A 144,179-nucleotide genomic window follows, 5' to 3' on the forward strand; every position below is an offset into this window, starting at 1 on the left:
TGCTCCTGCTGCTAATAATTCGACGATCATTTCGTCAAATTCGACGAAATGTTTTGCTAATGGTGAGTCCCCTTTGTGTTTGAAACTTAATAGTTTCTTTTCAACTGCCAGTTGAGTGGCCAAGCTTTTTCTTTCATAAATCTCGTCCAATTTTTTGAAAATCTGACGAGCGGTGTCATTTTCTGTAGCAAAGCCAATCATTGAATCGCTGAGGTGTTGGATAATCGAACCTTTTGCGATACGCTCTCGTTTTTGCCATTCTTCTGAAATTTCCTTAGGTTTTTCTTCGTCGAGGACTTGTAATGCATCCTCTTCGGCTATTAATGCGCGCACACGGAATTTCCATATACTATATTTTTCCCCGTCGAATTGTTTGATATTTCGTTTCGTTTTTATCGTTTCCGCACTCATTGTATTTTGTGTAACTTTACACTAGAATGCACTAACACGATAATTGTCACTAAAAACTAAAATTGTCACTTTAAACACTAAAATACCCAAAGGCACTTATTGTCAATTATTATGTGCCTGGGCCCATAACCTATTGGAATTTAATTTAAAAGGAAGCAATTAAGGTTAAATAATAACGAAATTATTGTTCAATGGAAAGTCAAAATGTATATTTAGAATGGGTCTTTACAAGACAAGAGCAGGCAAGGGACTAACGCATTTGTCATCCCATGGGCGACTCCTTGAGTCGGTCCTTATCGCTTTCTTATAAACAAACTCAAAATATGCACGTGGCACATATACATATATATGATTGACTATATATGAACATACAAAGGAATAAAAATTATTTTGCCTATTTCAATACTATCTAAATAAATCTATAAGAAAAAAACAGGTACCGAAAAACTCATAAAATAGGACCTCTTGCATCGAGAAACCCTTGACTGGTCATCCTAATGCAAACCAGATGTATCAAACCTTTAAAAACGAAAAAATACTCTAATCTCTGCTTTAGAGTAAAAATATTTTGCAGTATTAATAAAAAATCTTTCTTCTTGTTATAAGTTATGTTTAGTAGTTCTTACTCAAAATATAATACTAAAATTTAAATAAAATACTGTAAATCTCAGTTTATTATGTATTATTTTATTTATTTACTTCTGCCATCTATGTGTTGTATCACCAATTAAGTATCAAAAAATTCAGAGACTGCAGTATTCATTTTATTTACTCCGGAAGATGTTCATACTTTTAAGAGACTTCTGAAGACCTTCGAGATTGCTCTGAATACTTTGGTATAGTACTTGGGAAACTAAGATGATCCATTTGAAGATTCAGCTTAGTTTACTCAGTGTACTGTCATATGCGTTTCGAATATTACGGAAGACGTTCAGGTATACATTGGAGATTATGTATACAAGTTAGAATATTATTTGGTATACTCTATATACTTTCAATACCATTTGGAATACTATTTCGAATATTCCGATTACTGCGTATACTTATTCGAATACTATATTCATTTTATCCCGGGAACATTTCGTTGGTCATACTTCATCGAAATCTAGTGAATGTTTAATAACTTTCTAGTAATTTTCCAAAAATTTCGGTTGTAACTAGAAAGTTACTAAACATTCACTAGATTTTGTTAAAGTGTGACCGGCCAAATGTTTCTGCATGCATGAGATATAGTGTGATCGTACCCTTTTGGTACACTTTTTGACCTCCCTGAAGTTAGCGTCGAAAATATTATTTTTCATGGGACCAAATATATCAAATCAGTTTTAAAAACGTTTTGGATCCACATAATACCTTAAAAAGTATTTCTCAAGATACTATTTGGACTGAAAATATAAAAAAAAAAATTGACATTTTTAGTCCTATAAAAACAATTTTCAGCGTCGAGCGTCGACGCCAACTTCATAGAGGTACTTTTTGCGTCATAATATAAATACATCAATTTTTATAATTTTGATATTCCTGAATTTTAATTACCTACAAATATCAGAAATTGAAAACTTATTTTAAATAAAAATTTTATTTTAATGAAAATATATTCGTCTTTTTTTGTAAAAAAAAAAAAAATAAATAAAAAGATTATCATATGAATATGAAGAGAACGATTTTTGCGAGGATTTGAAATATATAATCGAGGTAGAATAAATTGAATAGTGAATGAGAGTCGGTAGCGGCGGCATGAAATTAGCGACTTTTCAGAAAGTGTGAAACAGCCGATATATATACGCGTATAATTAGCGATGCAATGCGTGCGCACGATGTGTGCACGTATTCAATGGAAGGTTCATCGGCGTAATGTTATTATAATAGCGGCACGTTTTGCATATGCGACTTAGTTCGAGGTTTACTACATGCCACGTATTTACATCGTAATGATATGCATTGAGAGAGGGAGAGAGTATGCGAGTGTGTTATTCAGAAAAGTGACAGAGGCAACACTAAAAAGAGAGAGAGAGAGAGAGAGAGGGACACGATCATGTGTTACTACACACCCCATTTTGAATAACGTGGTTCGCTAAATGCATTAGTTATCGCCGCTAATTCAGCGTCGAACTTCTCTCTCTCTCTTTCTCATCGTTATACACGCCCTGTTCAGTTATTAATTTATTCGTTTATTTGTACGTTCATCTTTTTATCCTTTTGTTTTATATGTATATACACGTCATTTGCATATATGCATGCACAAATATTGACATGAATTGAAAAAGAGAGATTATAAATTTTCATAATAATAATAATAATAATATTAATAATATTAATAAATATATAAATAGAAATAATTATATTAAACGCAAATTAAACTCGACGAAAAATCATTAATCAATTTTGTTATAAATAATATATACACTCACATATATATATATAAAATATGATGAATAATTTATTATAATATCACTTTCATGACGAATATAATTTAATTTATTGCATCAGTTTATGTGTGTGTTTGTATATATGTACAAAATCAATATAAACTTTGAAAAATATTAATTTTCATATACCTTAAATTTAAATTTCAACTTTATTGACACATTACATAAATAAATGTTTTATCAACCTAAATACAAAGTGAAACTTTTTTTAACTGTGACATATTTGAATAAAATATGTATATGATTATGCGCGAGACAAATGTGTCATATATTATTGTGTATATATAATGAAATTTCTTTATATTAGAAACTTATAATGTATAGTTAACCGGACCTCATTTTCATTAAATATTAAAAAAAAATTTTAAATAAGATTTTCTTGAATTAACTACTGTAAAATAATGAAATAATTATATATTTTTTTTGTAACTATAAACTATATATAGTTTATATATAAAATTTATTATAAAAGACGATGTTGAAATTTACATCGTTTATGATTAACAATTTTAAAAGAAATATTATTTTGAATGAACATAATCTCAAAAACCTGTCAAAATTAAAAAATTGTTTTTGACGCAAACAAAAATATAATAAATATTAATTTCAAACAATTTTTGAAGATCTAGATTTACTCCTTTCGAAAAAAATTATTTTTTTTCAAAATATTTTCTTAATAATTATTTTTTTAACATTTATTTTTTTTTTCTTTTAAATCAGACAAAAATTGCAATTTTTAAACAATTTTTATAAACAATAGCTCATACCTTTTTTATATTATAATAAGTATGTTCTTAACAAGTTATAAACAATTAAAATTTTATTTATTAAATAACTTTTTAAGAACATACTTATTACAATATAAAAAAGGTAACAATTGTAGAGAATGTTTCACTTAGTAAAATGAGCTTTTGTTTATAAAAATTGGTTAAAAATTGCAATTTTAGTCTGATTTAAAAGAAAAAAAAAACTAAATGTTAAAAAAATAATTATTGACAAAATATTTTGGAAAAAAATAATTTTTTTCGAAAGGAGTAAATCTAGATCTTCTAAATATGTTTGAAATTAATATTTATTATATTTTTGTTTGCGTTAAAAACAATTTTTTAGTTTTGACAGGTTTTTGAGGTTATGTTGACCAGCCACCCTCCATAAACGAAGAAAGAAAGAAGTGGATTTTAACTGCAAAAAGAAGTATCTTATTTTAAGATGTTTTGGTAGCGTTTTTAGGATAAGATACTTCTTTTTGCAGTGTTATGATAAATTTAATACCGTATAATATCATGGTATTAATTTTAAAGATTAGATTAATTTTAACTTCAAAAATTTTAAAGTTTTTCAATTTTTAAAGTTATAATTAATCTAATCTTCATAAATTAATACCATGATGTTAAACGACATTTTTACTACAAAACTCACACCTATTTTTCTTTGTTTAATGGATTTTTAATAAAATTGCAATATTTAAAAATAATATTGAAAAATAAATTAAAATCCGAGTTATCCGTTTCACGTAGAATGCCCCACATATTTTGTGTAATATTGATAAAAAAAGTATATAAAAATTTTCTATTTTAAAAAATAATTTACATCTTCAACTTATCGTTATAAAGGACGAATATTTTAATTTAAGAAAAAATTACATATTCTTAAATATTGGTAGTGGAAATAATTTTATAAAATTTTTATTCAAAAATTCTTTTTATAATTATAATATTTAAAAATAAAAAAAAATGTGAAACTGGTTTTTAAGAGAGGAAACGAAAAAAAAAATAGTGTCACATTTCTATCGTCGCAATTCCAAGGGAGCGTGACATGAAATTCATGAAAAGTGAAGATTTTTTTTTTCTTCTTTTTTTTTTTTTTTTTTGAAGAGCTATTATACGAGACACTGCACGCAGAAGCGCGCTGAAACAATTTTACATTATCCCAACGAGTTTATTTGCGTACCCGCTAACTGAGTCGTATCAATCAAGTGAAAATTTCCAAGTTTTTATGAGAGGAAGATCGCTCTCTCGCCTCGAGGGATTATAGATTACTTTATCGATTGAATTAATGAAGGGAATTTTAATTAACGGCGAGTTAACAGGTAGAAGCCGTGACGATCTGACGCTTGGTTATCATTTTCTCATCTTTCTCTCTCTCTCTCTCTCTCTCTCTCTCTCTCTCTCGCTCACTTGCTCTCTCTAGAGGAGAAACACAGGCTCGTTCAATTTTCTCACGTCGTTTTTTTAAAGCTTAATAATATTCTACCTCTTGAAATTCTAGATGAAATTCATTATGAAACATTTTTTTTTACTCTTGGTTTTTAGTATGCGTAATAGATTTTTATTAAGTTTAATTAATAGAAAAATATTTGGAATCTAAATATCATATTTTCATTTTATTCACTATAGGGATATACATAGAAACATTTGAACCAAACAACAACTGCAAAGAAATACACCATAGTACTCTCTAAATCTGAATTAGTAGTTTTCTACTAAGGAAAGAGTGCGTATTCGTTTACCAATTGAATTAGTAACAATTTGGACTAATTTTTAGTAAAAGCACTACTAATTGCTAGAAGAAAACTATACTCATTCATAGAGTAAATCGGCTTACTAAAAAATATATATAGTAATAAATAGTAAAATAGTTCATCACCTTTAATCTTCACTTTAAATAACGAAAATGATTTGTTAATATAAGATATGAAGTATAATGATGTCAAATAATAATCGAAAGAGTTAAAAGTTTTTGTTTTTTTTACATCAAATATATATTTGGGTTAATACCGTATAATAATATTTAAATTTAAAAAAAATCCTTATAAAAAATCACTATCATTTTTCTTGTAATTTATTCGTAATAAATAACAATAAATTTTTGATACAAATTTTCTACAAAAAGCAATTTCGAGCATGCTCGTCTTTTTTTCTCATAATCTATATATACTTGCGAAAATACATATTGTGTACCAAATTTCAGCCATCTAGGTCGAAATGGTTGAACATTGAGTATAGAGATTTTATCCTCAAAAAGTGTGAGTCCCTGATCCCACTTGGAAAGTTTCCCCAGAAAGTGCCCCCTGGAGGTTCTATCAGAATTCCGCCAGAACTTCGAACGTAATTCCGTCGGAATTCCATCGGAGTTCCAAAGAATTTCCGATGGAATTCCGACGGAATTCCGACGAAATTAGGATTCTAAAATTTTTGAAAAAATTAATCGGAACTCCGTCGGAATCCCATCGGAAATTCTTTGGAACTCCGACGGAATTCCGTTGGAAGTTCCGGCGGAATTCTGATAGAACCTCCAGGGGGCACTTTCCGGGGAATCTTTTCAAGTGGGATCAAAAACCAATTTTAAGATTCCTAAAAAATTGATTTTTAGGGGTCAGAGATTAAAAATGACGGATTTTTGTGGTCGCTTTTTATGAATCTAACATTATATTTTCAAAATTTAAAATGGCGAATCCAATATGGAGAACTTTTTTATAAGTTCATCGGATTTACTTGAAACTTGTTACTTGGGGGATTTTCTGTATCGCTGATTGAATCTAACATCAGATTCTCAAAATTCAAAATGGCGGATTCAAAATGGCGGAATTTTTTTATAAGTTCATCAGATTTACTTGAAACTTGTTATTCGAGGATTTTTGGGATCGCTGATTACAAATATGACATCAGATTGTCAAAATTCAAAATGGCGGATGCAATATAGCAGAATTTTTAAAAATTGATTCAATTCGCCTCGAACTGCTTAGAATTTTTTGGTATTGAATTACAAATATGCAATTTTCGGTGATTTTTAAAAAAAAATTCGTAAAACACAATTTTTTCCTACTTGGTCACATTATATTACACCACTTTTACTCTTTTTCATATATATATAATAGATTGTGATGATTATTAATACAGCTTTGGGTTTTTTTTTCCACCCTGAAGAAGGTTTCATATACGTGAATAGATTTGGATAATACTATTATAAATATACACACACACACACACACACCCACATATACAAAGGGAAAGTTAGGGGAGAGAAGCGCTAATTTTCCCTCGTCCTTTTGTGGCTTCAGGAACGAGGCTACACAAACGCACCAAATTAACAGGCGCGCAAATGAGCGAGTTCACGCGCGCCTTCATGTTTCCCCGACTCTTCACAATTGAACACTAATAAACGCGTGCGCTCGTACTACTGTCTGCAAACACAGAACGATTGTTAAACGAATATACCCATCACCCTTCTTTACCCCATCATCCAAATATATATATGTATGTACATATCGTAACTTTCATTCCCCAGAATTTCTAGTTTAAATCGGTTTACTTGTGTATATGTGATGAATGTATATATATATCCAAACAAAAAAAAAGGGAAAAAATTTTTTTTTGCCAACAATGTGTACATTCCCTGATTGGTATTAACTTTTATGGAGATGATATTCAATTCTCATTCCATTAATTTAAATATTAAAACGGTGTGCAATAAATTTCTTTAAATATAATATATGGGGTAAAAGGGACACGCCATACTATATTGTGGCGGCATCGTTCGTCCAATACTCTCAACATTTGAATTACAATGGATCCCAAACTAATTGATGGCTGTATTTGACTAATTTGGATAGAGTGGACTCGTTTATATATATATATATATTCCAAGGGTTACAAATTCAATCAATGGAAAACATTTTAATGAAAAATTTCAAAAAAAATTTTTCTTTTTCTTTTCGAGAATATATAAGCTGTAAACCTTATTTTATTGTATACATTATCTGCTTCTATTTATTGGTTTATTATTTATTAGGTTTTACAACTCTTCCTCTCAATATTCTTTCAGTTGTAATAAAAAAATTTTTAGATTCTTTTTTAAAAATATTCAGGGGTTCGAGAGGTTTAGAATTTGGCAAAAAAAAAAAATTTTTAATTGTTGCATTTTTATGATAGTTGGCATTTATATGCTTTTGGAATCGTTGAACATGATTTTGAAGTCAGAATTATAAAATTCAAAATGGCGATTTCAATTTAGAGGACAAATTTAAACCTTTTAAGTCTAAACTTCCATTGATTCAATTTTCACCATACTTGATATATATTTTCAAATTTTTGTGTCGCTGATTCCAAATTTTATGTTAAATTTAAAAAATCCAAAATGGCGGATCCAATATGGCGACCAAAAATGTTAAAAATTGACCAGATTCGCAACGTTTTTATAAATGAAAACAATAAAATAATGAGACGATACATAGAAAAAACCTAATCTCAAATTGAGTACAAAATTTATACTCAATTTGATACGCATCAAAAATGACACAGGCAGATGGAGCCACGTTCTATGTCATTTAACATGAATTCATTTTGAGATACAACAAATATGAGTCCAACTTTTTTCTTTGTATATGTATATTATTTTGGTTTAAAATTAAAGTTATTCGGTGTTAACTAATTTCTATAAAAGTTATAGTTTCTTGAAAGTTTATGCAAATCAAAATTAGAGATAAATTGACTTGAAAAAATAATTCTATTTTAATTTTTTGATTTTGTAATGTTGAGGAATTCAGCCTCACAGATTAGCTTGAAACTCGTTACTTGGAAGTTATTATGGGTTCGCTGATGGCGAATTTGATGACAGATGAAAAAAATTCAAAATAGCGGATTTAAGGTTCCGAATTCTGATTTTAATGTTTAAATCAAATTTGTAATTGCAGCGACCTTAAAAAACCTTCGATTAACAAATTTTTAATCAATTTTAATACATATTTTTGTCATATTTTGAAAAGTAATCCGCCATATTGGTTCTGGCATTTTGAATTTTTAAAATCTGACTTTATATTCGAACACTGCAAAAAGAAGTATCTTATTTTAAGATGTTTTCCCACTTGGAAGAAGATTTCCCGGAAACTGCCCTCTGGAGGTTCTATCAGACTTCCGCCGGAACTTCCAACGTAATTCCGTCTGAATTCCATCGGAGTTCCAAAGAATTTCCGATGTGATTCCGACGGAATTAGGACTCTAAAAATTTTGAAAAAATTAATCGGAATTCCGTCGGAATCACATTGGAAATTCTTTGGAATTCCGACACGGAATTACGTTGGAAGTTCCGGCGGAATTCTGATAGAACTTCCAAGGGGCACTTTCCGGGGAATCTTTCCAAGTGGGTTGGTAGCGTTTTTAAGACATTAAGACATTTTAAACATCTAAATGCTACCAAAACATCTTAAAATAAGATACTTCGTTTTGCTGATTAATTAGCGACATTAAATGCAATGCATAAATTTTGTGTCTTTCGGATACTTATTGACATTTTGGGCTCACTTATGAGATTTTTTCCTTGACTGTCAAAGGGGTTAAAAAATTAAAAATTTCCCTATTATATATTCCATTTTATTTTCATACCATTGTCTCTCGAATTGAACAAAAAGTAAAATAGATAAATTTTTGTAAATTTAGGATAATGTTTAAAAAAACATCAGTTTTATTTAATAACATACGCAGCTGTGTCATCAACAACATGTTAGAAACAATACAGTTACAGATTACGAGAGTCATATATATATATATAAATATGAGATTGTTATATACAATTCAAAAGTATTTTAATGTTAAAAGTACACGATATGTTTTTACTGAAACATGTTGGTGTAGTAAAATCCACCCATATATACCGGATAAACTGATCGACTTTTGTTTATTAAATAACAAAAACGAAATCCAGCATTTCGTGAGCAAATATCGAAATATCGGTGTACTGGCGTGCATATCAAACAACCAACATTGACGTTCAATCAATGTTCACGGGTCTCCCTCTCTCTCTCGTTTTCATTCAAACTCATCCTCCTCGAATCGTTGCCAATGTTCCGCTATGCAACACAGATAGTGTAATTTTCGTTGTTGCGTTAATCGCGCGCGAAACAACGACAGCCACCAGTGTTTCCGATGCCAACGAGCGAGCATGTTCCCCAATGGCAATATATATATATTTATAAAATCATTTCATCAATATTCACACATTTTTTTTTAAATCACCCAATTTTTTTTTAAAATAGAAGATGTGGAAAATTTACATATTTGATTTGTAATATTTTTTTTGGGTAAAAAAAGAAATTACCTGAGCAGATGCTTTTTTTTTATCAAAAACGTAAATTTTAATAAATATAAAATATATTTTGTTTCAAATTAATTTTACTCTGGCTATTAAATATCAAGTTTCATATAAAAATCAGAATTTTTTTTTTTATATTCGTTCGGGATTTTGAGATATACTAAAAAGTGTCGAATTCGTATAATCAGCACGTAGCTTCAATAAATATATATCTCAAAATACCGAATTTTATATACCCTCATTTTTTAACCTTTTAACACACGCGTTGTTTCGTAAATTATTTGAAATTATTATATAGGAGAGTGTATATATGTTATGAATGGATTACGTTTTGTTTTTCGTGTATAACTTTTTTTGAGGTTAACAATTAGTATACATTTTGATACACTTCTGGATAGGTAATAATAATAACACCGTCCGATAAAATTCAACTTTTTTTTTGACCCACAAAAAAATCCAACATTTTTGGAAACTAGGACCCAAAAAAAAATACCCGTGTCTGACCGTTTTACTAGATCAAGTCATTTGTGGTTTTTAGGGGTGAAAACAGCCCCTAAATAAAAAGTGACAAGATATCTTTTAAAAATTATTAATATTTTCTAAAACTTGGTATCTGGGGGTTTTTGGAGTCGCTGATTATTAATCTGATGTCAGATTTTCAAAATTCAAAATGTCGGATTCAATATGGCGGTCAAAATTTTGAAAAGTTATTAAATTTTTTTTAAACCTTGATATCTAGGGGTTTTTTGGGCCGCTGATGACGAATCTGATGTTAAATTGTCAAAATTCAAAATGGCGGATATAAAATAATAAATTAATAACTTTTTAAAAATTTGATCGCCACATTGGATCCGCCATTTTGAATTTTGAAAATCTGACATCAGATTAATAATCAGTGACCCAGAAAACCCCCAGATACCAAGTATCCTATTAAAATTCCAGATTTTAATAAAAATCTCTCTAAAATTTTTAATTCTGAAATTTTTTGTCCACTTTTGAACGATATTGTATAGGTCTTAACATTTTTTGTCTATAACTCTCTCACACTAAAGAAAAGAAAGTAGAATTTTTACTCCAAAATTTTACTCCACCATCTATGTGAATTTTAGCATTGGTTAAAATTACCCGCAACAAAATTTATCCAGCGTTTTTACTGTGACTCAGACCAATTTTGGAAAATATTTAATTTTTTCATGTTCCTTCATGTTAGTGCATTGGATCGTAATAAAGGTTAGTTTTTCTTATAAATAAAAATTGAAAAAATCGAACAACTATAGGTACTGAATTTTTTTTTCTAACATGATCTATTTTTGAAAAATTGCATATATATATTCTTGACGTTTTCGAGAGCTGTATATATATATATATATATATAAATTGCATCAAAAATCGTGTATATATATATATATGAAGTTTACTCGCAATCAGTTTCATTTTGTTATTTGTATGAGTTAACAACAAATTTCGTTTCATCCCTTGCTGAACATTGGCACCGTTTTCAAAAGTTGATTTTTACCTTTGTGAGTTTTTAACAATCAATGTTAAAATCTCTAGAAGAGGAAAAAAAAGGGGATGTGTTCGAAGTGAACAGAAACAGAGTGAACACAACATAGTTTTTTTTTTTTTTTTCATTTTATTTGCTACAGCTGCAGCCAATCGACTTGTGGAACACTGATGTATGGCAGCACGTAAACGCGAGTATTCGACGACAGCTGTGGAAGTAAAACAGTCGTATGTATTCATTTAAGGGTGGCTTCGATTTCCGCATTGCTGCAGGTGCTTCCTACTTCAAAAAGCAATTCTCTTCGATCCATTTTTACTTTACTATACTCTACTTTTTTTTTTTTTTTTATTTTCTAGCTTCACATAAAGTTACATTTGGATACTATACACAAATTTATAAAAAAAAATTTTTCATTTTACCGTTGCTCAAAAAATTCCGATTTAGTATATATATAATAACAAATCCTTGTTTTTATTTTTTGAAATATTTATTATTTGGAAAGAAAAGACAAACGAAGGAGGTTCGTTTGCTGATGAAAAAAGTGCTGAAAGGTGTATTTTTTAGTTGGGAGGTGAATAGCTCGGGGCAAAAGTGCTTGGCTGCGATAAAAACGGCAAGGGTTCAATTCTTGTCGGAGTTTAATGTTTTTTTTTTTAGTAATATTTTTATTATTTTTTTAGCATTTTTATTATAAATTAATTTACATTTAAAAAAAGATATAATATTACGAACTGTATGAAATATTTTTGCAATATATTTCGAAATTTACACAGCAGTATATTAAAAAAATATATATATTATGCTGTTTATGTTTAGAAAAAATAAACTCACAATTATTTAGGAGTTCGATAAAGTCCACCAGTGTAAAAGGCAATTAAGTATATATATATATATATATATATATATATATATATATTTTATATTTATTAGTATATATGCACACACAGCTATCTAGAATGATACTTTTTATCGTTGAAATAAAATGTGCTCTAAAAATGTTTTACGTGTAATATGTTAACGTAATTTGCAGTGCGATCGAGCGATAACCTAAGCTTCGTCCCATTTGCCACGTACCTGCTTATTATTATTTTTTTTTTCTTTACACACACGCACATCATTACGTACCTATCCGAGTGCACAAACTACATACTGCAATTTTCTATATCGCAAAGTGACATCTTTTGTACCCTGCCTATAAATGCGTGCTGATTACTTCGTTCCTGCGCGCTTATTATATTTACTTCTAGGTCATTGACTAGTATCACTTGGAAATCCATTTTCAGTTTACTATTCCATGCATTTATTTTTTTTTTCTCTTTTTTTCTCATTTTTTTTTTTTAAAGCTATATAAAACATTTATATTGTTATATCGAATTTTATATTTGTTGCATCAATTTGTTCTCGCGCAATTAACTATAGTAATTTTTTTTATCATTATCAGTGGAATTTTTTATGCATAGAATCAATATTTTTAATTTGAAATGAAAAAAAGTTTTATTTTTACGAAACAAGAGAGGAATGTAAAAATATATGTATTTAAATTTTATATTTAAAATTTAAATATAAAAATACGGTCTTGATTTTGAATTTTAAAAAGTTTTTTAATTGATTAAAAATAGAAGCTGAGAAAAAATCAGTTGGACTATTTTTTGTTGTGTATTATTGTTATGAGTCTAGTATCAAATTAAGATAATAGAAAATGTTTTATATTTTTCAAAATGATTCCAATGTGTTCCATGTCATGTTTTTAAAATTCAAAATGGCGGATCCAATATGGTGGATAGAAAAATTTCTTAAATTATTTAATTTCAATAACAATTGTTACCTAAGTTGCAAAAGACAAAAATTAAAATGAAAATCAATAAATAAAAATAAAATTGAAACTCCTCCTTCTTACAGAAAGCAAGAGATTTTTCATAAAGCTTTGAAATAGAAGATGAAGAGTAGATTCAAAAAATGAAATTAAAAAATGATTAGTTTAAGCCCCTAAATATGAAATGAACCCTTAAAGAAAAAAGGAAGATGAGATTAGGCCAATGAAAATAAGATTCAAACTCCACCTTTTCACAGAAATCATAATTTTCATTTATAGTCCTCAAAGACAAAATGGAAAGTAGATTTAAAAAGTGAAAACCAAAATGCCTAGACCATGCCCTTACAGATAATACAGAGGTTAAATTAGAAAAATAAAAACAATATTTAAACTTCTCCTTCTCACAGAAAACAAGATTTTAATTCTCAGTCTTCAAATACAAAAAAGATTTAAGTATTCAAAAAAAAATATTGAGCAGTTCCGTCCTTGAAACACAATAGAATTTAGAATAATATATATATCAATAAAAACAAGATTCAAACTTCACCTTTTCACATAAATCATAATTTTCATTTGTAGACCTTAAAAAAAACATAAAAAGTAGAAAATAAAGAAAAACTATAATGTCTTATTGTTACAACCTATGACAAGATAAAAATTCAATTCGAAAAATGAAAGCAATTTTTAAACTGTTCCTTCTCACAGGAAACAAGATTTTAATTCTTGAGTCTTCAAATGCAAAATGAAGAGTATACTTAAACACTCAAAAAATAGTGAGAAGTCCAAACCTTTCAATTAAATACATAATAGAAATTAAAATAAAAAAATGGAAGCAATATTCAAACTCCACCTTCTCACAGAAAGGAAGGTTTTCATTTTTGACCCTAAAATACAAGATAGAGAGTTGGTTGAAATAAATAAAAGCTATAATAACTTGTTCAAAAGACTACGAAGACAAGATATAGATTGGATTCGATAAATTAAATCAATATTTAAATTACACCTTTTCACAGAAATCAAGGTTTTTATTCGTTGCTGTCAAAGACAAAATGATGAATTAATTTAGCCCATATTTATGGACAGTAAGAATAAGTATCCTTGCCTTTAGTAAGTATAGAATAAAGAGAATGGAAATTTTGATTTTTGTGAGAAGGAGGAGTTTAAATTTTGATTTCATTGATTTAATCTGCTTTTCATTTTGTCTTTCAGGATTTCAAATGAAAATTTTGGTTTCTATGAAAAAGTGGACTTTAAATTTTGTTTACATTGGCCTACTCTGTTTTTCACTTTATCCAGGAACACTTTCTTTCTGCAAGTAGCTGGAGTTTGCATCTTGTTTTCAATGAGTGAATATTATCTTTTTTTATTGACTAGCTCCAATCATTTTTGCTTTCAGTTTTTGAATCTCCTACCCTCTACAATATCTCTGAGGGTCTATAAATGAAAATTTAGGTTTCTGTGAGAAGGTTGCGTTTGCAAATTGCTTTAATTTACCGAATTTAATCTATATTTCGTCTTAGGGGCATGGTCTTTATATTTCTCCATTATTTGAATTTACTATCCACTGTCTGTGAGGGCTACAAAAAAAATTTTGTTTTCTGTGAGAAGGTAGAGTTTAAACTTTGTTTTCATTAGCCTAATCGGCTATAATAATTGAAACTGTTGCTCTTCTGTTGCATTTTTTCTCATTGAGCATATCTAATATCTTTTTTATCATTAGGGGCTAGAATTAGTTATTATTGCTTTAATTTTTTTAAAATTATTACTACCCATTTCCTTGTCTTTAAGGGCTAAAAATAAAATTTTGATTTCTGTGTGTAGAAGGAGTTTAAATTTTGTTATTAATTAATCTTGTCCTAATTTACTCTTCATGTTGTTCTGAGGGCTAAAAATCAAAATTTTGCTTTCTGTAAGTAGGATGACTTTAATGTTTTTATTGGCCTAATCTGCTTCCGTACATTATCCATGCGAGTTAAATATAATAATTTTGGTTTCTGTGAATAGGAGAAATTTCAATCTTGTTACTAATTAATCTTGTTGTTGTTCTAATATTTGCTCTCCATATTGTCCTGAGGGCTAAAAATAAAATTTTAATTTCTGTGTGTAGAAGGAGTTTAAATCTTGTTATTAATTAATCTTGTTGTCCTAATTTTCTCTCTATGTTGTCCTGAAGGCTAAAAATAGAAATTTTGCTTTTTGTGAATAGGAGGATTTTAATGTTTTCATTGGCATAATCTTCTTTAGAATTATCCATGCAAGCTAAATATAATAATTTTGGTTTCTGTGAGTAGGAGGAGTTTAAATCTTGTTATTAATTAATCTTGTTGTCCTAATTTTCTCTCTATGTTGTCCTGAAGGCTAAAAATAGAAATTTTGCTTTTTGTGAATAGGAGGATTTTAATGTTTTCATTGGCCTAATCTGCTTCAGTATTATCCATGAGAGCTAAATATAATAATTTTGGTTTCTGTGAGTAGGAGGAGTTTAAATCTTGTTATTAATTAATCTTGTTGTCCCAATTTGCTTTCCATATTGTCCTAAGCGCTAAAAATAAAATTTTTGCTTTCTGTGAGTAGGAGGACTTTAAATTTTGTTTTCATTGGCCTAATCTGCTTCCGTATTATCCTTGCGAGCTAAATATAATAATTTTGGTTTCTGTAAATAAGGAGGGGGGGTTTAAATCTTATTTTTATTTGCCTAATCTTTGCTTTCCGTTAGAAGGTAGAGTTTGTATTTTGTTTTTACTATAATGACGTTTTTTTTAGCCAAATTTCTTCTTCATTTCCTTCTTACCATATAAGGTCCCTTTTCTCATGGAGGTTTACGACTAATTTTTAATCTTTTTATTAGGAATACAGAAAACGAAGTAACACTCTCATTTACATATATGTAGGAGAGTGTTGTTCCTGATTGGCAAATAGTTGTACACAGATAAGTGGTTAGATTTGTCAGAGAGATGTCAAATGGAAATCCGGTAGGTTGCGTTGGGGTCCTCTCTCTATATTGCGCATATAAAGACGAGCAATCTACAAGCATGCATGTATAGGCTGTTTGAATGCCGTACGGTCTGTTCACCTTATCAATTAGCTCGAAATTAGCGTGATAAGCGTATAACATTGGCTATCGCGCGTTTCACAGGGCCATGTCTATATATATAGGTCTATATATAGGTCCATATATATATATATATATATATATATAGAGAGAGAGAGAGAGAGAGGAAGCGAAGGGCGAGAGTAGGAGCGGCGTCGGCGGCAGTGGTGGTTATATCCAGATAGCAGATAGCCAGGACGGCGGTCTCGTTTGTGGTTTGACCACCCTTGTGGTACTCTGCCCTAACCACCCCTAACCACTGCACCGCACCATCCGCAGTCGCACCGTGTACAGAGAGCGATAATGTCGCCCTTGTTGCGGCCACCTCGTGTTGGTACCGCGCATTTAAAGCGTGACGTCGATCCTCAAATTAACGACTCTCCTCCGTATATATATACACTTACATATCTGTAAATATTGTTTCACTTTACAATAGAATACATATACACTTACACTGGAACGTTTAAAAAAAAAAATTTATTTTTACTAAATTTTTTATCTATTAATTTTAATACAAAGCAGGGAACAAAATTTACTTGATTAGAGAATTAACTATATATAAAATTTCTGCGCTAAAAACTAAAATAGTACAGGAAAAAAATTTTTTTATCTAGATCAGCGATATGTTTCACTAAAACAGGAAATGTTTTCGCTATTCTAGAGAAATATATATCACTGTTCCAGAGAAATTTATCACTGTTACAGGTGAAATTCTTTTTGCGTGTAGTTTCTATATATAAATAGATCAATTTATAGAATCAATGCTAGAAATAGAACGTAGTGCCACCTACTTGACATATTTTTATTACACTTCAAATTAAATCAGAATTCAACTCATCGTTTTTTTGTGGCAAGAGAAAAATTTTTTGCAATTAAATAAAAAATAGGGGGAAAGAATTTAAGAGAAATTTCTCTGCACAAAAGGACGTTGTATATATATATTTTTTTGAAATAAACAAACTACATATATACATTTGAAGTAAAATATATGCAAACAGTTTGTTTTTTCAATAAATACACACGAATATAGTCGGCAAATTTTCACCAACTGCGTTTAATAGGATATACAAAAATTGACTTTTGTTCGGCTAATGCACGTAAAAGAAAATAAATAACGTGTATGCGTATGTCCAAAGTTTATTTTTCCACTAATATATATATATATATACGCACATGTTATATGCTTCGAGATTCTAACACTTTATAACTTTCAAGAATCTGGCATATTGGTTATGACTATTTTTACTTCAATTTCCCGGAATATAACATTTTTTCATTCCCCATCAGTTATATATATGTTATCTCTGGCAAAAAATTGAAAGCCCACACGATAATAAAATTGGCTGTTGAATGAAAAAATAATTTTAAAAAAATATGTAATTATTTTTTCTAAATTTTCCATAATAAAATGTTATTATTTTTATATGAATAAAGAGAGATATTTTTCATTTCTAAGGAAAATAAAATTTAAATTAAAAAAAAAAAATAGAGATTTGTGTATAGGAAAAAGAATTTTCTAGCAAAAAAGAATTTTCTTTTTTTATGTTAAATTTTTTTTTTTTGGTTAAGTGTATAGAAAAGAAAGTCGTATAGTGAAGAAAGAATTTTACGATGTAGCAAGTGGAATCAGTCAGTACAATGTTCATCGTCCATATAAGAAATCGCTTTTGGACTGAGAGCCGATATAAATCTCGTCGAGTGGAAAAAGAGATGAGAGTGTGAAAAAGGTTCAAGAGAGGATCATTGCAAAATTCTTGTCTGTTGAGATATCTTTCATATATACCAAGAGCAAATCATCTGGATTCTCACATATATATATATATAGAATATATCGAATATTGTCCTCTTTTCTCACTCACACACATGAATTTTACACAAATTTTTAAAAATTGAAATCTGCAAACAAAAAAAGGGTTGATACGCTTTCTGGAAACCTGGAAAAGTCAGGGAATTTTATTTGGTATGGAAAAGTCATGGAAGAAGTATATAAAACACCTGGAAAAAAACATTGAATCATAAAATTAATCAGTCAAATCTGCATCATCATTAATCGGTAAAACAGATTTGATTGATTCAATCAGTAAAGAATTTTACTAATTTGGAAATGTTACTAAAGTGATTCAGTTAATAAATTCAAAAGTTATTTTATCAGTGAAATCTCACTGACTCTTTAAATTCTTACTGATTGAAACAGTCAAATCTGTTTTACCAATTAATGATAATGTAAATTTACCGTTTAAATCAGTAGCCAATTAGCGCACATAAGCTTGAAAAAACTTTAAATGATGCGCAGTGAAATTCTATGATACCTATACGCAGTTGCGCTTTAAATCTGACTTAAGAGGGGGATCCTATACTTAAGAAGGCCTAAAAATAGGGTTTTTTAAAGAATTTTTTTAAAAGAGAAAAAAAAATTTAGACCACTGGGCTTTTTGGGATGTTTTTGTATATATTTGAAGTATTTGTAAAAAAAAATTGGACAAAAAATATTAAAAAATAGACAATTTAAAAGTTTCGAACAGAATAGTTTCGAACAGTAGACCTTCCATTGGACAGAACAGGAATCTCACCTGGCAGAATTCTCATTTGACAGAATGTGAATGTAGCAGAATTTTCATTGAATAGAACAAAGACATTGTTAAAAAGCATATTTATATATTCAATAATGAATTTTTGGTATTCTGTAAAATGAAAATTCTGTCTGATATCAGATTTGTGTTAAATGCTATTTCTGTTAGATTAAAATTCTGTCCTAATAAAGTTCTGTCCAAGAGAAAAGTCTGATATTTGAAACTTCTGCCAGACTACACTGAAAAAAAAATTCTGGTTAGGCAATATTTAACATTACTTTCTAGTTATGTTAACCAGAATTCTAGTTGAATTGACTAGAATTCTCGTTAAAATAACCAGAATTCTGGTTAACCTAACCAGAATCAAAATGTTAAATATACCCTAACCAGAATTTTGGTTATTCTAACTAGAATTCTGGTTATTCTAACTAGAATTTTTTTTCAGTGTAGGGATTTTCTGTCCAATGAAATTTCTGATATACTTATATATTCTGTTAAATTAAAATTCTGTCAGGTGAGAATTTTGTTAAGAGGCATTTCTGTTGGATGAAAATTTTGATTTTATCCAATCAAAAGTTTTGTCCAACGGAAAGTATATGGGTATTTCTGTTCAACAGAAATTTTCTTAATTTTACGGTTTTCAGAGTTGAGCCCTTTTCGAAATTCACGATTCAATTTCTGTGATACGAATTTTCGGGGATTTTACTACATCTCCGAGAACTGTCAATATCTGTTGAAATTCGAGGTTTTATCGTATCGTCGTAAACATATGGAGAAAAATGAAATTTGAAAATTACCAATTCAGTCTTAGTAATTGAGGAATGCGAATCCACAATGAATTTTAAGAGAAGAGTCCTAAAGTTTTGTGTTTTAGAAATTAGGAACGTAAACCAGAAGCGTTAGATTTAGTAACAAAAAATTATGAACGTAAACAAGTGGCGATTATAATATATACTACTGTTTCGAAAACTTTTGGACTGAATCCCAAACAGTTTTAGAATACTTGAACAAATTTTATTCTAGATTCGCATTGTTAGACTTTTAGGACTCGATACAAAATCCTAGTACTCCATATTTAAATTTTAATATATGAGGCATTTCATATGAGAATACGGGGTCATGTCTCAGATTTTTCTCAAAATTCGGTAAATTGTAGTGATAGTGGTGCTAAATAAGAGTACAAATTTTGAATTTGAAATTTTTAATATTTTTCGAGATATTTACAATACCAAAGTTGAGCAATATTTTTTTAATTTACTTATAACTTTTTTCCTACTAAAAATAGAGAAAAATGTTGTAAATGTTTTTTATGCGGAAGATCTTAAAATTTTAGAAAAAAATTATTTAAAAAGAAAAATATTAATTTTTAAACAATTTGTTTAAAAAATAAAATTTGTTTATAACTTTTAAACATGTTTTCCCTCATTTAGAAACGCGAAAAAAATCATGAATATTGTTTAAGTCAAAATAAATTGATGGTTAAATTTTTGAGATGGCATTATTTTTTTTCGAGATATTAATTAAGTAACTAACAAAAGTTAATAAAAAATGAAATATTTTACGAACAAATAAAATTAGAGTAATTTTAAAAACACCATTAGAATGCTTATCAAAATCCGCATCCAACGAGCCCTATATGAACTATTTTGGATAAACGGGTGTTAAATAAATTAATAATAAAATTTATTTAAATAATTAATAACATTTGAAGAAATGAAGATAAATCGTCAATTCTTTTTTTATTTGAAAGGTCATCTAATTAAAATAAAACCAGTATAAATAACATTTTTAACAAATCTAAATTATTAACAGATGATTATTGAAAATTGTTTCAGCACCCTACGACACAAGTTGGAGGGGGCTGCCTACCTACTCGGCATGGTATTTTTCAGTCTTTTTCTAAATAACATTTTATAATTAATTTTTGATTCTTGGTAATACTTAAGGTATCACATCGGTAAAACCGTTTTCTATAGATTTTCTTGAAAATTTTACCATATGTTCTTATTATCATTCTTGACAAATTTGCAAAATATGAAGAATTTTCGCCGTACGAAACCAGAGATATTAGCAATCAAAGTTGCTTATTTTGCGTGGGAGACGGGACTAATGTATGGGGGAGAAGTACATTTTCATAAATATCATCAGAAGTTTTCTATAAATTTTTTTCAAAAACTAATGTTTAATTCAGGAATAAATTTGGAACTAAAATATACAAAGAAATTTGTAATTATAAATTAAAAATTCTATTTCATGACGTCATTTGCAATATATAGCACACCCGCCACTTTGATGTGGCAACATCGCAGGATGGTAACATTAGTTAGAGAGAGACAGTAGTCCACAGTAGTCAAAGCGAGACTTATAGCGACGTTGTCAAACCTCCTACTCCTTCCAATCGCTGCTAGTGTGGGGTATACGTGTACGAGTGTATTTGTAGAAGTAGGTACAGTATGGGCTGAGAGTATAGGGAGTTGAGGGCGAAAGTATAGTGCGGGAAGTAGTAATGCGAGCTACAAACTTTTGACTCCGATTAGTGCCGATGTGATACCTTAATATTCTTTTTTTGACACAAAATTAGATGGTCTTCCAAATAAAAAATGAATTGACGATTTATCTTCATTTCTTCAAATGTTATTAATTATTTAAATAAATTTTATTATTAATTTATTTAACACCCGTTTATCCAAAATAGTTCATATAGGGCTCGTTGGATGCGGATTTTGATAAGCATTCTAATGGTGTTTTTAAAATTACTCTAATTTTATTTGTTCGTAAAATATTTCATTTTTTATTAACTTTTGTTAGTTACTTAATTAATATCTCGAAAAAAAATAATGCCATCTCAAAAATTTAACCATCAATTTATTATGACTTAAACAATATTCATGATTTTTTTCGCGTTTCTAAATGAGGGAAAACATGTTTAAAAGTTATAAACAAATTTTATTTTTTAAACAAATTGTTTAAAAATTAATATTTTTCTTTTTAAATAATTTTTTTCTAAAATTTTAAGATCTTCCGCATAAAAAACATTTACAACATTTTTCTCTATTTTTAGTAGGAAAAAAGTTATAAGTATATTAAAAAAATATTGCTCAAATTTGTTATTGTAAATATCTCGAAAAATATTAAAAATTTCAAATTCAAAATTTGTACACTTATTTAGCACCACTATCACTACAATTTACCGAATTTTGAGAAAAATCCGAGACATGACCCCGTATTCTCATATGAAATGCCTCCTATAAATTTCTAAAAATTAATTATTAGCCTTAAAATATCTAGTGTTCAGTACTATTTTTGAAAATTCGTTTTTTCTTCGTGAAATGATAAACTTGTGTACTGGATCGGTAAATCGTCTGATTTTCAGTGTAATATGTGTTTGAAGTTCGTTGGAAATTTTACTGAAACTAAGAAGTTTCTTACTGAAGAGATTTAGCTCCTAATTTCCAACTATTTTCATCAGTAAAAGCTGACTGATTCAAAGGGAATATACTTTTAAAATGTACGCAGCTCTTATAGAACTTCTTCTTGAGCTGTGATTCAGCCTTGATTTTTTGAACGATCTTTTGAGTCTTAATCGAGACCTAAAAGGAGCTTTGAATCGCATAAATATAGTATAGGCATAGTTGGATCAACATTTATCTATAGTAGGTATTTAGGTTCTATACAAGTTTTCGATCCTTTATAAATAGAAAAGCGTGCATCATCCTCATTGAAAACTCATCATCTAAAGTTCTTATATACACATATCGTCCTTTACCTGTGCCACTTTGAACGGGTTTCTTTTCTGGACACTATATGTACATACACCTATCGTCTCGTCCTTTTTTTTTCTTTTATCTTTATTGTGTCTCCCTTTACTCTTGACCGCGTGTTGTGTGTAGCGGCTGACCACACGTTTCGTGCATCGTTGTATGCGGCACTTCTGACAATACATAAGAAGAGACAGAGAGAGACAGAGAGAGAGAGAGAGAAGATACATGAAATACACTGACACGAAATGCTGCTCAAAGGGTTACGACGATGACGACGACACCCAAGACGAAACAACAAGACCGTGAGGCGAGGCTCCAAGGGGAAATAAAATGAGAGAGGGTGCGATAGAGTAATATGCTACAATAAGAGAGGCAGTAAGAGTCAAAGAAGCTCTCTACATGTATGTGAATGAAAGAGAGGGACGACACATACGGTAGTCGGAGATCGGCGAGGCAGACAAGGGCTCAAGCAAGCAAAATGGAGGGCAGGCAAGCGTGGAATATAAAAGGAATGAGAGAATTCGTATATATCGTACGAGGGATCTCTTGCTGCTGAGAGACTATGTTTTCAAGAGGGAGAAAATCGTCAAGAGAAACAAGGAGATTGCTCACATTGATCGAGAAAAAGATCTCTCTCTCTCTCTCTCTCTCTCTCTCTCTCTGTAGAGATGGAGCGAGACACGATGACTGACTGATTATACAGTCACGAGGATCAATCCACAGCGAGTCGATCATGTTTTGGCGCAACACTTTAGATATAAAACACATTTTTTCCGCTTGACGAGAAACACGATTATAACGAGTCACTTAAAATGCCTTTAATATGGTAAAAGGAGAGTGAAAAAATAAATGCCGTTTCAAAAAACAAAAATCTAAAGTACTTAGGTATCTGAAATGTTTAATTAAATGAAGTCCATATTCGAAATGTGTTAATATTTGTTCTATAAGAGACAGAGAGAGAGAGAGAGAAAACCTTGTGGCTATCGATTCCAGAAATTCAAGATCTCTGAAGGACTTCCGTGGAGAGAAGAACATTTTCGACTGAGCTCCCAAGTGCTTTGGCGGGTAACCTTATCGTCTCGATAAATACCGTGGTCACTGAATTGCATAAAAATCACAAACTCTCTGTCTCTCTCTCTCTTGCCGAAATACGTTCGTTCGATTCAACATCGAATCGATCCAGACGAGAAACGCGCGGCCATGAAGAAAACCGGCGGTAGGTCGGTGACAGAATGGCAGACACATATATACATACATACATACATACAAAGAGAATGGACTATATGGAGTGTTTGCTGTTGTTGGAGTGAAATGGTGTTATTTGAGTCGCGCCTGGAGCAAAGAAGAAAATGCGCTAGTCCACGTGGAGTAAGAATGAGGGAACCAATGAAATTGTGAGTTGAACCAATGGGATGCTTGTGTCTGAGAAATGCTTTGCCTGCGCCTTCCTTCCACTTCCATTCTCGCTTTGGCCAGAGTCTGCCATAGAGATCTGTTCTGAACCACCCAAGGAGCGGGCTCTTTTGTTTCGAAAAGCCCTATACGCACAATGGACAACGAATGCATAGGTTGCTTGGTTGGTAGGTAGGTTAGGTAGTTAGGTAGGTATAGTATGTGTGTGTGCCTTGGCAGGTGAAAGCCAAAAGAGAGGCGAGGAAAGCTCAAGCTTCCACGTGTAAGTACATAAGTATGTCTTCGTCCTTCGCTGGAGACATGTTGAGGAATATTGTTTCATCGTGAAATACACACGCCTATATCTGAAAATAGAAGCATAGAAGCAGCTTGTTGTTGCATTGAAGAAGTAAAATGCCAATGGAATATAAATGCTTGGTAGATACCTATTTCAAAGCGTTGTGCGAGTTCAATCAGATAATTACCAAGAAAATCGATTTTTAGAAACTAGAAAGAAACAGCAGGTGCTTATTTTCTTGCAAGGGGAGTGTGAGAGAGGGTTTATTCAATATACCAGAACACATTAAACTAAAAGTGCTTTTAGTTTACAATGCTGATACTCTAATTTGAATTAGTGGGAAGATTAATTAAATCCATATGGTTTAAGTTATTCTTTGATGATTACTGTAATCAAAACATTTAGTCAATTTTCCGAAATTGACGAAATTATGAAACTAAAGAATTCACCTTAGTTCCCAATTATGCCATAATGGCGACACTTGAAGTTAGCTGCTTTGTCGAACACATAGCCTCGAACTCAATGGCACGGTATTATTTTGGCACAAAATTTTTCGTAACAATTGTTAATATTCTACAACCAGTGATTTATGAATTAGTCATTTTTGACTAAAAATTAGATTAACTAATAAATTAGTCATTTTGATGATTCAAAGCGCCATTTTGAAAAAATTATCTCTCACCTGAGTTGCAACACTTTTACCGCAAGAGTCGCTGGTGTCGTTAAGTAGATGCACAGCCATATATAAATATATTCTGCGAGATTTGTTTATTTAACAGAAAAAAAATCAATTTTTTAACCCCCATCATAATGTATCTAAACTAATTTACTTTTTTTGTTTTATATTTATCAAGTGAGTTAGGTTGGATTGCTTCTGTAAGTGGCTATACCTGTCTGGGTATCTGTTACAAGTATATGAGACACATAAGTGATGCTAATTATGAAAGCTATTTCAGTAGTCGCTCCCACAATGTAAAAAATAAACACTTCACATTTTTTTCTTTTTTTTTATTTACATTTTTACTTTACGTCTTTTCTGTTCGCAGTTTCAATATATTCTCTACTGTTGATTGAAGAAAAAGTCACGTCAAGGATGTGACGCAAAGTACATTATAATGTTTAACAATCTAATTCACAATTTTAGTTTCATTTTTCCTCTGTATAATATATTATCATTTTCATATATATATATATCTATATAAGAAGAATCTACATTTAGATTTATAAATTAAATCCTATTAATAATATATATGAAAGATGAGATAACAGATTATAAATATTATATAGAAACAGGAAAATATAGAAATTGAGAATTAATAAATCTTATATTTAAAATTTATTATTTGTTATTGCTTTAGTTTAAAAAAAAAAAAAATTCAAAAGTAGAATTTTATCTCTGACACTTTTACATGCGCGTGAGAAATATATAGTTTTAGAACTTGGAAGAGTTAAATTGTTTTAGCACTTCAACGTGCTTAAAATTAAGTGCCCAACTATATTTTCACAATTGAAGAAGTAGGTTAAAAGGAAGCAGTAAATCATTTCTAAATAAAGAAAATATCTTCGACAGTGCGAGAAGGCATAAAACAGTGTACATGTAATTCAAAACGGAATAAAATTTGCAGTGTGTTTCCCCTTGAAATCAGCTCGTAACTGTCACTCGAAAAGTGATACCGTGAGTAATACCGTTTACGAGCAAACATTTCTTTTTTTTTGGGAGCAATGAAGTCATGCGATAATATCTATACCAATCTCAGCGCATAGTAGTGCAAGTAATTATTTGTCTGATCTGAGTTTATACCTCTATTGTGTGAGGGAGATTTATGCTAATATACAATCATTAAGTACACTATATGCCTAATTGTGCTTAATTTTCACTGAAAAATTTTAATCTGCCCTAAAATAACAATTACAGTATACATTGAAAAAATAATTTTTTTTCAAAAATTAATTTTCGATTTTAGATATACCGAAGATTGTCTATATATATGTAATCCTAAAAAAGGTTATAGTCATTAACATAAGAAAAATATTGCTACAGCTGTTAAATAAATAGATAGTAAGAAAAAAAATTTTTTCTATTTCTCTCTTTGAAATTCTATTCTTAAAGAAAAATCAATATTTATTTTTTGCTAATTTTTTTTTTTTTTTTGAAATTTTTAATAAATCTTGTTTATTTCAGTTGACGATAAAAATTCAATGTTAAATAAAAATTAAGAGTTTTAGAATTTTTAATTTGTGAGTCAATATATTTTAAGAAATTTTTGAAGTTTTGACAATATTTGCGTTTTTTTGCGGCTATGATTAAATATATTGCTGGGAAAATATTCTAAAGCTCCCCATAGAAGCAAAAAATAAATTAACTCAAAATCGGACAATTTTGAATAATATATATGTTTTCTTTCAAAGTATTTTTTAATGATTAGTAGCAAATAGTTTAAAAATAGGCTTTAACCTTTTTTTTAAATCGTTTGAAATTTTCGTTAGAATTTAAAGAAAACGTTCTTCAAAATGTTTAATTTTCAAAAAGTCAAAATTTTTTCATTGTTATAGATCGGTATATAGGTTTAGAAATATATAGGTCAAGTGATGAGTTTTTAAGCATCTACAAACTTGTTCCAATGTTTTTGGACTTAAATAAGAATTTAAAACTAAAATACTAAAAAAAAGGTGAGATCTTTATAATTTAAAATTTTTTTAAAATCAATATTTTTTTTTTTACTGTTTATTAAGTATTTATAGTGTCATGAATAGGTTAATCAAAGTACCTGTAAAGTATTTACAAACTGGCTTCTATGAGTTTTTACTTACATAAAAATTTAAAAGGAAATTACTTAAAAAAACTCATGTCTTTCAAAATTTATATAATTTTTTAAAATTCAAAAGTACCTCTGGTATTAAATCTCATAAAAGGTTTGCAAGTAGGTCAGTCGATGTGTTTTTAAAGCGCATCGCTGCTTAGTTGGAGGAATACATATATATATTATATAGAACTTAAATAAAAATTTAAAAAGCAAAATTCTTAAAAAACTTATGTTTTCAAAAATTTTGAATTCTTTATACAAAGACTATAAAATATATATATATGCTTTAAAAATATTAACCGATGTATTTTTAATGTTCCACAATACATAAAAACATGAAAATAAAAAAATTAATACTATGGAAATTTATAATCGAAAATGCTCAAAAAAGTCATATATTTTTAAAAATATTGATTTTTAAAAATGTTAATAACTCTAGATAGAATAATAATAGAATATTAGGTATAATATAGTTTTCTAGTCACTTTTTACAAAAATTATATAAAATAAAAATAAAAAATTTTAGTTGCATAGAAAATTCTGCCATTCAAAACTGAAATACTGATGTAACTTGTTTTTTTACTTATAGGTTATGTTGCCCATTATTTTTTATTTTAAAAAAATATAGAAATTAAAATTATAGAAAATTTGATGGAAATAATTATTTCTACCTTCCATGGATCAAATTTTCCTTATTTAATTTTAATTTCTCCTTTTTTTAAAAAGAATAAACACAATAGGCAACATAACCTAAATAAAAAAACAAGTTACGGTATTTCAGTTTTGCACGACAGAATATTGTGAGGTATTTAAATAAAATATTCAACGCTCTTATTTTAATACAATTTTAGCTTAATATTTAATCAAATTTGGCATTAAATCAATAGTTTTGCATCTTATTTTTAAAAAATAAATAGAAATATATATTTCAAAGAATAACAATTTTTTTTAAATTAAAATGAGAAAGGCGATAGTAGAAATAAAAGTGATTTGTTCAAATTACTTTAGTGTATAACTTGTCTCAAGATATCTAAAAATTGATAAAAAAAAAAAAATATTTCTCTCTAGCTTTTACATTTACGGAAATATATTTTGAAAAAAATCTAATTTTGGCACAAACACATACACACACTTTTTAAAAGAGTTGACCCATTTTTGAAAGAAATTGCAAAATTGACTGCAAAAATATTCAACAAATTAAGATATACACAATGCATTATGTAAGAAATAAAAAAGAAAAACGAAATTATATACAAGAGATAATATATAAGAAATTGAAAAGGGAGATGAAATTAGAAAGGATTGAAGGGTGCGCGAGAGGAAAAATGAAGGAGCAACGACGAAGAGACAACCGCGCGTCTCAACTAATTATTATTAATCTCGAAGTCTTGACCTCTTTTTGCCTCTTAATCCGAGCAAAGAGAGAGAGAGAGAGAGAGGGATATCGTGCTAAGGGAATGAAAAGAGGTTTTGTATAAAGAGATTCAGTGAGCGAGAGAGAGAGATTCTCTTCTTCTCGCGCGCTATATTCAACCCCTTATTTTAGCTGTGCTTAAACTTTTAAAGTGTCGCAAAGATCGTGCCTTTATTCACAAGAGTTACTAGCGTCCTACATAATCGCACCAATGGATCCTAAGAACTTGCTGGTACAAGTTGTGCGCGACTGAATCTCACCGGTCTTTTTTATTTTCTTCTTTTTTTATTTTTTTTTTTTTCTTTTTTTTGAAGGTTCTCCTTGAAGGGAAAAGGATGCGATTACAGACTCTACTCCAAATGTGGTAATTAGACTTTGCTCTAATGAGAAATCTAATCGTCTTGAGTGGTTTCTCGATCTTTTACTTCGAGAAAAGATATACAATTAGTCGCTTTTTACACAATCACTTAAGTTGCATTGGTCTTTAAAGACTCGTTATTTCTTTTTTTTTTTTTTTTTTTCATTTAACATTTTACAAGACATTGCAGTTATCGTCTGTTTTCAAGGAAAGGTGTATATATACGGTAAACACAAGTTTTGCTGAAACTTTTAAAAAATTCTGTTTTTATTTATAGTTATAGAGATGCTGATATTCAAAGTGTAATTATTATTATATATGAAAAATTACAATACTTTCGAAAAAGGTGCTTTTTTTGAATAAAATGGGCTGATTACGAATGTGGTGTCAGTTTTTCAAAATTCAAAATGGCGAACGAATTTTTTGAAATTCAACCAATTCACTTGAAACTTGTTACTCGGTGTTTTTTTGGGGGTCGCTTACACCAAATTAATAATCAGCGGTCTCAAAAAAAAAAAAAACCCAAGGAACGAATTAGAAGTGAATTTCTTGAATTTTTAAAAATTCGTCCACCATATTAGTTCCGCAATTTTGAATTTTGAAAAACTAACACCGGATTCGTAATCAACGACCCTGAAACTACCAGAGGAATGAATTTCAAGTGAATTCCTTGATTTTTTAAAAATTTGTCCACCATATTGGGTCCGCCATTTTGAATTTTGAGAAACTGATATCAGATTCGTAATCAGCGACCCTGAAACCTTGCGGGGAACGAATTTGAAGTGAATTTCTTGAATTTTTAAAAATTTGTCCACCATATTGGTTCCGACATTTTGAATTTTGAAAAACTGACACCGGGTTTGTAATCAGCGACCTCAAAAATCCCCGACTAACGAGTTTCAAGTGTATCTTGTACTTTTTGATAAGGAAAATTTTGTATTCTAAAAATAGACTAAAAAACAAATGCAAATATCAAATATTTTAAAAATTTGACCCTATTTTGAAAAACGGTTAAGGACATTGAATTCAGTGTACCCAAATTACGTTTGTTTGTTGTCATTAGTTGCCCTAATTTTTTACAGTGTAAACTTGATTTTTTAGTTCTTAAAAAACATTTCTAAGTATAAGAACCATTTATAGATTTTGCAGTTCAAAATACTTAGAGAAATTAATTTATTACAAATTTAATTTTGAATTTCTTTTTTTTTTAGTATACAGATTTTGCCAATTTTTAGTTTTTAAAAGTTTGTTTTCTTTATAGATAAAGAAGTAACCAAGAATTCTCAAATAAACATCTAACAAAATAATTCTGCAGTTAAGAAAAATATTTATGATTCCGTCTCCTAATGTCATTTTGTAGTTCACAAAAGACATTTATAAGAATATATTGATAGATTTTGTCATTTGGAGAAAAAAATATTAGCTCGTATGCTTCTATAAAAGATTTTCCAGTTCAGAAAAAGATTTATGGATGTTTATACATTATCCGCATAAATCTTTGCATTTATTAAGATTTATCATAAAATATTTCCTTTACGATGTTTTTTTTTTTTTGACTATATATATATAAGTAAAAAGTGAATACTAATAATTTTTCTTATCCAAATGAATGAGAATTTGTAAAAAATAATAATTCTATACTTGCACTTTGATACTATCATCATATAGTGAGAATTCAAAGTCAATTGAGGGGGTGATTTAACATCTGTCAAAATATTATATTTTAGAGTGCGGACGCCAATGTGTGTATATGTGAAGTCGATGCACATGCCAGAGAATATTAATTTGAACGAGCCCCTTAGCTTGAAAATGACCGTGAAGTATGAGGGCCCTCGTAAATTACGAGCGTGGGCCAGTCGACTAAACTTGACCTCAGGCCCTCTACTCTGCATCGTCTCAAATTCTACTCTCCTTCGTGAAATATTTCGGTCGATTCTAAATCATTGGCATCCCAAGAGAGCGAGAGGGAGCGAGAGAGAGAGAGAAAGAGCCGTGAAGGTAAAGCTGCAATACAGAGGTAATCTTTGGACCTTGGAGAAATTAGTCGCCTGCTAAATCCCCTGTTGCTTTTCCTTTATAGATGATGTTTTGAAAAGACTATATATATATATATATATATATATATATGCTCCGCTACAAATGAGTTGGTCTTTTTAAAAGTAAGAATTGTATTTCCTTGCACATTTCATCAGAGCCTTTAATCACCATTTAGTTTATCTTTTCGTGTTTAGCTCTAAAAATTCTCCTCTTTAAAATCCATAGTGTCTAGACACCAGATTGCTTTAGACGCATGGTGTGTTCGTTAGTTTTAAGGATTCGTCAAAGTATGTTTAGAGACTGGCTCTACAATGATGAGAATAACAGCTTGCAGACGAGTTTTGAGTTCCCCAAATCTTGATTTGGAAATACACAAAACTTTTTTCTAATTTTTGTTATCGTAATTCTGCCTCGAGCAGGTACAAAAAAAAATGGTACAAAAAGCGAAATATCATTTTACCACCGCATATATCTGATTTCATCTTCTTGCGTGCAGGAAATTAGTGTAATATAAAAGTATTAACGATCATTTTATAGAAGAGAAAAAAAAGCCAAGACTGAAAATCATTATTCTTTTCTTTTTTTTAATCTTAAAATTTCTTATATGGGATATTGTAAAATGCAAATTCCAAACTAAGGAATAATGTGATTATTAAAGTGATTTATTCGTGTTTGGTATAATTGGTTAATTATGACAAGATTCCTGTTAGCTATAGAATGTGTTGGATACGTTCCTGGTTGTGGCTTAGGTTCAGAGGTAGTTACATCCACGAAGCTGGCGTTTATTAGCGACGACTGGCAAAGTTGTCTGACCGTACGTTCCCAGTGGCTACGAGCTTATATTGCTCGACATACTATAGAGAGAGATAGGTATATATATATATCGAGCAAAGCTCTATACAAGCATTCGAATGGTAACATCAACAGCCAACCACTAAACTCGAAATGACCAACTCACCCCAATCCAGTGGCGACATTCGATTCGAATCCCACACTCCATGACACGACTGATCACTGCACTGATCTCATATCCGCAGCATCCACTTATTCTCAGTAAACACGCGTTTGCGAGGATCGACCAATGAAAGCCAGTCAAATTAGGGTTAAGTCAGCGTTAAGTATACAAGTCTCGTCGAGATTATATAAATAGATGTTTCTCAAAAAATACTCGTTCTCAAAATTTTATAAATATAATCATTTATGAAAATACCCATATAAGCCGTAATTCTTATAATTTTTTCTAAACATTGTGCAAGAAACAGTTTTATCCATGAACACACTAATTTTAAAAGTATCAAATTGATCAAAATTTTATACACTGTAAAAAGAAATTACTAAAACAGTACCGATATCAAAATAGAACCAAATGACAATTTCGTACCTGAAGTCGGTATTAAATTAATACCTTTCTTTTTACAGTGATATCAATTTTATATTTTTGTTATCCATTTGATACTTTTAAATTAGTGTGTGTTTAATGTGCTTCTTTTGTTTTAAATTCTATATAGCATTTATGCTTTTGAATCAATAATTTTTATGCCTTTGTTGGAAATTCTTTGGGAAAAAATTTTAGAACTAGCAACCAGAGTTGGAAGTGGGATTTGTAGAATTAAAAATCAATTACAAAAGTGAGTTAATCATTATAGATTAACTCTCTTTGGTTCAACTTCAAAAGAATAAGGGATTTTTATGTGAATTCAGTTGGGAGTTAAAATCTAACTCCCTTTTTTACAGTGTAGGTTTCCTGATCTGCAAACAATTTTTATACGTACGCCAAAATTCATTTAGGATCTTTTATACTCTCAAAAATGTCTCTCAAAAATTGTCTTAAATTTCTCTGTCCTCTATTTCTTTGCTGAATTGTAAAATCTGTAGAGGTGTGCTTCGAAAGATATGCGTCTTTTGAGAACTAAAAGATCAAGTTTGGTTTCTTTATACTATGACCATGTTTTTTTTTGTGCTGAATTGTAAAAGACATCAAGATTTTTACACTTAAAAATGTTTTTCTGTAAAATGTAGAAATTATCGAGATTTTTATCGCATCTATTATTTTATTCTAAAACGCAAAATTTGTTCAAATTTCTGTACCGATTGAAACCAGCCTGTAAAAAGAAAGTACTAAAATAGTACTGATTTTAGGTATCAAAATAGAACCAAATAGAACCAAAATTTAGTATCTAAAGTAGGTATTAAATTAAAACCTTTGGTTTTACAGTGTAGAAATCTAACTTTTTTAACCCATTGACAGTCGATGGCCCATATATGTAAAAAAAAAATCGTGCCACCTTTATGATTTTGGACGTCAGCATGTAAAGGGACCACTTTGTCGATTACAATAAGGATTATTTTTGCGTGAACATTAATGCAAATATTGCCCTTATGAAAGAAACTAAAGTGGTCCCTTTTCATGCGGACGTATACACATATGTCCACATTAGAAAAAAAATACTAAACATAATTCGATTTGAGTGTCAATGGATATACTAAAGTTGTTGAAATCGCTAAATTCAAATTTTAGGTCAGATTTAAAAAACTATGGCGGAAAAATTTAAAATTGATTCGATTCGTTCAAAATTTGGTTTTCGGGGGTTTTTGGGGTCGCTGAATCCAAATTTGACCTCAGAACCCCGAAGTACCGAATTTTGAACGAATTGAATCAATTTTAAATGTTTCCGTCATATTGGGTCCGCTATTTTTAATTTTTTATATCTGACATCAAAATTTGGATTTAGCGGTCCCAAAAACCCGCCTGAGTACAAAATTTTGAACGAATCGAATCAACTTTAAATCTTTCCGCCATATTGGGTCCGCCATTTTGAATTTTTAAAATTTGCCCCTAAATTTGAATTGAGCGACTATAAGAGTAAGATTTTAGCTATTAGAAAAAAATTTTTAGTTATCTTAACAAACATTTCACTTGCTGTAGTAAATTTTTGACAGCAATTTTAACAGTTATCAACTGGTAGCTAATTTTTCTCTCTCTCTTGTATTTACAATTTGACGTTTCGCGACGACGTTTATAATAAATTTTCCTAATTAAATTCAACCAAGGCACACAAATCACCCCCTATACCTCTCGTCGTCGCTACAAATAAAATCGTTTCTTAAAAGTTACTTTTCCATCATGTCCTTCTTTTAAAGTCCATTCAAGCTGTGCCCGTCCCTCCTTGAGCATTAGCTATTTGTCACCCTCAGTTAGCAACTATTCCCTCCTTGAATCTGCTCGAAAAAAGAAACCTTTTTGCGTTCATATAAGATTCGACGAGGGGGAATTGTCAAGCGAAACTTTTTCATCGAGGGTAAGAGAGAAAAAGAGAGAGAGAGAGAGAGAAAGAGAAAGATGATATCAACATGTTAGAAAGATGATTGAGCAAAAGCGAAACTTTTTCATGAAGGGATAGAGTGAGAGAGAGAGATAGAGAGAGGGATGGGATATAGAAACATGTTAGAAAGATGATTGGAGCTAGGGACAGAGAGAACATTGCGGCCCTGATATAAGCCATTATCGTGAGGCAGACTCTTGCACGTCTGGCAGGGTGGCAGATAACATTGCTGCACGACACCACCGCTCTTGGTGGAACTACTCGAGTACTCGAGCACCGAGGAGTAGAGTACCTATATAGTACACATAGTACCTCTACCAACACAACGATATGGCTCAGCTTCATTCCCTCTCATTTCTCTCTTCATCACCTTCTCTCGCTCTCTCTCTCTCTTCCTCTTTCCCTCTTACTGCTCGACGAGGTGCAACAACGAACGTCCATAACTGTAGAATTGCAGCGCGTTGGTGCCGGTGCTGCAGTGCATTAGACTGGGTTACGACAGTAAATTTTCACTACCGTGCAGAGTTCTAATAGCCGGGAATGCAGCTGGTTTCAGTGGCCTCGAACTGCTCTTTCTCTCTCGCTTCTCTTTCTCTGCTTCTACTTTTCTCTCTCCCTTTTGTGTTCGCATCTCTCACTCTCGTTGTCTACTCTCGTTGCACCAACCAAGCCGAGAAAGGAGTAAGTTGTTCGCGGTTCCGCGGTGGAGATCCCTTTAATATCGTCGAAGCACCTCACGACGTGTGTACCAACTCGACACACACACACATGCTAACTTTACGTATATATTTAATTTGTGCAGGAACTGTATATACAATACGTGAATGTGTTGGTTAGCTTTGTTTGCACGTACAGTACACGAAACCGTGTTTCACGATCGCCTAAAATCGAATTCCAGGAATAAAAAAAAAAGCCTTACAATATATACTTGTTCCCTTCGCTCTTGTTTTTTTTTTTTTTTAGGATTAGGAATGACATTTAGAAAAAAGAGAACTTGAATGACAGGGTTTCTTATTTGCAAATAAAAGCAGAAAACTGTCCTTTCTTTTGCTTGATGAAAGGGAATAAAAAATAAATGTCCCTTTTTGTTTTTTTTTGATGCTCCGAAAGGTTTATATGAAAAATAGACGCATTTCTAAATGGATAAAACATGGAAATGAAGTTATGTCAAAAAAAAATTTAGGTTATGTTTGTGATTTTTGAAGTGAAAATACACACAGAGTGACACCTATGTCCTTGAATTTTGAGGTTATGTTTGAACTAAGGCTTTGAATCCACTGGATATCTATGTCCTAGAATTTTGAGGTTATGTTTTATCTCTGACCTTGAATCCTGGAACCCTATGACCTTGAATTTTAAGGTTATGTTTGATCAATGACCTTGAATCCTGCAGATCTATAGGAACTTGAATTTTGAGGTTATGTTCGTTTTAACCTTTTGCGGCACACATTTTTCATTCCATTCAAAAATACAGATGATCACACCTATAAGGGTTTTTTGGGTCGCTGTTTACGAATCTAAAGTCAGTTTTTAGAAATTCAAAACGGCGGATCCAATATGGCGGACGACTTTTTGAAAATCTAATGCAATTCGCTTGAAACTTGTTACTCGGGGGTTTTTGGGGTCGCTGATTACGAATCTGAAGTTAGTTTTTAAAAATTCAAAATAGCGAATCCAATGTGGCGGACGCCTTTCTGAAAATTAGAGTGGAACATTGCAAGTTTTATAATTCTAGGACGTTCGCTTTTGGTCAGTTTTTGTACTACAATGAGCACATATTGGATCCATATTTTGAATTTTGAAAAACTAACATTGGATTCGTAATCAGCGACTCGAAAACCCCCAAGTAACAAGTTTTAAGCAAATTTCGTGGATTTTTAAAATTTTTGGTCGCCATATTGGATCCTTCATTTTGAATTTTCAAAAACTGACTACAGATTCGTAATCAAAGACCCCAAAAACCCCCGAGTAACAAGTTTCAAACGAATCGCATTAGATTTTCAAAAAGTCGTCCGCCATTTTGGATCCGCCATTTTGAATTTTTAAAAACTGATTTCAGATTTGTAATCAGCGACCCCAAAAACCCCCGAGTAACAATTTTCAAGCGAATTGCATTAAGTTTTGAAAAAGTCGGCACCCATATTGGATCCGCCATTTTGAATTTTTAAAAACTGACTTCAGAATCGTAATCAGCGACACCAAAAACCCCCGAGTAACGAGTATCAAGCGAATCTAAGCAAGTTTTAAAAAATTGTCCGCCATATTGGATCCGCCATTTTGAATTTTTAAAAATAGACTTCAGATTCGTAATCAGCGACCCCAAAAACCTCCGAGTACAAAATAACGGTTCCCTTTTTACCTAAATTTTCGGTAATGAATTTTTTTTCCAAAATAATGAGTTTTTTGACAATTATTTATTTATAATTGTTTATAATTTTGCGTAAATATTGTTACTTTTATTTTCGTTTCATTCAATAATATGTTCTCATTCACTTTACAAAAAATTAATGAATATTGCTTAAAAATCTTAAAATACAGTAAGAAAAGTTGTAAATAAAATAGTTAAAATCAGAACCTAACCTAACCTTCTCAAAAACATGGGTTGGGTACACTTGACATGGAATGACCCATAATGGAGACAGCGGCGAAATCTTTTTATAATATAGATAGATATAATTACTACTAACATAAAATTTTCTTTGCAAATGGCTACCGTAATCAGCTGAAAACTAGCAGACGAAATTTTTAAGTTACCAACTTTACCACTATATAGATGCGACACTTCCGATATAATTTAATGAGAAATGGTAAAATCGAGTTCATCTTTTCCGGACAGTGGGACCTTCTTAGTAAAATTATCACTAAACATAACCTAAAATTTTTTTTGCCGTAAGGTCCCTTCTCTCGTGGAGCGTCATATATTTATATAATAACTTTTAGAAATATAATATATTTTAAATAAATAAGATAACAGTGAAATTATTTTCTACATACATATAATTAATTATATATATATGTATGTATGTACTTTTATTTGTATCCCAATAGAGATAAAGTTAATAAAGACTCTTTTGTGTGGTAAATTTAATTCAAAAGATATATGAAAATATTTTGCCCTAAATAAATACGAAGAATAATTCAATTTATTTTTTTTTAGATATATATTTCATTAACTATTGAAAATAATGTAGATATTGTAACCATAATTATTATATGATATAAAGAATCTGTTTTGTCTGGACGTCATATAAATTTTAAATATCAAAGCATTATAAAATAATTAGTCGTCCTATATATATATATATATATCTTTTTATCGATAGCGCAAAAAAAGAAAGCATGAAAAAGATTCTAAACCCATAGTAGAATTAAATTTCAGACAAATGCAACGTTTTTTAAATTTTTCGTCAGCCATATTGAATCCTCCATTTTGAATTTTTTTTAAACTATTCAAATTCATAATCAGTGATTTTATCCTCCCCCAGTAACAAAATTTATAGACAAAATCAATCCTTAAAGTACTTTAAATATATATATTTAAAGTATTTTAATTTCTAAAGAACAACTGTCGTTTTTAGTTTTCGTTAAAAAAATGTTTCCAGTTTTCTAATATTTTATTACAGCTATAAATATCTGCGTACAACTATTTTTAAATATTAAAAAATAGTTATGATTTGTAAAGCTATATTTTTTATCCTTTTTGAACCTAGTTTCGAGAGTTTGAATATTTTAAAAACCATATTTTTATTTTCAAATTTAAAAGTTATATATAAAAAAAATATAAATATAAAGTTCAGAATGTACAAAATTTTATAAATCGTTTTTATTTTTTTACAGGAAGGAAGGATAAAGGCGTTGACAACTTCTAAGGTTTGGAATATATTTATATTAATTTACACATTAAAATATCAATATCTCATGTGTTTATTTTAATTTTACGAATTTTTCCGGTTATTAATTTTTAACACTAATATAAACTTTCATATTGAATAAATCTTTAATAGATTATATGGTTTATAAAACTATTAGTTTGCAGTGTTAAAAAATTCATTAAAATAATCAAAAATGTTGAGAATACAAAAAGTTTTAAATCATTTCAAACTAATTTAAAAGTATATATCAAAATTGATCCAAATTTCCATATATCAATTTAATATTTTTAAATTAGTGTGATTTTGAAAATCTAAATATATAACAAATATTATTATTGTATAGGATGTGAAAATTCAGTTTTTTTTGGGGGAAGAAAAAAAAATTATTTTTGAGAACAATAAACTTTATTGACATAATATAAATATCCGAGTCTAAAAAGGAGGGTTATTTTGAAAAAGATGTCACTATAAAATTAGAGATCCTGATTATCGGCATTTGTTAGCAATGGGTATAGACACTTAATTAAAAATACCTGAGCGCGAAAATGTACAGGGTAATTAAATAACTCGATTAACATCTTTCTCCTTATCGAGGATGTTTTAGTCACGCCTGCCAGTCTAAAGTCAAGACTAAATATATATATATACATATATGTATATAGCATATATATGTATATACTTGCTTGTTTCCTCTTTGACTCTTGAGTCTTTAATTGTACACAAAACTACATTATTCAACATCAGAGACGAAAAGTAACGACTGCCGACCCTTTTAGAGATAATTAAATATTTAAAAGACTATTTACTGTGCAAGACATTTTTGTCCGTTAATCTGTATGGAGCGAAACTCCTTTTAAAAAAATAATAACACCCATTTCTAGCTTTTTTTTTTCTTTCTATCTCTTTGCTATTTAGCCAATTTCGTATTTTGACATTTTTGCAATGCTCTCATTTTTAAGATATTTTAAAAACTTTTAATTAAATATTAAAATGTATTGATTTCAAATTATTTTATATAAAAAAAAAATCAAGATGGTATACAGAAATATCTTTATTATTTTAGAGGTATATATACTATATATATGACATATGCATATGTATGAAAATTGAATAAAAGAGAAAAAGATAACTGCATGATATGTATAGGATAATTGGTGGGTACAGTGTGTTTTATTTTCATTAATTTACTGGCTCATTGCAAATTGCAATTTATAATGTTTCGCTATCGAAAGTTAATTAACGTAATTTTAATTATGCAATCATTTGCAAGTTAATGAAATAAATGATGAAACGAGGATTATTTTGAGAGTAAAAATTAAAAAAGAAAAAAAAAGTAGGACAGTCAATAGTGAATTCTTTTTATATACAATTATTATTATTGCTGTTAACGAGACAAAAGTGTTTTGTATACATTTAGAATATATATATCTTCAAAAAAATATTATTCTTTTGACTAAAAAATTGTTTTAGATTTCTTTAATCGTAAATAATTTTTCCAAAATTGAAAAATTTTATCGCTTTTGCGTATTACACTGAAAAAACAATTTATTTGATTCAAATACTCGATTACTTGACTATTATCAAATAAATATTTATTTGTATCAAATAATTATTATTTAAGTCAATTAAATGGTATTTGTTTCAAATACAAAAATTATTGGTTCAAATACAATTTATTTAATTCAATTAAAAATTATTTGGTTCAAGTAAATATTTATTTGATAATATTCAAGTAATCGAGTATTTGAATCAAATAAATTTTTTTTCAGTGTATATACTCGTAAAAATGAACTATAAAATTATATTAATTTTTTTATATACACATGTTTTTAATGATTTACAAAGTTTAATGTTTTTATTTTATAAATGACTTTTAGAAACTAGAATAATAAAGTTAGGTTATAATTTATATTTTGACTATTAATATAGTTTAATCGCGTAAATGTATTTTCAAAATTAAAAATTTACATTAAATTTTACCCGCAGTAATGTAATTTATTCTTAAAATCCAAAATGTTGTTTCGTACAACAGAAATTAATATTTAAGAACCCTAAAAACACAAAAACGTCACAATCAAGTAAATTAAAATTCAAAATGTTGATTTGTTCAAATGAAAATAACAAGTTTATTTAATTTTAAAATATGAGCCAAAAGTTTTGAACATTCAAATGAACGAAATTTTTTTTACAACTCCTTTAAGTACGAATTTTATTACAAAATATTATTTTAAATATCTAAAAAGAAGTTATAAATTTAATTTACATTGACATTATAATTTTTAATAATTTATAGATTGAAAAAAATATTTCGTTTATAACTTTATAACTTTAGTCTCATTTTAAAATTAACAATATAGTAGTACAAAATAAAATTTGGATTTTAATAATTGTAGAAACTAATATTTATCACCGGTTATACAATATATAACAATTGTTACGAAAAATTTTATGTCAAAATAATACCAATTTAAGGGATCTGTATCATTTTGACACAAATTTTTTTTATGAAAATTGTTACTTTGTACAACCAATGAATAATATTAGTTTGTACAATTATTAAAATCCAAAATGATACTTTGTACTATGTATTGTTATATTTTTAATTTTTAGGAATAAATTAACTTTTAATTTTCAGTTGTACAAAACATTTTTCGTTTTATCAGTTTTTTACAAAACAACATAATCTCCATTTGTACAATTTTTATAAAAAAAATTTGTGTCAAAATGATACCAACCCAATTTGGAATATTTTATTTTAACCCAATTATTAGAATCGATTTTGACTTATTTCCATTCAAAAATATTTGTTTCCTTTTACCATTGAGATTTGTAGTAGCTGCAAATGTCTTTTCTGAACTGTAGAACAATTTTTTTTTTTATCGTAGATATTACAACTAAAAATGTTTACACTTTTTCGTTCTCTAAATCCATAACTTACATTTATCAAAATCAATATCCTTTATTTAAAATATATTTGTTAATATTTTTACTTATTAAAAAAAAAACAGGGACTAAAAGTCGACTAAAGTATGAGAGCAATATTATGAGAGGTTATAACGCAAAGTTGGGTAAACGACTCGTCAAATGTTTCTGATTGGCTCGTAATGTTTCCGGAAATATTACAAGCCAATCAGAAACATTCAACGCGTCATTACCCAACCGTGCTTTATCTCTCTTACAAACATTATCCTCCGGATGTCCGGATAATTTTTAATTTCAACAACCAATCTCTCTGTGATTTAAGATCATAACCTAAATTATTGCACACGAAAAAAAAGTAGAATTTTTACACCAAAATCGGTGGGTCAATCCATTATATTTCGAATGAAATCGTCGCTGACTAATTTTTAAAAATTATAATACTTTGCAGAAATGATTTTGAAGTTATCAAGATCACGAAATGAAAAGAATTTTATTAAAATTTTAATTATTTATTGCAAAATATGAATTTAAAGTTTATGAGGTGCTGAAAACTGTCAATTTTTTAGCCATTAGAAAATATGCAAAAATACGTAGAATTTACCATAAAAATAAAATTTTTTTTTTGTAATTTACTAAGAATGAATAAATTTATCATTATCAATTGATGTAATTATTTAAATATGTGAAATAATATATAAAATATGATTTTCAAGTTCGCCTGTCAAATAACCTAAATTTGCAAATTTCATCTATTAAATGTGAGAAAGAGAAGTCATTAAATTGAAAAAAACCTTACCAAATATAAAGTACCTGTGACTAACTTTTAGTTTTTCTTAGCACTTTTTTCCTTTTTTCTTCATAAATGTGAAATAAAAAGCAATAAAAATTGGCACTTTGCTTATTTTCACTATTTTCAAATGTAAATAACTTTCTTGGAGAAAACTGAAAAATTACAAAACTTGGGCAATATCTAATTGATCACTAAATACACACACTGGAAAAAAATTCGCTTTGGTCCCGAAGATACTTTTTGAGATAATTATGTTTAAATTTTTCACAATTTTTATCAGGTTAATGCATGTGATTTTTATAAAATTGAAGTTAGTTCAAAATGTTTAACCAATAAAACCTAACTTCGTCCTTAAAAAACTACATGTATTAACCTGATAAAAATTGTAAAAAATTTAAACATAATTATCTCAAAAAGTATCTTCGGGACCAAAGCGAATTTTTTTCCAGTGTGTGTATTTAGTGATCAATTAGATATTGCCCAAGTTTTGTAATTTTTCAGTTTTCTCCAAGAAAGTTATTTACATTTGAAAATAGTGAAAATAAGCAAAGTGCCAATTTTTATTGCTTTTTATTTCACATTTATGAAGAAAAAAGGAAAAAAGTGCTAAGAAAAACTAAAAGTTAGTCACAGGTACTTTATATTTGGTAAGGTTTTTTTCAATTTAATGACTTCTCTTTCTCACATTTAATAGATGAAATTTGCAAATTTAGGTTATTTGACAGGCGAACTTGAAAATCATATTTTATATATTATTTCACATATTTAAATAATTACATCAATTGATAATGATAAATTTATTCATTCCACAGGCACACAAAAAATAAAAAGTTGTTTGGCCGAGACACTACACTAGTCTATTTTCATGTATTTTTTCACGCTGAATCCGAATCCGAAGTCAGAATTATCAAATTGGCTCTTATTTTTGAGACAAACTCAAAAAACTGCTCAGAAAGAAAAATAAAATCAAAAAGTTAAAAAATTTTTGAATGTCACTGCGATAGTGTAATTCCATGTATTTTTTGTCGCTGAATCCGAATCCAAAGTCAGAATTGTTAGATTCGCTCAAATTTTTGAGATAATTGCAAAAAAACACAAGTAACAAAAAACTCAAAATACTCAAAATCAGTTTTTTGGAATTATCTTCAAAATTTGAGCCAATCTGTCAATTCTGACTTCGAATTCGGATTCAGCGTAAAAAAATACATGAAAATGCACTATCGTAATGTTTCGGCAAAAAAAAATTTCTTTGAGCTAAAATCGCCAAAAACTGATAAAAATTCTGAATTAGGGGCACAGATAATTTTTTTGCCGAAACACTACGATAGTGCATTTTCATGTATTTTTTCACGCTGAATCCGAATTCGAAGTCAGAATTGACAGATTGGCTCAAATTTTGAAGATAATTCCAAAAAACTGATTTTGAGTATTTTGAGTTTTTTGTTACTTGTGTTTTTTTGCAATTATCTCAAAAATTTGAGCGAATCTAACAATTCTGACTTTGGATTCGGATTCAGCGACAAAAAATACATGGAATTACACTATCGCAGTGACATTCAAAAATTTTTTAAATTTTTGATTTTTTTTTTCTTTCTGAGCAGTTTTTTGAGTTTATCTCAAAAATAAAAGCCAATCTGATAATTCTGACTTCGGATTCGGATTCAGCGTGAAAAAATACATAAAAATAGACTAGTGTAGTGTTTCGGCCAAACAACTTTTTATTTTTTGTGTGCCTGTGTTCTTAGTAAATTACAAAAAAAAATTTTTATTTTTATGGTAAATTCTACGTATTTTTGCATATTTTCTAATGGCTAAAAAATTGACAGTTTTCAGCACCTCATATACTTTAAATTCATATTTTGCAATAAATAATTAAAATTTTAATAAAATTCTTTTCATTTCGTGATCTTGATAACTTCAAAATCATTTCTGCAAAGTATTATAATTTTTAAAAATTAGTCAGCGACGACTTCATTCGAAATATAATGGATTGACCCCGGTATAAAAATTAACTGCAACAAATTTTATCCTAGTTGAAGGCGCCACCGTCTATATGTGAATTAGCATTGGTTAAAATTACCCGCAACAAAATTTACCCAGCGTTTTTTTTCTCTGATGATTTGCATTCAAAAAAAAAATTAAAAAATTCAATCAAGGAAAAAAACACGATTATCACGTTCTTTATTGTGAATCTTGGGAGATTATGTTTTTCCCTTGAAAATGCGCAACATATATAGAATTCGAGGTAAACTAAGATAGGCCGCGTCTCGTAAAGGACAAAAGCGGGAGAGGAGGGGGTGGGGGGGGGGTAGAATGAAGAGGGCAGCACGAGAAATGGAGCACACAGAAGAGAGATCCGATGAGTACTTTGGGCCCTTGGTTTCTTTTCTCCAGAGGGCTTGTTTTTCTATCCCAGAGTCTACTTTCGCGTGGGTGGTCAATAGATTCGCCATGAACTGCAACGAAACAGTTCCTTCCCTAGATTTGGCTCAACTCAAAATTCACACACACTCCACGTGGACTGAACTGATCCCAAGTGTATAACGTTCTCTCTCTATATAGTTGGTAAGCGTTACGCTATTGGTTGGCGAATGCTTTCAATTGGTTGACATTAAAAGCGGCGTACACTGACGTTGAAAGTGGGCGTTAACATTTTGTAGAGGAATGACATTTTATTGGACAAGTTCTGAAATGGTGGCACATGATTCGTTGTTTAATCCACGTGGAGTGATGGTATGTTAAAAGGAAACCTATATTTGTTGAAAGTTAACGTTGTCGGGGTGGAAAACGCTCAAATGGGGTGGTTTAACGCGAACCTTGGTGCCAGAAAGACCCACTAGATATCTAGTAGTCGACGGGGTGTCCCCAGTGGGTGAGGCCGGGTAGGGAGGGGGGTAGCCTCCCGCTGAGTGAAGAGTTATCAGTTGGGGGTAAGAACTCATCGTATAACTGTGTAACGATTAGAGATTCGGCCTCGTAATAATGTGAGTATGAATAAGGGTAGTTCGATAGTACCATTTTTTCTAGAGTAGTAGTTTATATTTTTTTTCTATCCAGTATTTTTTTCTTTTTTTATTAATATTTTCGGCTTTGATTTTGTATATAAATACTGATGCGAATTATTTTCTTATATGGATTCTCGTACATTGTTTAATTATACATTTCCGGTATAAAATTCCATTTCCGATAGATATGAAAAAAATTTAATTTATCGCTTATTCTTTAGTATATTTAAATAAATTCTTATATAATGGAAATATGGTTTGTAGTTTTAAGATATGTCGCTGTATTTGTTGAATTTTTTTTTTTAGAATTATTCTCCCTATGTAAATAACTACTTTTATTGTTAACAACGAGTTTAGAAGTCGCTTTTTAAGAATATTTAGGTGAAAAAAAACTGGAATATTGTTTACATGAAAATTGTATACTATATTTTTGTATATATATGAAAAGGCAATCCTTTGTTTGAGGACGTAATTTAATAAATATTTGATATATAAACGTTTTGACATGAATTTTCGATATATTAATGGTTCTTGAATACAATATATCCTAAAATATGTACATATATGTATATATATATATATATATAGAAACATGTTTTTCTGAATTTCTGACACATATCCTTTTTCAACTATATGCTAATATATTTGATTGAAGAATCGAAAAAAAATTTTATGCGAATAAATATCGTATTTTTTTTATTAGATTTTCTATATATAAAAACCAAAAAACATATACGTCAGTCTGCATACAAAACTACATTATGTAACATCTGTTGACTCGGTGACTTATGCAGTTTACATTTTGTTTAAATATTCTATTTGCTCGTTTAACTCGGCAAGAATTAGCGACAAGTTAACGTTAATATTAAGATGAACGAATATTTAGTTAGTAGAAATTTCCAGTGGCAGAGATATATATTATATGTGGAAAAAGAATGTTATATATATACACAGAAAATTAAAAGGCATTAAAATAAGCTGCAACGCTTATTATTTTAATCCAATTTTGCTTATTTTAATCCATTTTGGTATTAAAATAAGGAAAAATTGGATAAAAATAATAAGCGTTGCAGCTTATTTTAATGCCTTTTAATTTTCTGTGTATATATAAAATATCAGTCGAGAATTAAGTTATACATTAGTGACACGAATGAAAATTAAATGATTAATTATTAGAGAAAAGAGGGATTTTTATTTTAGTTTCCCTTTTTCTGACGAATAAGGTCTGTAACGAATGCATGTGGAGATATTGGCAGATCTACCTTTGCAAGAGACCGTGTCCAAAACTTTTTCTCCCTCGGTTGTTTTTCTCTCTCTCTCTCTTTCTATGAGTATATATATATATATATATATATATATATATATGTTTGTCCTCTCTCTCGCTCTTGGAGCCTCGCATCCTCCATAGCGCATTTCACTCTCTTTTGCTCTCTCTCTCTCTCGTCGAAGCCTCCGAAAAAAGTTTATCGCAAAATGGCTGCCCGTATTTACGCTTTTCAGGGGCGGAGGCTTTTTCCAGCCCCGTCTCTTCCAACCCCCGGGGGGTTGGGGTGCGAGCAACGTGACGCTGCCGATGCAACGGCGTAGAGCCAGTGCCGCGAATGCTTTTGCATAATAAAACAGCCTTTTTCCCCTTCCGCCGCCATCGTCTCTTCTTTCCCCCATTCACAACTACCCCCAGGGCTTCCAATCCTCTTTTTTCAACCCGCTCACTCCCCAACGCTACATATACATGTATATATTTGTATATATATATATACCTATCCGCGCAATCGTGGATTCAACAGAAAAAGTATTGATACGGCCACTGGTACTCTATTCAAAACTTACACACAAATGAGGGGACCTATATGTATAGAGAGAGAGAGAGAGAGAGAACACGAGTGTAGTGAGTCAGATTTATGACTTAATCCTGTCAAATTTCAGGAAGGCAAGTGAATTGATAAAACGCTTTCATATTTAAATTAGATTAAGGTCATATATAATATCGCGGGGGTGGTTAAAAAATTTCGATAAAATTAGGGTTAGGCGATTATAAATATATATATTACATATGTACTATTATATATAACTATATAGATACTCATTTATCTACTATTTCAAACTTTCACTAAACCTGTTAATAATCATTTAATAAAACTTATTCTACTTTGTTCTTTTATATATATATAACTTATTCCAAACATTGTTTGAAACTTATTCAAAAACTTATCCGCAATTCAAAACATGTCTCAAACCGATTCAGAACTAGTTTTAAAAATGTTTTCACGAACTTGTCCGAAATGTTTGCATTTTTTTAAATTCTGCGATTTTGTTAGAAACTTATATATATATATACTCATAACATATGTTCGAAACCGTTTCGGAATACTTTGTGTGAAATCCGTTTAAAACTATTTTTAAAATTCATACTGAACATGTGCGGAACTTATTTAGATAACGCATATATATGTATCTGTAAACCATTCTGTACTTGTTTCGAACATATTCGAAACTTAAAATGTGTATCTGTTTCAGAACTTTAAAATGGTTTGAAGCCCATATTCGAACCTTTTTCGAAACTTTTCTAAATTCTATTTAGAATCTGTTCACATGGTAGTTAAGAACTTGTTCGGCACTTGTTCATAACTTATTCGAAATATTTTCAAAATATATTCAAAACTAGTTCTGTATTCGTTTGAACCCTATTCAGAACTTATTTTACCTGTATGATATATACATATTCGAAACCTATTTATAAACTGTCTAAAACTATTTTGTATACTTGTTTGATGTTTATTCAACAACTTGTCCATAACTAATTCAGAACGTGTTTGACACCATTCTGTACTTGTTTGAAATCTATTCGAAACTTGTTTAATATATCTATTCAAAACCTTTCCAAAACTATAATAGTTCTAGTTTGTTCGATGCTTGTTCATAACTTATTGAAAATGTTTTCAGAATATTTCCAAAACCAGTTCTGTACTTGTTTGGAAACTATTTAATACTAGTTTTGTACCATATTCAAAACATTTTAAAAAATAATTTCGAATTTGTTTGATGCTTATTTAAAACTTGTCCGAAACCTTTTCAAAACATATCCAAACAAGTTCTGTACTTGTTCAAAACTTATTTGGAACCTGTTGAAAACTAATATTGTACCAGTTCGATACAGATTCAAAATCTTTTTAAAATATATCTAAAACCATTTTTTTTACTTGTTCTGTTCTTATTCAACAACTTGTTACAAACTTTTTCAAAACATGTCCAAAACCAATACTATAAAACTTGTTCGAAACTTATTCAGAACACATTCGTATTACTTTCTGTATATTCTTCACTTGTTTAAAACCTATTCACAGCCGTTTCATGACCATTTCAAAGCCTATTTTGTAGTTCGAAACTTGTTTAGAATATAGTCGGTCGTAACTCTCGTGAGAAGTTACTACACTTTTTTTTATGTTTAGGCTTCGCAATCAGAAGAAAGTTATTGTCTATCAGAAGAGGAATTTTTTGTTTATGAAATTTTTTCCTAGGCATGAAATGAAGGTTAACTATATATATACACTGTTATATAATTTTAAGTATTATATTAAATTTTTTTTTGTCTAATCCGTTTGAGATATCTTTTTTTTTTTATTTTGAATAGAGTTTATTTTATTTGGAGATTTATCTAATAGGATATATAGAATAGGATAAACACTTGTGAATAGTGTGTTTATAGTCTCGTGGATTTCAATGCTAATAATGCTCTTTGGGTGTTCGTGTACGACAGCTAACCGCACCAATCGATCGATTCAACACTTAACGATATACTTAATGACCAAACGGAAAATGCTTTTAACACATATACTTTATGTTAGAAATAAATATTTTACTGTTATTTTAATATCAAGGACAATTGTCTATTTTTATATATAAATCTTGAATTTTGTAAATTTTATTTTACTATATATATTATATTTTACTATTATCATTGAACACTTTTTATAAAACACATAATTCACGCACACTATTTGACGTATATATATGTGAGTTTGCCGCACACATGCAAAAAAAGAATTTTAACTATCCTCCTTTCATAAAATGAGCAAGTCACTTTATTATTAATCTCACAAAAGACATGTATTACTATAAATTTTAAAAATTTGCTTCCCTCTCTGTATATATATTTATGAAAAGCAAAGGTTAAAACTATAATGTAATCTCATCGCGCACATATAAAAAAAAGAAGTATTGATGCATATATATATTTCTCTGTAATTTATATATTTTATCAAAACTTAAATTTCAAATATCTATATAATAATTTATTAACAAGACTCCCATATTGCAAATTATAAATATTTTCTTTTTTCACATACGTAATTACATTTTTTTTTTTTGTAAATGATAACGATATATACAGTTAGATTATATTTTTTTTCTGCCATATGCAAAAAAAAAAGTATAAAATTTCTTCCGCTCTTTGCATTGCATCGCAAAATAAGAAGAAAATAATTCTTGAGAACATCAAACTCATCAAAAATGTTATATTCATTAATCATATATAATATATATATATACTAATAAGTATATATAAGGCCAAAGTCAATGTTTTTCTTATCTTCGTTTTTATCAAATTAAGAGAAAATAAAAAATTTTTTTTTTTCGAAATTATGTATGACTACACTGAAAAAAATTCTAGTTACAATAACCAGAATTCTAGTTAGGGTATATTTAACATTTTGATTCTGGTAAGGTTAACCAGAATTCTGGTTATTTTAACGAGAATTCTAGTTAATTCAACTAGAACTCTGGTTAACATAACTAGAAAGTAATGTTAAATATAGCCTAACCAGAATTTTTTTTCAGTGTATATGAATTTCCTCCACGGAATTTTTATTAATAAGGTCGTTATTATATTCGATAAATTAGAGATGAAATTCCATTTTCACCGATCGTTCATTGTACTTACAGAAAAGCTTCATTGTTGATTCAAGAGGACATGTCTGTCTGTCTCTCTCTCTCTGAATAGTAGTCAGCATTAATTATGTTGCACGAACGTTTCATTGCGTGACACTTAATTATTTATTGCTCATACCGTTGGGACGATGTATCGCGGTAGCGAGCACCGCTAATTACCGCGAATGGCATATAGATTACAGTCCATTGCAGAGGACTTGTGAGACCAATAACATTGTTGTTGTTCTACCATGCATCTATTAGTACATCGCTTTTCATAAATGTTCATCTCCCTCTCTCTCTCTCCCTCTCTCTAGCAAGAAACAAGAAAATACCGATTCAAATCATTAACTGCCAATTATTTATTTGCGTTATAATTAACTGGTACTCTGTAATGCATTTAGTAGCCACTTATAGATATATATATATATATATATATATATATATATTGTTTAAATATATTCCAGTCCTATATTGTATTTATTTCATTAAACTAATTTTTATATTTTTCTCTTTTAAGGCAAACGTCCGTTTCAGAATGCGAAAAATAGGCACATCTTTAGTATTTTTTTCCCCACTTATTTCACCGTCCGACACAATTTTTGACGCACAAAAAAAAATCCAACATATTCGGAAACTAGGACCCAAAAAAAAATACCCGTGTCTGGCCGTTTTGCTAGATCAAGTCGTTTGTGGTTTTTAGGGGTGAAAACAACCCCTAAATAAAAAAGAGACAAGATATCTTTTAAAAATTATTAATATTTTATAAAACTTGGTATCTGAGGGTTTTCGGGGTCACTGATTATTAATCTGATGTCCGATTTTCAAAATTCAAAATGGCGGATCTAATATGGCGATCACATTTTTAAAAAGTTATTAATTTTTTATTTTATATCCGCCATTTTGAATTTTGAAAATTTAACATCAGATTCGTCATCAGCGTTCCAAAAAACCCCTAGATACCAAGGTTTAAAAAAAATTTAATAACTTTTTAAAATTTTGACCGCCATTTTGAATTTTAAAAATCTGACATCATATTAATAATTAGCGACCCCGAAAACCCCCAGATACCAAGTTTTATAAAATATTAATAATTTTTATAAGATACCTTGTCACTTTTTATTTAGGGGCTGTTTTCATCCCTAAAAACCACAAACGACTTGATCTAGCAAAACGGCCAGACACGGGTATTTTTTTTGGGTCCTAGTTTCCAAAAATGTTGGATTTTTTTGTGGCTCAAAAAAAAAGTTGAATTTTGTCGGACGGTGTTTTTATTCTAAAATAAATAAAAAAATTTACACTTTAAAATATAGTATTTTAACTAAAAGGGACAATTTTCGTTTTTAAATTATTATTTATTGTTTCTAGAGAGTGTCAAAGTCAAAATGTAAAAATTAGTAATTTTTTTGAGGTGCCCCCGATAGAGACGTTCCTGACAATCTGAAATCATATTAATAGCAGATAAAAGATTTGTTTGATTTAAAGAAACCAATTTCTTTGACTTGTTTTCTTTCATTCAAAATAAAATTTTCTTTGTAACAAAAAAAACTTCTTATAGTTTCAAAGAAAATTTCTTTGATTCAAAGATATATAGGATCAAAGAAACATTTATTTGAATTAAATAAAAAATTTCTTTGAAACGAACACGGAGAAAAATGGAAAAACGAATGAAGTAACTTTTATTAATTTAAAATTAAAATCGAAACTGTTCAAAGTTTCTGCGTATTTCTGGCATAATTTGTACTCCGCAGAAATAGTAAAATTTACTATTTCCTAAATAATTTTTACTATTTCAGAAGTAAATTTTACTATTTTTGAAGTAAATTTACTCCTGAAATAGTAAAAATTATTCAGGAAATAGTAAATTTTACTATTTCTGAAGTAAAAATTATCAAAAATGCGCAGAAACTTCGAACAGTTCCAGTTTTACTTTTAAAATAGTAAAAGTTATACTTTATTTGTTTTTCTATTTTTCTCCGTAAAGATAATTTTTTTTTAAATCAAAGATAATTTGTTTGAAACAAATAATAATTTTCTTTGTATCAAAGAAAAATTTGTCAAAGAAATCTTTTTTCTGGATGCAAAAGTGCAATTATTATATAAAATATACATGAATACCTAGTGGATGTATGGTGTACAATTTTTAAAAAAGTAAAAAAAAGAAAATGGCTTCCTTTTACAGCAAAAGCTTAAAAAATGAAGTGTTTTTTTACGGTTTTGTTTTTAAAAAATGGTAAACAATTAAATTTTTAATATTTTAATAATCGGTCAACTAGAGAACATATTTTTCAATAACATGCAAAAAAAAACCCGAAATGAAAATTTCGACTAGAATATTTACAATCGGGAGCACTGGAAAAAATGACAAATAACTTTGGCTCCCTCTGGAAATAATAAATAATAATTTAAAAACAAAAATTATTACTTTTAGTTAAAATATTATATTTTTAAATGTAAATTTTTTTTTAACCCTTTCGTGCCCCCGGGCAACCTAGCTTATAGATTTTGTTGAAACTCGTCACTCGGGGGTTTTTGGGGTCGCTGATTACGAATCTGAAGTCAGATTTTCAAAATTCAAAATGGCGGATCCAATATGGCGGACTAATTTTCAAAATTTTATCTGTTCCCCTTAAAACTCATCACTCGGGGGTTTTTGGGGTCGCTGATTACGAATCTGAAGTCAGATTTTCAAAATTCAAAATGGCGGATCCAATATGGCGGACTAATTTTCAAAATTTTATCTGTTCCCCTTAAAACTCATCACTCGGGGGTTTTTGGGGTCGCTGATTACGAATCTGCAGTCAGATTTTCAAAATGACGGATCGAGTTTGTTCAAAAAATTTTTAGAAATTCTTAAATTTTTCTCACTTTCAAATCAATTGTTTGCAGCGGTGACGGTCTTCCACACCACCTAAGAGGTTCCGAATAAAGCGCGTTAGGTTTTTTTTACAGTGAACCTTCGCCAAGAACCCTATTTTAACAAGGTGGATGAATTTCATTATCATGTGAGTCGCGCGAATTTTCAAAATCGATGTAAGCTTTACATATAACAAAATACAAAAATTTGTAATATGAAAGAAATTAATTAAATATAATTTTAAGATGGTGATTAAAATAAAATTAATAATTTCAATATAATTAGTTTAATAAAATAATAATTTTAATAACCCCCGAGTGATGAGTTTTAAGGGAAATCGGTGAAATTTTGAAATTTATTCCTCCATATTGGATCCGCCATTTTGAATTTTGAAAATCTGACTTCAGATTCGTAATCAGCGACCCCAAAAACCCCCGAGTGACGAATTTGAAGAGAACAGATAAAATTTTGGATATTCGACCGCCATATTGGATCCGCCATTTTGCATTTTGAAAATCTGACTCCAGTTTCGTAATCAGCGACCTCGAAAATATTAAAAGTCAATGTGTTGTTAAAAACGGATGAAGCCTAAATGAATGACTTAACATTATTGATATATAACTTTTGTTAATTTTTTATCAATGTTGTACCTATTGTTTAAAATAATTATAACTGTATAATACTGTTTTCTATTTTTTAACATATAGTAATAACGATTGTCAATAAAACTATCCATTGGAATTACTGATTGGGTTAAATTTGTAAGAGTTACATCAAATTTTGTAAGTGGTACATATATGTACCGGAGGCACGAAAGGGTTAATTTAGAAGAAAAATTAGTGAGAAAAAAAATAATTGTGTTTATTTTTCGCGTTCTGAAACGAACGTCTGCCTTAAAATTAAAAATTATTTCGAATCAAACTTTTGAGGTTATGGCTCGTTGGTTTTTTACCTTAAAATTTGATTTTCAGGTTATTTTCTTCTTTTGATCTTTAATTCTAAAGTCTAAACTTTGAGGTTATGTTTATTTCTTGTTTCTGTTCGAAGTCGTGCTTTGTTGGCGATACTAGCGCTCTTGCGGGGAGACTGTTGCAACTCAGGTGAGAAATAAATTATTACAAATGGCGGACATGTAAATTTAATAAATTCAAAAATGACTATAGGACTAACTAATTCACTATAATTACAATGAAAATTTTTACCAATTCAAATTTAGAGAGTTTATAAAATTAAATTTGAAAATAAATTATGAAATATACACGGAAAAAAATATTTATTTGGAACAGTGAAAAATGTTTCTCTAGAATAGCAAAAACTTTACCTGTTTTAGTGAAATGTTCCAGTGAAACTTATCGCTGTTCCAGGTGAATATTTTTTTCCCTAACCTAATAAAAAGAAAATTAATTATTATTGTTGGAATTACAACGATAATATAGAGTTTTTCAGATATAGTAAATATTTTAAAGTAAAATCTAAGGGAAAGGGAAAAGCCAGGTACTTGAAGTACCAAAACACATTTTTGAGTTAGTCGTACGAAAAGGGTCTTGCGGTGTGCACTAAAGTGTCGTACGGTTCACCTCAAGCCCAACTCAGGTCAAAAACTATAGATACAAGTCTAAATCTTATTGTACATTATCAATTTGCATAATTCAACTGTCAAATAAAGTATTATTTTCACTAAACATTATTTCCCCTCTTTTCTATCTTTTACGTGGTATATTCCTTAAATCTATAAAGTCCAACAGGTTATGGGCCCAGAATAGATAGACAAAAGAGATAAAGTTTGAAATAAAATTAAATTCAAGTGAACAGTTGAAATAAAGTGACATTTGTAAAATTTAAGTGACAATTAAGACATTAAAGAACAATTAATAAAGTGAATAGAGAAAAGTTTTAAGAAAATAAAGGACAAGTAATACAGTTTGAACAGTTTATAAATACAGTGTAAAGACAGTGATATTCAGAAAATTTGATTAAAGTGCAGTGATTGATAAAGTGATTTGTTTCTAAAAATGGCTCAAGGTTATCGTGCTAACTTTCAAATTGAAAAGTTAAATAACAACAATTATCCGGTATGGAAATTCAGAGTAAAACAAATGCTCATCAATCTAGAAATTTGGTCTGTGGTAAGTGAGGAAATTCCAGCTGAACCAGATATAGCATGGAAAAAGATGAATGACCATGCATCTTCGACGATATCACTACTCGTTGATGATAACCAATTAACTCACATTATCAACGCCAAAAGTGCAAAGGAAGTATGGAAATCTCTGGAGGACTACCATCAAAAATCTTCGGAAGCGAGTATTGTGCACCTTTACAGAACGTTGTGCAGAATGCGTTTGAGTGAAGATGGTAATATGGAGGATCATGTGAATAAAGTTCAAGACACTGTCAATAGATTAAATGCTCTCGGTGAAGAGATTCGGGACAAGTTCGCGGCAGCAATGCTATTAGAGTCACTACCGGAATCGTATGATACGTTAGTGACAATGTTAGAAGGAAGACAAGAAGGTCTTTCATTGTCACTGACTAAAAGCAAGCTAATAGATGAATACAAAAGGCGGAAAAATAAATTGTCTTTAAATGAAGATAATTACAGCAGGGAATCAGCGATGAAGGCTCAAACTACATCGGAAAGAGAATGTTACTTTTGTAAGAGAAAGGGACACTTTAAGAAAGAGTGCGAAAAGTACATCACGTGGAAGCAAAAACAGGATAAAGCAAATAAAGTTACATACGTGGATGAACAATATCATCTTGCTTTTACATCGAAAGATAAAGTATGGTCAAAAGTGTACAGTGTAAGTGAAAGTGAAAAGGACAATCACTGGATTATAGACTCGGGAGCTACAAGTCACATGTGCAACGACAAAGTGTTTTTTGAAAATTTCAATTGTGACAAAAAGGGAAAAGTGCAGTTCGCGGATAAAGATGAGTTTGCGGATGTCGAAGGGATCGGTTCAGGGACACTCAAGCTCATAAACAACGGTCAAGAAATCACAATAAAGGTAACAGATGTTTTGTACGTGCCGAAACTTAGCTCGAATTTACTATCGGTAACAAAATTGTTAGAAAAAGGTCTAAACGTACAATTCAAGGATTCAATTTGTAGTATCGTAGACCCTACAGATGGAAAAGTGAAAGCAACAGCAGTATTGACAAAAAATAAACTCTTCGAGTTGCAAACTAAAGACTCGAGTGCACAAAGGGCAATAATGTTTAAAGAAGATACCCAGGGTAAAAGAGGAGGGCAATTAAAGAGTGGAAAAACAGCAAATACTAGACGCGCCAATCCAGGTATAAAGGTCCCAGCGAAGACGGAAGTGAATGGCGCACCAAAATCTGGAAATATGGTCAACATTGAGTGGTTCCAGGCAAACAAAAACAGCAAGTACGAGGTTTTGCAGAACAATGCAGTCAACCCAGATGGAGACGTGGAACAACAGGAGAATTCAATTTCAGGGAGAGATACTTTTTCGGAAAGTATTTCAGAAACCAGCAATTCCCCAGAATCATACGAATCATTTAATGATGATGAAAGTTATGATGACGGTGAAACAGTAATAAAACGGTCGACAAGGGAAAACAAAGGTGTACCCCCTGATAGGTACACTGATGTATCGAAACTGTTAAAGTGATAACTGTCGATTAGTAAAAAAAAAAATAAATAAAGTGCAAATTAATGAACTAAAGACAATTTTAAAGGACAATAAGTTTTTCTAAAATATTATAATTCAATTCATTAATATACAGTGTAAGGTACATTATCAAGTAAAAATAATTAAGGTATTTAGATTTAAATTTCATTTCTCAATATATTCAGTTTAATTTAAAATTATCGTTGAGGGAGAGTGTTGGAATTACAACGATAATATAGAGTTTTTCAGATATAGTAAATATTTTAAAGTAAAATCTAAGGGAAAGGGAAAAGCCAGGTACTTGAAGTACCAAAACACATTTTTGAGTTAGTCGTACGAAAAGGGTCTTGCGGTGTGCACTAAAGTGTCGTACGGTTCACCTCAAGCCCAACTCAGGTCAAAAACTATAGATACAAGTCTAAATCTTATTGTACATTATCAATTTGCATAATTCAACTGTCAAATAAAGTATTATTTTCACTAAACATTATTTCCCCTCTTTTCTATCTTTTACGTGGTATATTCCTTAAATCTATAAAGTCCAACAATTATAATATTAAGAAAATCAAAGAATGATAAAACATATCTATAAATTACTAATTTCAATTTCTTTTCTTATTAAATTATTTTAATTTAAAATATAAAATATTTCTTAAAATAAACGATACATTTGTAATTGAATTTTAAATATTAAATACTTAATTAACATTCTACTTAAACTGCATATATATATATATATATATATATATATATAGTTTGAGTAATGTAATATATTTGACCAATTTAAGCGAAATGAATTAGGGCAAAGCAGGATGAAGGAACATGAATCTAGGGCAAAATGGAAACGAGGGTTAAACGATGGAAATCAAGTTGAAAGGGAGTATCATTATGAAACAAGTTACTAATAGGGGAGTGGAAAGTTCGATTGATTTCATCATAACTAAGGGAAGAGGGATTGAGGTCAAAATATAGAATGATGATATAATAATAAATTATAATTTCTCTTATTAGTTTTTCAAATTAATCATTTTTTATTTAAACTCCAATCAATCAAAAAGCAGCTTCAATAATGTAAAAAAAAAATTTATTAATATAATTTCATTAGAAAAATTGATTATAATTTATTAATTTCGAGTATATATATATATATATCTTTTCCAAAGTGCATTGAACCCGATTCGATAAAATATGTACATTTTTCTTGCCGTTTTCGATATCGCGTGTATATATATAGAGAGAGAGAGAGAGAAAGCGGCGAGCAATCCAAGAAAAACAAACTTTATGAAATACGGACTACTTTACCCGAAACACACTATACTATGGTACCGGGGTATAGGTTCTTATCTAAAGCCGGTTCTGCACACCAGGACATGTTTCGACCTCTCTGCCAAATGCACAATAAAAGATATTTTATGTCGCAGCCAATTTTCGCCGGGCTACATTTCGCCTGGTTAATCTCGCGATATACTTTTCCACTCGGTTGTAAGTTTGCAGTGAGAGAGAAAAAAAAGTATATACACATATATATATATATATATACAGTCAGTAGTCGAGACAGTGCGGGTATATATCGTGCGCACACACTACACACTGCAAAGCGAACTTTGCCGAGAGAGAAAATTTATTTGAAGCCGATACAGCAGAATATGTGTCTCGGTACATGCGACTACGTTATCCAGCTTCCATCGGGTGAGCTCTGATCGCAAACAGGTTATGGTGAGGAAGGGAGACGGAACGAGAGCAAAAGCAAAACACCCTTCCTTCTATATATATATATATATATATTTACACACCCTTCTTCTCCCTTTATATATATATATATATATATATATATATATATATATATATATAGAATCACCTATATACATTTCTTCATTGTACTCTGTCAATGTATGTTTGTGCGTGTATGCATGTATATATCTACCAGTAAAGCGCAACGCTAACTCATCGTTATCACGAAACGGTTGGGGCCATTATTTTCCCCAATGATGCCGACCCACCGCTCGTAATATCTGTGAAACCTATGAAACGTATGGGTATACACAATCAAAACCAGAAATGTCGATTGCTTTAGAAAAATAAAAAAAAAAAAAAAAAGAAAAAAAAACAGAATTGTTATACACAAAAAAAGCTTATTTTGTATATATATATATATATGTAAAAAAAAGTCCATTAAAAATATATCGATTTTGTATATAATATCACATACACTATGGCTATGTGCAATTGAAAAATGTTTAAACTAAAAATAGTACATTGCGAAAAAGAATAGCAAAATAATTCTGATTTTTTATTTTTGCGTAGATTGACAAAAAATTATGACATGGAGTATGGTTTTCTTTTTGTCAAGTAATATATATTTTACTAAGATAATTTATTATTCTAGAAACTGACCTCAGATTCGTAATCAGCAACTCAATTAAACCCCCAAGAAATAGATTTAAAGAAAATCCGACCGATTTTTAAATTTTGTACTTTCATATTGGAGCCGCCATTTTGAATTTTGATAAAGTGATATCGGATTCGTAGTTAGCGACACCGAAAACCCCCGAGTAATAAGTTTCAAGCGAATTGCATTAGATTTTCAAAAAGTCGTCTGCCATATTGGATCCTCCATTTTGAATTTTTAAAAACTGACCTTAGATTCGTAAATAGCAACTTGGAAACTACCCGAGGAAACCAGTTTCAAGCAAATTTAAACAATTTTTAAATTTTTACACCGCCATATTGGATCCTCCATTTTGAATTTTTAAAAACTGACCTCAGATTCGTAAATAGCAACTTGGAAACCGCCCGAGAAACCAGTTTCAAATAAATGTAAACAATTTTTTAATTTTGCACCTTCATATTTGATCTGCCATTTTTAACTTTGAGAAACTAACCTCGAATTCGTAATCAGCAACTTAATAAATCCCTAAGAAACAGGTTTACAGAAAATCCAACCGATTTTTAAATTTTCACATTTCAATATTGGATCCGCTATTTTGAATTTTGAAAAAGTGATATCGGATTCGTAATCGCAGCGACCCCAAAAAACCCCCGAGTAACAAGTTTCAAACGAATTGCACCCTGTTATATATGTTTCGCGTTCTGCCTTAAAAATAATAAAATAAAAATTATTTCAAACCAAACATTTGAGGTTATGTTTTCGTCTGCTTTAAAAATAATACAATAAAAATTATTTCAAATCAAACTTTCGAGGTTATGTTCTCTTGCTTTTTAGCTTCCTATACTTTAGCATTTAATTTTGAGATTACATTTGTTCCTTGTTTCTATTCGAAGTCGTTCTTATAGTTAGCGATACTAGCGCTCTTGCGGAGAAACAGTTGCAACTCAGGTGAGAGATAAATTATTACAAATGGCCGACAGTGTCAAAAATGACACCGTAGATCTGCGCATGCGTTTAGCAGACGAAAAATTTGAAAATTCTTGAGTTAAGTATTATAAGTATAATGACGTCGAGTAGAAAATAATACGGTTCAAAAATAAACAAAATAAGAATCCTTTGGATTGTTAGATATAGGTTAAAGTTAGGTTAAATTATCTCCAAAAAGTTTAGGTTACCAATATTATCTCTAATAATACCAGCGTTACTTTTTCATAACGAAAATATCGTTACCATTTTTTTTTCATATAACGATCTCGAAATCCTCGATATATAAGCGCGCTAAACAGTAATTTTTTTTTTCATATTTTCAAACTGACAATTGAATTACCTTCCGCATGTCAATATGCAGTTGAAGAGAAATATAAAAAACAAAAAAAGAAAACAAAAAAAAAATTACCATTTGTGAGAGAAAAAAATTGTAATTTGTACGTTGGATGCTAATTAGGCAGGAGCTGACTCCTATGTGTGCTGTGTCAGCAACGCGTATATATATATATATATATGTATGTGTGCAAAAGGGAATTCATACGCAATAAACACACACCTCCAATGTCTGTACACACATTGGACATCGTTTCACTGGTACGTGCATGTACCTCGGTGGTTAATTTCCAGTCAAATTTCATTACTTGACTGCGGCGTGGGTAGATGGTTCATCCCTCCCTCACCCCCTTGCTGCCTTCCATCCCTTATAGTCTCCGCACCGAGCTTCAAATCCCTGTCCAAGCTCGGCTTCAACGAACACACATAGTAATGGTACTCCGCGTATATAGCAACGAAGCATCTACCCAGAACATTATTGTTACACAGTTGACCATTGTCAGGGCATAAAATCGAGTTGCATAACATCAGGATATTATTAATGATAATTCTACGATTTTCAAATGACGATACGCACCATATATAATCTCAAAATCACACACACACACACACATGCATAGGGAAAAATTATATCAAGAACTAAATAAATGTTTTATTATTAATACATTTAGAAACAAGATGCTTACAAACAAAAATCAATAACCGCACTTTTATTCATAACATTATAATGTCTTTTTTAAATTCAAATTCAGAGACCCGGGATGAAAAATGTAGGTATTCCAAAAGTAAACTTGAGTCACATAGTATTCGAATAAGTATTCTTCCGTGCCAAAAGGTAGACTGTGGAATACTTTGAGAAAAGTTACTAAAGTAAACTGATGGTATACTACGATCTACCATACATAGAGAGGAGAGTATACCGTTCGTATACATTGGGATATTATATGAATTTTTCCAAATTATCTTGTAATGAACTTCAACTATAGAGTTCTAATGGTGTCTAATAGATTGTGCATTGTCATATAGACAAAAATTCTTCTTAATAATAAATGTGAATAAAAATAAATAATATTAAATGATAATTAATTTTTTCTTATACAATTGTTTTTGTTTTTATTTTCGTTTTGTTCAATTGATAATTTATTGTAAAGAGTCGATAGTGTTTGGAGATCAGTTTTAAAGTTGACGTTGGGAACAGAACACATAATATTTTATTTTATTTATTTCTTTTTATATTGTTTATTTATAGATTGTGTGATTTATTTATTTATCATATGTTTTATTTATAATGTGTCTGTTCAGTTATTACTTGTTTTTAAAAAATGGATTGATTGGTATGTAATCTATTTGTATTTTAATTTTCGAATTTTAAATTATTAATTTATTCTTTATATAATTTTTAATTTATAGTGAATTTGATTCATTCAATTTTAGATTTGAACTCCAAACTCTATGTTTTTCTCCAACGTTAGGGTGGTTTTGTTTTTATTAATTTGACACCGCAATTGACCATTATTTCTATGACTTGACATATGTTTCTTATTTGGTAAGATTATTTTAAATTGATTGTATTTAATTTATTGCTTATTATTGTTATTTTATTTATTTTTTACTATCTATTGTGTTTATTCTTATTTTTATTGTATTTGTTTTTATTTCTATTTTCATTATTATTATTGTATTTAATTTATCATTGACTGTATTTATTTTTGATGTTTCACTGTATTTATTTTAATTATTTTTTTAATTATTTTTTTGTATTTATTTATTTGACAATTTATTGTAATTTTGATAGACTCCCTGAAGAGGAAATCATTTAGATTTCGAAACGTTGGAGTAAACCTTTATTAAAACAACAATGGTCCGAATGTTATCGTTTTATTCATACGAAACCTTGTAATTGATAATTAATTTATTCTCTCTAAATCTGAATTAGTAAAAATGTTTACTAATTTAAATTAGTGACTCACTTTTTGCTTTAGAATTAGTTAAATTTTACTAATTTTTAGCAAAAGTTACTAATAATTTGTAAAATTTTACTAATTCAGAAGCAAAAAGTGCGTCACTAATTCAAATTAGTAAACATTTTTACTAATTTAGATTTAGAGAGTTCATTGAATACTTTTTGATACATATAAACACCAAATATACACAAAAATTTTTTCTTAAATAACATAATTATACATAATATGTAATACTTAATTAATTAATATACAAGTTAAATAAATAAATAAATAAACATAAAGAAAAATAACTATCTGAATTAAATATTTGAAGCGATAAGTATATAGTACGTATGGTATATCCTTTATAAAACTCATAATTCCGTACCTGAAAAAAATGTCAACTTTAAGTTGCATTCTAATCAATGATATATTTAAATATTTTAATGTTATTAAATTAATTTATTATAAAAAATTTTTTTGTTATAATATTTTATACAATAATTTATTAAATAAAATATTACAATTGGCAGTGAATACAAGGTTAACATTTATAATATAATTATTATATTATGGTATTTAATAAAATATAAATTTCTGGTTAAGTAAATAAAAAATATATGAAAATGTTACTTGATTTTCTTATAATTTTTTCAGCATATTATTTCGTACTATTCGATGGGTATAATTTGTCATTAAAGTATTGTGTCACTTAGTGCAGGATTTTTTTTAGATAAAGAATTATCTTACACTTCAAATTATTTCGTTTAATAAAAAACTTTAAATCTTACATTAAAATAATAATTAATAAATAAATTCTCAATAAATTCTTCACTTTAACTCACTAACTACCGACTGTACCTTCGTTTCTGACAAATGCTAGAAAGCAACTGAAAACTTGAAAGTCTGCCTTAGGAAAATTTTTGGAAAAATACTAAACATTTAAAAACATTTCCTTCCTCTCTTTGCATCTTCAAAATTCACAGTTATTTAGAAATGATGTTCACAGAAAAAACTTGGATTCATTTTTGTTGCAACTCATTTTCTTTTGGGTATCGAAATGAGTGTGGGACAAACTTCATGTTATTCAAAATGATATTGGCTGGAATTTCAGATTTCTAAGTTGGCATCATAAGCAGAGTAATTTTGTATTTCAATTATTGTTTCTAATATTTCAACAACACCAGAAAGATTATTTTGACCAGTACGAATATTTAGAAGTTTTTAAATAAAAATTATTTATTATTATTTACGTAGATAATAATTAATTTCATAAGTTTTTAAATTTACCGCTATTATTTAAGTTGGCAGTACCGTTCCTGTTGTCAAAACACATGTTTTCATTTTTCTAACCTAAAAACATATTTCCTTTATTATTTTATTACGCGATTACAAGCAATTTTTAATCAAATATATTAAGTCTAGCGTGTTATTTACTTCTTTGTAATTATTATATTTCATGTTTTTGTGCAAAATTATTCGTTATTTCACAATATTTTTCCATTTTTCTTTTTCTCAAAATGAAACTTGCCTGTTTCATTTTGATACTTTTACCTTAGAACTCGAAATGAAACAACCAGTTTCATTTTTGTTGCGAATCAAATTGAGTATAGAATCTATACTCAATTTGAATTCAGGTTTTTTCTGTGTTTTTACGAAAACGTAGTAATTAATTTATTTACTATTGTTATTTTCTTATTTATTAAATTAGTAGAATTAAATAAAAAAAAATCATAAACAACATTTTCTGGATAATTTCTGATTTGTTAATTTTAAAATTCGCGCCCAAAAGTTTCTACACAGAAAAAACCTGGTCTCAAAATGAGCCAGGTTGGTGGCGCCACTGTCTATGTCGTTTAGCATTGGCGCATTTTGATTTGCAACAAAAATGAGACTAGGCTTTTTCTGTGTAACGGAAATTAATTCGGCCAAAAGAAAATTCTAAAAAATAAAAATTCTAACAAATTAATGTTAGGCATTATTCATATGCGTCTCTGTAAATTGCAAATGATTATATTGTAAAATTTACCACTCATTGTAAATGTAAAATCACCATAGATGCAAATAATGATGCAACATCAGTTTGTAAAATAGATATAGGTATATGATATGAATTCCATGGCATATTTTGTTGAATAAATAATTTTCATATTTTTAATGTAAATGTTGATTCAATAGGATATATTTTTTTATGATAAGGTGCCTTTGCTTCTTATCTAGTTTATAATGTTTGCATTGGATTTAAATTTAAAAAAAAAAAAAAAATGTTTCAACACACAATTTACACAAGGAAAGAAAAATATTTTTATCTTCAACTATAGCTTAAACATATATATGTTGTTTATCTGTAGACTATATTTAAAAGAATGACATTCATCAGACGCACTATTCTAATGTATATGATACATTTTATAATACGGGTTAACAATATATTTATACCCTAGTATATAACGGATATAGGACCATATATGTCGAATTTAAAATACCGCAAGTATTTCGTTTTAAATTCGATGTCCATCACATTCAATTCTACACTGAGAAAAATATGCTATTGAATCAAAAGTATTTCTGCCAAAGGCATAACAATTATAGATTTAAAAATGCTATAAAAGTAAAATATTTTATAGATTCTATAGCATACTTTTGAATCAATAATTTTTATACCTTTGGCAGAAATGCTATTGATTCAATAGCATATATTTTTCTCAGTTTATATTTTAATATAGATAATATAATAATAAAGTAAATTTAAATATAGATTAAAAAGTATATAGGAATTAAAATTTAGACAATATATTAAAATAAAATGATAATTGAATGAAATGAAAGCGTTATTGTATATATATGTATAGGTGTGTAATAGAATCTTAAAATGTATTTTCCCCAAAAATAACTTGCAATTATAATGGATCCATGCTTTTAGCAGTGGAAGCAGATAGTTTGCGCCGCGAGGTTAACGAGATATTTTCCACTTAGGAGAGAATCAACCGGTAAATCAACGCGAAAGCTGGTAATTATATTTCTAGGACTGCGGTGAACACTTCAGTTGCTCGATAATAAATTAAGTCGAGAAGTGGATTTAGACTGAGTTAACGTATGGTTTCGTCGAGAGGTATACATTCATTTGCGAGTTGGTAAATTTATCTGCGTTTCCGCAAAATCGTCCAGGTATTCAGATCTAGATTCAAGACCAAACCACTCTCCTCTAATCCAACTAGAGTACTACCATTTATATACATGTATATATATAATACATATACATATAAATATATATATTTCTGGCAAGCTACCGCATCCAACTAATTGTTCTCAAAAGCTTGTAATCTCGACACCAACAAAATTGTTACGAAATGAATCGATATTTCTATTATTCGTAATTGAATATAGATATTAATAGGGCGCAATGATTATTTTATAAAAAACAATAATTAGGATTTAATTTTAAAGAATTTTATTAGAAATAATTTTTTAGACGAATTTTTATTTTTCGAATTTTTAATTACCAACAAAATTTTTAGCTATTGAATTTTTATTTTGCACAAATTCCGTATAGAGAACTTTAAAAATTTTTTTGTTCGGGTGCCAAACACCCATAGTGCCATTTGAGTGTTAAAAATATTTTCTACTTGCAAATGAAACGGAAATTCATTTTTTCAATTTACTAATTGCTTTATACACTTAAATGACTGTTTTCTTAATGATATCAAATTGCTAGCGAATTAGATTAAATTAATATATCAATATTTGGATCAAATCATATGTTTCGATTCAAATATTTGGTATCAAAATTCGTTGCCATTTGATTTAGTAAATGTTAAAAATTTAATCTTATTTAGAGAGTTAATTTAATTCTGTAAAAATCTGCATCAAAAAGTAGCACTGACTTTTTTTTGAGTATAATACGATTAAGAACATATTAGCATAAGGTCTCTTTTGCTATAAGGTCAATGTGAAAATATCTGCAAACTTATAATATTCGATCATAGAATATATCTGAGACTGTCCACAGAGAGAAAGAGAGTTAAGATAGGGAACTACACTCTCTGGCCCCATAATAGAATCAAGATAGATGGTAATTGATTTGAGAGAATCGACTATATAGGCAAGGCGCGGCGTGCGCGGCAGCAATCGGAGCGCCCTTTCATAATCCGAACGGCAAAATGGAAGAATTGCAAGTAGATAAATCATTTCCGGGATCGACAAGAGTAATTGGGGCGTGCAACGATATAATGGAATTTGAAAAGAATTCATTGGTGGAATATATAGGATATAGCAAAAGGGATGGGGAAAAGGATCGCAACAGAGTGAGGATGTGTCTCGGTTGCTCTCCCTCTATATATATATAGCTATCTGCTCTCGCCGCTCATCTTCGTTTAGCAATTCGATTTTTCCCCCAGGCAGTTTGAGAGGGGGGAAGGCCGCGAAAAATATACAGCACGAACCGAAATTAAAAGTATAATTTCGAACCGGTACAGTCGACTTGGCAGGCATCGAGCTGTGTCAGAGATTTTAAAGTTTTCAAGCCCTTCGCGTTTCTCTTTCATTGTTCGTTTCTCTATATCTAGTATCTATATACTCATTTTACTTCTCTCTCTCTCTCACTTTTTCCTCTTTTTTTTATTCTCTTTCTTTTTTTTTCTCGCTTTCACATTCGCACTTTTATACTTTTCTTTATGAAACTGAACGAGCTCCTCCAGCGATCGTTACGAGAGTTCGACGAGCGAGCTTGGGGAGAGAGAAAGAAAAGAGAGAGAAAATGGGCGAAAAAACAATCCTCTTCTTGTTTCCGATCGACTTTACCACCTCGTTCACTCCCCTAATACTTTTTTTTTTCTCTCCTTTCTTTTCTCATAACGTTTCAGGATTATTTTCACTGACATCGCACTGTTGAAAAACGCCAAGCTTTTCCACTATCTTTCATTCTTTCAAATAGGATTCTTGAAATCTGTCAGTTTTTCAAGACTAAAAGAAGTTTCAAGAACTAAATTACTGTTAGGTGTGTATATATATATATATAGATGTACTTTGAAATCATTTTCTATATATAAAGCAAAAGTGAGCTTTTTCATTTAATGCATGAAATCTTTTTCATTTTCAATTCACATGGAAATTGAAAAGAATTAAGAAACATTTGAAACAGAATTCTGTTCTTTTATTATAATTATCAAACAGATAATGAAAAAAAGTATAAATTGTTCATTTTTTTTTAGCAAATCCAATTGTATTTGTTTAATTTTTTTTTCAAACGCAATCGTGTTGGGTGACAGCGGTGGGATTTTTAAACCAACAACTCAGTAATAAGAAACTCGTGATTATGTTTAACAAAGAAATCCAATAAAAGCAATATTATATGAAATTTTGCCTCTTTCTGTGTATTTTTATATTTTCTTTCCTACAAATATATAGAACTTATAAGACGAAAAAGAAATATCTATATATACATATAAGAAAATTCAAAAACAAGAAAACTCAGCTTAAATTGAGAAAACAGGAAAATTTTCCTTTGATTTGACTCTCAGCTTTGATCTCAACAGACTTAGCTTCTCCGTACATATCAAACTCTATGTATACATATACCATATAGCAAACATCTCGGCGCAAACTGTTTACCAACGTTCCCAACACAGTCGCACAGTATATATATATATATATAGTGTGCCGATGGCTAAAAGCCAAGATTTGACGCCAAAGACTTCTCCAGAAACAAACCCAAGCATTTGTAAAACCACATTATATACCAACTATCTTGTACTCTCCCTGTTTGTAATATTCGCCTCTTCTTAATGAGTTTCAATTCTTTTTTTTTCTTTATTCAAATTTACGAGATTACTTTTTTTTTCCTTCCTAATAAAAACCCATCATCATGTAAATTCAACGAAGAAATATATATCAGAATAAATAAACATGTAAAAATAAATATATATATATATCCTCTCAAAATGATGAAAGCAAAATGAAAAAATAAATAACAGCAAAACGGAAAAGTAGGTGAAGGAAAAGAAACCTAAAACATTTGAGAAACAAGGTAAAGGGAATATTTAAGTAAAAATATTTATCCCAGACTTTAGCGCAGGTCTATATAATTATGTGTTTCTCTTTGGAAAAAATGTAAAAAAAAAAATTGGACTTCTGTAAAAGAGAAAAATAAATAAATTATAATAAACGAACGCCAGGAGATAGGAAGACCCATTACGCATTTTCAAAAGAAGAAACAGAGAGAGAGAGAGAGAGAGAGAGAGAGAGACAGAGATAGCTTAAAAACTCTTAAAAGCAAATTCGCGTGTTCAGCCTCGCGTGTCGAAGAGAGCTCGTGCGTGCGAAACAATCTTGCGGGCGGTTGCTCGGACACCCTCAGGAAGATATAGATACTAGTTATGCAAAAGACCCTATGTCATGAATTATGTAAGGGGTTGTGCTTCGAATCGCGAATCTCTAATTAATTCTCGCCTGAAGTTCGCCAAATGGAATGGGTGTCAGGAGAGAGAAGCAAGAGGGAAACCACAAGCCGTTAGCGATTTGCTCCAAGTGCTGTGAGTGCTTGGATCTCTCTCTCGACTCAGTGCCAAATGAGAACATATATATATATATATATATATATATAGGTATATGCAAATATATAAATGCACATACAGAAAAGTGTATATACGTGAAATAAAAGAAAACAAGACTGAGAAAATTATTGTCTAAAAAAGAATTCAACATTGCAAAATCAAAAAAAAGGATACAAGTAACCGTGGTAAAAATTTCGGACTGTTTCCTGACTAATCTGGAATTAGTCCGAAACAGTTCGGTTTATTGTCAGGTTTTTCTCATACAGAATTATTCCAGCTAAATCCGAGATTTGCCCGATTTGTGTAACTAGTGAATCTGGAATTAATCAGGACTAATCCGAAATCAGTTCAATCAAACGTAACTAGTGAATGCAGATTCTAGATTTACTGATTAGACAGGCCGGATTAATTTCGGATTCAATAGAATAGCAATTCTGCATTTATTAGTTGTGTATGATCCGATTAATTTTGGACTAGATCTGATTTACTAGTTACACAAATAGTATACTAATTTTATGGACCCAATCGAACTAATTCCGTTTAATAGAAACCCAACTCTAAAGCGAACTGTTTTGGGTTAATTCCACATTTCGAAATATTAACCAAAGTAGTGACTATTGGTGAGAAAAGGCAACATGTCTTTTACGCCGACAGTGAACAGTTGTTATAGAACTTGAGACTCATCTCAACTGTGAGAGTAATTCACCTGACGGCATGAGTAGAAACCTGTAATAAAAGTAGCAAAATCTAACCAAATCCAGATCGTTGAGGGATAATTGCGGATTTAATACATATACAGAATGTCGAATTATACGAAAATAGTTCAAAAATGATATGAAATACCTGACTAAATCCGGATTCTTTACATACAAATTGATGACTAATTCTGACTCCTTTCTGATTAAGATTTTTCTTCGGACTGCGACTGCTGATACAGTATATATATATTAATTCCGAACTTTTCTAGACTTAGTTCGAATTAGAATTTTTACTAGATTAAATCTGGATTATTGTAGATTAATACCGTTGATGGAAGAAGCGGCCAGGTTCGAGGCTTAGCTAGAATCCTCAAACTGGTACTCGTACCTGAGTCTAATGATACCACGGGGATCAGGTGCCCCGGGAAGCTTTCCTAGATTGAGCGAGAAAAGAGTCCTGCCTGCGGTTATTTGGTGTTGGACTCGTGGGGGCAGTGGTTAAAAGCTCACATCGCTTAGAGCAAGACAATGTAGAAGAAACTCATCCAAAAGTGATCAGATTTCTTTGAAACTGTCGACGTATGAGTTGCGGTATAACAATTCGGGCAAGAACCTGCATAGTTTCCAGGGACTGGAAAAATCCCGGCCTAAGTCGAGGATCCGTAGTGTTCTATATCTAAACCCACAGAAAACGATCGCTTTAAATTAAAGTGAGTCAGTAGTACGATGACTGTTGAACGAATGTTTGAACGACGATATACAGTGAAAGTCACGAATCAGTTTGCGAATTACTGAAAAAGAGATAAGTTGTCCGAGGACTATAGTTCATAGGAGTCATACCGTTGGTAATCCGATAGGTCATAGGTACAATGGACCACATCTAACTTCTTTTTATAAGATATTTCAAATCGATTAGCAATTCCCGCTGAGGACTAATACCGGATTTTCCAAAAAGATTTTAGATTATTACAGTCTCATGGATTCAGTTTTTTGATAGTACTTAATCCGGATTGTTGCCGTACTGTTTGCGGATAGTTTACATACAAATTCTGGACTCATTTTGGTTTGTTTTTTGATCTAACTGAAATCAAATTGTTGCGGGCAAATTGCGGATTTATTTCATGTCATTTTCAGACTATTCCGGACTGATCTCCGATTTACCTTTTCATCTGGACTGATTGCTGACTAATACGGATCATTTTCGTACAATTTATGTACTAATCGGGACTAATCTGTCTGTATTTAATCTGAAATCTGTCTGAAATTTTAACCAGGGAAAATAAAAGCAGTGTTTTTGAAACTAATGTTGCTATAGAATTGATATATGTATCTTATCAGTATTAAGGTTCAGAATTTGTACTACAACACTGTAAACCAAATTATAGTATTTATAGCTATTTGTTAGATTCTAGAATTAATTTAGAACAGATGTTCTAGAATATCTGTTACATGTTTGTTATAGATCAGATACAGAACATATGATACAGAATAAAAGAGATTTTTAGCAGTGTTTTGATGTAACAATACTGCAAAATTGTAGAATTTATTTATAGAACAGATTTTCTAGAATATCTGTTAAATGTTTGTTGTCAATAAGAAAAATATTACATGAGAAATCTGAAACCGTAATAGAACGCAGTTATATTATAATTGCGAAAATGTTACTGCATAACACTAGAACTAATTTAGAACTGATGTTCTAACAACAAACAAAATTTGAACACTGGTTTTAGAACACTGTTCTCATCGGAATTTAAAACAGTTTCAGCACTAGGACACACTGGTATTTTTGTTCAGCATTAGCTCATTTTGAACTGCATCAAAAAGGAGACATTTCACACGAAAAAAGTAGAATTTTTACCCCAAAATCGGTATAAAAATTACCTGCAACAAATTTTATCCTAGTTGAGGACGTCACCGTCTATGTGAATTAGCATTGGTGAAAATTACCCGCAACAAAATTTACCCAGCGTTTTTTCTGTGTTTTCCTGTGCAGGAGTTTAAATTTAGAGGGACAAAATTGTTGAATTTCTTGTAGAATGAATGATATTTTGTATGGTTTAGGTATGTAGCATGGTTAGTAGCATAACTAACTATAAAGATGCATAGGGTAAAAAGAGTATTGCCAAAATAACTTCAAGTCAAAATTGTCTGTAATTGTAAATAGGTAGTACATTTATACCGATTACGGTAGGGGTCCTTTACCGACCATAATGAGTTAGTATTCCGCTAACCAGCTTTGAGATAACTGCATTTCTCAAAATATTGTTATAACTTTTACTGTTTTAATATAAATAAAAATCGATTATTACAAAGTTCACCTGCTAATTTATTTATCGAATAGATAATTTCAACAAAAATAAAGTTTTTCAACTCTACCATTACGACAATTTAATAGATCTTCTAAAATTATAAAACCAATCTAACCTAACTACTCGAAGAAAATAATTTTAATATAGTAGTCATTCTATGCAAGATTTATGTGAAGGGCGAAAGTTATAAATATTTTGAAAGAATTGTCACTAATAATTACTAATCGAACGAGGATAATTACATTTGCGAAAAAAAATTGACTGCACCAAAAGTTCAACTATATTAAAATCCACATTTATGAACTAAATCTAAATGTGGATTTTGATATAAATATTTTCATCACAGGAGTATATCTAAGTTTGGCAGAAATTCATGATCCCCGCATATATAGTATGAATCTCTTCTTAGAGTTAGTAGATTAAATATATCCTAATGAATTTGACAGGATTTTAATTAAGCTAGGAGACGATTATAAAGTTAGCAAGTTGCCTTATATATATACACGAGAAATGCCACCTGGGTGTTGGTAAAAGTTTCGAATGTATAATATGTGAATTAAGAGAAGAACGGAGGAGATAAAGGCAAGTGGCGTATATTGTCACCCTTGAAGCCGAGATAATCGATGAATGATTATCCAATCGCGGCTAATGCGGAAACTATCCGTTTAATTACGTTTAGTGCCTCTAACCTCGTCGAAACCCGGTGGCTTCGAAATACACGTTCGTGAGAACGTGGTATGGAGCATGCTATTGGCTTTATATGCTCTATACACTTGCATATATATATACATACATACATATATATAGATGCAGTTGCACTTGCTTCTATGTATATAGTTTAGAGTGTGGGTTTCGGCTAAACTCAACATCGAATTGAGCCGCGACCAGCTAACTGACATAATCAGGTGTTCAACAGTGACGCTCAATCGTGATACCTCGCATCAATCGCACCTGTCAAATAATTGATATCACAGTGCATAATTTTGACCAAAACCATAAACCTTCTATTTCATAATGTTTCCAGATAATACGTTGCCATAAATTTTCACAGTTAAAATATAATCTCTAACAGCGGTAGATTATATTCAATACATATATATACCATATTTTCAGTATAGATTAGGAATTTACTGATTCGTGAAATATGAATAATTTTGCATATATAAAAATATATCTGAACTATACTTTATTTCGGTTAATATATTTAATTATCAATAACAAATTACATCTAAATTTTCCATAAAGTTGGTCATATTGTACAAAATTCTATTTCGTTTTAGTTTGTTGTGCATATAAAGTAAGGCTATACAGTAATTAGATGATACATATTGCACAATGAATATGTAAAATGAGGGTATATGTATAGTATATAAATGTAAAGGCGATTAGTTGTTGGAAGTCGACCAACTCAGAGATCGAGCAGTCGACACGAGAGTGAACATGTTACACGGCATTAAGGCTCGTTCAATGAGCCGCGGACACATCGATATGCATGTATATACATAAGAACAACACGCATACCTGACAATGAACTTCATGCGTTAAAGGCAATGGCACACACACACACACATACATCCGCCTCACGTGGCGAACCAGTCCCTGTCTGTATAAACGCACGTGTCCCTCAGCACGTTGTTGGCAACGTACTTGTAAACCCCAGTTAATGTCGGCCCAACGAAACAATTAAGCTTAATTAATAACCACTAATCCGCACGCGTAACGGGTGCTTCGGTCTCTTTGGCTCATGTCTGTTATATGGATGGTATACATATATATAGGTATAAACATATATCCGAGGTGAAACCGCGAGCGTGGGTGTAGACATAATACTAAAGTTCGCCTTGCTAGCTCGTTAATTAACCAGTGATTCACTAAGGTGACTTTCCTGCCGGAACACCCGGAGGGACCGCATCACGTCCCACTGGCAACTTTGCTATTGAGAATCATTCGCTCTCGTTATATATATATATATATGTATATATACTGTCGTCTGCTACTCCAATGTCCTCCAGGTGAGCCACTTTGCCGGTTCTTACTCCACTAACGAGCTCCTTTTGTCGTGTCGTCTCCTTTCCGGTTCCAGTTCCAGCTTCAATTTCCTTCTATGGCTCTCTGCGCTTATTTACAGGAGTTTAGCTATTTGCTATTTACTTGAGAGAAGTCTGTGCGCGCAGATTTCCAGCTCAACAACTTTCACAAAAGAAGAGAAGCTGGAGATAGACGTCAATGACACTGATGTCATCGATGAAAATATATATATTGACTGTGTTTAGACTTTTATATATATATATTGTAACGCAGATTTTGGGTATATTTTATTTTTATATTTCCATTCAAAATTCGTTATTTAGTTATTGAATTTTAATATTGACAGTCGACAAGTTATTTTATGGAAAATAATTAAACCAGCTTAGGAACTATCTTACAACAATTGACCGCGGAGAGGGAGGATAAGGATAAACACCATTAATTATATACATGCGATAATTACACTATTTATTAATATTCACTTCAAAATTTAGAAAAAGTCAAAAAATTGACAGAAGGACGAAAGACAAGATTCATATTTAATGTTATCAATTATAATATTTTTCATAACTAATCAGATCGATTCGGAAGGAAACAACCCTAAAATTAAATAATTAGGATTCACCGTCCGAATTTAAATTGACGACGATCATCGCCTAGTCCCACAATTATTAATTTTACATTTTAATTCTTTTACAAAAAGAAAAAAAGAACTACTTGACTCTACGAACACCATGATGAGAATGAGAGGAAAATGGCCGACGAGTCAAACTCGAAAGCGTCGCTAAACATCGGTGTCATTTAGATTAATTAATATTCAATATCCGCAATCGATAATATCGATGCGTGGCCGTCGGTAACGCAGATTCCTGAACTATCCAATGTTGAATTGATTGATGTGAGAAGTCTATAGAAAACTGGCTGCCAGTAGTATTTTTAAAGATCGTCAACAAAACAGCATTTTCGTTTTTCTAGTGTTCTTGAATATTAGAGACTCACATCCGAATATGTACACCAGGAAGCTCTTCCCTTGATGACTTCCAATCTCAAATGATCGATAATGATGTCCTTAACGTCTCTTTGTAATCCCACGAGAATCGTCAATGCCTCGCAAGAGTTTTTCATAACAAAATAAAAGGACAGAACCGATATTTATTTTACTCTAGATTGACTATTAATCTGACTGACTCTGGCCTAACTGTTGGGACGGACAATTTAGTACAGTATATATCCACAAACAGCGCAGATGCGATACAATTTAGAAGCGAAGTTGTGCTTAAGGTTAGGTGCACCATATGAACGTGTGTTTAGTATAGGATCTGTGCGAAACTTTACTCAATGTACCCTTTTAGCAAAAATTGTCAACCGAACCAAATCACAAAATACTCGAAAACGTAATTAAGACCGACTAAACAAATATACATTAACAAGATTTTGTTTACCAGTTATGCAAGTTGTAGAGGGATATGAAATTTTTTTTACGAAATATACGTGTTTTTTATGATGCTGTGTTTGATTTTAAAGACTTTAGGCCTCTAGCAATAACAGTTTTTTGTATTCAAATTATAACGGTATATACTTTTACTTAAAAGCATGAAGCGTTTTTTTTCCTCTTAAATATTTAATCAAGAGATATGTATGCAATGGAAATTACTATGTAATAATGTAGTTGCGAAAATTCAAAGAAGATAATGTATATGCACATCGATGCTACTATGGTCGTTAAGAGATAAACGCCCTTACACCTACATGGGGTATTATATGATAATGAGAGAAAGAGAAAAAAAATCAATGTAAAATTATGAAACACCCACACGTTGAAACATATTTGTCAAATGAAACGCTGTTTATCCATAGTTTATTAATAAAAAAAATGAGCGTACTTTCATCTTTAATAAAAATCTGCACTCATTTTTGTTGCAGTTCAAAATGAGCCAACGATATGGTTTTTAACTATTAATTATATTTGTTAATAAACTGGACCAAAGATTACAAAAAAACTCAACATACTTTATATTAAATCAAAATAAATATCAAGAAACAATTTTAATTATTGGAGTGATTTTGACAAAGTTAGGGATATAAGTACAAGTGTTGACACACAAAGTGTTTCTTTATAGTTACATGACGCTCAATGTAGATGGCAGCACTTGTAAATTCCATCCCTCGTTCCTGAAATTTACAGTCAAATCATCAGTGCGTATGAAAATTTAAGTGCGATTAGGACTTACAATTTAAGAATGAATTCTTAGTTTGTATTAATTTTGCAGTATCATCCAATTTAATATATAATTAGCATATCCAATAAAACTTGTTTGACAAATTTTTTTAATTTCATTTCTTATTTTGTGCAGACAGTAATAGTTTATGTGCAAAAGGAAAAAAAACACAAATATGCACACATACATGCATGAATACAGATGCAAACTGATAATTTCAACTAAACAAAAACAAATATTTACGCGTTTGCAACTAATTATTGTTGTTGAAAATTTGTAATCTCTCTGTCTCTCACAAAGTATATACAATTGAAACGAATAATTAAAAAAATTGTTTTTTTTTCCTATTTGTTTTTTAATTTAAAACATTTGCTATATTTAATCATCAGATGAACATGAACGCTATAGGCTATACCAAGTGTCCAATGTCCACTTTGACAATATGAAATTTTTTCACTCACCACTGTTATATGTATATATATATATATATATATATATATGTACATGAGAGTTTAATTAAATGCTGTTTACTACGCTGAGAAAATATTATCGCACTCGTAAACGGGTTATTACCGTTTATGGCCAAGTGCAACGTGAAAGCCACTCTTGCAATAACCCATAATTGAATAATAATGATAGTACTATTTCATATGATATATAGTACAAAACTATGAGGGAAAGTTATCTCAAAAAAAAAAAAAAAATGTTAAAAAAGAATGAAAAAGAAAGATATTGTGTTTTCGTCACCCCTCTAACCAATAAAGTCAAGAATTGCTCTTGCATTCATTTATCGATAAAATTAAGGGTATATATTTTCTGAAAAAGAGAAATCGCAGGGAGATAATTCTCTAGAGACCACAAATATATATGTAATAATCTGCTTTGACCATGTGAAGATGAGAGGGTACTAAAAGCAAAAAAAAAAAAAAAAAATTCCCGAGAGATATATATTGTATTTGGATATGTATAGAGGAAGAAATATAAAAATCTGGTGAATTTGATACTCAACGAGATTATCGATTTATTTCCATTTTTGGTCAATTTATTTCTGACATATATCTTACATTTATATGACTGAATATAAAATTGGAAGCATTTTTTTTTATTGATTATTTCTATATTTAGAAGTATAGAGATATATATACATGAAGGTATCATATATGAGAACTTATTCGATTTCAATTATCCCTATTATTTATTCCATTTCAAGAATCGACTTGTAGTTTATGACTTATTTATGATAAGTTTTCTATTTTTCCATTAGATAATGGAAAGTATCGCTAACTTTAGTTGTACTTTTAATATAATACACTGTAATAGTTGATAATTTTTTTTACAAAAAGATATCGCCGCTGCCGCACTGTTTCAAGACTCTGAATATAGCCGCAAGTCCCTCCCTCCCCTTCCTCTACCCCCGTTGAGTGGGTGGATTTTCCGCCAAAAATGACCTAAATTTTGAGGTTATGTTCGTTTCAAGACTGAATATAGTCGCAAGCCCTCCCCCCTCCCTTACGTTGAGAGGGAGGTAGATTTTGCGTCAAAAATAACCTAAATTTTAAGGTTATATTATTTTGGCGGGAAACGACCAAGAAACAAACATAACATCAAAATTTAGGTCAAAATTTGTCGGAAAACGACAAAGAAACAAACTTAACCTGAAAATTAAGGTCAAACTTTGGAGGAAAATGACCAAAAAAAATTAACATAACCTCAAATGTAGGTCAAATTTTGGCAGGAAAATTTAAAAAATTAGATAATTTTTGTTTTAAAAATTAAAAATAATAAAAATTATTATTAATAAAAATCATAAATAACATTTTAAAAAATAAATAATAAAATATTAATAATAGTTTTTAATTTCAGAAATTAGCCAAACGTAAACTCAAAATAGGTCACAAGGCCATCTACAAAAACAATAAAAAACGAGGGGGGCGAGGTCCCCCTAGTATTAATTATATATGTAAATTGTGGAGTATAATTTTAACACTAAAATGAATTAAACAAAGATACAACGCTTTTACATCCATTAAAGATTAAAATAATTCATTGAAAATTGCAAACTCAATAATAATAATAATAATAATAATAATAATAATTGGATTTATAAACGTTTATTTTTAACAAATTCATGAATTAATTTAATCCCTGAAAATTAATTATTAATTTTTTATGTCATAAATTTAATCTGCAACGCTTTTCGATATACTTATTTAGAGGCCGTTTTCACCGTGTGGATAAATTTAATCCTCCAAGAGGTTAAAGGCAGTAGATGTATTCTAAGTCTGCGCAGAATGTTTACTTCTGCGCAGACGCAGAATATAGTTATCTTCTAGGAAGATTAAATTTATTCACACGGTGAAATCGGCCTTATAGTTTAGCAAGCTTTGTCAGTTCTTAGATAAATTAACCTATTTTGTGATATATTATTTTTAATAAATAACAGTTTTTATAATTTTTTATTTCTAATTTATATTCAATTTGAGATTATTACATATACAGTATATATAAAACACTCGAGAATAATTTTGAAAAATTTCGCTGGTATTAGGGATCGAACCCAGGACCCTTGAGACGCGAACTCTGTACTCTGATCGCACAGCCAAGTTGACTTTTACCTAAAACTTCTTCTTGAATGTTAAAATTCTACTAAATTCTGTTTGTGATCACAATATAAATATAAAATAAGAATTTTTACATCTAATGAAAACTCTTTTTGGTGGTTCTGGTCAAATCCCTAAAATAAATAAATTATTAAAAGATATTTTAGGTTATTTTCAAGTAAAACCAACATTTATTTATAAAGAATTCATACAATGACGTATATATATATGTATATAGATTATTAATTTTACACTACTATTTATCTTCTATTGTAGATACATCATTTACATTACAATATGACGTGTGATTGCACGGTTACATGAGTATGCACATATTATATTGTAAATAGTGAATATTTTCATACGTGTTTTGGAAAAAGAATATGATGTGTGTGTATGTATACGTATATATATATAGAAATGTAGATCTTCCTTTGCCTCTCTGTCGAGCCCATCGGTCACGGGGTATTGATATACACAAACAAACATTGGGAGCAATATCCCGCTCGGTCAATATTTGTTCGACGGTTAGTCGATTCGACTTCCCTCCCCGTACCTCACTTCTTCATCTGGGCGAAAGGCCCAACGAGAGTGAGTGAGATAGGAACAAAAGTAAACGGCAATATAAACGCCGCGTTTACATTTACGTGTTTGCCGAGCAACTCAAATATTTCGTGTTTCCTGAGCTTACATTCGCGAGGTGCGTGTCTACGTCTGCGAGCTTTAAACGTATATCTATATATACAGTTGCACAACAAACTCAAAATGTTTCGATGGTTCTACTACACGCAATGTTTGTCGAGGCAAGCCCTTTCCTCTCTCTCACTCTCTCTCTCTCTCTGCTTGCTTTCTAACCTTCCTTCAATTTTCCTTTGTCACTTCAAAAAGTAAAATCCGTATATTATGCAAAATTATAATACACTAAAAAAAAGTATTCTGAAATTAAGAATAAAATATTATATTATAAAATTACCGAAATAGAAATCTACATTATCGACTGATGGTAAAAACAAACAATAAATATATAAAAATTACCGGCACAGAAATCTATATTATTGACTGATGGTAAAAGCAAGAAAATAGTGATATAAAAATTACCGACATAGAAATGTACATTACCGACTGATGATAAAACAGGAAAAATGAAAAATATACAAAATAACCGACATAGAAATCTACATTATCGACTGATGGTAAAAACAAAAATAACGATATAAAAAATTATCTGCACAGAAATCTATATTATTGACTGATGGTAAAAGCAATAAAATAGTAATATAAAAATTACCGACATAGAAATCTACATTACCGACTGATGATAAAAAAGGAAAATGAAAAGTATACATAATTACCGACATAAAAATCTACATTACCGGCTGATGGTAATGTAGATTTCTGTTGTTAATTTTTGACAAAGAATGCCCCTTATACACTTTAAAACGAGTGGTATTAATGTAATACCAACTTCAGATGCTACATTGTCATTTTGGTTTTATTTTAATACCTAAAATCGGTACTATTTTAGTATCTTCTTTTTACAGTGATACCTCCAATTTTGGTGGTGTAATTTTTTTTTCAACATTTTTGAAATGTCTAATTCACATGACTTTTTGAGGTACGGATTTTAGTCAAAAAAAAAAAATAATACCTAGAAAGTTTTCTTTTCTCCGGCGCAAATGTGTGTGAGGCAAGTTTGTTCATTTTTAAGCTGAGCTTTTTCACCCCTTTTTTTTTGTTGTTGTTGTTGTTGCTGCTGTTGTAGAGACCGTCGACCGGTGGGAATAATGCGATAGAGAGTTCGCGACATGGTATAGAAGAAAGGAAGCAAAGTACGTTGAGAAGTGTATATACTGAGTAAAGCTGAGGGGTGGAGTTGGCGAGTATATCTAGGTATAGGTATACGTGTACGAGTAGCTGGGATGTAATTCCTTCATGGAAAATTCAAGGTTTTTCATTAGCGCCGACGTTCATACTGGGGGCGCTCTCGTTTTGCAAAGAGAGAGAGAGAGAGAAAGAGAGAAGAATATAAGAGGAAGGGAAAACTTTTATAGGAGAAAATTCTGTGGAACAACCGCGGTGCATATTTCATATATTATTTTGCTCGGCAGGTTGTTTGCCCACTCCCTCACCCTTTTAGAGCCCTTTCTAGCGGCAAAGCAAACCCCTCTCTCTTTCTCTCTCTCTTGCTCTCTCTAGTACCGTGGAACAAAGAACCCTCCTTGCTAGCGCCTCTGGCTTTAATATTTTAAGCACACTTTTCTTCTCTCGCCACCATTCCCACCACTGCCACCTCACCTTACCTCACTTCACTCCCAGTCAACCCCCTTTTCTTTTTTTTTTCTCTCTACACTTCTCTCCTATCTCATCCCAACCTCTTTCGAGTTTTCTCTCTTACTCGCACCCACCCTCTTGATTCACAAACTCTCTCATCGCGACACAGCCGTCCCTGTGAAAAAGGGGTTGGTCTCCACTCTTCTGTATATACAGTACAACCTGCGTCCCTTGAGAGGAGAAAGAGGTTGAATTTTGCAAGGCAAATTAAGTGTGCGGTTTTACGACAGTGGCTTTCACACCAAGACGACGACGACGATGCCAGACGCAAGGGGGCTTTTTTCAAAATGGGCGACGGACTGTTTAAAGAGAACAAGCCCTATGTGTGTATATTTATATATATATATAAACCTATACCATCGCCCCTTTTGCCCATTACTACCCGCAAAACATAATATGCAAGGTCGCTTATTTATTTCCTTATTTACTCGCGCACACCTTTGCCTCTTTTTTAACTTTCGCAAACCCCCTTCTTCTTCTTCTTCTGCCTCCAGCTTGATAATCACCTTCCTCGTTTTCTCCTTTTGTATCGGAAAAAAGAGAGCGAGTAGCGAAGCTATAGTGTTCTTGAGAAAAAAAAAAAGTTTTTATCGCTATTATAATTTTACCATCAAAGCGGCGCACACTGCCGGAAATTAAATGATTGCCAAATGGCTTTGAAATTTCTTTATTCAATTCCTTTTCTTTTCTTTTTTTTTTGTACATTTCTCTTGAAACTTGAGACAATGAAGATGATATTATAGTTTAATTTAAGGGGACGTTTATGTAAATTAAGTGATGTTTTTTCTTTTGGTTTGAAATAGGATTTTATATTAGAATATATTGACTGTTCAAAAGCCTCTGCATTTTTAGGGGAAGAAATCATCCCTTAGAAACTTTTTTTCAGAGGGGAAGTTTGGTAATTTTAGAAAAGTTTTTGTAGAATTCGCTAAGAAAAGAAAAAAAGATATTTGGGTGTTTTTAGGGTCGTTGATGAATTATTGCTTTTTGAAAAAAAAGAAAACTGGCTTTAATTAAAAAATTATATTTTCGAGAAATTAATTGTGAAACGTTCTTTTAGCCGAATTTTTATTTGTTCGAATTTTGACAGATTTTCCACTAAACCGATTTTTTAACAGAATTTTCTATAACGGAAAATTTACTTTACAGAATGAGGCCGCGTTTTCACCATGTGGATAAATTTAATTTTCCGAAAGGTTAACTATATAATATATTTAGCGTTTTCACAGAAACCAAATATTCTGCACAGACGCAGAACTGCCTTTAACATCGCGGAAGATTATAAATTTATCCAAACAGTGAAAACGGTCTCTATAATGATTCTTCTTGTAAAATAAAATTTCTTTTGACGATACTATATTCTGTGTAATGAAAATTTGAGTAAATAATCAAATCAAGTGAAAATTTTAAAGAAATAAAAAGTATGTAAAACGGAAATTTGTTTATGTAGGGGAATAGTGTCAGGGTTGGACACTTGGCTTTTTTTAAATAAGAACACTAGCGCCACCTGTGTGCGTACGTGACGAATCTTCTAGTAGTGTAACCTAACTTTTTGTGGCATTACATTTTTGGAGAATCAAAAGTAGCGTCTGCTGTGACGTCGGTGCATTTGTAGAAACAAAAAAAGTTTTGTGAATAAACCTAAAAAATGTGTAAAAAAAGCAAGAATTCGGCAAGGTAAGCTTATTGAATGTATTGTGGGGTACATAATTTAAAAAGAAAAAAACTGAAAAATCGAATCGCGACACATGTCTGGTTATGGTTAGCACAATTCGAAAATGATGCTTCTAGTTAGGGTTGGACACTTTATACAGTTAGGGTTGGACACCCATATTAGTTATGAATTTGACACAATTTATAAATAAATATACAAATAAATTTTATTTTATTGATATTTCAGTACAAAATTGTGCCAAAGATATTAGAAAAATAATACTTAAATTGTATAAATTTTGTTCATCATTTCATTGAGTTATTTGGAACAATAAAGCGTTATTTTTTGTAATTTGAGTTGATTCCTTTTTTAAACCCATGAAGCTTTACAATTTGTAAACAATAAGTAAAGATAAACATGAAAAAATAAGAATAAAAAACATTACAAATGTTATTTTACGTTTTTACTAATAATGCGTTTCGATTTTCAAAAAGTGTCCAACCCTCACTGAAAAGTCCAGCCCTGATTAGATTTTTTTTTTAAAATGTTTATAACTTTTTTAATTTTGGACCAATCAATTTACGGTCCACAGCAAAAGTGTTCCTCTTTTGTAGATCTTTCCACCCATATACCACAATTGACTGAATTTATCTAAACAAAATATTTATAAACAAAAAACAAAAACTGTGTCCAACCCTGACACTATTCCCCTAACAATTGTGTAATAAAAATTTGAATGGAATTTCGAATAACGAAGAAATATAAATTCGAAAAAGGAAATTCTAGGTAATAAAATTCTAGTAAAAATTCTAACAAATAAATTTTAGAGCATATTTGTGCGCTCCTTATCGGTTTAACATTATGCGCACTCTCATTCAAACCCCACAAAAGTACATCAATATCAAACACAAATCGATTTTTTAAATTTAAAAACCATTATGAAGTTCTCATATATTCTTCGAAGTCATATATATATATCCAATGTCGAGTAGTTTACAAGAAAATGAATCATTAAATTTTCTTTCTAGAAGAAGCAGATAATGACTTTTGACTCAATGATGAGAGTATATACCATATATATATATATATATGGTCAAATCTATTCTAGGATGTATTCAAGAGCATATGGCCTTTGTTGGCAGACGATTATAATCGACCAGCTGGGGGAAACGATAGCGTTGTCTTTATGCGTAAATTATACCAGCATTAAAGTCTTGTACTGTGGGGGATATATACCGTCAGGGCATTTCCCTGCGGGTGAACCCTACTACCCTGGTGCAGGTCATGGGTTGAATGGCCGTGAAACGTTACATGTAAAGTATAGTGAGTATATAGAGACAACGTCGTGAATCTAATTGTATTACGGATGCGAGAATAGTTGATAGTTGAGCAAGCTGTGGGGTTCGCATATATACACCAACACAAAGTGAAGAGGATCATGAAATACATTTTATATTCTATATAACTCTAGGACTGTATATATATATATTGATTTCACTTAATTGCTAAGATTCTTTCAATTTTTATATAATACCCTTTTCTATATACCTATCTTGCGTGACACTAGGGACAATTTTTTCAATTTTTTCTTTTATTTAATATTTAATCTTTTAGTACAATAATTTTAATACTTTTTTACAAATATTATATATATACTTTCTAAGTTTTTACATACTTTTATTTTTTATCATTTGTGAAGGCGAATTATTAAAATCATTAGTTTTAAATGAATTTTTATTGTACAGAATTCTTAAAACGACGAATTTTTATTTGTCCGAAATTGTAAATGGCCGAACAAACAATATCAGCAGAAAGATTTCGGTGCAATGTTTAAATTTGACCGCAATCACGATTTTCTTGATAATTTCTAATTGGTCAAATTTAAATATTGCGCCGAAATCTTTTTGTTGATTGTTTGTTCCTACACAGAAAAAACCTGAATTCAAATTGAGTATAGATTCTATACTCAATTTGATTCGCAACAAAAATGAAACTGGTTGTCTCATTTCGAGTTCTAAGGTAAAAGTATCAAAATGAAACAGGCAAGTTTCATTTTGAGAAAAAGAAAAATGGAAAAATATTGTGAAATAACGAATAATTTTGCACAAAAACATGAAATATAATAATTACAAAGAAGTAAATAACACGCTAGACTTAATATATTTGATTAAAAATTGCTTGTAATCGCGTAATAAAATAATAAAGGAAATATGTTTTTAGGTTAGAAAAATGAAAACATGTGTTTTGACAACAGGAACGGTACTGCCAACTTAAAAAATAGCGGAAAATTTAAAAACTTATGAAATTAATTATTATCTACGTAAATAATAATGAATAATTTTTATTTAAAAACTTCTAAATATTCGTACTGGTCAAAATAATCTTTCTGGTGTTGTTGAAATATTAGAAACAATAATTGAAATACAAAATTACTCTGCTTATGATGCCAACTTAGAAATCTGAAATTCCAGCCAATATCATTTTGAATAACATGAAGTTTGTCCCATACTCATTTCGATACCCAAAAGAAAATGAGTTGCAACAAAAATGAGTCCAAGTTTTTTCTGTGTACTTGGAAAGATTCCCCGGAAAGTGCCCCCTGGAGGTTCTATCAGAATTCCGCCGGAACTTCCAACGTAATTCCGTCGGAATTCCATCGGAGTTCTAAAGAATTTCTGACGGAGTTCCGACGGACTTAGGACTTAGAATTCCGCCAGAATCCCATAGGAAATTATTTGGAACTCCGATGGAATTCCGACGGAATTACGTTGGAAGTTTCGGCGGAATTCTGATAGAACCTCCAGGGGGCACTTTCCGGGGAATCTTTCCAAGTGGGTTGTTGGGCCATTTGTATTTTCGTAAAAATGAAAATTCGGCGTCATAAAAATTCATGGAAATGAAAATTCGGACAAATTAAAATTCAGTGAATTGGAATTTCTGTCATTTAAAATTTCGAATCACATAAAAATTTGATTGAATGAGAATTCTGTTAAATTAAAATTCGCTGAAATTTAAATTTTTTTATAGTTTGAGGTTATGTGACGGTCACCAGTATCCTTAAGCTTAAACATTAAATCTAAAATGTTATCAAAGTTAAAATTTGATATTTAATTTTATATATATATACATATATATATATATATATATATATATATATATATATATATAAATGGAAATACACAATATGGAAATTGTTGAATCACAATTGTAAAACAAATAATATTAATTGATTTGATAATAAAAGCAAACATTGAAAATCACTAAGATCCTATAACGAAAACGCGCGTGGGTGGCAATGCGTGTGTAATTGTTGCGTGCTTTATTGAGCGGTTTAACGCGCGCGAACATTAAACTGACGAAATAGGGTTGTTCGCCAGTTTCATGGTTTCCTCTATATATGTATATATATGTATATATACACGCACGTATTGTTAACCACTCAGTTTACACGCGCAACATTCGACCACATAAAAAATTCAACATAACGATCAAAGGTCAACGATCCTGAAGTTACTAAATATATATATGTATATATTTTTTCTCCAATATATATATATATATATATATATGTGTGTGGGGCAAAATATCTGAAGTGATTCAATAGCAAAAATATGAACATTGAATTTTTTCAAAAATCATAACTATCATAACTAGTGGGAAAAAAATTGTCCTATATTTGTTTTCGAAAGGTTTTTTTCAGCTATTTTGAATAATGCAAACACTTTTTTTAAAATATTCAAAAATTACCATTCAAAAACATATAAATCAAAAATTTTTTTCATACAATAGTTAATATTTTTCAAAAACTCCAATGTTCGAATTTGAACAAAATTTTAATTCTTTCCCCCCTATACAGTTTTTGATAAAAATTAGTAATAATTAATGGGTTAAGTATTTACCCATAGTACTAAATTTTTTGCAAATTGCAACTTGATCTAAGAAAATTTTTGTTTAAAATTAAACAACTTGAGAAATTTTGCCTCATATACCTTTCTTTTCAAAAATTTGAATTTTAAGCGTTTTTGAGAAATGTATAATATTGAAAATTTAGTGATACAAAAGTATATAAATATACTCACAATTCAATGAATTGCATTTCACTGAATTTCCCCACAGCGTTTATAAATACTGAAATTGAATTTCTCTGTCATATGCCGATCAAGTAAATAAAAATCATCATATACAGAATCTAAAACTGTATCTCTGTTAATTTTAACGATTATCGTTTATTCATTCAACTGTCGTAAGTTGCGAGCTTCTGTTTCAAAAATATTCATATATTCCACTTCAAACACATATACACACACATACTCTTCTTATACCGATGGTAAATTAAATTCATATTTATATATCAATGGATATGATGTCTGAATATTGCAAAAACAATTTTCAATTAACCGATTTTGGTTTATTTTTAAAAATTTTCAATTTGTAACAAATAATATTGCAAAAATTTGTTACGCAATTTATTTATTTGTATAATTTCCCTGCGGTTTATAATAATAATATCTATCTGTTAAATCGAGTTTCATTTTTCCAATTAGCATTTGATAACATTTCTTTTTAAACAAATTACCGGAAAAAATTTTCACTCACAGTTATTTTCTGAGGATCTCAAATTGAGACCATAAAGTGTATCAAATTGTTATGATAATGCAACGTTTTGATGCTGTTTATGGTCTCAATTTGAGAGCCTCAGAAAACTGTGACTTGAAACAGCGAGAAGTTTTACTGGACCATTGATATGTTTCACTAAAACAACGAAGGTTTTCGCTATTCTAGAGAAACATATCGCTGTTCGGCAAAAAAAGATTTTTTCCATGATTCCGTCTGAATTTTTATTTGCACGAATTGTTATTTGATAAAATTCTTAAAACCCCAAATTTCCATTTGTCCTAAATTGCAAATGACCGAAAAATAAACGACAGAAAGATTTTGGCGCGATTTTTAAAATTGTCGGTTATAACAAAAAAATTGTAATTGATTAATTTTCAAATTTGTGCAGAAAACTTTCTGTTAATTGTTTTTCGGTCATTTTCAATTTTGGACAAATAGAAATTCGGCGTTTTGAGAATTCTACTCTCTAAATCTGAATAAGTGAAATTTCACTTAAAATGTGTCAAAAGTCTTCCACGTAGAAAAATAAGTGTATATGCACTTTTAAATAAGTGGTTTTCACTCAAAAATAAGTGAAGTTTCACTTATTTTTAAGTGCATATACACTTATTTTTCTACGTGGAAGACTTTTGACACATTTTAAGTGAAATTTCACTTATTCAGATTTAGAGAGTATTAAATAAAAATTGATGCAAATAAAAATTTGGACAAAATAAAAATTCGAGTAACTTATAATTTTGTTTAGTGAAAATTCTGTTGAATTAATATTGGGTTACATTAAATTTTTTTTTTAAAAGTTAAATAAAGTGAAATTCTTTAAAGTGTATAATCTGTTTAAAAAAAATTCGCTAAATAAATAACCTCCATGAAGTGAGCGTCGAAAATTATATTTCACGGATTCAAAAATTTCAAATCATTTTTAAAAAGGTTTTGGGACGCAAATATTTTTTAAGGCATTATTTTGACCGAAATTCTTAAAAAAAAGAATAATTCGACACTTTTGGTCCTGTGAAAAACAATTTTCGGTGCTGAGCATCAATGCCAACTTCATGAAGGTTAAAGGAAAAGTTCGTTAAAAAGAAATTCTGTTAAAAACTATTTTTGAATTTAAAAATTTTGTGTTAAAAAAAATTGAATTAATATAAATGAAGAATAGTATAACACCAAAAGAGGGAATCTTTTCTTTTTTCAATTTCTCTAAGTGCACAAAAAACAATAGAAACTATTTGTATATTCTTTTTTATTTTCCACTCATTTACTTTCATTATAAAATAATTGCACTCCAATTATATACGTTAATTCTCGCGTCTCCATTAGAGAACGAAAAAAGAGCATTTCAAAATATATATATATTATATCAGTGTATATGTATACATATACACACAGCATAATCCACAATTTTAACGTCTGTGGAGAAATCGTTGATAATATATGTATCCTTTTCTGCGAGAGAGTATATATATATATATGAAAACAGAAAAAAGACGAGAAATATGACATAAAGAGAGCCAGAAGCTGCAAAGAAGGAAGTGCATATATATAGTGCAAAAGCCGCGTTCGTTAGCTTTTGATCATTTCACGAGGCGCAGTCTGAGCGTGGCAAGATCTTTGTGTCGCTTGCATGACCTTTCCCTCCGCAACCTGTTTCTCGCGTTTACTCTTTTTTTTTCTTCCCCTTTTTATCCACTCTCTCTATCTCTCTCTCTCTCTGTCTCACTCGTTTCTCTTCAACGCGCTTTTACACGGGGCTTTCGAGAGCCCCCGGGGATATTTAAAAGAGCGCCCGTAATATTTCAGATGCATATTTTTTTCACAAGGTGTATATATATAGAGTGAGGGAAGAGAAAAAAAGAGGGCAAGAAAGAGGAGAATCAGTGTGTAAATTCATCCAACCTACTCTTATTCTCTCTCTTTATTTTTTTTTTTACAAAGTTTCACTTACCTCTCTCTTTATTTTTTTATTCTTTTCTTTTTTAACAATAGTATATAGTAAATAAAAAAAAGAAATAACCTTTTTTTCTTATTCATGTTTACACATATTTTTCTTCTTTTGAAAATCTTTTGCCGTCTCATTTTTATCAACTCTTGTTCATTCCAGAACGCTACATTTCACCCTTATCCACCCTTACGTACATATATATATATATATATATATGTCTATAAAGTTTCACGAAATCTAATCATCTCCCACGTTCACAATAAAAATATATATAAGATACGATATATATATAAGGGTCGTTGAGTTCTGGGATATTGCCTTATTGCCTATCCTTAAAAAAAAGGAAGGGAAGTTTTCCCGTCAAGCTTTTTTCCCCATGTATATATAATATACCCTGGTTATAGAAAGTGTTCTTAAATTTAATATAAATTTGTATGATGTCATTTCCACAATCCCTAGATGATATATATATATATATATATATATTTGAGATATGCAATATGTTTGAATTTACGTCATGCATGAAAAAAATGTATATATATTTCAAAAAGTATCTTTTGCGACTTTTGATCGGTGATAGGTATATATATTGATGTGCGCACACTACTCTTTTTAAAGGAAAAATGACAGAATATTATAAAATGCTTTATATATATATATATTTATTTATTATATATATATATTTCATTAAAATATTTTTATTTTTGTTTCTTACAGAGCTGATTTTATTGTATTTTTGACTCAAACTCCAATATGACGATAAAAAATTTAAAATTTGATCGAATTTACACAGAACTTGTTTAAATTTTAAATCTGACATCAAATTTGGATACAGAGACACCAAAAACCCCCAAGTAACAAGTGTTACGTCTCAAATAGAGAAATAACTAAAGAAATAATATTTTATTTTATTTGTGGCCGCTCGGTGATTCAGTGAATTCCTGTTTCATTTACAGAGCAGAAGGCTATGAGCTAAGGGTACAGGAAAGAAAGAGAATAATGATTTTTAATGACAAGGTTACAAATTTATTTAGACAAACATTTAGAGTTATAAAATTGATCTTTGAGAGAGAGTATCCTGAAGCAACCATTCTTGAAATAAGGGGAAGTCAGCATTCCACTTGAAAATTTAGATGTAAGATGTATGAAAAAGGACCACTGCTGTGTTCTAATTATGATAGGAACTTCTGGTACCAGATATAGTTTAAGAGCTCATAGGAAGGTTGACGGGTCTTGGTGATGACCACAGGTCCGGAGTTCAGTTGATTGAATCAGCTCTTCTTGACGTAAAAATTTTTAACACTTGACACAGAAATTCTTCTAAGTCGAACTTGAGTATGAAATCGAGCAGAGTAACAATGCTTGTACTAGATTTCCTATGTGAACTGGTACCAAATATGAAGTAGAAGTAACGTGTATGATGAAAAGTTCTGAACTGGCGGTATCGATGGTAATTTCTGAACTGACGGTATCGGTGACAATTTCTGAACTGAACTCTCCGTAAAAATGTAGTCCTTTTATATCAAATTTTCATATGGGATACTATATAATTCCATTGTTTTGTGACACTAGTTCTATCTCTTTCTTTTTTATTACCCACAAAGAGGGTTTGTCTGATTAAACTATATAATTTAGAAAGAGCACACCTCTGTGATGAAATCGCAGGTGTAAGCGAGAAACACTACAGGGGTAGTATATGAGTATATTAGAAAGATAGCGCCTTCGTGTCAAATCGCAGCTGTAGGAAAGGGACCTTCGTTTATGCCCTTTTAAGGAAATACTAAGTTTCTCGCTTCCAATTATATATTTTTAGAAATACAATATATGAACGTAGAAGGATACAAAACGCAGGGATCTTTATATATAAAAGAAAATATGTTTAGCCACGCGATAAAGGGGCGAGAGTTTTACATTTAAGTGGAAGGTATTTAAGATGAGTAACAAAAACACCGGTGTTTGTCGCAGAGACATACAACTCAGTATTGATTAAAAAAAAGAATTCTTATAATTATGAATTTAAAAGTTACGGTGACGTGACACAAGTTTCGAGCGAATCTGATGAAATTGAAAATTTTTTATCTCTATATTGGATCTGTCTTTTTGGAAATTTAAATTTTGACATCAAATTTGGATTCAGCGACCCCAAAAACCCCCGAGTAACAAGTTTCGAGCAAATTCGATAAAATTAAAAATTTTTGTTCGTCATTTTTGGATCCGCCATTTTTAATTTCGAAAACTGACATCGGATTCGTAAATGGCAACCTCAAAAACCCTCGAGTAACAATTTGCAGGCGAATTCAATGAAATGGAACAAAAATTCCGCCATATTTATTTCTTCTCTACTTTGTAACTCCCTAGAAACGCAGTTCTATAAATCGCAGAAGCTCTGCGTAAGGTAGAGATCCCAATATCTAATGAAAGCGAACTAAACTTGTACAGATTACCCAAAGATTAATCAGAAATACAGTAAAAAAATTCTTAAAATCTTTATAAAAATTAGAAATAAAAATTATCATGTTGAATAAATGATAATTAATAAAAAAAACTATTTAGGATGACAGTCAATAATTTTACCTGATTTCTTCACCTTGGATACATCTTTATAATACAAACAAAAATCAATTTACCTCGACCTGCTAAAATATACAAAACCAGTACTGGAATATACTCCAAAAAATTGGGACAATGACTATATATATATATATATATGCTCCTAATCAAAAAGTACAAAACAAAAAAGAAAAATGCAGAAAAAATTTACGAAACCTATTATTCTTGTGCATATGAGAGTAGAGTGTAAGTACATACAACAGTGCTCAAAGGATGAAGATGTAAATATAGGTAACTGAGGATGAGGGAAAAGGAACAGAGAAAGAGAGAGAGAGAGAGAGGAGTGGTAGAGGTGTATAGACGTCGTTTCCACACTCCACTCTCTGCCACCCTCCTCTTGGCCTCGTCGCCATCCATCTGTTCACCATCATGTACCATAAAACCACTGCACTATTCAGTAGCGCGACGCTCAGTGTCGCCTCTTTGATCTTCGAGCCTTGAGGCATGCTCGGTACATACTCATGTACCATCACACAAAATGCCAACATACACACACACACACTAATACAATCCACAGTGTCGGATATGACACGGTCGCGACACTTCGCGTTTCAACGTACTCGCTTCCACTATGTTCATCTCTACTATATACATGTACAGATATAACCGGTAACCTAACAACTGGTATGTACAGCAAGCATTTTTTTTTACACACATATATATATGTGTTCAAAATACATTTCCGTGTGCTTGCTCGCATTGCAGTATACGTGTTCTGATGACTATGTACTCGACTTTCACTTCGTTGTGTAGATAGAGAGATGAGAGGAGAGACGAAGAACAAAAAAAAAAAAAGAGAATGAGGTGAAAAGGTCGGTTGTATGTATGTACCACTGTCATCTATTATGATGACGTCCGTCTCAAGTATTTCACCGCTATATAAAGACGAAATCATTTCGTGAGGTCTTGCTTGATTATCATTTCCATGAAAGAGGAATTCTTAATTGCACTATAGATATATGTACCGCACGAGATATATATACACGCTACTGGCTTCAATAGAATATAATTGTGTGCAATTTGTGAATTCAATTTACGGAGAAGAATATGTACTTGCGACGATGCAGATCGCAGAGCTCAAAATTGCAGAAAAGGATTTAGTAAAAAATAGGTTAATACATTATTCCGTGTAAGTTAATTTATACCAGAATGAAGAGAAAATTGTTATTTACTGTCAAAATTGACTGTAGAGAAGGAAAATTTTATATGTTGACAACGTTAATGCTTTATTGGAATTATGTGTAACGTTTTATTTCTATCTTTATATTTGTAATGCTCTATACTTTAATTTACACAATTTACCTCTAGATTGACCAAAATGACTGTATTGAAATATCACAAAAGAAATCAACGGAGAAAAAACTGATCCAAAAGTGATCAGACTTCTTTGAAACTGTCGACGTGTAAGTTGCGGTATAACAATTCGGGCAAGAATAACCTGCATAGTTTCTAGGGACTGGATAAATCCCGGCCTAAGTCGAGGATCTGTATAGTGTTCTATCTAAATCCGCACAGAAAAACCATCGCTTTAAATTAAAATGAGTCAGTAGTACGATGACTGTTGAACTAATGTTTGAACGACGATATACAGTGAGAGTCACGAATCAATTTGCGAATTACTGAAAAAGAGATAATCATTTCGAGATCAGTTCGATCAAACGTAACTATTGAATGCAGATTCTAGATTTACTGATTAGTCAGGCCGGATTAATTTCTGATTCAATAGAAGCAATTTTGCATTTATTAGTTGGGTATGATCCGATTAATTTCGGACTAGACCTGATTTACTAGTTACACAAATAGTATACTAATTTTGGACCCAATCGAACTAATTCCGCTTAATAGAAACCCAACTCTAAAGCGAACTGTTTCGGGTTAATTATCCACATTTCGAAATATTAACCAAAGTATAGTGACTATTGGTCAGAAGAGGTAACATGTCTTTTACGCCGACAGTGAACAGTTCTTATAGTACTTGAGACTCATTTCAACTGTGAGAGAAATTCACCTGGCAGAATGAGTAGGAACCTGTAATAAAAGCAGCAAAATCTAACTAAATCCAGATCGTTGCGGGATAATTGCGGATTTAATACATATACAGAATGTCGGATTATATACCGAAACAGTTCCGGATTCTTTTCATACAAATTGCTGACTAATTCGGACTCCTTTCTGATTAAGATTTTTGTTCGGACTGCGACTGCTGATTTAGTACATATTAATTCCGAATTTTTCTAGACTTAGTTCGAATTAGAATTTTTACCAGATTAAATCAGGATTATTGCAGACTAATACCGTGACTGTGTTGACATCGGTAGACGAATAATGCCAACGTTGCTCTCTGCGTGTCGTAAAAAGCGACTAATAAGAAGGAAGAAGTAGCCAAGTTCGAGGCTTAGATAGAATCCTCAAACTTGTATTCGTACCTTAGTCTAATGGTACCACGGGGATCAAGTGCCCCGGGAAGCTCTCCTTGCTTGAGCGAGAAAAGAGTCCTGCCTGATCATTTGGTGTTGGACCCATGGGGGCAGTGGTTAAAAGCTCACATCGCTTAGAGCAAGAAAATGGAGAAGAAACTGATCCAAAAGTGATCAGATTTCTTTGAAACTGTCGACGTATGAGTTGCGGTATAACAATTCGGGCAAGAAACTGCATAGTTTCTAGGGATTGGAAAAATCTTGCCCTAAGTCGAGGGGCCGTAGTGTTCTATCTAAACCCACAGAATACGATCGCATTCAATTAAAGTGAGTCAGTAGTACGATGACTGTTGAACGAATGTTTGAACGACGATATACAGTGAGAATCACGAATCAATTTGCGAATTACTGAAAAAGAGATAAGTTGTCCGAGGACTACAGTCAATAGGAGTCAATACCGTTGGTAAGCCGATAGGTCAGATACAATGGACCCCATATCTAACTTATTTTTATAAGATATTTCAAATCGATTAGCAATTCCCGCTGAGAACTAATACCCGATTTTCCATAAAGATTTTAGATTATTACAGTCTCATGGATTCAGTTTTTTGACAGTACTCAATCCAGATTGTTGCGTATACCGTTTGCCGATAGTTTATATACAAATTCTGGATTATTCTGGACTCATTTTGGATTGTTTTTTGATCTAACTAAAATCAAATTGTTGCAGGCTAATTGCGGATTTATTTCATGTCAATTTCGAACTATTCCGGACTGATCGCGGATTTTTATTTTCATCTGGACTGATTACTGAGAAATACGGATCATTTTCGTATTGTTTTTGTACAATTTCTGGACTGATATGTCTGTATTTAATCTGAAATCAATCTAAAATTTTAACCAGGGAAAACGATTTTGAAAAATCTATTCCGGGTTTGGAAACTAATGTTGCTAAAAAATTGGTATATAGATCTTTAACTTAACAAAGGTTCAGAATTTGTATGTAAGTTCTGATTTAAATTTTACTTCAACACTGTATACCAAATTATAATAGCTATTACATAATTCTAGAACTAATTTAGAACTGATGTTCTAAAACATATGTTGCATAATTGTTACAGATCACGCAGTACAGAACAAATAATTTTACAAAATAAATCTAGAACATAAAGTTCTAGAACTGTTTGATAACAAAATTTGAACACTTTTGTTTTAGAACACTCTTCTCTTTGGAGTTCAGAACAGTTCCAGCACTTGGACACTGTGGTATTTTTGTTCAGCATCAGCTCATTTTGAACTGCTGGACACATTTTGTATTGTTTTTTTTATCTAACTAAATCAAATTGTTGCCAGCTAATTGCGGTTTTATTTCATGTCAATTCCGGACTGATCACGGATTTATCTTTTCATCCAGACTAATTGCTGGACTAATACAAATAATTTCCTCATTGTTTTCGTACAATTTCTGAACTAATCCGTATACTTATCTCTTTGTACTTAATCTAAAATCGCAGTCTAAAATTTGAACCAGATTATATATTTTTGTGCTGAATAAAGCTCATTAATTCAAATAGCAAAAACTATTATATACAGATTATTATAAAGACGATAAAGCCGCAGTAAGTAAACAAAAGGAGTAAATTCTCGGAGTAAAGTGAGTTGAGAAACACTGACAAAGGGTGCAAAATGTTTAGTTCTGATTGTAAGAGCCCGTTGGCTCGGAGGCTGTCCTAACAACCCTTGTTTATGTTTATGGCTTCGAGTTTGACGATCGCGTGTGCTATACGTATACCGCATTTGCACGAGACTATACTGTGAATCCACATTTCTCTGGTTCTGTATTTGTGTTTTCAATCTATATGCATGTACATTTGTATATGTGTGTGTGTAATATGACTTCCCAGTGTATTTGCAATTGTCTGTGTTCGTTGGAAGCTAACACGCACTCAAACGCATTCCATGTAAATCGCACTACTCTGATGTATTTACACGCAACTGTGCGCCCATTTGCTATATACATATATATATATATATGTATACAAACCAAGAAGCCTAGAAACCCATCTCACAAATACCAGTGGACTTGCTCTCTCATAAATGCGAGTCTGACACAGAACAGTGTTATTCGCGTGTGTATGGATACCAATCTCAGAAACGCAAAGGGGGTTTGAAATCGTCCACAGTAACCTATAACCCCATAAACTCTGGTCTCCCCTTTGGAACTTAATTCCTCGAGGGTTGACGCCAAGGGGGATATAATATAGAAATGGATGAGAGAGAGAGAAACAGAGAGAGAGAGAGAGAGAGAGAGAGAGAGAGAGAGAGAGAGAGAGAGAAGAAAGGAGTTAAAGAAGGAAAAATGTACATTGTATATAAGAGAGATGGACACAGATTATGCTTGAATCAAAGTATATAAGGATGGGCAGAAAATCCGGAGGGTTATATCATTCTTAGAGGGGAATTTATTTTTGAATGTCCATTCTCATTTAGAGTCAATTTGCTTAATGAAATGGACAAAAAATATTTAGCACATTATTGCTTTTTTAAAAATGTGCTTCAATTTTTAATTATTTGAATACATTTATTCTACTTTTTTTTTTGTAAATATATTTTTCTGACACAATTTGAATTTCGCGCCTTTTATAACTCTGCAACAATCCTTCAGGGGGCAGAATTGTAATTAATTTTTTTACTGTATGGGAAAAAATATAACCGATTTTTCTTTAATTTCAGAAAATGGAGAAAGAGTGTGAGCTGCACCACAACAAAAGGTAATGAATTTCTTTATTTTTTTAAAGTATATATAATATACATATATATAGCACTCTAGAAACTGAAAAGTATTTGAATCGATAATGTGATTCATCTGACATTCCAACACGTTTCACAAACTCGAACTATGTTTGAATCAGATGAATCAATTCTCGTTGTCAGTACCACGAATGTCTATGTCGCATTTTCGATAAGAGCTACTTGACAATATTGAAAGGATTCGATAAATACAATTGATAAGAACGACAAATGTAACTTATTGCTATATAGAAATCTTTTATGTGATAACCCTCACCACTTGAGGAGATTATGTTTTATCAATTTCAAGTATACGGGAGACTATATATATATTGTACAATACTATTCAAGTCAATTTACCCGAACTGTGACCACAAGGAAAAGAATATAAAATCAAAAACATGAAAGCATTTTTTTTTCAAATTGCTTTTTGCGTCGTCTGACCTTTATCATATATATATATATATATATATATATATATATATATATATAATACAAAATCATAAAGTAGAGTAAAACAAGATAGGGGGAAAAATTTCTATCCGCATATATGTATGAAAATTACATATCGCATACTGACAATTGAAATAAGTTGGAAAAATATATTTCTATGTCATATTGATATAAGGAAATTTTTATATTATAGAGAAAAATGGAAATAAAATATGTGTGCTCTATATTTTTATATATATTGAAGTGAATCGATAGATATACATGCATTTGGTTGGAATCTCTCGGCAATAAAGTCAATATGTGACAAAATATTAAGTTTTCTATTTGTAGCAGATTTATATATACTTGGGTGGGGGGAGGAGAGTTGAGTAATTTTTTCTACTTCCCACATTTATTATGAGATTTTTTTTTTTTATTTTTATATTTTTTTCACCTCCCACATTCTTCTCCTACTCAAAACTAACTTCTCTTTTTTTTATATTCCGTATATTTCAGATTTGGAATCACTGATTGCGAAATCTGATGTCTGTTTTTTAAAATTCAAAATGACGGTTCCAATGTGGTTTTTATTCTGATTTCCACTTCTATTTCTATTTTCACATTAATTTTTTTCCAATTTCCATTCCCATTTTTTCTACTTTTCATTACTATTTCCAATTTTCTAATTTCCACTTCCACTTTCACTATTTTCAATTTCTATTTCTACTTTTACTTTTTCCAGTTTCCATTCCCACTTCCTCTTTTTCTAATTTCCATTTTTACCTCTACTTTTTCCAATTTCCATTCCCACTTCCATTTCTACTTTTCCTAATTTGCAATTTATCTTTCGTTTTTTCAAATTTATTTAAGGTTGAATTTCTGTTTAAAAAAAAAATTAAAGCGATAATTTGAAAATTAAACATTCAGAAATTATAAAGAAAATTGTGAAAATGGAAGTGTGAATGGAAATTGGAAAAAGTGGAAGTAGGAATAGAAGTGGAAATGGAAATTAAAAAAATTGGAAGTGAAAATTAGTGAATGTGAAAACGGAAATAGAAGTGGGAATAGAAATTGAAAAAAGAAGTGGGAAAGGAAATTAGGAAAAGTGAAAAGGGAAGTGGAAATGGAAATTAAAAAAAATGGAAAAGGGAATGTCAAGATTGGAAAAAGTGGAAGTGGAAACTAGTAAAAGTGGAAATGGAAATTAGAAAAAGTGGAAGTGGAAGTGGAAGTGGGAAAGGAAATTAGGAAAAGTGTAAATGGAAATTAGAAAGAGTGGAAATAGGAATGGCAAGATTGGAAAAAGTGGAAATGGAAATTGGGAAAAGTGGAAGTAGAAGTAGGAAAGGAAATTAGGAAAAGTTTGAATGGAAATTAGAAAAAGTTGAAATAGGAATGGCAAGATTGGAAAAAGTGGAAATGGAAATTAGTAAAAGTGGAAATGGAAATTGGGAAAAGTGGAAGTGGAAGTGGAAGTGGGAAAGGAAATTAGGAAAAGTTTGAATGGAAATTAGAAAAAGTGGAAATAGGAATGGCAAGATTGGAAAAAGTGGAAATGGAAATTAGTAAAAGTGGAAATGGAAATTGGGAAAAGTGGAAGTTGAAGTGGGAAAGGAAATTAGGAAAAGGTTGAATGGAAATTAGAAAAAGTGGAAATAGGAATGGCAAGATTGGAAAAAGTGGAAATGGAAATTAGTAAAAGTGGAAATGGAAATTGGGAAAAGTGGAAGTGGAAGTGGAAGTGGGAAAGGAAATTAGGAAAAGGTTGAATGGAAATTAGAAAAAGTGGAAATAGGAATGGCAAGATTCGAAAAAGTGGAAATGGAAATTAGTACAAGTGGAAATGGTAATTGGGAAAAGTGGAAGTGGGAAAAAGTGTAAAAGGAAATGGAAATGGAAAAGGAAATTAGAAAAAGTGTGAATGGAAATTAGAAAAATTGGAAACGGAAATAGAAGTGGAAATTGGAAAAAGTGGAAATGGGAATGGAAAACTAGAAATTGTATATACAAAAAAGCTGGAGGGATAGGGTTTATAGCTAATTACATGCTCCTTTATGGAAAATTGTTTTCAGACTATTAGTTAGAGTTATGAACGATGAACGATAAATATATATGTATATATATATATATATTTGCGAAAAGTCGGTACATAAGCTGAATAGTGTGTTAGATGATGCGAGAAAAATACATTGAGGGTTTTTGGAAGATCAAGAAGAAGGAGAGGACAAAAGAATGGAAATGATGTAAGAAAAAAGGGATGAGGGAGATCAGGGGAAGTACTACCAAGGATTCTTACACGAGAACAAGTCTTACGTACTTTTACGTAGGAATATACATACATACATACATATATATATACGCCAGGAGGTTAGGCGTAGCGAGGTGAGGTGAAGCGAACTTGGAACGAGACGAGGATAATAAAAAGATTTATTCGGCTTTTATCCCAGAGTTATTCAGCTCTTTTCATCCACCCGAGGGCCTTTTTATTCTCTTCTTATAAGTCTCCTCTGGCGGAGGCGGAGCGGAAAACGACCAGAGAAAAAGAATAGGTGGGACAAAGACAATGAGAAGGAAAGAGAAGGAAAGAAAGAGAAAAAGAGAGAAAGAGAAAACAGGGTGAGAGGACTCCAAAAGAGATTGAGAGGGATGAAGGGGGAGATCCTGATTAAAATATACGAGCGGAGTCTCGCAGATTTCTTATGCCATTTCAGGGCCGTGCGCGCGTATTCGGGGAATTCGAAATGAAAGAGAGAAGAGTGATAAAGGATGAGGCCCACCAATATGCCTAGAGGAAATAACGCTTTCTGAATATTAGGCACGTGGATAATATCACATTTCATCAAGGTGCTTCGAAATCGAGAATTTATGAAAGAATGTAGCTTGCGGCATTCTCTCTCTTTTTTTTTTGAAGCATCAATTGTCTATATATTCAAAGGCAAATCTCTTATTCAGAAATTAAAATGTTATGCCGACATTCACTATTGTGGTACCAATAACTGTCAGTATGTGAATATGAACACTATTAATCATTGTAATGATAAATTAGTATAATTTAATAATGTTTGACAGTCTGTCATATATTTTTCGCCTTACTTTAACCTAAAAACCTAACATAACCTGAATATTAAGGTCAAAATATTCATATTTTAACATAACCTCAAAATGATAAAGAAATATAATTTCAAAACTTAAACTATAGTGTGAAATGTCAGGGAATGAACATCTCGAAAGTTAGGTTAACTTACAAGATAAGGAATGAACATAAAGTTAAAACTTCTAGGTTAGGTATATAAGGCTGGTATCTCTGTTAGGAGTAAGTATAGAAACAATCTAAAATCTAGACTTATTTCTAACCTTATAGGTTTATTATTGAAATAATATTAAAATTTTTAAATGTTTTGCCTATATACAATAATATGAATCTTTTAAAACGTTGTTGTCTCCATGAAAACGAGCAATTAAACACGAATTTGATTATTTTCCATTATCTCACTTTACAAGTGGGTGTAAAGTACTTTTATTGCACGACCATGACATGCTCGTTTAAAAGAACTTTAATGCGACCTCGCCTACTTCTTAAGCTCAACAAACGAAACAGAATAAATGCGATTTACTTGGTGGAAAATGAATCTTTTTGTAAAAAATGTGCTACGCTTAATTGTACTTTCGACATAATTGACATCCTGAAATAAAAAGCATAAGTATCTCTCTAACTGTTAAAACATAGTTCCTTTTGGACTTAAAACGTTTATATATATTTTAAACTTCATCGCCTTTTCTATGTTTTTTTTATTCTGTAAATTTTATTCTATGCAGTCTCAGGTTGAATGATATAATTTGAATGTTTAATACAGTTTTTATACAGTTATATAGAGGTTATAATCAGTGGGAAATAAAATGAGAAAAATCATATTGTAATCACTTTTGTAGGCGTATGGTTTATGTTTTTCACATGCGGTAGTAGCTAAGTAGTTCCATTTTTCGCCACTTAAGTTATAAACGATTCTGATTGGTGAACGCGATATAATAGTTCAAAAAATCTCACCAGATGGCGTATCACAGTAGAAGAGATCCGTCAATATTAATTATAATATATGTGACACTTTACGGTAAAAGAGATCTTAGCTGTAAAAAATGTTAAGTTATGTTTAATCAAGGTAAAACTATACTAAGCATAACCTAAAATTTTTTGCAGCCAAACTTATTACGAGCAAAATAATTAATATAATGTAACTGAAACAAATCCCTACAATATTATGTATTATTATAATTTGTCTTTAGATTTTTATACGATTTTATTAAACTTATAAATTTTCAAATTATGAATAATTCTTTTTTATCGATATACATACACGGCTTATTGAATTTACAAAGCAATAATTTCTAAAATCAAATATATCAGTATGCAGTTCACTGAAAATGATAAATATGCAAATTATTTAATCTTGATAAAATCTATAATAAAATTCACATTGCACCAATTAATTCAACATAGTTTTTAATATTTTTTTTATGAGAATAATCCTTTAAATACGCTGGTTAATGGCCCCTTACGGATTTCATCATTCGTATAAGAAACGATATATATATATATATATAGCGTCACAGCAGTATAGAAATTATTATTGGCAAACGATAAAAATGACAGTAAACAACAAATGAGTCTGTAACTATTGTCGATGTATGTGCGCACATATATATATATATATGTTTGTATGTTTATATTTTATTAGCAATCGCCCTCGAATGGTGACCATCAAGATACAAAATATGATATGATATCTATATCAGATTTATTCCTGTTCGTTGATAATAGCCGATATTGACCAAAACACTCGTAATAGACAAGAATCGTTGATGTCGTTATACCTGTTTTATTATAAATATATATACAACTACAATATAATATTGTCAATATAAAAAAGAAAAAAGAAAATTTTCAGTGAATATGTTAATATACATATTTCACAAATAATAGGTATTTTATCGATTAATCTAACAAATTATGGTATATCTGTCTACTATTTAATTGAAATTTGATTGATGATATGAAATAATAAAACACGAAACTTATTCTTATCTTAAATATTATATTTATTTACATTTGATTTATTCTCTCCCAAAACAGAAATTCTGTAACACACGTATTATCGTAAGATGAACAAAAATGTGGACAGTGGCGTCACTCACGCGTAATGCGAAAAGTAGGAACTAGTACTACTAAAGTCAAATTAGAAATTTACGTTAAAGCGCCATATTTGAATATTCCGACAATAATACAGAATTTAATATTGTTTTTCTAAAGAAGATTTAATATTTGAGATTATGAAATATTTATTTACCATATTATTTAATTAGATAATATTTTTTTTACAATATAAATAAAAAATAAAAATATCTCCTCTATTTTTGAATAAATATTAAATAAGTTATATCAATATGAAGCCGCATTTGCTAAAGACTTGAATTTTAACTTTGCTTGATTGCATTACGGATGACTGCAGTCAACTTCTGTAACAACCCCTCTTATTTGTCACCTACGTTATCAAGGACTTTGTGAGAGTCTCGAAAGAGACCCCATAGCGACGCAGCCATGACGCAATTACAGCTGCGCTTAATTTGTTTGAAGTATACTGCACTAGCAACGAAGGTGTTAATGGCAATCCCGCCCCCAACGTTGCGTTGCTTCCCTAGACAATTTCTCTTCCTCTCACCCGCCTTTATATAGTTGCTGCACCTTTATATGCATACACATATATATACACAAACATATATAGATATAGAAAGTGTATTTCACTATATATATATATATATATATATAAACATTTTCTGCGTCTTTATATACATTCGTAAAATAAAAAAAAAATACTTTGGGAAAGAGTAAAATTGTGGGCATTTAGTTGGTTGCCAGTACTGAACCAATACTGTCTGCCATTATCAAACATAAATGATTACTATAGTATTAATTATGCGGTTACCGTACAAAACCTTATACTTCTTACTCGTATTTATAATACTGTTTGCTGATACAAATCATTAATGATAGCCAAAACCAAACATTAATATGTTTATCCGCACTAAACATTAATTTTTAGTAGCACCAAATAGTAATGTTTTTTAGTACCAAATATTAATGGTAACCAGTACAAAACAAAAATGTTTGCCAGTCGTAGGTATTAACAGTTACCATAGTACATTAAACATTAATGTTTACAAGTACAAAACCATAATTATTACTAGTACTTACATTAATGTTTACAGTATACTAAAAATTAATGGTTACTAGTAACATGATTGCCAATACAAAACATTAATGATAGTCAAATCCAAACATTAATGTTTAGCAGTATTAAACATTAATTTTTAGTAATATTAAATATTAATGTTTAGCAGTATTAAACATTAATATTTAGCAGTAGAAACATTAATATTCATGATAGCATCAAAAATTAATGGTTATCAGTGCCTAACATTAATATTTTTCGGTACAAAACCTTACATACTATAATACTCATAACATTAATGTTTGCCAGTAGTAAACATTAATAGTCACAAGTAATATTAATGTTTTTCAGTACCGCAAATATAAATGGTTGTTAATACTAAACATAAATATATTCCAATACCAAACATTAATGTTTACAATTACCAAACATTAATGTTTACTTGTACTAAACATTAATTTTCAGCAGTTTTAAATATTACTATTTGCCAGTATCAAACATAAATCGTTACTAGTAACATTAATTTTTGATATTACCAAATATTTTAATGATTATGTAATTCCAAAGAGCGGATTCCAGTACTAAACATTAATGTTTGTTAGTACCAAACAATTATGTTTACCAGTACTAAAACATTATTGTCTGCTAGTACCAAACACTAATGTTTACCATTACACTGTAAAAAAAGGAGTTGAATTTCAACTCTCTAGGGGATGCTATAAAAGTCCCACCCTTTTGGAGTTGAAGCGAAGGAAGTTAATGCTTTACGAGTTAATTTTATGCCTAGGGAGTTAATTTAATTATTAACTCCCTTTTTGAGTTGATTTTTAACTCGAAAAATTCAACTCCCAACTCTCAGTGCTGTTAACTCTCTAATCTTTGTATCATTGAATGTATATATATATATATATCATTTAATGTATATACATTAAATCCAAACACATTTAATTCATTTTACTGTACTAAGTAGATTTTTTCATTTGCTTTCATGAGATACGCATTTTCATTCACTAAAAACAAATACATTGAAAATTATGTCTTTTCATATATATATATAAATATAGTTACAGAAAGTACATACATATATATGTATGGATAAATATATTTACATTTGTGCCTCACACAGTACGAAACTCGGCGCCATGCTCTGGTGCATTTGTTCTTGTATGTGTCAGAGGATGGGCTGGGAGAGAGGGGGTGGGGGGGGGTCAGAGTCAGAGAGGCGCTCAAGCGAGTCTGTTAATTGGACTAATTACAGTAATTGCTGAAAGTTCAGCAGGCCCTGCGAGCGAGACGGAGATACAAGCGTTTATATGGCTCCAAAACCACATTCACCACTACTACCCGGCCATCGTTCTGGCATAGAGCCGGGCATTAGTGATGACGCAGACTCTAGAGCACTTGTGGCTGGAAACGCGTGTTTTCCTATTCCCACCCGCAACTTTGATCGAATTAGTGATTATCAACTGGGATTATGGGAGAACTAGGCCGGAAAGGATCAACGCACGAGACCAAAACTTGTCTGATGATGGTAATGACAAAATTGACTCTACTGCGCATATATATTGGTATTTTATATGTATATAGTCACATCGATACAAATATATACATATATATGATACGCGCAGGGAGAACGGGAAACGGTATGGCAATTTGTTTCATTCACCCTACTTGAACGATTCGTCGCGCTTTTCAATGAGAGCCAACTGATTTTCGCAATCACGCTTTATATATATATATATATACCCTAAGCTTTACAATCGATTATCAACTTTTCGAACGGAAATTTTCTATTCTTCTATATGTATGTATATATATATATATTCTCTAGAGGCGTATATAGCATTTGCTATACGGAGAGAAATTTTAAAGAGATTATGGTTGCACCTTGGAATGTGTTTGACAGATTTATGGAGATTCGAAAAAGATTATAGAGGTATATAGGAGAAATTATAAAAGCATGAAAATTTTCTGGGATATATATCCTTTAGAAAAGTAAATGCAGTGATATGTGTTTAAAATTTGATGTTGATTCTTGGAGTCAAAAAAAAAAAAAAATAATAATTTATGTTTCTTTAATACGTACCATACGGTAGTTTTGATATTGGCATTTAAATTCATATATTTCAATGTTTATTTCTTATTTTTCACATGAAGATTACATTATTTTTACTTTTTTTTTACTTTTTACATTTTTAAACTATATAAAATAACTAGAATTTTTTAACCAGAATAGTTTAAACAAAAATATCAGGGGGTCTATTATGTAAATCCGTTTCCACTTCCACTTTTCTATTCTCACTTCCATTTCCACTTACACTTTTTCCAATTTTCACTTTTACTAATTTCCACTTCCACTTTTTCCAATCTTGCCATTCCCATTTCCACTTTTTCTAATTTCCATTTCCACTTTTCCTAATTTCCTTTCCCACTTCCATTTCCACTTACATTTTTTCCAATTTTCACTTTTACTAATTTCCACTTCCACTTTTTCCAATCTTGATATTCCCATTTCCACTTTTCCTAATTTTCTTTTCCTCTTCCATATTCACTTTTCCTAATTCACTTTCCCACTTTCATTTTCACTTACACTTTTTCCAATTTCCATTCCTACTTCAATTTCCACTTGCACTTTTTACAATTTTCATGCCTACTTCTAATACCATAAGTTACCTATTTTCTGATTTTTCTTATTTTCTTTCAGATTTAATAACTTAAATGGAAATAAGAATGAAAATCGGTAAAAGTCGAATTGGAAATTAAAGACAGTGGAAAATAGGAAAATGTGGAAGTGAAAATTGAAGTGGGAATGAAAATTTAAAAAAGTGGCAGTGGTAAAAGTGAAAGTGGAAATTGGAAGAATAGAAAGTGGAAATGGGGAAAGTGGAAGTGTAAATGGCAGTAAGAATGAAAATCGGTAAAAGTGGGATTAGAAATTGCAAAATGGAAAAAAGTGGAAGTGGAAATTGGAAAAGGTGGAAGTGGCAATGAAAATTAGTAAAAGTGGAAATAGAAGTGGGATTGGGACTGGAAATGAGACAAAGTGGAAGTGGAAATAGATTAACATAATCAACCCCTTGAACTTGATAAATATTTTTTCTTGTTAAAATAACTCTAGAAATTTTTCAACCATCAGACGCATCTAGTAACTCAAACCAAAATTCTTTTTCAGTTTTAAATTCCAAAAACAAAAAAAAAAAAAATAATCCAGTTGAAATAAATACTGGTTACTGCGAAAAAAATGATTTTATCCATTATTTGCGTCCATAAAGGATTTGACAAATGTCAAATGAACTGAAAATTACTGAGCATATAATAGATTCATATTTATATAGACACAGACCATACGACACATGTTTTTTTTCCACTTTTTTTTTTTTATTCCATCGCTGAACAATATACCATTGAGGATAGAGCAGATGGTTCACACCTCATATATTGCTTCCCATAAATGCTACCAATATCGACTGTATTCAAGGGCTGTAGATAGGCAACATGGGAAATCACATACAGAATCTCGTGGGGATTGAAAATATTATCTGATTTTTTTTCCTATTACGAGCAAATTACAATTTCAATTTTCAGAAATAATAATAATAATTGCGAAACTATATAATACGGATGTTTATAAATATTTTTTTTTGATAATTTCAAATATATAATTATAAATATATATATATAATTTACTATATATATCCATGTCAAATAATTTTATAACTTGTTTTACAATTTATACGTGACTTGTATAAATTACCTCTATTCAAACATTGCGAACTCGAAACTTTATTTGCAGAAAATTTGACCGAAGCGAAGTAGTAGCAGCATATAGTATGTAGTACTCTCATTTTCTAAATTTTCCTCTTTCTCTCTGAAACATGTGAACTTCGAATTCGAATGTAAAGCAGTCTTGAAATCCAATATTCAGGAAACCGGAGACTCGGAAACTTTTACGCTCTCCAGTTACACTCGTGGGGTACTCTCACCCCTTGCAATAAAATGTCGTTCCTTCCGCCATGAAGAGACGAAACACTCGAGATTACAGTTCTAGAATTCCAACATCGTCGACGTTGTGCATATATATATATATATATATATATATATATATATATATATATATATATACATTGCAAAAAGAGACGCCTTATGATGAACAAAACGAAAAACAATTCGGAAAATAAGTTAATATAGAAAAAAAATAGAAATTTTCAAAATTAACATTAACAGATTTTGTATATATATAACTGCGAAAAAGTTTGAAAAATTAAATGGTAAAAAAAAATATCCTATTGAAAAGTTGATTTGGATTGAAGTTCAACTGAACATGAAATAAAGAATCATAAAACACAATGGTTTTTATAACAATATTATTAAATTATAGAGAATATAAAAAAGGCGTTTACAGTAGTCCCAGATAGCACGTAAGCTTGCAGCAACCTTGCCGCGTAATATTGCCAACCTTGCATGGAAAGTTTACCGCAAGCTTGCAGCAAGCTTCAAATGTCCCACCTAACCCAACCTTACATGGTAAGCTTGCCGAAAGATTGCAGTGTAAGGTTACTGCAAGATTGCACAGTAAGATTATCGCAAGATTGCATGGTAAGCTTACCGAAAGATTGCGGTGTAAGATTATTGCAAGATTGCACAGTAAGATTATCGCAAGATTGCTCAGTAAGCTTGCACGGTAAGCTTGTCGAAAGGTTGGTGCAAGGTTGCTAAATAACCTTGCCCAATCAGCAGAGAAGTTTGCATTGAAAATGAGGACTATGCGCACTTGCAATCATAAGCACTTACGGCTGCGCAGTAAATTTTTTTGACCTCCCAGGAACTGGTGCTCAATGTATGTACAAAAATAAATTTCCTCCCCCCCCAAAATTTTTTTGTTATATTCCGCAAGCTTGCGCCAAGCTTGCCATAAGGTTGCCGAGAAAACTTGCATGGCAAGCTTGCTGCAAGTTTGCTGCAACCTTCTGTGCTGATTGGCAAGGTTATTTGGCAACCTTGCACCAATCTTGCGACAAGCTTACCGTGCAAGCTTACGGAGCAATCTTGCGATAATCTTACTGTGTAATCTTGCAGTAACCTTACACTGCAATCTTTCGGCAAGCTTACCATGTAAGGTTGGGTTAGGTGGGACATTTGAAGCTTGCTGCAAGGTTGCGGTAAACTTGCCATGCAAGGTTGGCAATATTGCGCGGCAAGCTTGCCGCAAGTTTGCTGCAAGCTTACGTACTATCTGGGGTGCAATGTAATTTTTTTGACCTTTAGGAAGGATCACTTATCAATTAGAAATCTCGCTTTTTTCTGACAAATTTTCAACAACCTACCGGCGACGTAGTTTTGTCGGCTGCTAAGCGATGCAATGCGCGCCATCTACAACTTTCTGGCGCGTTAATTTAAATTAAACGATAATATTAATCAAAAGTAGGTAATTGAACGGCGAAACAATCGAAAACGGTATAAAAATTAAACGAAAAGTAAACAATGTTCATTACAATGTAAGCAAATAAGTGTATAAAGATGATAAAAAAAAACCAAAATAAAAATATAAATTTTTTCCCTAACAATATGGCTTTTTGAAAATCTTAAAAATCAATGTGGGTAAAATCCGTAAAACACAAGACTTTTCCACCCTCTTATTTTGTAAGGGAGAAATAAAAAAGTAAAGAAGAGGAAAAAAAAAGGGAGCAAGTGCCATAGTAGTGAAGTAGGGGAGAAATTTCTTGCAATCTCATAATATTCCCGAAGGAAAGTGAGATCCCCCAAAATCCTTGGGGATTTTAGACGAAATAAAGGGCCGAGTATAGAGGAGAAAGAGAAAATTGCGATGAGAGGAGGAAAAGAGAATAAAGAGGGAGAAATAGAGAGACAGAGAGAAAAAAAGAGATGACACACACCAATAGAGGGCATGGATAAGTACCTGTAAGGTTTGTGGGTTGAGGAATGTACAGGGTTGGGAAACGAAAGATGGCGATTGGGCGGGGTTACCGCGCTATACGAAGATAAAAAGTAAATGAGGAACAAAGGTCTCGCGAGTTGGAAAGAGAAAAAGAGAGAGAGAGAGAAAGAGAGGGGAGGGGAACTGGTTGTAGGAGTGCTCGAGAAATATAGGGGAAGCTTTCCAGTGCCAGACGTGCTGGGAATAATGCACTCCGAATTACGCGGTTGGGTAAAAAGAAGAGCAAAAGAAAATAAAGAACTGGAAGAAGAGTGTAGAAAGAGGAAGAGGAAGAAGAAGAAGGAGAATATGAGAAGAGAGGAAATCAGGGAAAATTAATTAATAGTACCTACACAGGTAATTAAGTTTTCAAAATGTCTTGCCTTAATTTACTTGTTCCTTGATTCTTTTCCATTTTACTGTGAGCGCACCCTCCCTTTACAAGATGCAAGATACTCGATCAAGAAAATTTTCATCTCATCCCATTTCCGTCGCTATATATATATACATTTGCCTTTGACTTTGAGTCTTTATTCCTGCACACTTTTCCAAGTTTTCTTCAACAATCTTTATTTGCAGACTAAAGGAAGCTTTCTATACTTTCCACTTGACTTACCACCAATGACGCTTCATTTCCGTTCTACATAACTTTGGGGGATACGTCCATCTATATATAAATTTTGTCCAAGAGTTTATATCTTTGAATATTTTCAAAAGCATTTTCTCAACCGAGAAAGGGAGATATATAAATAATAGATGGAGGTTTCTTTTTTTAGCTGGAGATATCAAAATATTAGTTTTGTGTATTTTGAATGTCATGTGTATATATGGAAAAGTTAAATATACAATATAGAATTGAAATCTTAACTGGATGATCCAATTGAAATTGTTTCTTTGGGACGCATAAATATTTTCCACATCTGTTGGAATTGTTGAATTTAAAATTATCGAATTTTTATTTAGCAGATTTGTAATTTCTTTATAATAACAAATTTTATCGTCTTTTACTTAAAATGGTGTCTACTTTTCGTAAAAACCAAAAAAATAAAAATTTGCCTATATTATGATCAGCGAACATGTTGTGTATTCCTTTATGTTCCTTAATTTAACACACATAGTTACTTTTCTATATTATGTTTAACATGACATAACATTAAAAAATAAAAATCGAAATACACTTTCCATAACAAGACATACATATTTTGATAAATAAATATATGCATAAACTCAAATGTATACCAACACAATTTGAATTGTAATTTAATAATTTCTAGAATAATAATATTTGCAGACTGTACGAATGAAAGCTTGTTCAACAAAATACACGATGAAATTACATGTTGATTGGCTACATCGCGCAATGTATATTCACATGTGTGCATTTATATATACATATATATATATATATATAATTGCGTATACTTCTGTATATGTATTACGAGCCACAGGCACGAGCTTAAACAAGTTATACCAATTTGCCAATAATTATTATAGTGACGTTAGTTCTCAGGCTTAGCCGCGCTTGGTTGATCACTCTCTGATTTCCCGATGCGTTTTATGCAAATTTGCTTGTGCATCTGAAAGAGAAACATAGAGCGAGGTAAACAGTCATCATCATATATATAGTATATATATAGAGGAATGGTGGATGGCGATTAAAGCAAACCAGCTGGCATAATTATGGTCGATCACACACTCGTGGATTGATTTATGATGCTTAGATAGCCTCTCATCTCCGCACTCGAATAAGATAAACTGCAATGATTGTTATTTATATGTATATAGGAATTTAATAATTTTTTATTTGTACTTGATGCATTTTTTTTTTTATTGATGTGGTATCGAGAATTTTATTTCTATTATTATAAAGAGAAATTTTCTTCATTGGAGAAAAAATTTAATAATGATAATAGGATATCCGTAGGAATTATTTAAAAAGCAGTACCAATTATGCATGTAATTTAATACTTTATTGCGACTTGTTAAATGTTCAATAATCATCCGTTCTTTTGATAATTTTTATATATAAATTTATAATATATTCATGCACAAAAGAAGAGAATATAATTTTGTTTCACGTTATTTGTTATTTTTTATATGATGCAATGCAAATCTACCACGTATATAGTAATGATCCTTTGATGTATCAGTGAATAAGTAGTTTTTTTGTACGACACTAAACCCTTTAACATTTCCCTCATCTGTGATTGATAGTACATTATTATAATTCGTTTTTTCAGAATTTAAAAAATGGAGTAACATATCGGATTGTGGAAGTATATGACCAACGTCTTGCAGTACAACGGATCATAATGGAAGGTGATAAAAGAAGAATAAGGTGCAGTACACCTATAGCCTTCTAAGAGTGAGCCGTAGATTTAGTGCTGAAAGCTTGTGGTGACATCAGAAATAGATATACGGAGACGATCAATGAAAATCGTTAAGTTGAAAGCGGAGGAGGCAACAAATGCTAACCAGAAACGAGAAAGAGGTCCTGCAGATCATAGTCTTTAGACGTTTAGAAGAACATGAAATTTACGATAGAGGATGGTTTAGTTATTCCTTAAAGCAGTTTATAAGTAAAGGCAACAGAAATAGAAGCCACGTACAACGTAGACCTAAGGTAAAGAAAGCGACAACAGAATTTACCGTGGTCATCGGAGTCGTTCAAGGATGTTCGTATGCTGATGTTTTGGGAAAGCTTCGCAAAAAAGTCAATCCAGACGTTCGCCATGTGAGGAGTGGCAACTGTTAAGGGCGCAGTCACATAAAGCAGATTAGTGGATTAACAGAGTAGACGTCGAACACTCCAAATGTACTCCCTTGGGTCAAACAATACACGGCAAAACTGTTTAGCGGATGCACTGCAAAAAGAAGTATCTTATTATAAGACACATTGGAAACCAGTTACCAAAAGTATCTTCCTATCCAACTTATATCTTAAGAAACTAATGCATTTAAAGATGTTTTTGATAACTTAGAAGCAAGTTATAATAAATATCTTAAAAAGGCGACCAAAACATTTTAAAATAATACTTCCTTTTGCAGTGCGGGTGCGTCATTGACAATAGTGCAGGACCACTCGATGTTAGCCTCACAGCTCAGTCAAAATTAGGAGAGTTGTTTTCTTAAAACCTGGAGGAACTGCACTCCCAATTTGTATATATAGTAAGCAGCTGATCGGCACCTTTGGGTTCGTTAATACACATCCAGAATTCAACAGCTCGATGAAAAAGGGCACATGCTCTCTCAAATAAAAAGCTCTTTTTTAACGCAGCATTTTACCTCATTAGGTAAAAATCTCTCTCAACATTTTTTCTGTGTAGGTGACTCCAGCAGGGGAGGCTTTTACCGCGGAGATTATCAAGGCAGGTTGGTGGATCGAAAGGTCACACTTGAGATTGGCGACTTGGATTCTCTTTTTCAGATGGAAGAAGTCCAGGAAGAACTCGATAAGGCAAGAATTAGGAAGATGACGGTCTTAAGACCCAGACGTTGAGGAATAGAAGTCGCGATTGTAGTTACCAACCCAGATGAAGTGGACAGGCTGGAGGAAATGGAACGCATAAAAATTGATTTTACGTGTTGGCTAATTAGAAAGGAGTGTGTTGGTCCTCCGGTGTCACCGAAGTTTTGGGTATACTGACAAATAGGAAGGACTTCGAAGCGGAGGACAAATCTACTGTGTGCTTTAATCATAAATTCGCTGGTTTTAAGAAGACCTCGAGGTGCTTTCTGTATAGGATGCAATTGTTAGGATGGTTAAAACCGACAATGTAGTAGGCAGAAGAACATGCCGAATATTCGGATAATTTTTTGAGGAAACAATGAAGAGTTTGACAAGGCTTCGAAAAGAAATAGACTAGAACAAGAGCTGCACCGAGGAATAGCTTCAGGAACGGAAAGGAAATCTCTTCTACGAAGACTAAAACCGAAACGTAGTTTACTATGGTTCATCAAGTGAGTTAAAGATTCAGAAATACCATTACAGTCCCACAGTATCCAACTTCGGTCTCCATAAAAAATATTTTGACTCTCCCTATCATATAGCAAAAACCATATTTTCAATTTGATACGATACTATCATTGCTGCAAATTCTCCAACAGTAAATAAACTAAAACATGTCATTGAACTTGTTGGGTTATTAATTCGAAATAAAACTAAAATTTGTTTTATATATTGGAAACACGTTTATTTAAATATTAGTAATAAGCTTGACAATGAATACAAAAAGTATCACTTGATACACGAGTAAACTTAGTTACTCTGCTAAAGGTTTCTTACAGACTAAATTGCAAATCATACCTGGATCTTGACGATAATGCTAGTGTAATAAACAAACGGTTCCTCGCAGCTTAGACATTACTATCAGGTAACCAATGGAAAAACTCAGGAGAACACAACATTTAAAATACATAGAATTACTATTTTCAACAGAACTTAAAAAACCCTGACTAATATCTACTGGAGACTCAACCTTATTCCCTCCCTAATAGAAACAAGCGCACAACATATATATATATATACATTGGTATGTTATTCATTAGTATTTCTGTAGTTTTTTCTTGTTTCTCACATACATCTATCCGCATAGACGTACGGTTGTTTCCTCAGTATCCTGTACACTGAAATAATTAATAACCAGTGCGCGCAACGGCGTATCGCCGAGGGGTTAGCGCGGTGCTAAATTCCACACGAGAATTGTTATACCTATATATATATAATGTACAAAAGGGGGGGGGGAAGGGGATCACAAGCCATAGACATTGAGAAGAGAGGGAAGGATGAATCTGATGAGGCTGTTGATACAATCACAAGGTATGAAGGAGGGGAGAAGGGTTAACGTGAAACAGCGAATGAGGAAGCAGTACTGACTATATGCTACGTGCGGATGAGAGGGGTGAAATTGAAGGGGGTTTAAGGGAGGAGAGTAAAGAGAGAAGTATGAGGGACATGAGAGGTGGAAAGGGTTGATAGAGTAAGGGGGGGGTTTGAAACGGCAGTGGCGGCCTATTACCTACCCTTGCCAACATCCGCCAAGCTGGCATTACCCGCGCCCGTGCTAACTGTGTGTATGTTCAACACGCGATTCCGTGTTATCTCATTCCACTCTGGTGTAGCATTCAATCCCTTTACCCCTTCTCTTCCCTTCCCCACCTGCCGGGCGTACCAAACCGAATCCCGTGCTCCCGCACCTATCTCCTGCTTTTCCCAACCAACCCCCCCCCCCTCACTCCCCCTTCTACCAGCAGGCGAATCCCAAACATGCTGTCACAGAGGCGTCGAGCACCTGTTTCCTCGAAATTGACACGTTGCCTTTCCCATACTATGGCAAACCACCCCACACCTCCCTCTTCAACCCTTAGCCCTCTGACAACAGTCACCTAACTCGTTCACCATCCTCATCCCCACAGACCTGCTTGTTCTCGGTCAAGTTTGATCACACAAATACATATATTGTATATATAGTATATATACCCTTTAGGGAGATGATTGGACGGGATGGGTTTCTCTGTTATGATTTGTATATATATATATATATATATATATATATACAATTTTCGTTTTTAATTAAAAATATTATGCACCATAAAGGGTATTTAATTGACAAAGTATTTAATTAAATCGTTGAATTTAATTAGTGATTACATAATGATGTTGTTATATATATTTATTTTGATCTAACAATTTACCCCCTAACTGTTAAATGGAGTAATTAGTTATCTACACGGACGAAAAGGAATTGCTATACAAATGCTAACTGATGTTTGCTATCAGATCTATCAAAATTAATAACCACAGCCAAAATTTTTTGCTATGACAACGAAAAAGTTTGCTATGTATAAACAATATGTCTTAATTTTTAAAAATTTACTGTCACAGCAAACTTTTTTGGCCACGAATATATTCTTAATTTCAGTTTACGGTTTTTTTTGTGCACAGCAAATTTGTCCGCTGTCCCTATATTAACTAACGTAATTTAATGTGGCAGCAAATTTTTTCTATGCGTGCATGACTAAATACTTTCTCATTTATGATGAGAATGTAAAAAAGCGTAATTTTTATATTCAAAAACAGTTAAAGTAATACCAATAATTCAAAATGCCGGATCCAATATGGCGGGCGAAAATATTAAAAATCAAATGAATTTGCTTGAAAATTATTATTTTTGAATTTGTAATTCATAATTGTAATCAGAGACCTCAAAAATCACTCAGTAACAAAGTTTTAAGCTATAATTAATTTGTTTTTATTTTTTTCGTCCAACATTTAAAATTATTAAAATCTAACTTCATATTTATAATCAGCAACCACCAAAACTCCCGTTTAACAAGTTTCACTTGAATCTAAGGATTTTTAATTTTTACCGACATATTGGATCCGCCATTTTTAAATTTGACGTAATCGAGAAAATCTAATGTTAGATTCGAATTCAGCGTAAAAAAATACGTTAATAAACGTTTTTACTTTTCCGGATCGAAAAGTTGACATGACTTTGTTTTTCTATGTAATTAGTGCAATTATACGAATATTGTTGACAGTCAGAATTATAAAAACAAAAAATAATAATTTTGAAATGAAAAATTTTTCAATTTATTATTTGTTTATAGAAGAATATTTTTTTTCAATTCACATTATTATATGACCTTTGCAACTGTCTACAAACCTTTGTAGAGGAATAAATATAAATAACAGAAAATAATAATATAAAATTACAAAACTCGACCTAACAATATAAAATTAAAAAAATAATATAAATAAATAAACTACAAAGCCCTTTGTACTTCAATGTAAATATATACATAACATATAACATAAAAGTCAATTGAAATAATATTTCAATTTAAAATTAAAATTTCCGAAAATTTCCTAGTATTTTAAATCTGTAGAAACAATTTTGCAATTATCTATATCTTTATATATACCTGTTTCCCAATCTGTATGTTTACATTGAAGTACAAACCCTAAGCCGAAGGTCATAATGGATTTGAAATTCTAATGATCAATCAGTTGCAATTCGTGTATTGACCTGTTTAGATTTCGGGAGTGTTCGAAAATTTTTTAAATCGCGTGTGTTTCCATCATATCCTACCGTCCAAAATATATAATGCATCCTTGGATACACCGATTGCAGAACAAGGTTAGATATATATTTTTTATAAATAATATTAACTAAAAATTAATTTAATTAAAAATTGGAATATGTTTTTGTAATTTAAGCTACTTATAAATCTCAATAAGTTTTTCAATGTTCTATATCGGTTTTTTTTTGTGGAAATTTTTATTACATCTTCTTTTAGTATATACACAGAAAAAACTTAGTCTCGTTTTGATATGCAGCAAAAATGAGTCAATGCTAAACGACATAGACAGTGGCGCCACCAACCTGACTCATTTTTGCTGCATATCAAAATGAGTAGCATACGCTATCATTTTGAGTTCAGGTTTTTTCTGTGATTTTATAATGCATATTCTAAATTGCATAAAAAATAACTTAAAAATTTAAATAGAGACAAATATAAAAATGTTTGTACTATTTACTTTAAATTGATTCTTTGGAGGTTAAAAAATTTATCATTTTTCTTTTTTATGAACTTTAGTACCTTAATTGAAATAAATCAAAAAATTTATTAACTTAACAACTATAAGTGGAAAGGTAATTATTTAATAGTGAAATATTTTAAAAGACTCGACCCCCGTATAGGAGCGGTAGGAAACATATAACGTTTCTCACATAAAAATAAATGGTCAAGCTTTACTAACTTGAATATAATCAGTTTATATACCATTCCTCCAAAATTTTAGAATTGATTTTATTAATTAAAATTAAATTCAACTTCGCCTTTCACTCGGGATGCAACATAAGAAATTATTAATGAATCAAAATATGCTTTTAAACTTTAAAATCTGAGTTTACATCTACATGAGCAGTTCAACTTTAGTTGTTTTTACCGCAAAACCACATTTGTACAACTGAATCCAAAATGTGCTCAGGTACTCTAGGTACCTAATTTTGCCTTTTCACCTACAATTTTTACATCACATTACTAAATATCGTTGAGACTCCAACACTAACTAATAAGTTTTATGGGATAATTATGCGCGCCGTTAAAGATTACCAAAATTCTTATATATATAGCTAAGATAATTTTTAGGAAATTCAGTTTTTTCCATAATGTCGATAAGGATCAAATTTAGAGATTTGTATATATATATATATATATATGGGGGAAAATTCCTGAAGTGAACCGATATAAATAAAAAAGGTTTTGGATCGGGCTAAAATTTTTCCTAAATTTAGTACTATGGGTGAGTACTTCACCCACCAAATATTATTAAGTTTTATTAAAAACTGTAGAGGGGGGAGGGGGTTGTAGTTTTCAGTCAAGCGTCAACATTGAGTTTTTTTAATAATGGTAGCTATTATATACTGAAATGAAAAAAATTTTGACATATATGTTTTCGTAAGGTTTTTTCCTGCTCTTTCGAATGGTTTTAAAAATTTTTGAAAAAATTCAAAATTTGACCCGTTTTTTTGAAAATTAAAAATATTTTTGACTGTATCTCAAAATCGGCATTTTTTTTTGAATTTTTTTTTTTTTTGAAATAAAGCTTAAAATATGTACTGTTAGTAAAAAAATTTTGGAAATGTCCTTTTTTTTGTTTTCCAGATATAAATACATTTATTAACAAAAATTATTAAAAAATGAAATATTTCACAAAGGAATAAGTTTAAGGTAACTCTGAGATTAATATTTCAAAGCTTATGAAATTCCGCATCTAATGAGCTATGTGTAAAGTATTTTGAATTAACAGATTGTTAATAAATAATTATCAATGACTGCTAGTTAATTAATTAATTAATTAAAATCTATTAATCCAAAATGCTTCAAATAGGGCTCATTGGATGCGGAATTTAACCATCTTTAAGCTGATAATTTCAAATTCACTCTAACTTTATTTGCTTTTGAAATATTTCACTTTTTATAAATTTTTATTAATTTATTAGTTTATATCTCCGAAACAAGAAACAAGGACATTTTCATAATACATTTTTTTTTAACTTCTCTCTGCATTTACAGGGTTGAGACTGTCATTCAAACTAGATCGAAAAAAAAGTAAAAATAATTTCCATAACTAAAAAAGGCACATTTTTATGATTAAAAAATTAAGAAAAAAAAGAAAAAAAAGAAATTAATGACATAAAACCACTACAATACAAAGTATAAATTCAATTTTTACAATACAAATAAAAATTACACATTTCCACACTTATATATTTCACAACTGTAACAATATAAATAAAACTTACACATTTACACACATATACATTACACAACTGTAATGCAGGCATTGATATAAACCAATGACAGTCTCAACCCTGTAAATGCAGAGAGAAGTTAAAAAAAATGTATTATGAAAATGTCCTTGTTTCTTCTCTCTAAATCTGAATTAGTAAAAAAAGTTTACTAATTTGAATTAGTGACTCAATTTTTGCTTCTTAATTAGTAAAATTTTACTAATTATTAGTAACTTTTACTAACAATTAGTAAAATTTTACTAATTCAGAAGCAAAAAGTGAGTCACTAATTCAAATTAGTAAACATTTTTACTAATTCAGATTTAGAGAGTTGTTTCGGAGATATAAACTAATAAATTAATAAAAATTTATAAAAAGTGAAATATTTCAAAAGCAAATAAAGTTAGAGTGAATTTGAAATTATCAGCTTAAAGATGGTTAAATTCCGCATCCAATGAGCCCTATTTGAAGCATTTTGGATTAATAGATTTTAATTAATTAATTAATTAACTAGCAGTCATTGATAATTATTTATTAACAATCTGTTAATTCAAAATACTTTACACATAGCTCATTAGATGCGGAATTTCATAAGCTTTGAAATATTAATCTCAGAGTTACCTTAAACTTATTCCTTTGTGAAATATTTCATTTTTTAATAATTTTTGTTAATAAATGTATTTATATCTGGAAAACAAAAAAAAGGACATTTCCAAATTTTTTTTACTAAAAGTACATATTTTAAGCTTTATTTCAAAAAAAAAAAATTCAAAAAAAAAATGCCGATTTTGAGATACAGTCAAAAATATTTTTAATTTTCAAAAAAACGGGTCAAATTTTGAATTTTTTCAAAAATTTTTAAAACCATTCGAAAGAGCAGGAAAAAACCTTTCGAAAACATATATGTCAAAATTTTTTTCATTTCAGTATATAATAGCTACCATTATTAAAAAAACTCAATGTTGACGCTTGACTGAAAACTACAACGCCCTCCCCCCTCTACAGTTTTTAATAAAACTTAATAATATTTGGTGGGTGAAGTACTCACCCATAGTACTAAATTTAGGAAAAATTTTAGCCCGATCCAAAAACTTTTTTTTTTATATCGGTTCACCTTCAGGAATTTTCCCCCATATATATATATATATATATATATATATAATATCGAGGAAAGCAAAGTGAGTAACTCTATATATATGTATATGGAGTGTGTTGGGGCACTGAAGAGTGATACAAAGGGAGGTCACGTGTTTGCGATTATATCCGGGGGGCAAATGTGGCGATGAAGGATGAACTACGTAATGGTAACAGGAGGACGGTCGTTACTGTGATCATTTTCCTGCAAGAGAGGAGCCCCATTTGATACTCCATTTTCTATTTTATAAAACTCAAACTCTTTCCTACCCTATATATATATATATGCAGTGAATGAAAAAAAAATCATCCCATGATATCTATACACGTACTGGCAATATACCAACTCTCAATGGCGTATTCTTTACATTTCTTTTAGCCGTACAAACTCATTTTAAAATATAGAAAAAGTTTTTTAAATAATACACGCCATTTTAATTTAATACTGAAATTTGTAAGTTTCTTTTTGAAATCCAACAAAAAATAAGAAATTGATTGCAATCACTATTGAATTAGTTTTACCCCTAGTTTTTGCCAGTACTGGTTTTGTACTGCCTGGAAATACTTATTTAATAATGGTAATCCGTACTTGTTGAACACTTCTTGCACAAAATAAATATTGGCTACTGTTTTAATACTGGCAGCCAGTATACTCAGTAAAAACCTTTTTTTTTTTTTAAATTATCACGTCGTTAAAATAAATAATGTTCCATAATAAAAAAAAAGGAAAAAGAGAATCTACGCCATTGACAGCTGATTTTATTATGTCAGTGTGTTGGTGTGTATGAATAAGTGTGCACTCAAGCACACTCGACCCTCCCCATAAATGTTATTACGTGACCCCATCTTTTGCGACCGACCACTGATACGTATATCCCTACTGCATTGGGGAACTCGATGGACCTCGAAAAGCGTGGAAATGGCGTCGGTAGCTGTTCGACAAATTGCTCGACGATTGACCATGTCCGAGGGGATCTTCCTTTCTATACCAAAAAAAAAAAACGAGAGAAAAAAAGAAAAACCGAGGGATGCTGTATTTCAACTTATTAATTTTCCCTTCTCGTGTCATTATTATCTCTAAAAGTGTACAAAAATATTTCTCATATCCATTATTATTATTATTATTATTATTATTATCTTCTATATACAATTATGACCATGGCAAACGATGATAATTTATACTATAGAACTTCTTTCTCAATGCAATCTTTTATACCACTAATCCCTTATTCGGTACTTGAAAGTGAAGCATTAGTGTACTGAATCTGTACAATTTGAGATATAGAATTTATTGGAAGTATACTGTTTCTAATTGCGTTGAAACGTTTCTATCGGAGATAATTTATATTCAGGAAATTAAATAAAGTTAATTCAACACATTTATTTATTATAAAGTTTTAGTGAAAAATTATGAAAAATAAATGGAATACAATATATTTGTTACCGTTCGCGTTTGTAGTTAGGCAAAGACTGACGCATTTTAGACCCATTACAAAGGCTGACAAAATTTTGACCTACTACTGAACCAAAAGACACCAGCATGTTGACGAGTTGAATCCGAATCTGACCTCAAAATTGTTCTAGCACAACATCAAACGATAATTTTTTATCGAAAAAAAATCTAACAGCATCAGGAAGTACTATTCTTCCTTTTAAAAATGCATTTTGAAACTAATCTTTATTTGGCTCTGAATCATCGTCATTTGAATTTTCTGAGTTTGGTGGATTTGTCTGTATTCGTAAACTCTGATCAAAAAATTCAAATGACGATAACTCAGAATCAAATAAAGATTTATCAAAGTTTTAAAATGCATTTTGAAGGGTAAGCATAGTACTTTCAGATGCTGAAAAATTATCTCTTGATGTTACACGACCTCAAATATGGTCAAATAATTTGTTACTTGATTGCTTTCAGGATCGCTTATTAATATGTTCCCTAGATTTTCCAAAATCAAAATGTTGGATCCAATAAAATAGTTTTGGTTGGAAATGCAACGATAATAGTTTAAACAGATATTTGTTTAGTGAATTTGGAAAGAACTTTCTAAAAAATTTAAGGTTTAAATTACAACTTTGATAGTCGAAGCAATAAATAAAGTATAGGGCCCATCCGAGGGGCTGTTCACTGAAAATCCAATTGAACAATATTTGAGAATTCATTAAAGATTTATAAGGATTGCTAGTCATTTTCGTAATTCCTATTTTGAAATTAAGGGAAAAAGTACTTTCATTTTATTTGAACGTAATTGAGAGTTACTTGCAAGAAAAATAGATTAATTGTATAATTCGGTAGTATTTGAGCCGCATTGACTATACCTCGCGCTTAATCGCAAGGACTCGTACGTATTCGGCTTCTGATTCGAACGGAATCGCACGGACTCGTTGATATTCACAGTATATTCACAGTATATTCACAAATTCCTTCTTTGCGCTGCTAAGATTCGCATAGTATTCGACAAATTCGAACGTCCTTTTCAATAATAATCGTCGGTAATCTCCACTTAAAATACAATATATTCAGAATCAAGAAATTTACATTTTCTTATGTTAATTGATGAATATTCGGAAGATACCTAGTATATTCTCTACATTACAAATCGGGTATTCGACAGTGAACAGGCCCTCGGGCCCATCAGTCCTTGTCTGGCTTCGGACGTGTTAAGAGGCAAAAAGTACAATTCTCAAAAATTATATCAATTCTAATTGTACTAATGTTTCTTGTTTGACAAAAGTTTATAATAGATAAATATTTCAGCTAGTATATTAACCCTGGTTAAAATTTCGGACTGATTTCAGATTAAATACAGAAACATCAGTCTGAATTAGTCCAAAAATTTTGCAAAAAAATCCAAAAATGATCCGTAGTCAGCAATCAGTCTGGTAGAAAAAATAAATCCGAGATCAGTCCAAAATTGACATAAAATAAACTCGCTATTAGCCTGCAACAATTTGATTTTAGTTAGGTAAAAAAACAATCTAAAATGAGTTCAGAATAATCCAGAATTTGTATGTAAACTATCCACAAACAGTACGCAACAATCCGGATTAAGTACTGTCAAAAAACAGAATCCATGAGTCTGTAATAATCTGAAATCTTTATGTGGAAAATCCGGTATTAGTCCTCAGCGGGAATTGCTAATCGATTTGAAATATCTTATAAAAAGAAGTTAGATGGGGTCCGTTGTACCTGACCTATTGGCTTGCCAACGGTATGACTCCAATTGACTGTAGTCCTCGTTCAACTTATCTCTTTTCCAGTAATTCGCAAATTGATTCGTGACTCTCACTGTATATCGTCGTTCAAACATTCGTTTAACAATCATCGTACTACTGACTCACTTTAATTTAAAGCGATCGTTTTCTGTGGGTTTAGATAGAACACTACGGATCCTCGACTTAGGCCAGGGGATTTTTCCAGTTCCTAGAAACTATGCAGGTTCTTGCCCGAATTGTTATACCGCAACTCACACGTCGACAGTTTTAAAGAAGTCTGATCACTTTTGGATCAGTTTCTTCTCCATTGTCTTGCTCTAAGCGATGTGAGCTTTTAACCACTGCCCCCACGAGTCCAACACCAAATGAACAGGCAGAACTCTTTTCTCGCTCAAGCAAGGAAAGCTTCCCGGGGCACCTGATTTCCATAGTACCATTAGACTAAGGTACAAGTACTAGTTTGAGGATTCTATCTAAGCCTCGAACCTGGCCGCTCCTTCCTTCTTATTAGTCACTTTTTACGACACACAGAGAGCAACGTTGGGTATTATTCGTCTATTGATGTCAACACAGCCACTGTATTAGTCTACAATAATTCTGATTTAATCTGGTAAAAATTCTAATTCGAACTTAGTCTAGAAAAATTCGGAATTAATATGTACTAAATCAGCAGTCGCAGTCTGAACAAAAATCTTGATCAGAAAGGAGTTGGAATTAATCGGAAATTTGCGTATAAAGAATCCGCGGATTTAGTCAGATATTTCATATCATTTTCTAACTGTTTTCGTGCAATCTAGATAGATTCAGTAGGTTTAAAAATCTGAATCCGAAATGGGGATGGTATAATCCGACCTTCTGTATGTATTAAGTCCGCAATTAGTTAGGTTTTGCTGCTTTTATTACAGTAGGTTCCTACTTATGCCGCCAAATGCAGTTCTCTCACAATTGAGATGAGTCTCAAGTTCTATAAGAACTGTTCACTGTTGGCATAAAAGACATGTTGCCTTCTGACCAATAATCACTATACTTTGCTTAATATATCAGAATGTGGAATTAATCCGAAACAGTCCGCTTTAGAGTCAGGTTTCTATTATCCGGAATTAGTCCGGTTAGATCCGAAATTAGTATTAGTTGTGTGACTATAGTAAATCCGGTCTAATCCAGTATTAATCGGATCATATACACAATTAATAAATGCAAAATTTGCTTCTATTGAATCCGAAATTAATCCGGCCTGCCAAATTAGTAAATTTAGAATTTTTATGATCAAGAGAAAGTTGCTCATGATTCTTTCAATTTATCCTAAAAGATATATGTTGCGACGTATATAAATGCAATTCCATATGACTCTTGATTACAATTAATAACCAATTGCTATACTATTGCACAGCAATTGTTTTTCTTTGTTATATTTGAATGCGAATTTTCTTCAACCTTATGAATAAATAATCATCATCATTATTGCACAAATAGTCACACACGCAAGTTTGCTAAAATTTTATGAACCTATAATTCTCCTCGTTAATTCGATAACTGGGCGAGAGAGCGACCGACTTAAAATTCCTGAAACGATAACGTCGTTATATACGTCGCCGCTTCATTTACGCAGCAATTGGGTAAGATGAGGGACAAGATGGCCCCTCAAACGAGTCGTCTCGAACGATTTAACGATCATGCAGAGGAAAGTGCGTTTTTATGACGGCCATTTATAGTATCTATGTGTATATATATATATATACTCAGCAATGTGTTTGCGAAATCCTGTTCCAAAAGACCGTTATCGCCCGAGTTCGAAACCATTAAACCGATTTATGTAGACATCTTTAGGGCAAACGCTCGTCATAATCTCGGGCTTTGAGTAACCAGATTAATCATTTGCACATTTCATTTTAATTGCCTTAGTTGCGATGGCATCAGTTGATTGAAGTAGTCACTATATGCTCCCCCTATTTATGTACTAAATCTCAGCTCCTCATTTTTATACATATATATACAGTGTACGGTCATATAAAATTCATTACAAAGTTTTAAAGGAAAAAATTAACTTTATGAATGTTTATAAGTATGATTTCAATGTAAGAAAAAGTTTACATTGAAATAACTGATACAAACATAAAAATCTTGTTAAGCTATCTAGAATTTTAGTTGAACCAGAAATTTTGATTGGAATATTATCAGAATTCGGGTTGTTCTAGCCTAAATTTTTCTTCAGTGTACAAAAAAAATAAAAACTGGTTATTCCTACCAAAATTTGTTTGTCAAAGCATTAAATTTCGCTCAACTGAAATCTTAAAATTTAAAATTTTTAAAATTACTACGGATTTTAATTAACAAAAAAAAAAGAAGTGGATTAGAATTTATTTTATTACAATTAACTTATGGTTAGCTGCAGAATTGAATCCTTATCGCGTCATGAGTTCGCGAAAATCAGAGCCGAGTGTTACTTAAGGTCGAGTGTATATACTTAGTTTATATCAGCAATACAGCACACATACAAATGAGTTTCATATGTATACGAGGCTTAATTTCTTGTTTCTTGTATAGAAGCTTATAATATGAAAATGTATATACCAGTACACATGCATGCACACAAGGAGAATTAAGCTTGCAGATTATATTCATATACATATATATATATATAGGAAAGGTGAACCTCTAAGAGGGGTCGAATGTTTCTCTTCGTTCCCCATACTGTGCTCGAGGGTTGCTTAATTAGGATTTAGTTATAAAGGGGGACGAATGGCTGGCAAGCGCGTTCCTCACCGACGCGGATTAACTGTACAAGATTATACCTAGATAAACTAATTAGCGATCTAAGATCCCGATCCCTGGTGCTCTCCTCAAGTGTACAGTCGCCTCAGAACCACTCTCCTGTTTATCACAGAGTAAAACGCACTCTGACATGGCAGAATTTTACACGACGTATATCGCAACTCAAAATCATTATATTATAATACACCTTTAGCACTTGAAATTATCTTCAGACACACTGCTTCATGATATAATTATCGTTCATTTAATCTCCTGCATATGCATTTAAGTGTGAAATGTTAATATACATATATACCGCGACTCATGATAAAGTATATCTGGGTATTATATAATTATGCGGTGTTCTGTACAAAACAAAAAAGCTCTTTTTTTTCTTTGTTTCACTTTTATTTTTTGCAATAAATAGTTCAGGGCTTTTGAACTTTAGGTGCTCATGTTCTTTTATATAGTCGGTCAAAAGTATGTTTACTATAATTCTCTTATATTTTCCCAGAATTTTTTTTCGGGGGGTTTTTTTTTTATGAGGTTCACTTTTTTTTATCGGTGTTTCATTTTATGATCCCTTATGAGAAAAACTTTAACTTGTGGTTTTGATGTAAAATTTTCTGATACTTTTTGATTGTTTAGTATACATAAGGTAGGAGTATTTTCATTTTTTTTTTTTTTTTGCAGAAGTGCCGACGATGTTTTTGCATCTGGTAGGTTTAAATGTTATTAAATGTTATTTCTATCAATAACGGAGGTCTACAAGATAGGAATTTTGTTTTTAGATATCGGAGTGATTATCCAATGTATTTTTGTTGAACACGATCCCGGGTTTCAAAATTACGTCAGGATTTTTGGTAAAGTTGGGGTAAAGTCTCCAAAAACCGTGTTTTTGAGGGTTTTCATTATTCTTTTCTCCTTAACCCGACGTGCTAGAGACTTCTGTATAGGGTTAAATTAAAGCTTAAATCGTAAATTTTAAGACCCATATGAAAAAATTTGGAAATTTGGAAAAAATGGGGTTAAAGAAACCAATAAACTTTTTTTGGGGTGTCTTGAACCTAATTTTAAAAAAAACGTATAAAGCTGTGACGCTCCTGTTGGCCAAATAATTGTACTAATTACAGAATGTTCCAATGATAAAGTAGAGTCAATTGTTAGAACACAAAAATCACCCATAAAAAAACGATTGTCACTTCTTACCCCTGTTACAAACTAGCCACTGGTTCCCCCACCTCTCGTCATCAGCCAATGAGAATATTTTGTGAACTGCGCAGGCGTAAAATAAACCAATGATCTACTATTGCGCCATTAATTAATTTAATTTTTTAAACTACATTACGAAAAATTGTAGCTAATTACAAAACTTGTACTTAAAATTGAAACAATAGAAATCTTTTTCTCCCAACTTTATTATTAAATTATGAAACATAATTTCTTGCGCAAAAAAAAAAAGATAATAAGGTACCGTGTTTTCTGCATATTTTACTTTGTTAATGGATTAAAGTGTGAGAATTTATTAGATTACATGTTTGGATTGTGGTAAAATTGCTTAGAATAGCGCTTTAGGGCATGATGTCTCGCAGGAGCGATAAAACTAATCCATTAGCGGCAGACTTGCCTTTTCTTTGTGTGTCTGTTTCGGCTGTGCGGAGAAATGGAGTTTCTCTTTATATATAGCTACATATTGCTATATGTATATATATATGCGGCGAGAAACGGATGTAACCACGCGAAACGTTTCCATCCCGAGAAGTAAAGTCACCCTCAGGCCTTTTCTTCCCTTCCCCATTTCGCAGATCCAGTTTCTCGACACCTCCTCGCCGCAAGTCTCGACGTGACTCTATAGGTGTATCAATCTCACCCCCATGTTCACGGCCCCAGCGAAACTCTGTGTTGCCACTTCATTACCTCGTGGTGGTATAGACACAGAGTTGTACACTCGAAACTAAAAGTAAAGCTTGCAACCATTACTTTTTATTATACACGGCATACGTACTTGAATCGATTGCCTTCGCTTCAATTAAATTGTTTCTCTTTTATATTTTTTGTTTTTCAAATTGTACATTAATAAAGTCCAAAAAATCGATTTTCATTTTCTTTGCGATTTTGGTAGAAAAAAATAATGTAGACTAATTGCGAATTTATTGTCTGGTTATTCAAATTTAAAAATAACGGATATTTTTTTAAAAATTAATTATACATTTGTCTGAAAATTGTTTCTCAGCAGGGATTTTCGGGGGTCACTGATTATGAATTTATACACTAAAACGTCAATTGAGAACAGACGAAAGTGTAGTGCTGTTATCGATTGACGCGATTTTTATCACTGGAAAATGAAAACACTCAGGGCCGTATGAAGTGCCTTACGCAACAATGAGAATTTTATCTATAGGAGATTTTCACTAGTGGGTCACTGAATACACCTTAAATTTAAAAATCACAAGTACTACACTGGCGTCAGTCATAACCTAAATTCTACCCGCTTCCCCACTTCCCCTCAAGTGTTCACAAGCTCTGTTTTCGACTGACGCTTTAGTGTAATGTCAAATTTTTAATTAACAGTTGTTAAAAATCATTCGAGTAAAGAGTTTTAAAGGTAAATCCAATTAATTTGTAATAATTTTTGCATCATATTGAATCCGCCATTTTGATTTTTGAAAATCACGGAGCCCAAAAAATTCAAATAACAAGTTTCTAAAGAATCAGAACACTTTTAAAAAATTTTGTCCGATATATTTAATCCGACATTTTATATTTATAGAAACTGACATCGGATTCGTAATCAGTGACCTTAAAAACTCCTAGGTAACGATTTTTAAGCAAATAAAATCCGCCATTTTGAAATTTCGTGTTTAGTATAGATCAAAAGTATATATATGTTTCTGGTTCAGACAACTTAATTTTTTGTTTCTGACTATATTATTAGTGCTGATATTGTAAGGTTTCTAGTGTCGTTGATTTTGAATTTGATATCAGATTTAAAAATTTCAAAATGGCGGATCCAATATGTCGAACTTTTAGAAATTACACAAATTTTACTTGTTTGCCACTTTAAACGCAATTGTTACTGAAAATCAAAATATATATTACTTAGAAAAAAAATCGTAACTTACTTAAAGTTTTTGGAGTTGATGATTACGATTTTGAAGTCAGATTTTAAAAATTCAAAATGGCGAATCCAATATGGTGGACGAAAAGATTAAAAATCAAACGAATTTGCTTGAAACTTGTTACTTGGGGGTTTTTGGGGTTGCTGATTACGAATTTCAAGTCAGATTTTAAAAATTCAAAATGGCTGATACAATATGGTGCAAAAAAATATTTAAAAAATTAAACAGATATGTTTGAAACTTATTATTTTGAATTTGTAAAATCTAACTTTATATTCGTAAGCAGAGACTCCAAAAACCCCCTAGTAACAAGACGTTTCAAGCTATAAACAACGCGAGTTTCAGTAGCGTATCAGTTCAATTTTATACTATTCTTTTATAAATTTTGTTAACGTCATTTTTTTTAGCTATGAAGAGCATTTGTAAAAAAAATAGTATAATTATAGAGATATACGGTTTTGTTTCATAAAAAATAATTTTTTTTTACTATCAGAATCACCTAAAAAGTGAAAATCAATTTTTTCGTTGCATATATTTTTTCGCGAACGATTTTTCGACCAAAAACAATTTGTTTCGCCAAATTGCGAAGGAGTTAATAAATAATGAATCACTTAGTACTTAAACAACTTTCATAAACTTCATCAAAGAAGAAGAAGAAGAAGAAGGAAATTTTTGTTTATTTTTTCGTTGCAATGCTATGGTATGTATATATATATATAAATTGAGAAAAGTGTTTAAAAGTAATGAGAATGAATAATTTAAGAGAAAAAGAGAGAAAGTAAAAAAAAATGATTATTGAGTTGAGGGAATAGAGAAGAGGTTGAAAGTTTTCCAGTGGACTAAAAGCCCTATCTTGCACATCTCATTTCACTTGAATAGTCGACCATCTTTTTCGCAATCTCGAATCCATTCGGGGCTGAAAGCCACCGATGACGAGGAGGTGAGCAGGCAGGCAGGCAGCAAATGAATTTTTTCCGAGCAAACGAATCCTCAAGAGTACTCGAGAAGGTGAATGAGGGGGGGTAGAAGAGAAGAGGGGGCTACCTACACATAATGCGAAGTGCTTCTCTACTGCGAAGAGAGCACGAGAGGACCCTAGACGTGACAATGGAAGCTGGCGAGGCCCCCGGTATAACGGCAATACAAAACCATGTACTCGATCGTCTATATATATCTACACACATTTATATATATATGTGTGTGGTTATCGAGTATATATATATGTGTGTGCGATGCGTTTTCAAGTACCAGCCTAACTATCGTAGTCTGACGATAATGCCTTTCTCAATTGGCACAGGTGATGCAGAAAAGGCTTTCAGTTCAAAACAAAGACTAATTTCTGTTATATGAAATTACCTTTGATCTTCCTGCTATAATCTGAACACTATATTAATTCCCCCTATATTCTATTTTACATTTCGTTTAGTTCCCATAAAGAGTGCATTGTTCCAGAGTCACACTATAATATAGTCTTTCATATAAATTACATCTTATGCATGTATAGACACACACACACATACATGTGAATCATATTCACATTTGAAGATGACAATTTAAAAAAAAATTTTCCAAACCATAAAATTGTGGGAGAAAAGTGTTTTTCCTCTAGAAGAATTTTTTTTTAAGATTATAGATAGCACGTTACAGCAACCTTGCGGTAAGCTTGCCGCGCAATATTGCCAATCTTGCACGGCAAACTTGCCGCAAGCTTCAAAATGTCCCACTTGACCCAAGCTTGCATATGGTAAGCTTACCGAAAGATTACAGTATAAGGTTACTGCAAGATTGCACAATAAGTGCTCAATAAGTTTGCACGGTAAGCTTGTAGCAAAGTTGGTGCAAGGTTCACAAATAACCTTACTTTGAACGTAAAAATAAATTTTTTTTATTGTTTCGTCAAATTTAGACAATTGACGCAACATTTAAAAAAAATTTTTAGGTTTAAAGCAAAGTTATTTGGCAACCTTGCACCAACCTTGCTACAAGAATAGCGTGCAAGCTTACTGAGCAATCTTGCGATAATCTTATTGTGCAATCTTGCAGTAAACCTTACACTACATAATCTTTCGGTAGGATTATACTATAAGCAATCTTTCGGTAAGCTTTTACTATGCAAGCTTGAGTCAGGTGGGACATTTGAAGATTGCAGTAAGCTTGCGGTAAGTTTGCCATGCAAGGTTGGTAATATTGCGCCGCATGCTTGCCGCAACGTTACTGCAAGTTTACATACTATCTGTGATATTTCAAAAATTACATAAATTTCGTATAACAACTAGCGAGGGTCAAAATAAAAATTTTAAGCCACCATATTAGGTACACCATTTTGAATTTTTTTGAATCAGACTAAATTTTTTTTATTTTTTCGTTTTAAAGAAAAAAAAAATTAGAAAAATTTAGATTAGAAAATAAATTCGAGTGCATACGTATAATTGAGATAAAGTTTGTAAGATATTTATGAAAATAGTGTATCTATATATCAAAAGTTGAATATATATATATATATAGTAAAGATGAGAAGAATCTTGGAAGAGAGTTGCGAAAACATCCCTTGGGAGAATATGGAAAAAGTGACGTTCTTATGCGCTTTCATGCACACGTATTACACGAATGGGGAGCCACCCCTAGTGCTATGACATCGTCCAAAGGTCGCGTTCCTATGAAAATCGCGAGTTCTGCATTCCGTTTCGTGGTCCCAGTGGTACCCAGAGTTCGAAATAACATGCAAATCTAGCAGACGTCGGATGCACGCATATATCAAAGATGTGCCGGTTCGTATGCGCGAACACATATTCTCTCTCTATCTCTCTTCACCTCTATGTATACATATATATATATATATATACGACGACAACGACGACATGTGAAGGTGGCCTTCCTCGCATATGAATATTTCAATTCCAACGAGAAATTCTGCCAGCGTTTGAAACCGGTGCGGTTCGCAGACTCCCTTAACCTATACCACACTGAGGCTGTCGACGGTTTACCACACGAAATCGATCGTATGTGTATGTTCTGGAATTTCCAGATACCAAAAACTTATATCTCTTCACTATATCTTTTTTTTTTATTAACCTCCACATTTTTTTTCTATTATTATTATTATTATTATTATTTATTATTATAATGAATATGTATTTTGTTTCAGAATACATTATTTCGTGATTTATTTATATATTTATAAACACAGAGAAATATTTTTTTCTCAGAAGCAAAAAAAACTAAGTTTGAAATGGGACATATTCTATAAGTGAGATTTTCATTCAAAGATTTTTTTTGACTGGAACAATATTTTTCGAAATCGTTATGAAAAATAAGAAAATACGTATTTTTTTATTTGATAAAAATTATGAAATTTATATGATTTTTTTAAGTTTAACTTTTTCAAAAGCCGAATACTTTTGACATGCGTTTTTCTCTATCCTGCGGATAAAAAAATACATTTGCTCGGTTTGAAATTTCAAAATTTACCTTCAAATTTGTAATCAGTGACCCGAAAATCTGCTAAGTAACCATATTTTTAAGCAAAATAAATCAAGTTTTGAAAAAATTTCCCCCATAGTGGGTCCGCTATTTTGAACTTACAAAATCTGACTTTAGATTTTGTAATCATCGACACCGAAAAACCCCTAAATACCAAGTTACGTGAAAATTAAATAAAATTTTTAACTTTGTCCGCCAAATTGGATCTGTCATTTTGAATTTCGAAAATTTCACTTTATATTCATAATCAGCGACCCCAAAAACCTCCGAGGACCGAGTTTTAATTGAATCGCAACCAATTTTTAAAAAATTTGTATGTTACATAAAATCTGACATGTTTTTTGAGGTTAGAAAAATATTTTGACTGTGATGGAGCAATAATCTAACCTCAGATTTATTGTTCAGCTTACCAAAATACACGGGGGAAGGGGACTCGGGTCAGCCGCTCAGGATACTTTTTTTTGTGCGGCTGTGTTATTTTTTTTATTTGATAGTAAGGACGCAGAGAAAACCCCATTTCAAAAAAATTCGGCTACTGAAAAAGTTAAATTTAAAAAAATCATAACTTCCATAATTTTTATTAAATAAAAAAATTTTTAAAATACGTATTTTCTTATATTTCATAAAGATTTCAAAGGAAAATATTCCAGTTAAAAAAGAAATTTTAACGAAAATCTTACGTGGAATGCCCCCAAATGAAATTGTTTTTTTGCAACAAATACAATATATTTTATTTGGTGAAAAAAAAAATTTGTTTTTTATTTCAACCAATTAAATTCTTTTTTTATTTCAGTCAATTAAAATTCTTTATTTATTTAAACCAATTAAAATGTTTTTTTATTTGAAACAAATAAATAATACACGATAAAGATAACATTGATAAACGTTGACATATCAGTTTTCTTTTAAACTTTCTCTCTCTCTTTCATATACACGAGTGGAAAGCGGGTTAATATACATACACATTTTATTGACGAGTATATAATCAACTTAATTATCACTGACAATTTAAAAGGAAAAGTTTGCAGGTTTTTGCGACCCAGCTGTATATACACACCATGAGTTTAATATGAATGATAAATTTATTTTTGCATTACTTATAGCTCTTGCAAATTGCTTGCATTAAATTGATTAGTTATTCTCTAGATTAATTTTATATATATACGAGTTGAATATAAAAAGAAAAAAAAATTACAAACAATTAATATTAATGATTAGAAATTACTGAAACTAGTTATTTTTGATTAATTAAAAATTATTGTCTATAATGGTGCAATAATGGCAGAGGAAGATAATGTGCAATTTATATTAACTATGGTACTGAAATTTACAGGGGGTCAATTAAGTAACTTTTTCCGGATTTCACTTTCCACATTCCGTATTCCAAATTCCGGATTCCAAATTCCTCATTTCGGATTCCACTTTCACATTCCACATTTCGGATCCCACTTTTCACATTCCGAGTTCCACATTCCGGATTCCACTTTAAAAATTCCGTATTCCGGATCTTATATTCTACATTCCGTATTCCACTTTCCACTTTCAGAATGTGGGATGTGGAATACAGAAAGTGAAAAGTGGAATCTAGAACCGAAATTTGGAATCCAGAATTGCAAATCCGGTTTGCTGTGGCAGTAAATTTTTAAAACTTAAAACTGATATTATTTATGACAGCAAACTTTTTCGTTGTCATAGTAAAAAATTTAGGTTACTAATTTTAATAGTTCCAATAGTAAACATCACACTGAGAAAAAAACGATGCCAAAATAGCGCCATCCACTCATGTGGGTTCAGCTTTGCTTAAGAACGCTGAAACGACTGTGGGAACACTGCAGTTTTTGCATGAGTTTTCTGCTATAACTACCGTGTCACATGTCCCGTTCGTTGTGTTCCTCTCAGACGCGCTTGCGTATATTTATTAATTGTGTCGTTTTTTCATTATTTTAATATTTTAATGTTTATTGTGAATAATAATTAGTGAAAAATGGATGAATTTGTTAAAAATATTTTATATAACTGGAAACTGGACCAATTCATTGACAGATTTGAAAGTAAGTATGCCGAATGGACAATCCTAACCTATAATATATTGTAAAATGTCTTTGCAATTGATTATTAGGTCATTTTTTTTACGAAAACTACGTGCGTATATTAATTTTTTTTTATTTATTTATTCATTATTTTATTATTATTATTTTTTTTAAATTTATTTTATTAATTAAATTAATTTCTATATTTGTCATTTGACTTAATTTTTTTGTGCATAAATATATATTAATAAGTTATATTATTATGAAATAAATTATAATTATTATAAAAACATTTGTTATTACTATATAGTAATTAACTATAAGATGTTTAAGAAATGTATTTTAAAAGAATTAAAAATTAATTTTTAAGTTTGTACAGCACTGCCAAAAACTGCTGTGTATTCCAATGCAGAAACTGCAGTGTTCCAATGTAAAAACAGCCGTTTTCTGTTTGCAGTGTCACTAATGCAGAAACTGCATGACTTTACCGCTGAAACGGCGTGCTTTTTTTCTCAGTGCAGTTAGCATCTGTAAGCAATTCCCTTTTTTACTGTGTAATTTTTTTTTCATCTTTTGCACAGAACTTTTTAATCATGTTTTACAAATTGCTGATTCTGACAACTATAACTTACTTTGACGCAAACATACCATTTTCTTTTCACAAAGAAGTGATTAAATGGAAAAAAAAAAAAAAAAAAAAGAAAATGAAATAAAAAGGAAACAAATCGAAAACTTTGTTCGTGCATCGTTGGCTGACTGACATTGGCCTATAATTAAAAGTGGAAAGAAATCGCGACTATATATACCACACGCTCCTGCCTCTATGGAATTACATCGTTTATTGGATTAATCCACATCTATGCGCCAGGTTCGCAAAAGAATAATTACTCTCGAAAGACGACTATTCTTTCACACAACGAGACCGTTTCCCGTGTGCTGAGCCTTGTAATGTTAACCTATCGTATTAACGAATGCTCTGTGAATTTATATATATATATATATACCACCCAGAATGCGGTGCAAGCCGATAATAAAAAGGTACCTTTAAAAGGGGAAATTGCAGCACAATTCTAATGAGTGTGAGAAATTACGTCCACCGATAAGACATTGACTTCCGTATAATATGAGAATTCATTATTAATCTGAGAAATATTTACGTGAAGTAAAAATCCTTCCTCTTCTCATCATCTTGACTTCCTCCTTTATACTTTTAGTTAACTACATAAAAAAAATTTTTCTTTTTTTTTGTTGAATAAAGCATTTCTTTTTCTAGCAAGCATATTATAATTTTTTAATGCATAATATTACAAAGAAGCATACGTTATTCAATTTATATATATGTATAGTTTTTCTCTCTCTCAACATTGTAACTAAAATGTAGTTACCAACGTGAGTATAAAAATTATAGAGTCGTGCAGTTTTTCTAAAAAGTGCTTTTAAATATTTTCATAATTAAGAAGGTAATTAAACAAGTTAGTATATACTGCTGCGCAATCAGTCTTTCTCTCTCCGAGTTACAGTTCATGACCGCGGAACTCGTCAGAGAGAAAGGGTGCTTGTGAATTTAAATTTTGCAGTTATTTTTTCTTTTCTTTTCAATTTTTTTTTTTTTTTTTTTTAAATCCCTCTGGAATATTAAAATGCCATCCTGTGGACTACGTCTCTCGCGTGGTCTCTCCTATGGCTTCGTTTGCACACACAATGGCTATAGAGTAGGGCACGATTTTAATTAACTGAGTTTTTTGTCGCTGAAAACACCTGCGAGAGAGCATGTAATCTGTAGACACTTACTTTCACACACACACACACACATACACATAAATCAAATTAACACGCACGTACGTGTATGTATATGTGTATCCACGAATGGCTTAAAAAATAATTTTTATTTTGCATTTCATGTATATATTCCTTTGAGTTTAATGCCATTATTTATCATAGAAATAATTAAAAAAGAAATGCAGCAGAGGTATATACATTACATTCTCTCAATTTGAATGCGTGCATATATAAAGAATAGATGATTTTAATTATTATGCGTATAAAAATTTTGAAAAAATTCTATTTTAATAAAACTGCTGGTTTTTTTTTTGGAAAAATTGTAAAAATTTAATAACGTACATTTTTCAGACAATAAGAAAAATAGATTTTCACTATCCCATTTCACTAATATATATATATAAAGTATACAAAAGAAAAATTTAAAACTAAGAATACTATATTTCTTTTAACTAGTAATCTTTTTTTTATGACTTTATCTAATTGGATGAATTCTCCAGTAACTGATTTGGAGAATTTAGCAATTGAATTTTCTTTTTCTAAACCAATATATTTAATACCGGAATTCAGGCACCAAGGATTACCGATGTGTTCTATAGAACATATGAAAAAAGTTATTTCCAAATATCTATAGAAAAAGAATCAAACATCAAGGAAACAAAAAGAAGACTCTCCCTGCAAATGTTAGAAATATTAAAAATCCGATATGATTTCAACAATCATGAGATTGAAATAGATAGCTGGAGCAATAAGATTCAATTAATAAAATGGAGTTCGTCTTGTGAACGATGCCTCGAACGTAATCAGGTAGCCGAAAACTGTTTTGGTATTAAAAGAAATAAAAATTTTCCATATTAGAATTAAGCCAAATTTATTTGTATATATAAATATCATTAACATCATTAGTTGTTTATTCATCAATTTTTACATCATTCCTCCTCTGAATCATAGATATATGCGATTAAAAATATTTGTTAACCAATGCTAACTCACATAGACTGTGGCGCCCTTAACTAGGATACAATTTTTTTACAGTTAATTTTTATACCGATTTTGGGGTAAAAATTCTACATTTTTTTTGTGTGAAGTAATTTTTTTTTATTACACTGAGAAAAAAAATTTAGTGATTGCAACAAAATTGTTTGATTAGATAATTTTGATTCTTCAAACCAAATTTTGGTTGGCTGAAACAAAGTCGCAGAGTTATCTCAACCAAACATTTGGTTAGGCCAACAAAATTATTTGGTTGAATATTTTTAAATTTCAACCAAAATTCGGTTACGACAACAAAATAATTTGGTTAACACAACAAAATAGTTTTGGTCTAAAAAACCAAATGATGGTTTGTTGCCCTAACCAAAATTTGGTTGCGACAACCAAATAATTTGATTCGCTCTTAGCTCATAGCTAAAGAGAACAGTTAGTTTAAATCTGTCACAAGGATGGGTAGTCCAGTGGTCAGAGCTCTTGATCTTCAGATTTTAAACAGAGGTTCGATCCCAGGCGGAGATGAGATTTTTCAAAGTTCACAAATATTTCAATTGGATAAATATAAATTCAATGTTAAATTGATAATAAATATAAATAATGAAATAAATAAAAAAGATAAAAAGAAAAGAAATAAGGAAGAATAAAATTTTTAATTGTTACGTAATGTAACATAAATATTATTTTATAAATTTTTATAACAAATAATAATAATTAAAAATTTTATATTTCAAATTAAAATCATAGCTATAAAAATTTAATTACTATTTTAAGCCTGGATTCTCATCCAATAGCTTGGGAATTAATTTTGGTTATCTATTGAATTTTTCTTATAGAAATTGAAAAATATAAAAGGAATACATAAAATAAGGATTAAAATTTGTTAGTCACAACTACATAAAGTGACATTAACAAATTTAGGAATCAAAGGTTGAAAATAATAAGGAAACACATAGGTCAAAAATAATACAATTTTAAAGAATAACCGCCAGCTTTACTACGGCAGTATTCTTTGGAATTGGGAAATTGTGAAAAGTTTTAAAGATTGAAAGAAGTTTTTCAAAAAAAAGAGATAAGATAAAATAAGAAAAATATAATTTTAAAACTTACTTTTTTTATTTATTAAAAATAATTTTCCCTAAAGATGCAAAAATATTAGAATGTTGTCCTTCCTTGATAGTCAGTAATAAATGTGGAAAATGCACTGAACTTTTTAAGAATAAAATAACTTTTTAAAATTGGATTTGAATGCAATAACTTTTGAAATAAATTTTTTTGAATGTAAATTTTTGAAAGACTTTTTGAATGTAAAATTTTGAAAGAACTCTTATGAGTTAAATTGTAGAAATGTAAAATGTTTTGTGACTTTTTGTATGAATGTAAAATTTTTGAATGTCTTAAAATTTTTGAATGAGCTTTAAAATTTTTGAATGAACTGCTGACTTACGCAAACATGCGTTTTTAAGGGTCCATCCCCACTCAAAATTTAGACTTTTTGTGGGTTGTCCCTTAAAGAAACAGATTTCCAAAAAGTAGGGATAAAATCTCAAAGAAGGAGAGATCTTTTATATTTTGCATCTTTTTACAATTAGATTAATTTTTTGTTATAAACAATAATAATTTTTATTATAATTTGTTATTAACAATTATTATTTGACTTAATTTACATAACCCTTTTTAAATTTTGGTTCTACGACGATTTTTAAGAATAATTCATTTGTTAGATTTAATTTATTTATAATTTTCTATAATTATTGTTAATTTTAACTAATTTGTATAATAACTTAACCTAACCTACAAATTATAGTTGTAATTATTTAAAATTTTAATTATTTATAATTATTTATTGTTAAATATCAATATAATTTAATTATGGTTAAATTGTATTTAATTTTAATTGTTTATTTATTAATTTTATATTTTTTATAATTTTTATTATTAATTTTACTTATATTAATAATTTTAAACAATAATCAATTATAAATTTTGACAATTATTAGTTTTTATTAAAATTTAATATAAATTGTTGAAAAATAACATTTTAATTATTTATTAATAATAATAATGAAATTAATTATTAAAGTTAATTGTTATTAAAAATTTATATGTGTGTGAATTTTAGTATAATATATATTTTCGGAACCTAGACAAATTTTATTACAAACAGAAGGAATTCTTGGCGACAGGGACTCTCGGACCTGTCGTAAGAAAAACGAAAATGAAAGGAAAAGGACCCCAGCGGTCGACATCTGGAGGATGCACTTGTAGAGTTCGAAAAGATTTTTATGGTTGTATTTTATAATTTTATTGCTTACGGATGTTTCAGTTTCTTAGATTTTTGGAAAAAGTGCATTCTGGTAAATGTTGACCACTAAGGTTTCACGCTTCATTATCTGCTTAAAAAGGCAACAAGAGAAAAAAAACAGATACATTATGAGTCGATGAGTACAAGAAAGAACATGATTTTTTAAATAAACAGATGTTGTTTTTCTTTAAAAAGATAAGAAACGTGGGAGAGAAAAAAAATTAAATATAGAGAAAAAATAAGATTGAAAAATGACCAGATGTAACATAATTTTACAAAAAAACTGAATGTTTGATTAACCAAACATTTTTGTTGACCTAACAAAAAAAATTTGGTTGAGGTAACCAAACATTTTTGTTATACCAACAAAAAACACTCAACCAAATTTTTTGGTTGACTCAAACAAATAGTTTGGTTGCTTAAATACCAACAAAAATTTTTTGTTGGCTCAACCAAATTTTGGTTGCTTTGACTAAACATTTTTCTCAGTGTACTATACTATAATATATAGATACTATATTGATATTAAAGTTTACTATGGTTTGACTCAGTAGATGTGCGTATAGTGCGTCTGACTTAAAGTGACTTTTACTACTGATAAGAAAACTAAACACATAAAATACAAAAAAATCTGAACGTCTAGTCTGATTATAACTGTCTTCTTCTACTAATATATAAATCACAAAAATTTACCATGTCTTAGCCGACTAAAAGTATTAAAATATTATACAATTTTTTGACTAAAACCAATTGTTTATACTCAAAAAAACTACATTGAAAAAAAAATTTAGTTAATTCAAACAATTGGTTACTTTACTATTATCAAATAATAATAATTATTTAAGTCAATTAAATGGTATTTGTTGCTCTCTAAATCTAAATTAGTAAAAATGTTTACTAATTTAAATATTAGTGACTCACTTTTTGCTTTAGAATTAGTTAAATTTTACTAATTGTTAGTAAAAGTTACTAATAATTAGTAAAATTTTACTAAGAGAAAAGTTTGGTTGGGTTTACTATTTTTGAGATGACCATTTTTAGTCAGTAAACTATACTGCTGATGATTTTATTAGTTGTGGTCACTATTTTCATTGGTTGGCATAACTATTTTATTAGTTGGTTTAACTAATTAGTTTGTTGGAATAACTATTTAATTAGATACCTTACTAACGAAATGGTTATGCTATAATTAAATGGTAACAGAAACTAATATAAATTTTTTTTTTCTCACGGAAGCAACGTTTTTTTCATTTTTATTGAAAATTATACTTAATTTATATTACACAACTTTAATACCTGGTATACAGTTATTAGTTTAGTACTAATTGCAGTGTTTGTATAAAATGACATGACATAGAAATGAATAAATATACTAATATTAATTTACATAAATATATACCTATTGGAAAAGGATGTTTACATTCATCTATGTACATATATAATACAAGATGAACATATATATATACAGCTTTAGGTCGAATAGGGAAATGTATATACATATCTCTTAAAATAGCATATAACTTATAAGAAAGAGAGAGAGTCAGAGAGATAGAGATGGAGAGAGAGAGAGAGAGAGAGAGAGAGAGGGGGGTGGGATTATTCATGCTGGAGAATATGGCACTCCTGTTTGGTATAACCAAGCTTGAGGTATATATATACATAGACACCGTATTCGTAATCCTTGAAGTGAATCTGGTTGGAGTGATGATATGCTGGGAGAGATGCCAGTTTTCCATGGAGAGTGGAGAGATCGTCTCTTGAATGGATGATGTCATTGTTTGCACATAATTGCAATAGATGATGACGTTCTCCCTACGGGAATTGCGCCAAATGCCCAAATCGCTTGTTAATGATAGAGAAGATTTATCCATAGATTTATCTAAGAGCCAAAGTGCTTATTTTAGCACCAATATTTACTCAGGTTCACTTATTTGCCTCAAATGATTGCAATATATATTATACGATATATAGATGAGCGAAACACGAGATTATAATTTTCTAGAAGGCATAAAGTATATATGTGTCTTAAAATGCATTGAGTCTTATATATAGAAAATTGTTGTTTTAATTTAAAATTTATATATAAATAAGGAAAAAGTGAGAAATTCATCTATAATCAAAAATTGACTCATCTACATCTTTCGTAATAGTAAATTAGGTAACTTTTCTAACATTCCATTTTCCATATATTACTTTCTACATTCTATGTTATAATTTGTACTTCTTGCTTTTTACTTTCTGTATCTCATATCCCACATCCAATATTTTACTTTTTATATTATTCTTTCTGCGGTTTTTTTTCACATCTTAGACTTAGCTTCCAATATTCCATTTTTAACATTCCTTTTCAAAAATTCTACTTTCTACATTCCATATCCTATTTTCTAAGTACTACTTTTCACGTTCTACTTCTCACATTAAATTTTTTACTTTTTTTTATTACACTTATATTCTACTTAATATATCCTTTTTTATCTTCTACTTTCCATTTTCTACATACCATATTCCACTTTTTATATTCCATTTTTCATATTCTACTTATTATTATATCCTACATTCTACATTTTACTTTTCATATTCTACTTTCTATATCTTATTTTCCACATTTTATATTTTGCTTTACTCTTTCCACTTAAAGCACACTTTCTACTTTTTTTATAACACGTCTTATATTCCATTTTCTATATTCCACTTTCTACATTCTACCTCTTACATTTTACTTCGAATATTCTACTTTTAAAATTCGTTTCCATATATTGTACTTCCTATATCCTGCATTCTACACTTTATTTCTCTCATCCCACTTCCAATATTACTCTCTACTTTTTTCTTTCTACATTCCACTTCTACTTCCTACATTTTACTTTCTATAATCAATATCACACTTAGTATTTTGCACTTCTTACATTTTACTTCCCAATTCCACTTTTCTTTTCTGATATTTCCCATCCTTAATTTATTTCCTACATCCCACTTTCTACTTCTGCCTTTTTGGTATACCTATATCCTACCTTTTAAATTTCCTTTATCACATCTCATTTTCAATATTCCACGTCCCATTCCCTACATTTAATTTTTTATTAAAGATCTCACTTTCTACTTATTAATAAAAAAATTGATCACAGGGAAAAAAAGGAATTGATAACAGATGCTAACTGATGTTTGCTATTGGATCTATCAAAATTATTCCACAGCTAAATTTTTTGCTATGACAACGAAAAAGTTTGCTGTGATAAGCAATATCAGTCTTAATTTTTAAAAATTTACTCTCACAGCAAACTATAAAAATATAAAAAATTTAATAAAGGAATTTGGAATTAGAAATGCATAGAAAGTAGAATATCACAAGTTGAAACATATATAAAAAGTAGAAACTGTGTATACAGGAAGTGACACACAATGTTAAATATTATTGGTATAATTTTTTAAGTTCTTCTTTGAGAATTTGTAGAATTTATTTAAAAAAAAAAAAAAAAAAAAAATTCTGATCTGCTAATTCTGTCAAAGTACAAGATAACAAATATTTATCAGTGACCACCAACTCATCTTCCTTTCCAAGAGCTTATAATCTCGCTTGATAATTACCTATTTTAGTTAATTTGATATCGCACACAGGAAACAGTCTGTATTGTCGGTTAATAAGCGTAATATATATTAAAATTCATACTTGGAAATGATAACTGTCTACATAAAATTCGACAGAATTATAGATACTTTTATCAACTATCATGCATACTTTAGGATGCATTAAATTACAAATTTAAATTTATTTCCGCTAAATAAATATTAAATTTAAAGCTATTAAAATATCACATCCCCATCCAGACCATTTATTCTTTGTATTACGTCACAATATTATATTATTTTATTTTAAACATAATTATATAAACGCTTCATTAAAATTTTAATAGCAAGTATAAAAAAATGTTATCAGACAAAAAAAATGAATAAAATGTTAAATGTCAATTTACGACATAATATTATATTGATCCTTTCGTAAGCACATCGATGTGTGTGTATATACGGCTATAAGAAAAGTAACTTTCGCCTTGAAAATATTATAGATACATATACCTACTTATATGCTTATATACTTTATAAAAGCGATATTCACGGCTGAGTGAAAACAGAGTTAATTGAATATTAGGAGAAACATTAAAAGACTATATAACCACCTTTTGAAACGATTCCAATGCTGGTATTATTGTAAATTGTAATTCCAGTTTGACCTGAAAAGATAAATATAATATAAAAGGCCTTTGGTACACATCACATCAGGTATAATATAAAGTTAACGACATATTTATTCTCGCGCACGTACCCACTTCTCTGAAATAGCTGTGTGTCCTAAAAGGGAATAATTTTTGTTTGTTGAATGCTCTTTGTGTTGTATTCTGGTTTCCTTTAAAAAGCAGGTGTTCAATATGAATTTGAGCCTACGCGATTATCTAACACTGTAAAGTATAAACCCAAACCATTTTTAGGATCAGTGTTGAAAAATTTCGAGATCATTCATTCCCTTTCAACGGTTTTTATATATTTTTTACATTCTATATATACTACTATACTTGAGTCTTTTTTTAGCTATTTCTGTTTTCCACTTCCCAAATTCCTATATTCCACCACCCACTTTCTATTTCTCATTTCCCACTTTCTACCTCCTACTTTCCACTTTCTACATTCCACTTCCCACTTTGTACCTCCTACTTTCCACTTTTAACCTCCCACTTTCCAGTTTCTACATTCCGTTTTGAACTTCCCACTTT

The 144,179-nt window shown here is 30.5% G+C and overlaps 1 long non-coding RNA gene across 1 annotated transcript; it reads left to right on the plus strand.

The window, feature by feature from the left end:
* Positions 1–44,690: 44,690 nt before the first annotated feature.
* On the plus strand, positions 44,691–113,386 carry LOC127277797 (uncharacterized). The gene is made up of 3 exons (XR_007842410.1): positions 44,691–44,859; positions 96,666–96,703; positions 111,554–113,386. It is a non-coding gene; the product is annotated as an uncharacterized LOC127277797 (long non-coding RNA).
* Positions 113,387–144,179: the final 30,793 nt, after the last annotated feature.

The sequence above is a fragment of the Leptopilina boulardi genome, unplaced genomic scaffold (assembly GCF_019393585.1).
Source record: "Leptopilina boulardi isolate dan_hultmark-lab unplaced genomic scaffold, ZJU_Lbou_2.1 LbouV2_179, whole genome shotgun sequence".
NCBI classification, from domain to species: Eukaryota; Metazoa; Arthropoda; class Insecta; order Hymenoptera; family Figitidae; genus Leptopilina; species Leptopilina boulardi.